Here is a 113,770-nt window from a genome sequence, read left to right on the forward strand (position 1 = left end):
GACCAACTTCCTGACAAACGGAAACCAAAGGAGATAATAAGTTATTCTTGTTTTAAACCACTGAGTTTTGGAGTAGTTTGCTATGCAATTGTAACCTACACATAAATGGTGATCTGGGTCAAAATGGTGTCCAAGGAATAATTGGTAGAGGAGAAAATGCCAGTGGGTGGATGAGTAAATGGGTATTTAAACGGGAGAGGCAATGAGTTTAGGTAACTGTTGAAAATTTTTTTTTTTTTTGTTAGGGAGACAAGATATCTCTACATCTTGTTTCCCAAATGGAGAATAAGTAATAAAAATATGGCTTTTAAAACTATGGCTCTTGGAAGGCATTTCTTTGTAATAAGAGAGACTTGATCATATTGTGTGTTGAAATAAAACAGCTTATAGACAGGAGGAAACAGTGAAGTGTGTGTGTGTGTGTGTGTGTGTGTGTGTGTGTGAGAGAGAGAGAGAGAGAGAGAGACAGCGAGAGAGAGAGGGAGGATTTATGAAAAAGGTCCCTTGAGGAGGTGGGGAGATGAAGAATTTGTAACACACTAGAAGCATTTACCGTGGACAGAAGGGACTCCTCACCAAGAGAGGGCGTATATCTCTGGTTGCAGACCTGTTTATTGTAGGTGAGTTGAGTAATCATCCCTGGTGATTTTAGTGTGTGAAATTCAGGGTCAGCATATTTGCTAAAAAAAAGAAAATATTAAAACTCAAGAAAAGTGGTGAATATGGGGGGGGATGGGATAGGGACCTTGTTAAGGACAGATAAAGAATTAAAAGTAGTGTGAATGCTAGAGATGCCATATATTCCTGAGGTCTCATTTTAAATCCTTTTATTTCTGAGTAGTTTTCTCTTAGGACCCATGTAGTTTTTTTAGTTTTTTAATGTATTTTTTTTTTTTTGAGACAGAAAGCAAGGGCTGGGGAGGGGCAGGGAGAGGGGGAGACAGAAACCGAAGTGAGTTCCGCACTGACAGCAGAGAGCTCGATGTGGGGCTCAAACTCACAAGCCATGAGATCATGACTTGAGTTGAAGCCAGACCCAGGTGCCCCAGGAACCATATTTCCAATGTTGTCTCTTCCAGATAATCATGCACATGCTAATATTTACACACTTGTAGGTTACTTTATGCAATTAAATGATAAATAATAATAACGTTAATATGCATTCACTATATGTGTGTGGTACTTGAAATTCACAAAGTTTTTTTTTTTTTTTTCACATTCAACACCACCTCCTCCAGCCAAGAAGCGAAGTCTAATGGCTTCAGTATTGTCCTGGTGACCAGTGACTTACTTTGCATAGACTCAAATAGGATCAAGTCTCCTCTCAAAAATACGTACTGAACAGAGACTTCCAGAACTCATGCTTTACTGATTCCAGGGGGATTTGGGTAAATGAGGTGCTTTTCCTTTCTACCTCCCGATGCATGTTTATGTAACTTTTTACAAATATATTTATTTATGTTTGGGAGAATGTGAACAAAGGAGGGGCAAAGACAGGGGGACAGAGGAGCTGAAGCAGTCTCTGAGCTCACAGGCTGACAGCAGTGAACCAGATGTGGGGCTTGAACTCACAAACCCTGAGGTCATGACCCAAGCCAAAGTCCGATGCTCAACTGACTGAGCACCCAGGTGCCTCAAGTTTATGTAACTCTTGTGTCAATGGACTATTTAATAGTAATATGATTCTGCCTCCAGAATGCAGACCCTTCCTTACTACAGTCCTCAGGCTCTGCCTTACACATGACCTCTCATAAATCCTTTGGACATGCCATACCTGTGGGCAGCGGCTACAGTCATTAATCAGTGCTAGCAGATTGGCACTTTTCCAAAATTCAGTTGTTTGCCTTCTCAGTCGATAACGTACAGATGATCTTGGCAAAATTACTCAAGAGATTTTTTTTTTTATATAGAGTGAGAGTGTGGAGGGGGCAGAGGAAGAATGAGAGAGAGAGAGAGAGAGAGAGGGAGAGAGAGAGAGAGAGAGAGGGAGAGAGAGAGAGAGAGAGAGAGAGAGAGGAGAGAGAGAGAATCTTAAGCAGGCTCCACGCTCAGCACAGAGCCAATGCGAGGCTTGATCCCGTGATCCTGGGACCGTGATCTGAGCTGAAACCAAGAGTCTGACCCTCAGATGACTGAGTCACACAGGCAATCCAAGATATTTTTTTTTTAATTATATACTGGGGGAGATTATTGAGGGCTGTTGTATTTATCTTATCTGGGTGATACTAGTGAGCACAGGCCAAAGAATGCCATGCGGTTTTCAAGAAGTGGGGAATTTTATCTATCTGACTTCATAACTTAATGTGACTTTTTAACTAGGGCAAAATGGAAAACGATAAACAAAAGTATTCACCCTTGAAACTCTATTACATGTTGGCCAAGGTTAGCCTGCCTGGATTCAGACCACCAGACACAGAACAAGCACAGAGGAGCTTCGTGTGTTTGGGCATCCTTCATGGGCACCCACTCTTCCCCGAGAGGACCCCTTCTGAGGAAAAGAACAGCAACCCTGAAAGTCAGGAGCTGCCACTACGCTAAGACCTTCATGCTATAGGGATCAGGCCTGCCACTCCCAGGTAGGCCATGGTATTCTACCGAACATAAACAAGTTCAGAGAACAACAAAACAAAACAAGGCTATTCTGTAACCTTCCTGGATCAAAGCAAAAACAAGGACCTTTTGTAATCATGTCTTGAGTACATAAAAAGAGAAGCATTTGTCCAAATGATTAAAAAGACCCAAGATACCTGATCTGGCTAATATCACTGCCACTGTCTTTTCACCAATCTCAGCATTAGCTGTGCCGCATTCTTCCCTACCTCCTAGAAAATAAGTAAGAAGCCCGCCGATCAAAGAATTATTCTCACTTCTTGCTAGCAGCAAGCAATCCAGAGCAAAAGCCCTGCTTCCTTGAACTCTACCTTCAAATTACCAAACATTTCCCCCAATCTTCTACATCCTTTTTTACCACCCTTCTACTGAGATGTTCCTATGGCTTTTCATTGTGCACGTTCTCTCGCATTGCAACACATGAATAAAAGCAACCGTGTTCTACTACAAATGTGTTCCAGGAGGCTGGAGAGATTCGACCAATCTGTGGCATGAGTATCTGGGAGCCAAAGGTAGAACACTCACCAGAGAAGACAGACGTGTGCGAAGGACATGGAGGTATATTCACAGCAATAGAAAGTCCTCCAACGATGCAGGAAAAGGGAGATTGATATGGAAAGAGGGAGAGAGAAACATCACTAGAAACACTTTATGAAGAGAAGGCTAGAGAATAGAGGCACAGGTTACAACAGGACATTGGAGGCTGCTAGTGGTGGAGTGGGGACAATTCACCCATGATTCATTCATGTGTTCAGTCAGTCAACAAGAATTTAGACGGTGCCAACTATGTAGTAGGCATTAGGGCCAGGGGATGCGATGATAAACAAAAGAAAGACACTATTCCTGGGGTGCCTGGGTGGCTCAGTTGGTTAAGCATCAGACTCTTGATCACGGCTCAGGTCGTGATGTCACAGTTCGTGAGTTCAAGCCTCGCATCTGGCTCTGTGCTACCAATCCCTGCTTGAGATTCTGTCTCTCCCTTTCTCTCTGCCCCTCCCCTGCTCACGCGTTCACACGTTCTCTTTCTCTCTCTTAAATAAACATTTAAAAAAATAATAAAATAAAAGCATGAAGGAAGTGAATTGGAGTGGCATTGGTGGTGGCAGAGAGGTAAATAAGGTTGTGATATGCAGAATATTCTAGGGCAGGGGTTGGCAAACGATAGCCTATGAGTCAAACTCAGCCCATCACTTGGATTTATATGTAAACTCTTATTGGACTACGGCCACCTATCTGTTTGCATATTGTCCATAGTTGTTTGATCATTACCATAACTGTTGAAAAGTTATAACAAAGAAATTATAGCCCAGAAAACTTAAAACATTATTATCTAGCCCCTTAGAGGGAAAAGTTTGCTCACTCCTACTGCTTTCCATGCCAGGAGTTTTGTCTATGAAAAGAGAAATAAAATGCCATCGATGGCATGGAAAAGATGCTGCTGGCCATAACATGGTGAGCTCATTGAACAGAGACCAGAGAACATATGGGCAGACCAATTATGAGGCAATGGCAGTAATTCAGGTGAAGGATGAGGGTGTTTTAGAATAAGGTGGAGGGGACAGAGATGGAGAGAAGTGTAATGCATTGGATACGTGAAACAAAGAAGAAAGAGGTTAGGGAAGACTTCTGGTTTCTGGCTTGTACAACTAGAAATAAGCTAATGTCATTTGCTATGACAGAGGATACCCAAAAGGGACTTACTATTGTCCTAATTTATTTTCACCCAAGGGAGAAAATTATGAGTTAGCTTTGAGTGTGCCAACTTTTTTAGGTTATTTTGAGATGCCCCAAGAGAAAACACACATTAGACACTTGGATATGTAGTTCTCGAGTTTACCAAGTACACACACATCTCTTCCTATGGGTCATAAACAACTTAGAGATAACCCAAGGAGATAAATGAGGATCAAAGTCCAGAATCAGGATTATTCTGATAATACTGGATTTGGGTACATTGTGGGTCTTCCTTTCGTTAGGATTTGACCCCCCCAATCTAAGGTGGAGAAAGTAGAGAATGGCAGACAAGTGGGCACTGAATGAATGAAAGCATGTTCCACTCGAGAACAGAACGATCCAAGAGAAAAAGAACAATAACGAGGTGCAAGGCCATTCATGGACAAGAACTTCAACACGAAACATCTCAGCCAGTGGAGAAACCTGGCACTGAAGAAGGCCAGATTCTCACTGAACTCACCAATGAGATAAGCCATTCCTTCAGCCAAGGGAGAAATGGCCAGGGAGAGAAAGGGATTAGAAATGTTTATTTTAGGAGCGCCTGGGTGGCTCAGTCGGTTAAGTGTCCAACTCTTGATTTCAGCTCAGGTGACGATCTCATAGTTCTTGGGCTCATACCAGGCTCTCCACTGACAGCACAGAGCTTGCATGGGATTCTCTCTCTCCCCCTCTCTCTGCCCCTCTCCTGTTTTCATGCATTCTCTCTCTCTCTTCCAAAATAAAAAAAAAAAATTAAAAAAGAGTGCATTCTTTAAAAGCAAGAAGTATTATTTTAATACCTTTCTAAGTTGGAGGTTGAGACTGAATACCATTTTCCTTATGGCAACGTGAGGAGTCAGGAGAGGAGTGGGATAAATGTTCCTTTAATGAAACATATGAATATTACATAAAGGACATGAAATATATAAAGGGTTCAAAAGTATTTCTTATGTTCTAATTTTAGGAAAGGAGAAACTATAGAGCTCAATTTAGATAAAAGAAACTCATTAATATAATTACATTTTTATAAGCAAAGCTAACGGGATTAGTGGACATAAGAAGACACTAGTCAGAAGTTTATAGAAAGCTTCCTAGTAGTAACTTCCCAGGGTTTGGCCATTATTTTAGGCCAAGTATTGGAGGGTGAAACACCTCTGAGCCTGAACTTTGAGCAGTAAAAAAGCCTAGATGTCTTTATCTCTTCTGGATATCCACTGTGGTGAATAGTAGAATCCGTGTAGTGGACGTACACAGACGTAGCTCGTGAGAATTTTTTAACCCCTCTGCAAAAAAAGTCCATTCTTTGTTAGTCATAATTCGATTCACTATAAGTCACCACTAGGCCTGTATCTTGAGTTCTTATTATTGTGCTGGTTAGTCACTGACTGTATTTTCAGTGGGAAAATAACAGATGTCTTTGTTTTTTCATCAAGTTCAAGGGCCTTTCATAAAAGTACCATTTTCTTCCCCTAATAATGTTCCTGTGGTGTTTCCTTTTATGATTTTGATTTTTTGCCTCTTAAAGGGTCATAAATTCAGAAGTCATGCATGTTTGTTGCAAAACCTCAAACAGTATGGAAGTAAGCACAGTGTAAGTTGAAAGCCTCCTTGGAAGGCATTTCACCTCCTCCTTTTTCTTTCCTGTCTAGAATATCACGGTGAGCAGTTTTGACTGTACATACTTCCAGAATATTATCCGTGCGTTGACATACACGGTTTTCTTTATATAAACAGAAGTCATCCTTATGGGGTATTACTCTTATTTCCATTGTCTTCATTATTATTGTTTGACTTGCTTCCTTCACTCAGTCTGCATCTCAAATCAGCACAGATAGACCTACTTCAATTAACATAGATAGTACTATGTGTGGGTATAAGACGTGTTGAAGTATTCAGAACTCAAAGCAACATTTTTATAATGATTATCAGCAGAATATTGCAAGACTTGTGAGAAAACTAGTTTAGTTCAGATTTTGCCTCTTGATCCCAAGAGAGGTGGCATGGCCTCATGGGAAGAACAATGCACATAAACGAGTTCCTGAACCACCAACATCATCTGACACTCTGTGATTTAACGCCTTTATTGGCCAACTGGAAATTTTGAGTTCAGATTGTTTCTAATCTTCCTGCCAGCCTGTATATACGTACAGTATTGGAACCCCCAGTTTTAGTAAAGAACTTTTCCTATTTGGCAAGTATCCAACACCTAACTGCATTTGATAATTCAGGTAAACTGAGGGACAAAAATATGTTACTTGCCGTCCATGTAAGCTGCTGACTGAAAGGCCATTTCCGGTTTCCCCTTGAATTGTTATTGGCACCAATAAATATTCTCCACAAGCGCTGGTGCCATTTTAGATATCCAGATCTTTAAAAACAGAGAATTAAGAATCCGGTAGAAATAGTGGCTAGAGGAATAGAGTCAAGCAAACTCTAAGGTGCTATACATAAGGTGAAGAAGGAATTTCCCTTTTGTTGTGGGAAAGACATGCAGGAGATTAAAAGAAAACAAAAACAAAAACAAAAAACCAAGAATAGAAAAATTCATGGGAACCAAGTATGGAGGAGCTAAACTATTTGGGCGGCAAGTGTGGAATGGAATTACGGTCTTAAGTCCCGGAGAAGACTTGCTCCCCCTTGTGGTAGGTGTAGAAAGCTACCTCCTGATGGAGCAAAGCATTTCATCCCAGACACAAAATGCTACAGGATGGGCTTGGATTACTGTGACATACTGCTTTGCAGGCGAACATAAAGGCACATTTCAAGCGGACTCTTCAAGTGATGATTCTGTCTCAGGTATAGACTCAGCGTCACCAAGAGAAAAACGCAGTTTAATCTGGCAGCTATATGCGATAAGTTCCCTTTAATTGCATAGGAATGTAAACATTAAAAGAATTATTTTTTTAAAAAAGTTGTACCTCTGTGTTGCATCACTACCGATTCTCTTACTCTGCTTTTCTTTATATAATTTATTACCCTTTGGCATTGTATGATTATGTATGTGTTCGTGCATTTGCTGGCTACACATTGCATGAGGGTAGAGACTCACTTTTGCTCACTGCTCAACCCTTAACTCCTAAGAGAGTGGTGAACATTTGACAAATATTTGTTGGCATTATGAATAAATCTATATTGGAAGTCAAGAGACTTGAGTCAAGAAGAGCAATTAAGTGTTTATCAAGATAACAAAACGTGACCTCCAAGAGAGGAAGGAAGGAGAAAAGAGACATTCACTATTTTGAGGAATGAACAAGACCTGGCAACTCGTGGAATGTGCCTGTCAGGAGAGGAGGAACCTACACTTGCTGAGATGTCAAGGTTATGCGGATGGGAGGCTAATGGTAAGAGTTACAGAAAACTGGGTGGTCAACTGGAAAGTACTTTCTGACTAGACAATGTGTTAAGCTCTTGACATAGTCCGAGTTGCTAAGGGACAGTTAGAGATTTCCAGTTACGGTCCAGGAGGCAGGCTAAGCTTTTCAACCCAGCTTTAAGGTAGACATGGTAGTTAAGCCATAGGCTTGGATAAGCCATGGGCTTGGATGCAGTGAGGAAGAGAGCAGAGGACTAACCCTTATAACTATTTCAACCCTCCTCGAAATTGACCTTAAAGACTGTCTGTGGCCCATTGATAATTTATGCATTCTTCTGCACATGGCTGCTGAGTCCCAGCTATAAAGAAAACATGCTAGGATGACTCTGGGGGACTCACAACCCGGTAGGGAAGACTAGCAAGAAGAAAAGACACACACACGACCCACTCAAATCAGTCAGCCACTCCAGGGCCAGCCAACTCTGAACCTAGTGTTGCCAGGTCTTATGATCTTCTAAGACAAGCTGAGCTTTTATGTGAGAATTTCTAATACCTAAATATAGGACATTGATTGAAATGTGTGGACCAAACAAAACACTTTTCCTAGCCAGATATAATTGGCACCCAGGTCTACTATAATCTCAACCAAGAAGAGGTTCTTCTGTTTCCTTTATCTCTTACAGTCTCAGTCAAGGATGCTTTTGGTCCCGTGAGGATCAGAGTAAATAATTTGGTAGGGAGGGATGATTTGGGAAGGTCATCGTACAGTGGAAGGTAGGATCACTCTTGCTAGTGGGTCTGCACTCATCCATTTATGTATTTAACAGATGCTTATAGAGCTCATACTATGGGGTAGGAACTCAGCATATAATGGTGAGTAAATTAGATAATCTACATCTTGTTTAGGCAAATTGTATCAGGTAGGAAAGGAATTAGAATCATCACCAATGGAAGGAAGAACTCTAACAGCTAAAGTAAATAACTACAGGATTACTCAAAAACCAGGGTTAGAAACAGATCACCGAAAATATATTTGTAAGCAGAGCACAAATGAAAATAATTAAAATCCTAATAAGATGTCCGCACAATTAAATGTTCACTGGTCATTCCACCATTTGCAGCCTTGTCCTTTCAGCTCAGGATTCCTCCCCAGGGAGGTGAACTGAAGACAATCTCGATTTTTAAAAGAGAGGGGTTTAAACAAAATGTTTTTAAGAAATTGATTTAGGTCGTAGACGTCTTAAGCAAGCCACTGTATAGTTTTAAACAATGAGAGTAAATATTTTTTGGAGATTCTTCTCTGTTCACCAAACAGCTTAATGTGTAGAAAGCATGGCCACTCAAACAGCCACCAAGAAAGGCTCTTGTAAGATATAAGTTTATTCCCCCCTTAGGGATAATTTCTCTCTTTGAGAGACATTTTGTCCCACTTACTTGAAGACATTAATGTACCAGGGGAAATGACAAATTGAATAAACTGTCTTCCTCTTTAAACTGGCACGATTCCCCTGACAGATAGGGGCACATTTCTCTTTCAGACACACACATTATAGAAACAGACTATATTCTTTCCTAAGTAGGAAGAAAAAGAGGGAATACATTTTATAAAGAGCCTATTGTTAAACACAGGCAATTTGAGCCAGGAATAGTATTATTAAGAAGTAGAATAGATTCTTTTGAATCAAAGTCTTAGAAAAGTGAATATAGAATAATAAAGAGCCACCTTCTGCGAATGGGTGAGTCCTTCTTAGAACAAACGGACGAGATATCTTCTTGAGTTTGTTTTCAACCCTTTAAATGGGTTTGTTCCCTGAAGTAAATCCAGTCAAATCAGGTCTCAGGTCACATCCAGACCTATTAATACAGTCATACTAATTACTCTGGTGGGTCAAGTACTCTTTAAAATTATCTTTACAAAGAAAGAGCAGCTTTTATATTTATTTAAGAAAATTTCAAGTATTCAATCACTGCAATTTTAAAATAAAGGGTAAAAAAAAGAATGCCAGCTAACTAGTTCTGAAATGTTTTAGCAAGAATACAAAAATAAAGGCTTAAACTAAAAAAAGAATTTTAATCAGTAAGAGGGGATACTTGGAAGAAAATCTAGACCACATTTTCCTTAACTGAAGTATAGATAACGTATAATCTTATATTAGTTTCAGATATACAACACAGTGATTCAACAATTTTATGTGTTACGAAATGCTCACTAGGATCAATGTAGCTACCATCTGTCACTCTTCATTTGTTACAGTCTTGAGTATATTCCCTATGCTGCACTTTTTATTCCTAATTTATTTTCTAACTGGAAATTTGTACCTCTCATCCCCTTCACCTATTTTCTCCATCCCCCCTCCCCCATTCCCTGCGGCAACCGCCATTTTGTTTTCTGTATTTATGCGCCCGTTTCTGGTTTTCTTGGTTTTTTGGTTTATGTTTTTTACAAGTTTTTTTTAAAAAATCATACCGTGGTATAAGCTGAATGAGAAACACATAATAAATAAGTGGAAACTGTATTATGATACTATGAACTGAAAAAGAAGCTCAGTGTGTCGAGAACTATTTTTTTCACTTGAGAATGTCAATCACGGTGCTTTTTTTTTATTGTGGTAAAATACATATAACATAAAGTTTACCACTTTAACCATTTCCAAGCATACACTTCAGTGGTATTAAGTACATTCCACATTGTTGTTCAATCTTCACAACTATGCTTCTCCAGAACTTTCTGATTTTGCCAAACTGAAACTAATTTTTGTAAACTATGCGTATTCAGCAAATAACAACTCATTTTCCCCATCCCCCAGCCCCCTTGGAAACCATCATTCTACTTTTCATCTCTACAAATCTGACGTCTCCAGTCACCTCGTATAAGTGAAACTATGCACTATTTGTCTTTTTGTGGCTGGCTTATTTCACTTAGTATAATGTCTTCAACATTCATTCATATTGTGGCATAGAAATTAGAATTTTCTTCTTTTTCAAGGTGGAGTAATATTCCATTACATGTATATATCATATCTTGTTTACCCATTTGCCCACCAGTGGAAACTTGAGTTGCTTCCATGTTTTGGTGTATAGTGAGAATAATACTGCTATGAACATGAGTTACAGATATCTGTACAAATACCCACTTTTGGTTATTTGGGTATAAACCCAGAAGTGAATTTTTGGATCATGTTAAAGATAAAATTATTCTGGCACTTGTTAGGCCGGTAAGAAAGACTTTATTCAGGATTATTGCAGGAGGGGTCAAGACTGTCACAATAGGGGAGAGAGATAGGGTTCAACTCGGAACACATCAAGGACAGATAGAGATTTATGGCCATTGAGCAGATTGAGAGGGTCAGTGGATGGAAAAACACATCAAGGGTAGGGGAATTCATGCTAAATTGACTTAGGACTCTTGTTGAAGACTGACCATGGTGACCAGTTACCAACGGAGTGGGATGAAGAACTTTAACAGATATCAAGGGTAAAAGATTCTGTCTTACCTGAGTTAGCAGGATTCTTGCTACAAGTGTACTATGCTAAATGAAGACAGGGCTGAGGACAAGGCCCGGTCAAAAAGAAGGTTCAGAGAAGATGTGAAGAACATTTGTGCACTGTTTATGGAAATGCATACTGGTGCAGCTACTTTCAAAAACAGCGTGGAGGTTCTTCAAAAACTAAAAAGAAACCTATCATACGAACCAGTAATTCCACTATGAGGGATTTATTTACCCAAAGAGTATGAAAACACATCATTCGGAATGATATCTGCACCCCTATGTTTCATTGAAGTACTATTTATCGCAGACAAATTGTGGAATCGACCCAAGTGTCCATGGATGGATGACTAGATAAAGAATGTGGATGGAATATTATTCATCCACAAAAAGAATGAAATCTTACCATTTGCAACAACATGTTGCAAAGCTAGAGGGTGTAACGCTAAGCGAAGTAAGTCAGAGACAAATATCCCATGATTTCACTCAGAGTCGAATTTCATGAGAAGCAAAACAAAGGAACAAAAGAAAAAGGAGACAAACCAGAACACAGAGTCTTAATACAGAGAACAAGCTGACAGTTACCAGAGGGGGGTGTGGGGGGATGGGTGAAACAGGTGCAGGGGATCAAGAGCACAGGTATCACTGTGAGCGCTGTGTAATGTACAGACTTGTTGAATCACTATATTGCTGAAACGAAAATAACATTGTATGTCAACAACACCAGAATTAATGTTTTCAATTTAATAGTAAAAAGAGAGAGAAGGTCCAGAGGAGACTAATTATCATTTGGTCAAGGAGCGTCTTTCAATCATATGCTCAATTTCTTTAGGAACTGCTATTCTGTCCTCCACAGCTGCTGGCGCTGTTTCATATTCCCACCAGTGATGCACAGGAAGTTCCAATTTCCCCACAACCTTGACCACACGTGTCATTTCCTGGGATTTTTTGTTCTGCTCTTGTAACAGCAGCCCTAACGGGTGTGAAGTGATACCATATTGTTGTTTTGATTTTCATGTCTCTGACAATTAATGCTGTTGAGGATGTCTCTCGTGCTTTTTGGCCATTTGTGTGTCTTCTTTGGAGAAAGGTCTATCCAAGTCCTTTGTCCGTCTTTTTCTCTTGGATTGTTGTTTTTGTTGAGTTGTAGACTTTTTTTAATATATTCTGGATATTAATTCCTTGTCAGGCATGTGATTTGCAAGTATTTTCTCCCATTAGTGAGTCCCATATAGTTAATTAGCTTCTCCCATACAGTTAATCAAAGTACTAAATTAACCAGAAAGTCACATTTCTAAACTACCTGAGAGATCATTGTATGTTAATATCTGTATTCTGGAGTTTTGACTATCAGATTCTAAAGTTTATCTGATGTGAACAGCTTCATATTGGATATTGCTGTGATGATGAAAACTTACTAGCTGATAGGATTCTGGGAAGATGGCGGCGTAGGAGGACGCTGGGCTCACCGCGCGTCCTGCTGATCACTTAGATTCCACCTACACCTGCCTAAATAACCCAGAAAACCGCCAGAGGATTAGCAAAACAGAGTCACCGGACCCAAGTGCAGACGAGAGGCCCACGGAAGAGGGTAGGAAGGGCGGCGAGGCGGTGCGCGCTCCACGGACTGGCGGGAGGGAGCCGGGGCGGAGGGGCGGCTCGCCGGCCAAGCAGAGCCCCCGAGTCCGGCTTGCAAAAGCGGAGGGGCCTGACGGACTGTGTTCCGACAGCAAGCGCGACTTAGCGTCTGGGAGGTCATAAGTTAACAGCTCTGCTCAGAAAGCGGGAAGGCTGGAGGACAAAGGGAGGGTGAGCTGCGGAGCCCCCGGACGACAGAGCTCAGTTTGGCGGGGAACAAAGGCGCTAGCCAGCGCCATCTCCCCCGCCCATCCCCCAGCCAAAATCCCAAAGGGAACCGGCTCCGGCCAGGGAAATTGCTCGCTCCGCGCGAACACCCAACTCTGTGCTTCTGCGGAGCCAAACCTCCGGCAGCGATCTGACTCCCTCCGGCTGCCACAGGGCCCCTCCTGAAGTGGATCACCTAAGGAGAAGCGAGCTAAGCCTGCCCCCCCTGCCGCCGTGCACCTTGCCTTCCCACCCCAGCTAATACGCCAGATCCCCAGCATCACAAGCCTGGCAGTGTGCAAGTAGCCCAGACGGGCCACGCCACCCCACAGTGAATCCCGCCCCTAGGAGAGGGGAAGAGAAGGCACACACCAGTCTGACTGTGGCCCCAGCGGTGGGCTGGGGGCAGACATCAGGTCGGACTGCGGCCCCGCCCACCAACTCCAGTTATACACCACAGCACAGGGGAAGTGCCCTGCAGGCCCTCACCACACCAGGGACTATCCAAAATGACCAAGCGGAAGAATTCCCCTCAGAAGAATCTCCAGGGAATAACAACAGCTAATGAGCTGATCAAAAAGGATTTAAATAATATAACAGAAAGTGAATTTAGAATAATAGTCATAAAATTAATCGCTGGGCTGGAAAACAGCATACAGGACAGCAGAGAATCTCTTGCTACAGACATCAGGGGACTAAGGAACAGTCACGAGGAGCTGAAAAACGCTTTACAGGAAATGGAAAACAAAATGCAAACCACCACGGCTCGGATGGAAGAGGCAGAGGAGAGAATAGGTGAACTAGAAGATAAAGTTATGGAAAAAGAGGAAGCTGAGAAAAAGAGAGATAAAAAAATCCAGGAGTATGAGGGGAAAATTAGAGAACTAAGTGATACACTAAAAAGAAATAATATACGCATAATTGGTATCCCAGAGGAGGAAGAGAGAGGGAAAGGTGCTGAAGGGGTACTTGAAGAAATAATAGCTGAGAACTTCCCTGAACTGGGGAAGGAAAAAGGCATTGAAATCCAAGAGGCACAGAGAACTCCCTTCAGACGTAACTTGAATCGATCTTCTGCACGACATATCATAGTGAAACTGGCAAAATACAAGGATAAAGAGAAAATTCTGAAAGCAGCAAGGGGTAAACGTGCCCTCACATATAAAGGGAGACCTATAAGACTCATGACTGATCTCTCTTTTGAAACTTGGCAGGCCAGAAAGAATTGGCACGAGATTTTCAGGGTGCTAGACAGCAAAAATATGCAGCCAAGAATCCTTTATCCAGCAAGTCTGTCATTTAGAATAGAAGGAGAGATAAAGGTCTTCCCAAACAAACAAAAACTGAAGGAATTTGTCACCACTAAACCAGCCCTACAAGAGATCCTAAGGGGGACCCTGTGAGACAAAGTACCAGAGACATCACTACAAGCATAAAACATACAGACATCACAATGACTCTAAACGCGTATCTTTCTATAATAACACTGAATGTAAATGGATTAAATGCGCCAACCAAAAGACATAGGGTATCAGAATGGATAAAAAAACAAGACCCATCTATTTGCTGTCTACAAGAGACTCATTTTAGACCTGAGGACACCTTTAGATTCAGAGTGAGGGGATGGAGAACTATTTATCATGCTACTGGAAGCCAGAAGAAAGCTGGAGTAGCCATACTTATATCAGACAAACTAGACTTTAAATTAAAGGCTGTAACAAGAGATGAAGAAGGACATTATATAATAGTTACAGGGTCTATCCATCAGGAAGAGCTAACAATTATAAATGTCTATGCGCCGAATACCGGAGCCCCCAAATATATAAAACAATTACTCATAAACAGAAGCAACCTTATTGATAAGAATGTGGTAATTGCTGGGGACTTTAACACCCCACTTACAGAAATGGATAGATCATCTAGACACACGGTCAATAAAGAAACAAGGGCCCTGAATGAGACACTGGATCAGATGGACTTGACAGATATATTTAGAACTCTGCATCCCAAAGCAACAGAATATACTTTCTTCTCGAGTGCACATAGAACATTCTCCAAGATAGATCATATACTGGGTCACAAAACAGCCCTTCATAAGTTTACAAGAATTGAAATTATACCATGCATACTTTCAGACCACAATGCTATGAAGCTTGAAATCAACCACAGGAAAAAGTCTGGAAAACCTCCAAAAGCGTGGAGGTTAAAGAACACCCTACTAACGAATGAGTGGGTCAACCAGGCAATTAGAGAAGAAATCAAAAAATATATGGAAACAAACGAAAATGAAAATACAACAATCCAAACGCTTTGGGACGCAGCGAAGGCAGTCCTGAGAGGAAAATACATTGCAATCCAGGCCTATCTCAAGAAACAAGAAAAATCCCAAATACAAAATCTAACAGCACACCTAAAGGAAATAGAAGCAGAACAGCAAAGGCAGCCTAAACCCAGCAGAAGAAGAGAAATAATAAAGATCAGAGCAGAAATAAACAATATAGAATCTAAAAAAACTGTAGAGCAGATCAACGAAACCAAAAGTTGGTTTTTTGAAAAAATAAACAAAATTGACAAACCTCTAGCCAGGCTTCTCAAAAAGAAAAGGGAGATGACCCAAATAGATAAAATCATGAATGAAAATGGAATTATTACAACCAATCCCTCAGAGATACAAACAATTATCAGGGAATACTATGAAGAATTATATGCCAACAAATTGGACAACCTGGAAGAAATGGACAAATTCCTGAACACCCACACTCTTCCAAAACTCAATCAGGAGGAAATAGAAAGCTTGAACAGACCCATAACCAGCGAAGAAATTGAATCGGTTATCAAAAATCTCCCAACAAATAAGAGTCCAGGACCAGATGGCTTCCCAGGGGAGTTCTACCAGACGTTTAAAGCAGAGATAATACCTATCCTTCTCAAGCTATTCCAAGAAATAGAAAGGGAAGGAAAACTTCCAGACTCATTCTATGAAGCCAGTATTACTTTGATTCCTAAACCAGACAGAGACCCAGTAAAAAAAGAGAACTACAGGCCAATATCCCTGATGAATGTGGATGCCAAAATTCTCAATAAGATACTAGCAAATCGAATTCAACAGCATATAAAAAGAATTATTCACCATGATCAAGTGGGATTCATTCCTGGGATGCAGGGCTGGTTCAACATTCGCAAATCAATCAACGTGATACATCACATTAACAAAAAAAAAAGAGAAAAACCATATGATCCTGTCAATCGATGCAGAAAAGGCCATTGACAAAATCCAGCACCCTTTCTTAATAAAAACCCTTGAGAAAGTCGGGATAGAAGGAACATACTTAAAGATCATAAAAGCCATTTATGAAAAGCCCACAGCTAACATCATCCTCAACGGGGAAAAACTGAGAGCTTTTTCCCTGAGATCAGGAACACGACAGGGATGCCCACTCTCACCGTTGTTGTTTAACATAGTGCTGGAAGTTCTAGCATCAGCAATCAGACAACAAAAGGAAATCAAAGGCATCAAAATTGGCAAAGATGAAGTCAAGCTTTCGCTTTTTGCAGATGACATGATATTATACATGGAAAATCCGATAGACTCCACCAAAAGTCCGCTAGAACTGATACATGAATTCAGCAAAGTTGCAGGATACAAAATCAATGTACAGAAATCAGTTGCATTCTTATACACTAACAATGAAGCAACAGAAAGACAAATAAAGAAACTGATCCCATTCACAATTGCACCAAGAAGCATAAAATACCTAGGAATAAATCTAACCAAAGATGTAAAGGATCTGTATGCTGAAAACTATAGAAAGCTTATGAAGGTAATTGAAGAAGATTTAAAGAAATGGAAAGACATTCCCTGCTCATGGATTGGAAAAATAAATATTGTCAAAATGTCAATACTACCCAAAGCTATCTACACATTCAATGCAATCCCAATCAAAATTGCACCAGCATTCTTCTCGAAACTAGAACAAGCAATCCTAAAATTCATATGGAACCACAAAAGGCCCCGAATAGCCAAAGGAATTTTGAAGAAGAAGACCAAAGCAGGAGGCATCACAATCCCAGACTTCAGCCTCTACTACAAAGCTGTCATCATCAAGACAGCATGGTATTGGCACAAAAACAGACACACAGACCAATGGAATAGAATAGAAACCCCAGAACTAGACCCACAAACATATGGCCAACTCATCTTTGACAAAGCAGGAAAGAACATCCAATGGAAAAAAGACAGCCTCTTTAACAAATGGTGCTGGGAGAACTGGACAGCAACATGCAGAAGGTTGAAACTAGACCACTTTCTCACACCATTTACAAAAATAAACTCAAAATGGATAAAGGACCTAAATGTGAGACAGGAAACCATCAGAACCTTAGAGGAGAAAGCAGGAAAAGACCTCTCTGACCTCAGCCGTAGCAATCTCTTACTCGACACATCCCCAAAGGCAAGGGAATTAAAAGCAAAAGTGAATTACTGGGACCTTATGAAGATAAAAAGCTTCTGCACAGCAAAGGAAACAACCAACAAAACTAAAAGGCAACCAACGGAATGGGAAAAGATATTTGCAAATGACATATCGGACAAAGGGCTAGTATCTAAAATCTATAAAGAGCTCACCAAACTCCACACCCGAAAAACAAATAACCCAGTGAAGAAATGGGCAGAAAACATGAATAGACACTTCTCTAAAGAAGACATCCAGATGGCCAACAGGCACATGAAAAGATGTTCAGCGTCGCTCCTTATCAGGGAAATACAAATCAAAACCACACTCAGGTATCACCTCACGCCAGTCAGAGTGGCCAAAATGAACAAATCAGGAGACTATAGATGCTGGAGAGGATGTGGAGAAACGGGAACCCTCTTGCACTGTTGGTGGGAATGCAAATTGGTGCAGCCGCTCTGGAAAGCAGTGTGGAGGTTCCTCAGAAAATTAAAAATAGACCTACCCTATGACCCAGCAATAGCACTGCTAGGAATTTACCCAAGGGATACAGGAGTACTGATGCATAGGGGCACTTGTACCCCAATGTTCATAGCAGCACTCTCAACAATAGCCAAATTATGGAAAGAGCCTAAATGTCCATCAACTGATGAATGGATAAAGAAATTGTGGTTTATATACACAATGGAATACTACGTGGCAATGAGAAAAAATGAAATCTGGCCTTTTGTAGCAACGTGGATGGAACTGGAGAGTGTGATGCTAAGTGAAATAAGCCATACAGAGAAAGACAGATACCATATGGTTTCACTCTTATGTGGATCCTGAGAAACTTAACAGGAACCCATGGGGGAGGGGAAGGAAAAAAAAAAAAAAGAGGTTAGAGTGGGAGAGAGCCAAAGCATAAGAGACTGTTGAAAACTGAGAACAAACTGAGGGTTGATGGGGGGTGGGAGGGAGGGGCGGGTGGGTGATGGGTATTGAGGAGGGCACCTTTTGGGATGAGCACTGGGTGTTGTATGGAAACTAATTTGTCAATAAACTTCATATAAAAAAAAAAAGAAAACTTACTAGCTGATTGATTTTATTTCTTTGCCATGGTACCACATGTTAGATATAGGATATATTAGGCTAATAAACAACATCACAGGCCAATATGTGTGATTGCAATTTATTTGTCAAGTCTGAAATGAGAAATTAAAAAGAAACTCATTAGGGCAGCCTTCATTTTCAACGTGTGCAATTTTTATATGTAATTTCTTACCCTGGTAATATGAAATGTATCAGAATGAAAAACATTCTGCAGTGTTTGAAGGCAACTGCTTGTGCTTTGTGGAAATTGAGACCAAGGAAAAAGTTTATCCCACAGTGTGGGTGCAGAATATCCCACAGACCAAGCATTGTCTATCTGAGGGCAAAATTAATTGTTCAATTCCTGCACAGAAAATTGGATTTTCTAGGAATGAAGTAGGTGCTGTTAAATTAAAATTTATATTTTATTACATTCTAGTGAAATATAGAAGAAGTAGTTCTTCCTTTCAGGGTGAATCGTTATGAGTAAAGAAGTGTAGAAATTTGGTAATACTTGATGTTTTTAAGAAAAGAAAAGTTTCTTGTGTTGTGGGATAAGAACCCTCCTTTCTCCTTTCTATAAATTATCCGTTTTAAATGGATGCATGATAAAATTCAACACATGATTTTCTTTCTTTTTTAAAAAGTTATTTATTTATTTTGAGAGAGTGAGAGAGAGAGAGAAAGAGAGAGAGAGGGAGAGAGATTATGAGTGGGGAAGGGGAAGAGAGATTGGGAGAGAGAGAATCCCAAGCAGGCTTCATGCTGTCAGCACAGAGCCTGATGCGGGGCTCGAACCCAGGAACCGTGAGATCATGAACTGAGCCAATAAGAGTCTGACGCTTAACTGACTGAGCCACTCAGGTGCCCCTCAGCATGTGATTTTCAATACTGCATTTCTTCATGGCAACACTGTGAGAGTAGTCACAGTATTACTCATAATAGCAATCACAGCTATCATCAGTTAGAAGCTTACTATAAACCAGGCACGTGACACACACTCTTCTAATTACCATAGCAAATTGTATATGAGAAAAGAAATGTAGGTTCAGGGGCGCCTGGGTGGCTCAGTCGGCTGAGCGTCCGACTTCAGCTCAGGTCATGATCTCACGGTTTGGGAGTTTGAGCCCCGCGTCAGGCTCTGTGCTGACAGCTCAGAGCCTGGAGCCTGCTTTGGATTCTATGTCTCCCCCTCTCTCTGCCCCTCCCCTGCTCATGCTCTGTCTCTCTCTATCTCTCAATAATGAATAAACGTTTAAAAAAATTAAAAAAAAAAAAAAGAAATGTAGGTTCAGAAAGGACAGGTGAGTTACTCAGCTAGGACCATGATCTATTCCCTCTTCTCTAGCCTTTGACATTAGAAATCTTTTATTTCTTTTTGATGTCAGCATGTCTCCCACCTGTGCATAACTGGACAACTCCTTGATTACGTTTGCGCGTTCCCCGCCAGGCCTTATGCCCTCAAAGACAAGGGATCCACTTTCCTCCCTGCTGCTGGGAGGTCATGTCAGAGTAGCTAGCTGGCCATGTCAGGGTTCATGCTACGTGTATCAGCCCCGTTTTCTGGGAAGGTTTGCAACCCACCAACTTGGTATCTTCGAGTAATGTTGAGGATTGTATCATTAGCAATCAGAATAACGCAAATAGGAGTATAACAGGCAAAAACAAGTAAATAAGTAGAGTAAGTACAGCAATGGACATACAGATTAGAAAGGGTGACGTGTAAAAACATTATTAACAAACCAAAAGTAGATTTTGACATTTTGAAATTAACAGAATGACATACACACGCTGTAAACAAGTTTGATCAATGCAGCGAAGTATGAAGAAGTAAATATTTTCTCCAATTCCTTTAGGAACAGGTAAGAATATGCTTCCAGATACCATGTCTTTGTGAATATGTGTGCGTGCTTGGTTGTGTATGTATAATTTTATAGAGATAATTTCTTCCTAGTGCATGTGTTGTGGTGTCCAGTTTTGTACTAAGCAATATGGCGTAGACCTCTTCCATGGTTATAAATATTGAGTTACTACTATACCTTCTAGGGATGCAAAGTAGTCCTCATATGGAATGTTATACTGAAGGAAATTTAGGTGATTTCAGAATTTTCCCTGTCATCATGTTGTGATTAGCATCTTTGTGCACACATTTTAAGTCCTTGGCTGATTATCTCTTTATGACAAATCCAAAGAAGTTGGCTGTCTGGGTCCAAGGATCGAAGCGCGACGTCGCAGTATGCAACCAGAAGCCACTCTGTTAGAAAAGTAGAAATGCGTTATTAGCTGCTTTGACTGCTTCGCCAAACTTTATACTCAAATACTTGTAATAAGTGATATATAAGCCCACTTTTGTATTTTCCTGTGGTACCTTATTGAATCGGTATTGGGTTTTAGTGAACAAAATGAGGCTCTCCTAAGGCTACACGGTTTTTTGCTGATGACACTCGGTTGTCTAACACAGGCACCAACTACAACCGCCTTTGTGAGCCACAGCCATCAACTGGCCTCAGAGGTCCCCGCTAGGCATCCAGTGATCTACCAACAGGCTGCAAATACGTGCTCAACTAGGGCATCTCAGACTCTAAGAGGGATTGTTGGCTGATAAAATGATCTGCAGAATCCTTAGCTTCTGATCACGGACTCAGATTGAAATACCAGGTTTCGGCACTACTAATATCCCATGTCCGTCTCTCTAAGAAGGTGTCATTCCAAGGAGTCTGGACTGGTATCAAAATAGAAGTGTAGACCTCATATTTTACTGCTTCTTTTTCCTATATCTGGTAGCCCTAAAATGGTTATCATGAAGTTAATTTTTCATCATTTCCTGTGCTGTTTCTTACCAGCAAGGAAACGGTTGGATCATGGCAGGAGCAAAGAAACTCAGGCAGGCACCATCTGCTGTATTTCATCCACAGATGGTTACCTTTAGTGTATCCACCAAATTCCATTGCATTTATAAAAATGGGTAGCAAGTCAATTTTATTCTATATTATATGCGCACCTAGAAAAGAGATTTAAGCTACTTTTCTGAGAAAGTGCCAATGTAGGTGGCCTATATTTGAGACTTCTTGGATACCTCATACTCACTGTCAAGAATACTGCTTGTGTGGGGGCACCTGGGTGGCGCAGTCGGTTAAGCGTCCGACTTCAGCCAGGTCACGATCTCGCGGTCCGTGAGTTCGAGCCCCGCGTCAGGCTCTGGGCTGATGGCTCAGAGCCTGGAGCCTGTTTCCGATTCTGTGTCTCCCTCTCTCTCTGCCCCTCCCCTGTTCATGCTCTGTCTCTCTCTGTCCCAAAAATAAATAAAACGTTGAAAAAAAATTAAAAAAAAAAAAGAACACTGCTTGTGTGTATGTAGGAGGGTATTTACGTGCATGGTGGCAGTGGGGTGGGCTTGGGTGCACAAAGGTGTGATCAGATAGAGGGACAATGTTAAAAAGTAATGTAAGTCTTGTGTATCGATACAGACATTTGTGCCTGTAGGATTGTGGCTTTTATGATTGTAATTTTGGTAAGACAAAAAAAGAAGCCTTAAATAAAGTTTCTAGTTTTTTAGGGAAGTTTTTAAACGTCACTTTCTCTAGAAAATATCTTCCTATTTTAAACTTTGAATGCGAGATGCGTAATCCTCCTGGGATGGTAGGAGTCCAGACCTGCCCAGCAGAGCTGACTTTAGGAAACAGTCAGTTTATAAAAATGCTAAATATCCCTACATGGCCAGGACTGACCAAAAGATGATATGCTATTTGTCACAAATTCCCACGCAGTGGCTTTCGATTGGCTTCCCTGGAAAGATTCTGAATGGAAATTTCTACATAGAAGTCTTGCTGAGGAGAATTGCCAGAAGGTACATTTGCAAGGAAGGGAGGAAAAACAGATTCGGGCAGAAGAGGAACTTGAATCATAATGTATGTGCAGCTGAACCAACGTCTCAGTGGATCCTCCTGGGAGTGATGGAGTAGGAATGAGACTTTGCAGCTGTCCTGAGTGAGTCAAAGCAGTAGGGTGTCTGTTTCTCGACATCAGTCAGTCGCTAGCTGCAGCCTCCTGGAAGAGAGGGAAGCCCAGAGTTAGGGGATTTCCTGAAACCGAGGGCAAAATCGTCTGGAGAGCTATCATCCGCAGAAATTCCCCAGTGACTGCTGAGATGTGTGTGTTGACCCCGAAGAGCAGATCTGGGTGATACGGTAGCCACTGCAACAACCAAGAAAGAGGAAAGAGAGCAAGCCAGAGCAGGTCTCACAGAATCAAGTGAGCCCTGAAGATTAAAGTGGCATTTTTCAGGTCCACAATGTGGAGCTTAAGGACGTACCAGGCCAAGGAAATGGTAAAAACTGGAGAGACAGGGGTAAACCTTTGGACGTGTGAAGAATTCTCTCATTCACACCACACACAGGTGTCAAGCCTCTCCTATCTTCTAGACAAAATCCTAACAGACAAAGAGAAAGCAGACGTAACACGAAACGTAAGGGAGTAAACAGCAAAAGATGACACTGGAAAGACAGACGAAGTCACAGGTGGTATTGAAGGGCACGCACTCTGCAGGCCGACTGGAAGTTAAGGAAATAATACGATCACATTCATCTATCTGGAAGCTGATTGGACCATTGGAGTGGGACCTGGCTGGGGAGAGACTGGAGACAAGACCACTCCTCGTGAGGACTGGCAGACCATGTGAATTACACTCCCAGCCTGCTCTCCTTTTTTACAGCTGAGCCTTCTTTTCTGCGCAGTGAAATTATGGAGAGCCAAATATTTACCGTCTCAGCTTCTCTTATAGTAATGAGACTTAAGCAGATGTCTGCTTGTGGTTTCTGGGAAACTTACTGTTTCTTAAATGTTAGAATTGTACAGGTGTGGCTGACATGGTGGTTCTCCTTGTCGTTTTGGATATGGATGTGATGGCTACAGCTGCAGTAGCCTTATAGCAACCAAAAGAAAAAGACCAGAGTGGTAGAGATATCACCCCAACTCTCAGGGAGTTGTTGAACCAGTGGAAGCAGCCACTTACCTTGAGGCAACTTGTTATATCAGAAATATAAATCCTCTTTATTTAAGCCATTCTAAAGTTCCTGTTGTTGTACTGGCTGCTAACTGCGGTCTTGGCTAATATAGAAAGCTGTCATAATAGTTGACAAGGATTGGGGCACCTGGGTGGCTCGATCGGTTGAGCATCCGACTTTTGCTCAGGTCATGACCTCACAGTCCCTGAGTTCGAGCCCCGCGTCGGGCTCCATGGTGACAACTCGGAGCCTGGAGCCTGCTTCAGATTCTGTGTCTCCCTCTCTCGCTGCTCCTCCCCTGGTTCGTGCTCTCTCTCTCTGTCTCTCTCTCTGTCTCTCAAAAATAAATAAACATTAAAAAATAGTTGACAAAAGATTAAAAGGGACCAGATCTAGTTAATGGCAATTGGGAATAAAGATGCCAGGACAGTGAGAAATATATAGGTGGCCAAATTTGTAAGGCCAGGCCACTAGTTGTGGGGTATGAGAGATTAAAGATTTAGGAATCATTTGGAGGTTCTGGCTTAGGAAGCCAGGTTCTAGGCTTACCTTCCACCATTTTATATCTCACTTCATTTCTTAACCATGCCAAGTTCTGTTAATTATCTCTACTTTTTCAAATGTTTTTCTCTGCTTAGCATCTCTTCCCATTTATGCTTTAAATTTATGTCAAATATCACCATTTCCATGAAGCGCCCCCTCCTCGTAATCCCTAAGGGTATAGCATTCCTTTTCTGTGAATAGAAGCTACTGTTTTCTGAATGATGACTGCGTCCCAAGTATTAAGTGTTTTGCAGCTATTAAATACTTTTTATTCTTTTGACAAACCTCTAAGGGAAGTACTGTTTTAAGTCCTCATTTTACTGATAAGGGCTACTGAGGTAGAGAGAGATTTTTTAAGTGTTCACATTTATGAGCCCATGAGATAACAGAGCTTGTATTTGAACCCCAGAAATACAGATTCAGAGACTCTGCTAAGCTGCTTCTCATAGGGAACATAATAAAAATAAATAGAATCTGAATGGCCTGATTACAATTCTTTGATCGTGGGGCAACGGTAATGATTGTGATATCGCATCTGTGGTGGGTTGACTAGTGGCCTTCACAGAGATATGTCCATACCCTAGAACTTGTGAATGTGACGTCATTTGGAAAAATGATCTTTGTAAATGTCATTAAGGATCTCAGGTTGAGATCACTCTGGTTATTCACCTGAGCCCTAAATCCAATGACAAGTGTCCTTGTAAGAGACACACAGAGGAGAAACTGAGAAAAACAGGGCCATGCAAAGACAGAGGCAGAGATTGGAGTGATGCAGCTATAAACCAAGGAGTACCTGGAGCCACCAGAAGCTGGACGAGGCAAAGTGAAATTCCCTCTTACAGCCTTTAGGAGGAGCCAAGTCCTACTAACACATTGATTTCAGACATGTGGCCTCCAGATTACGAGTTAATAAATATCTGTTGCTGTAAACCATCACATGTGTGGAAATTTGTGACAGCATTCCCAGGAAACTAACACACAACCCATGGCCATTTAGGGCAAGGGTGGATCTGATATCCTACAGCCTAATTTGGAGGAGAAGCCCTAGTATCCTAAGTGGTTTCCTCTTGCATTAGGAAGTCATATCGGTAAAGGTTGGTGTCGTTAGCTGTAGAAGCGTCAGATTTCAGCTGTAGATTTCTCCAGGATAAGGTGGTATAATCAAAGGTAGGGGCACAAACGCTAGAGCTATACTAGTTGGGTTCAAATCTCTTTTTCCACCACTTGCACGCTGTTACCTTGAGCAAAGTTTGTAGCTTCTCTGTGCCTCAGCATTCATCATCTGTCGAACAGAGAAAAAATAGCAGTTCCGTCTGATCTTGGTTATAAGAAATAACTGAAATAATACAAAAAGATCTTTAAAATATCTATTTTTTTTGTAAGCTCACAAGGAACATTAACTGCCACAATTATTGCTTTGGGATGGATTTCCCTCTCAACTAATGGCAATATAAGGTGATTGTCATTATCTTCTCCTAGCAAACCTTTCAATTAACACATTGTCAAGCAACTATTTTCAGTTGTCTATAATATGGGTACTTGCACAAGGAATTTGATACGACTACATAATATCTATACATTAATCCAATGTGGGGTTAATTATATTAGAGAAGATACTTCACAGAGAAACATTAGGAGCAAAAATATTTTGCTTTGTTTTTTCAGTAGCTAAGTATGAGATGATTAAAATCCAATTAATACAGCTTCTGCAAGAAGGTCAGAAAATTCGTATGGTTTGTTTGCCCTTGTCCAGTTATTTAGTATATGACTTTTAGAGTTTAGATATTTAGAAATCTCTAATATTTTGTGAATGTCAATATGTAACTCAGAGCCTGAAAGATACTCTTGAGGGAATATGTCAGGTTTAGCATTCAATTTGGGGGCTTGCTTTCTTCCCTATGTGAGAAAGTACTGGCTACCAATGATCATTCTTGGAGTTTTTTGTTAAAAGCTGACCTTGAGGGTCACCTGAGGTGACTCAGTTGGTTGAGCGTCTGACTTCGCCTCAGGTCGTGATCTCATGATTTGTGATATCGAGCCCCACGTCGAGCTCTGTGCTGACAGCTCAGAGCTCGGAGCCTGCTTCGGATTCTGTGTCTCCTTCTCTCTTTCTGCCTCTCCCCCACTCACTCTTTCTCTCTCTCTCTCTTTCTCAAAAATAAATAAACATTAAAAAACTGACCTCAAAAATAAGTGACCTTGAAACTTCTAATATTTACTTAGCCCAAAATTGCAAAGCTTAAAAAAAAAAAAACAACTCTATTATGTATTAAGTTGCAGACATCTTGGCAGAAAGATGTCCCTAAACCACAGATTGTTTACCTTGTCACAGGTAGAAAAAGCAGCCTTTAGGTAGAAAAACTGGTCTTTATCCAGGTTTGGGAAAAATGCCTTAACACAGGAATATTTTCTCCAACCAAAGTTACGAATATCATACTCATAAATTAACCGTTCTCATTGTGGAAATACAAATGTGTCTGGTTGGTAAAGACTTCCAAGAGCCTTCCCAACCCACCTGAGAAAGAGAACCTACATTTCCTGGATTTTTTATTTCATTCATCTTCCCACCCTCACGATGGCACATTCTCCTGATTTCCAGAACCTCACAGCAAAGCAATGCTTCTGTTCCCTCCTCTTTCTTCCTCCCCGCCCCTTGCCTTTCTGCTACAAGTCTTTCAACCTACCCTGCTCATCACCAGCAACTTAAAAATGATTATTAGTCTTTCCATTCTCCCTGTCCTGCCCTGCTTTTTTCCAAGATTAATTTCTATCCTACCCTCTTACCAGAACCCATTGTTCCAGATGTGGCCCCTCTCCCATCACTCACTGAACTTTCCAGGCTTCCGAGGCCCAAGTCTGCCTGCAGAGGCCTTCCCAACCCTCCCTCCCTCCAGCTCTCAAATGCCCTAATCCAGCTCTGGACCCCTCTCCACACAGGTCCACCCCTCACTCTCTCTTCCTGGAATGTTCTCCCCCAGCCTTTCCCAAGGCCTGGTGTTGCTGCTGTGACCAGAGTGTTCCTGTTTCCTAGGATACACCGGGTTTTCCTCAAAACCTTCTCTGTCTTTTGATTCCTCTGCCAGATTCCTCACACTGATGGGCAAGATTTCCGGGCATAGGTGAGCCTTCGAAACTACTGTAATTTGGCTGAATGGATTTGTTGATCTCCTTAGCGGGTTGTTTTCCCCTAAAAGAGGTCCTCAACCTAGAATGTCCTTTAGTCATCTTGAAGAGCTTTTTGGAATGCATCCGCCCCAAGATGCATGGGACGTGGACATTGCTAGGGTTTAACAGCTCCTGAGGGAGGGCTCTTCTCTAAGGAGGTAGAGTTCACCTTGAACGTTTGATGGTGCAGTAGCCCAGCTTTAGGAGGCTTCACATCCCCTGTCCTTGTCCCTAGTTCACCCCAAAACAATAGGAACAGAATGTGCCTTCAGAGCTTTCCAAGAAAGTTGCAGGGAAAGTTGGCAATGTGTCTGGGCTTGGTAAACTGCTAAAGAGGACTTGATAAAAGAAACTAGAAGGGCCCAAGCTGAAAAAGAATTCAGGGTGATCACGGAACAGTTACTTACATTTTTCAATGAACTGTTAACTGCCCTGGAAACCGGCAACATAACATTGCTGGGCAGTTAACCCCATGCATCACACCTGAACTTCTGCTCCCTCTTCCCTTCTAGCTTTGATTGCTGAAGGTTGGAGCTGGCCTTGGAAGCCTTCCAGTCCGAAGGGACCATTTTACAGATGAGAAAACTGAGGCCAAGAGAGATCATAATTTAACATGAGATTCACAGATCCATAAGGGAAGAAAGAGTGAAGAAACAGTCATCTTTCTGAGGGTCCAACATTCTTCCAGGCACAACCACTTCTCACCATTTAGGAGTCTACTTTGGAAATGCTGCTGAAAATTGTCAAGGTAAGAAATTGCATTCGTAAAAAAAGCAAGTGCTAGAGGTAATCAGTGATTCACTGTTAAACTAAAAAAAATGGGGAATAAATGGGAAAAGTGACTCTACCTCTCCAAGCCTCTCTGTAGCAAGATGATACATTACCTCCCAGAGGTATGAATTGGAAAAGACAGTGCGCATTTAGTACTTAGTTCCGGACCTGTCACAGGGAAAAGGACAATAAATGGTTGTAGAAACAGGAGAGGTTTTGCAAAATCAGCCCATTGCAAAGCAGAAACACAATGAAGATCTCACTGTATTCTTTCTGAATGGAGACAAAAGGGGAGTTTTGCAAATTGTAGCTGTTGCATTGATTAGGGACTCAGTTTTCTCTTCTTAGTTTAAACGCGTATTTGGGTTCTTGTTCCCTCACCTCCACCCCCATTAAAAAAGAAGCTGATCTTGTGACGCCTGGATGGCTCAGTCAGTTAAGCATAGGATTCTTGATTTCAGCTCAGGTCATGATCTCAGTTTGTGAGTTCGAGCCCCACACTGGGCTCCACACTGACAGCATGGAGCCTGCTTGAGAGTCTGTCTCTCCCTTTCTCTGCCCCTGCCCTGCTCATGCTCTCTCTCTCAAAATAAATACATAAAACTTATTAAAAAAATTAAAAAAAATAAGTTGAAGCGCTCCTGGGTTGCTCAATCGGTTGAGCGTCTGTCTTCAGCTCAGGTCATGATCTCACAATCCGTGAGTTTGAGCCCCGCGTTGGACTCTGTGCTGACAGCTCAGAGCCTGGAGCCTGCTTCAGATTCTGTGTCTCCCTCTCTCTCTGCCCCTCCCCCCACTCATGCTCTGTCTCTCTCACTATCAAAAAATGGATAAATGTTAAAAAAAAAATTTTTTTTAAAGAGAAGAAATCAAGTGCTGGCTTATTCAAAAATCGAAGAGAAATGGATATTAACACTGGTCAGTGAGTATACTGCCCATCGGTGTTACTTGTCTCAGTAATTTGAGAAGTGTGAACTGTTTCACTGCTTTCTTTTCAGGGAAAGGGGGTTTGTATTCTCTAATTACCATAAAATGCAATAGCTAATTAGCCAATAAAAATATTCTGCATGTTGGGACGCCTGAGTGGCTCAGTCGGTTAAGCATCCAACTTCGGCTCAGGTCATGATCTCGTGGTTTGTGGGTTCGAGCCCCGCTTCCGGTACTGTGCTGACAGCTCAGAGCCTGGAGCCTGCTTCAGCTTCTGTGTTTCCCTCTCTCTCTGCCCTTCCCCTCCTCACACTCTGCGCCTCTCTCTGTCTCTCTCTCAAAAATAAATAAACATTAAAACAATATTCTGCATGTGTATGAAACTTTTCTTTTGTTAGGACTCTCTTGGTGGCAAATAACAGAAATCAATCTTAGCTGTTTAAGCAGGAAAGAATTGGACCCAAGGACAAGATCTTATGAAGGTACTAGAGGCAGGCAGTGGATGCAAGGTCACGAGGCCATTCGTGTTTTTAATTTTTCAGACCTGCTTTCACCAGTTTCTCAAAGCCTCCCAGTGGGTGAAAGGTCCCCAAATCTTATCTTTGGACTTGAAGTTTATACATCTAGCTGCCCAAAGAGAGGGTGATCATTCACAGTCTCAGTTCCAAATTCCTAAGGAAAGTTCATCTTGGGTCAGTAGCCCATCCTTGGATCAATCACCCTTGTCTATGTGGCAGGTCACGGAGCAGAAAGAAAGCTTCAGAAAAGTACCTTTACAAGCAGGCTGGGAAGTCCAAGGATGGGCTATCTAACAACCAATTAGATATTCACTACATGGCTTATAATTCACCAAGTACATTTTAATAATAATTTAATTTGGTTCTCAAATGATGACAGATCGCTCTTTATGAAATTCTCGATATCACTTTCCACTTCATCGTTTTATTTTTGTTGATCTAATGAAATTTGGTTTTATATTTTTAGTGCCTGACCTGGAGTGGGAGAGGTTCAGTAAATGGTTGTTCAAAGAAAGTATGACTAATTCTGCGGGATACTTAGATGAGAAAACTGAGACACCCTTAGGTTAAGTGACAAGACAAAGGTCCCCCAGTCAATGAGTCAGCTTCTATAGTCTCCATCCCGTTCCCAATGACCGCACTGCCTTGTACATTGAATCGTCCTCTTCTTCTATCATGTCAGTGACTGACATGGAAAGGTTCAGGCTGGTGGTGAGAAGAGGGACAAAGACGTAGCACATTTTACAAGAATTTGATTTTGCTCTCTTAGTGCATCAGTTAAGAATGTCTTTCAATGAACTACAAAGAGTCTGTACTCTTCCTTTAAATGTTTCAAGAAAGAAAGACTACTTAGTCTTTGCTTAGGATAGAAAAACTTAGGTTTATGCTCTTAACTCTTTAGTGCTTTCTTTCTGAAAATGATATCCAAGTGACATGGCAATCACTCCTGGGGAGGTGGCTACTTGTACCATAACTTTGGCAATGGTTTTGTTTTTGTAAGAGCGCCAGGGAGCAAGGGGAGAAAGCAGGTGTCTCCTCCTGGATCGTGGTCCTTTCCCATCATAGGGAATCTTCTGCAGTATGGAAACTATCTTTACTTTACATTCATGGAAATGAGAAAGAAATATGGAGATGTGTTTCTCATCAGACTTGGCCTGGTGCCTGTCCTGGTAGTGAATGGGATGAAAATGGTGAGGCAAGCACCACCTCAAGGCTGGACCGCGTTTTGCAGACCAACCCAACATGCATGCATGTTCTTTGCTGGCAAAAGACAGAGTCTTTCATTTTCAATTATGGAGAGAGTTGGAGGCTTTATTAGAAAGTTGCCCCTAATGCTTTCTGAACTTTTACTAAAACAGAAAAAAAAAAAAAGTCCTCCACTGTCTTTGCTTACCCGAGGATCAGGTCATCAAGAAGTTTCTGAGCTGGTAAAAGTCTTTGCAGAGTTGACTTCCAAGAATGGCAGCTTTGCCCCCAGAAGTGTTATCACACGTGTGGGGGCCAACGTTCTCCGTGCCCTTTGCTTTGGCAGGAGATGTGACAGCAGTGATGTGATGAGGAGTTTCTTAGAATAGATAAAATGATCACTTACTCAAGATCTGCAGTGAAGTTAATCCTGCTGGTTTCGTACGTTTCCATTACCTTCCACTATGAATTATAAATGCACCTCAGGAGGTTTATCAGGGCCTGAATCAGTCTATTGTACCACATGATCATCTTATTACATATGATAATGTAAGGATTTAAATTCATGCCAGGATGAGGGTTTTGGTGAAAAGTAAATGATAATGGTGAGATACACTGAGTACCCAGAAAGTTGTATGTATTCTTCCTTGGTTCTTCCGATATAATTTTTCTAAAGTGAACCTTATCCAAACTAGGAGTAAATGTGAGGTTTGGTCAGTGAGATCACAGGGGAGTATTACTTGGTTCTCATGTAGGGACCCTAAGAAGAGCTCTGAATTCTTTGAGAACTCAGAAAATTTTCCCAGTTGGGTGTTTAGGCGGAGACTTGAATTGTGACTCTATAATTGGCTGATAAATGATGACCAACAATGGAGATGAATTCCTTGGAGAAATGAACTAATGATTTAGTTTCTCCCATTTTACATCTGAAACTATGAGGTCTCAGATATAAAGTTATCAGCATATTATTTCAGAAGGTGATTTAAATAGTCACAAAGATTATTCAACAGGAAGCTTCCAATTTACTCTTAAACCCTACTTGAGTTCCCTGACTATATACAAACAAATTTTGAGATTGTAATACAGGCAGAAGTTGATCTTCCTTATGAGCCAGTGAAATCTTTGTTGGCCCAATCTGATGGTCCACACAAGAGTAAGACATCTCTTAAAATACATATGCATTAGAAAGAATCCTAGTTCTTAGGGTCCGATTTGCGAAGATGAGGGCATCAGGGAAAAAAAAAAAAACATGAAAAGGCAGATAATTGAGTAAATGAAGAAGTGTGAAGAATAAAGTCCCCTCCAGTGAAAAGAAGAGACAGAAAAAAGAAATAACCAGAAAACAATCTGTTTCAAGGTACCAGCCGGAATTCTAGATCAGGTACAGTAAGTAAATGAATTTCTTAAGTTCATACATTTTTCTCTTATTCCCTAATAGGCTTTAGCCCCATGTCTTTCTGTATGGTGATAACAGTTAACTCCTTACAACAAATAGATTTGAAAATCTCTTATTATAATTCATTGTCTAGCAATTTCTCTGAAGTAAGTTAACCTCTAATTTTTATAAGTGTGCTTCCAAACGTAGTACTTTTTAAAAAACTTTTTAAATGTTTTTATTTATTTTTGAGAGAGAGAGAGAGAGAGAGAGAGAGAGAGAGCACAAGTGGGGGAGGGGCAGAGAGAGAGGGAGACACAGAATCTGAAGCAGTCTCCAGGCTCCGAGCTGTCAGCACAGAGCTCGACGCTGGGCTCGAACTCACACACCGCGAGATCATGACCTGAGCTGAAGTCGGATGCCTAACCGACTGAGCCACCCAGGCCCCCCTGTTTTGTTTTTTGTAATGACTGAAATACGCTTCCAGGAGAAAATGGAGTTTGGTAACTTTTCTATTTTATACTCTCAAGATTGAGTGCTACCGTTGACCAGCAAAATTGGTTGCAGGCTTAAAATGATGTACTTATATTCCTTATATTCCTAAGCTAATTAGGTTCATTCAAGTTCTGTGGTGCTATCACCCTTCATGGGTGATGTGGAATGTAGTTGGAGATAAATAATCATGCTAAGGTTTGACCCCTCAGGACGACATCCAAGCCATTGCCGATGCCCTGGTTAACGCATGCCACAATGACTGTGCTACCACCGAAACAGCCGTCTTAACTGATGCTGAAATCATAAGCACTGTGAATGAGCTCTTTGGAGCTGGTAGGTAGGAGCATTTGTCAATATGGAAGGCAAATAAAGATTAATTGCGATTTTTTTGTCAACCACTGTTCACGGTTCAGAGCCCTTTTTCGATACTGGCCATTTCATATAGCTGATCTCACTGTGTAAACCATTTGGTATTATGCCTTTTTCCCAAGTCATTCAGAAAACTACATGTTCTACTCAAGAGTAGAGACTTGAGTTAACATAATCCCCAGTTCTAGTGCATTATATTGTTCAGGCAATGCCTGGCTGTGTTTTCTGGTTGGTTATTTCATTTCCCCACCTCCCACTTCCAGAACTTTCCCCAACCCACTGGCATTTATTCTTAATCTGTGTAAAACGTTGTTTTTGTCTGTTTTACGCATTGTTTTATTTTTTGTAACGTTTATTCATTTTTGAGAGACAGATAGAGAGTGCAAGTGGGGGAGGGGCAGAGAGAGACACACACACAGAGAATCTGAAGCAGGCTCCAGGCTCTGAGCTGTCAGACAAAGCCTGACGCGGGGCTTGAACTCGAAGTAGGGGCCAGCGGACTGAGCCACCCAGGCGCCCTGTTTTATGCATTCTTGTAGAATAGGCTTTCTATTGCCATGTATTACCATCTATTCTTATATTATCGTGACCTTTAATTTATGTAAGTGCCCTTTTATTTACATCTCAATCTATTTCTAACTTTTTCATGAAGCCCTATATTTCTGAGAGCCAATTATGATTGCCAGGTGTATTTCTCATGTGCTGTTTCTAATGGTTACATAATATTCCGTGGCATGCACCCCCCACATTTTATCCATCTGCTGTTTTGGGGATGGATACCTGCATTGTTTGCAAATTTCACCCTGCACAGATAATGCTGATATTGAATATCTTGCTAATGCTAAAATGACCATCTTTATACATCAGTTTTTGCCTCCTTTTGAATTATAGCGTTATGCTAAGAAGCAAACTTTCTGGCTCATCTAATAAAATGAGTCTTGAGTTTTTTATACAGAGTACCAAAATCCTTTTCAGAGGGATTGTACTAGTCTACACTGATACCATACTACTATCATTCCTAAATTTCATAGTTAGTTTTTAAAATCATTCTTACCTATCAAATTTCTTATAAGTTCTATTAGGTATTAGACTGCAGGAAGCAAATTCTCTTAACATTACGACAAAGAATACTAAAGATGTTTTAGCCGTTTAATTAAAAAAAATTTTAATGTTTATTTATTTTTGAGAGGGGGGAGAGGGGCAGAGAGAGAGGGAGACACAGAATCCGAAGCAGGCTCCAGGCTCTGAACTGTCAGCACAGAGCCCGATGAGGGGCTCGAACCCACAAACTGTGAGATCATGACCTGAGCCAAAGGGGGATACTTAACCAACTGAGCCACTCAGGCGCCCCTTAGCAGTTTAATTTTAGATGTAATATTCTTCAAATTCATTTCTTCCTTTCTTCATTCTACCATACTTACTGGCAATTTGGTTTATTTTTTTCTAAAGCCTACACAATTATGTTCCTGAATATTCTTTGCAAACAGAAGCATTTGTTTTGATATGCATTATTTTTCATCATTCAGAGACTAGCTCCTCTTCCCCATATATATATACATATGTATATATGTATATATATACGTATATATATACGTATATATATACATATATATATGTATATATATACACATATATATATACATATATATATACACATATATATGTGTCTAATTGTGTATACATATACATATATACATATATATGTGTATATATATATATAATTTTGATCTTGATTTAAATTTGATGGGTATATATGTATATACATATATATTTGATGGCTATATATATATATATATATACATGTGATCATGCTGTGCTTAGCATTTCTTCTGCTAACTATCTGATGTTAAATATTGATGTTAGCATTTGTGAGGTCATAGCAATGCCTTCAATATATTAAATGCTCAATATGTTGCACAGGTACAAGAAAAAGAATAAGTTACTAACTTGACAACAGGTGGAAGATGTATCAATCGATGAAAGAATGAAGATTTATAAAGAAGTCATATTATTATTACAGTAAGAAAAAGACATTAAACATTGTGAGTTGTGGGAGGCAGCTTAGGGGTGGGCTGTTTGAATTTATGGGATGTGTTGCAATGTTGTATTTTGCTTTCCCGTAGTACTAAGTGGATGCTGCTATGAATGGTTACTTCATCCCCAGGAAAACTTGCACCTTTCTCATGTAAATCGTGACGAATTAAGTCGCCAAAATTATTTCTTGGGATAAGATTTTTTTGGTTGTGCCTTTCCTAGGTATTAGTCTGGGGACAATGTACATTCTTTCTAATGACACTTCATTCCTTCTGTTTCTCTTGAAAGAAACTGGAAAGAAACTCAGTTTTTTCTCCTCCCTCCTAATGGGAAAGATGGAATATTAATATAAATTCATTCAGGGCAATCCGATTTCAAAACTGGGCTCACTAGGTGAGATGTGAACCAAAGATGTCATGGGTTCATCCTCTGCATGGATATGACCAGATGATATTTCAAAATGCAGCCTAAATCCCCTCCCCGCCCCCCCGCCCCCCGCCCCAGAACATAGGTCATTATATGCAGGGATTTTTCTTCTCTCAGTTTTTGCTTGCTTTTTGTCTACCCCAGTACCAGGATCGATTCCTGGCACATAGTAGGCACTCATTACATAGTCGTTAATAAAATGCAGTTGGAGGGGCGCCTGGGTGGCGCAGTCGGTTGGGCGTCCGACTTCAGCCAGGTCACGATCTCGCGGTCCGGGAGTTCGAGCCCCGCGTCAGGCTCTGGGCTGATGGCTCAGAGCCTGGAGCCTGTTTCCGATTTTGTGTCTCCCTCTCTCTCTGCCCCTCCCCCGTTCATGCTCTGTCTCTCTCTGTCCCAAAAATAAATAAAAACGTTGGAAAAAAATTTTAAAAAAATGCAGTTGGAGGCTCACCCACATCAACTATTAATGGGCAGGCTGAGCTGAAGGTGCCTCACACAGTGTGAGAACGATGACGGGGTGCATGGACCCCTACTGTGTGCTGGGCACCGAATTGCGAAGTACCTCCTCTGAGTCTCAACAATAACTTTCAACCAAGCTAAACAAATTGCTTCCGATCATGTGTTCAGCAGATAGCAGAAGCAGGACTCACATCCAACTGCTTAACTCTTGTTTAATGGACGTCGGATGCTCCATTTGGCCTGGGTTTAATGTTTCCAGTAAACTAGTAGAGATGCCTTCTTATGCATTCAGCGGGCTATATACACAGTGCCCTGTACAGCTTCTCCTTCTTCATGCAAGATCTCATCTCACTAAGGTCTCATGCTCAGAGCTGTGAGAGAGGCAGGTGATTTTATCCTGTGTACCTAACTGCATCTTCACAATCTCTGTAACCAGCAAAACAGCAGAATATACATTGCATGGACTGTCCCAATGCAAAACGTATCACCAGTGAGATTGACACATCCATTCTGCAGACCCAGTGATCATACTGAATAAAACTAAGGATTTTACAAGTCAGTATAAGAAGACATACAGTCAGTATAAATTTAATGGCATTTATTCTCAGCACAACCTCAAGTATCCCAAGGGTTCTAGTATCCAAGCATTTATGACTATATTGACTATTAAGTAATGTTCAAACAAACTGAGTTAACACACAGGTGCTAATAAAGAAATACTGTTTGCACGGAGGCACTTGTCTAAGCTAAATAAGTATGTAACTTAAGACTTGATATTAAGGGGAAAGTATTCATGTTTAAAGTAAAACAGAGGTCACAAACTCAAGCACCTACTGAGCAGTGGAAAACGCCCCAAATGAGGGATTTGCACTGGTTGAAGCATGGGGAAGAGGCCATCTGTTCTGTCTAATCCAGCCAGTAAATCATTGTTCCTATATTGCCTGCCCCTTTCATTACAAAACAGAACATGGAAATGCAGATTTTCTTGTGGAATCTTCTGATTTTTTAAATGTTAGCAATAATGAATTGCATTTAAAGGATTATCAGAGCAAAAAGAAATTTATTGGAGGACTGAGTACGATTTGTAGGTCTCCAGATCTGTGGCCTCTGGTGCAAAGAGAAAACAGTTGTTTTTCTCCTAGACAGAGGGGTGACATCTATGCAAAAAGAGGCCCATTACTTTGTAAAGTCAGGTGGGTCCCTCATCTATGGCCTAGGATGTATTGGGAAACATGCTAAAATTAGTTGTCGTAGACAAGCCAAATATGGTGCCTGGCAAGAAAAGGTAGAGGGAGGAGGGAGAACCATATACACAACAGTTTGGGAGCTTTGGGGGACCCCCTCACTCAGGGATGCTTTCGGAGACCTGACTCCCCTCTGTGATGATGTACGAAGGCCACATCCTAAACACGTTTGCACCCCAGTGAGAGAAATGGCTCACGGTCTCATCACTCTGGCTCATTTTTCTGAAAGCAAAGGAGATTGAGTGATAATTACTTTTTATTTATACCACAATTTTGGAATATTCTTGTGAGAATTTTGTGGAAGTCTTGACATAAAATTTTTAAAAATTGAAGTGAATGTTCAAATGTTTTATTCACTAAGGACTCAAAAGTCATTTCAGTGAAAATTAAGCATAATTATACTAAATCTTCATGACAACTAAACTTGTCAATATACTAAAAGAAAAAAAAGACATTTATATCCATAATAATTATATATTATATAATAATTATATATGTATAATTATGTATCTCCATAATTATATACATATTACACATGCATATATTATGTACATATACATAGTGTGTATATAGAGAGAGATTATATAGAGAGATTATATACATTATATAAATTATATATATAGATAGATTACATACATACATATAGGTTTTATATATATACACACACACATACACACACACACACATATATATATATATATATATATATATATATATATATAATCTATAAAGGATATGCCAAAACAAAACATTTCATGCAAAACAAAATTATTGTGGAGAAGTTGGCAGTAAAGGTAAAAGTGATAAAATGACTTCCTTTAAAATTTTTTTAATGTTTGTTTATTTTGAGAGAGACAGAGACAGAGTGCAAGTTGGGGAGGGGCACCGAGAGAGGGAGACACAGAATCCGAAGCAGGCTCCAGGCTCCGAGCTGTCAGCACAGAGCCCGATCCGGGACTCGAACCCACAAACCGTGAGATCATGACCTGAGCCAAAGTCGGATGCTTAACCGACTGAGCCACCCAGGTGCCCCTAAAATGACTGCCTTTTAAAATTTTACTTTTGTCTATTTTATACAGAACTATTTGGGGTGATCCCAACTTATTTAGACCTCAAAGATTTCTAAAAACAAAAACAAAAACAAAGAGTGACAGTCTTAAGGACAAAATGTTGATATCTGGAACAGGACTCTTGAGGCGTCTCAAGTATTGCAGGAAATATTCATTTTTATTCATCATTGCAATTTTATTCATCATTCATGCAATTCATCATTGCAGGGGATATTCATTTTTACCACTAACGTTCTGCAGTGGCTTGAGCTGAAGAAATACCCTGGAGCTGAAGTTGACTGGTCACCCAGGTGCAACTTAGCCATGAAGCCAAAACGTACCAACTCTAAACAGAATCTCATTTGGTTTGTGTTCTTAGGTTCTGAGACCGGGTGAAAGATTTCTTGTTGAACTCAGAAAAATTAATGGGGTTCATATTCATTTGACAAGCAACTGAAAGATCCTCTCCAGCTAAACCAGATGGTTAGTTCCTGTTCTTGTCTATTATCCTAATGTAGGAAGTGGTTTTGTAAAGTGTGTGGCACAGCCTTGGTTCTAATAGAAGAGGTTTGTTTCATAAGAATAGGCTAAGAAAATAAGGAAGTGTATGTGATTCAGGGGTTCTTAAGCCCATGTCTCATGTGGTGTCCCACATGTCACCGAGTCACTGAGCAGGAAAGAAGGAAAAGATGAGTGGTGGGTTGAACGAATCTAACTTCTTTTATACCACAGCTTCCAACAGAGAAGTACACTTATATATGTTTTAAATATAGGGTTCGAGTACAGAGGTTCCTCAAAAAGGTAAAAATAGCACTGCCCTATGATCCAGCAATTGCCCTACTAACTATTTACCCAAAGGATACAAAAATACAGGTTCTCAGACGTACATGCGCCCCAATGTTCATAGCAGCATTATCAACAATAGCCAAGCTATGGAGAGAGCCCCAACGTCCACTGATTGATGACTGGATAAAGATGTGGTATATAAACTCAATGGAATATTACTCAGTCATCAAAAGGAATGAAATTGTGCCATTCACAATGACATGGATGGAGCTAGAGTGTATTATGCTAAGCGACATAAGTCAGTCAGAGAAAGAGAAATATCATCTGATATTCACATGTGGAATTTAAGAAACAAAACAGATGAACAAAAGGGAGAGGGAAAAAAGCCCTGAGAGACCCTTAAAGATAGAGAACAAACTGAGGGTTGCTGGAGGGGAGGTGGGGGGGGATGGGTTAAATGGGTGATGGACATTAAGAAGGGCACTTGTTGTGATGAGCGCTGGGCGCTGTGTGTAAGTGATGATTCACTGAATTCTACTCCTGAAGGAGTATAGGACTATATTTTAGCTAACTAGAATTTAAATGGAAACTTGAAAAATAAATAAATAAATGCAGGGTTCAGAATAAGAACAACGTTCTGGTATTAAATACATTTGTGTTCAGTGGTCTAGGAAATAGATGCTTAAGAGGTCCAGAGAACGGAGCTAGAGTCACCTAGAACAGCAAAGAACATTTCATAGTGGTAACAAATGAGCTGTACTCTATTTAGAAAGGTAGTTGAGGCACCTGGGAGACTCAGTCAGTTAAGTGTCCAACTTTGGCTCAGGTCATGATCTTCCGGTTTCTGAGTTCGAGCCCCACGTCAGGCTCTGTGCTGACAGCTCGGAGCCCGGAGCCTGCTTTGGATTCTGTGTCTCCCTCTGTCTGCCCCTCCCCCTCTGACACTCGGTCTGTCTCTCTCTCTGTCTCAAAGATAAACAAAAATTTTAAAAATTAAAAAAAAAGGTAGAGAAAAGGGTATGAGGGCAGATTTCTTCAAAATCTGTTTTTATACTGGCTCTTATGTTTTCTGTATTAAGAACTTAACCTCTGGGCAAATTGGTGTTTTCATAATGTTACCAATTTCTTTTCACACATGCTAAATACACATGTGTATTAGTTTGCCAGATAACAAAATACCATAGCCTGGGTGGCCTCAACAACAGAAGTTTATTTTCTCACAGTTCTGGAAGCTCGAAGTTCAAGATCTAGGTGTTGGTAGGGTTGGTTTCTTCAAAGGCCTCTCTTTCTCCTTGGTTTATAGATAGCTGCCATCTCATTGTTTTCTCACACGGCTGTTTCTCTGTGTGCACACATTCCTGGTGTCTCTCTTTTTTCTTAATAGGACACCAGTCATATTAGATTATAGCTTCCTCCTAAGAGCGTCATTTTAACGGAACTATATCTTTAAGGACGTTATCTTCAAATACACTTCCATTCTGAGATGTGGGGAGTTGGGACTTCAACCTATGAATCAGGTGGGTGGGGGGAACATAACATGTTATGAGAAGAAAAAAAAAGGATAGCAATTAAAAAAAATATTTTTTTCCGTATAGTATCCAGCTCTAAGTATGTGTCCCTTGAATTGAATTCGTTAGTGAGTTAAGGCATATAAGGAACACAAAACAAATAGTTTGAAAGACCATGTATTTCAGATTGAAGCTTTAAGGAGAGTTGTATTATAAAGGACTTGGAATCAAAGCTGAGAGATAAGAGCATATCTGAGGTCTAATGGAGACGGGGAAGGCCATGGGGAGGGGTGACTCTAGATAATGACCTCTCAGACCAGGACATAGCAATGGAAGCCGAGAAGTTAAAGAATTCAGAGACATTGAGAATTAGTGTCAGGACTGGGGCTTTCTTTCCAAATATACATAAATTCAGCATTATCCTTGGAAATAAACAAATCGGATTGCTTGTCCTATCTTGTAAAAGCTTTTGAAACTATTTATATTATCCCCATGACAGCGTGTCAAACCGAAACTATTCTTACATTTTTTTCAGTTAAAAAACTGTCAAATCTTCCTTATACTCAACAGTAATGGGTCTGACTACAACACTACAGGAATCTGTTTATCTGGCATTTTCATTAAAGAATTGTGTTTTTCTAACCTCATGTCTTTGCTGGTTTTTCTAAGCAGTAAGCAAATACGATTCTATAGGATTCTATACTTTTAACACATTGTATTGTAAAAGGTTAATTCACTTTTACTGTGCTCCTAAGATGTAAGTAAATACTATTAATACTGTTACACTAAGGTATAATTAATACTATTAAGTTTTTGTATAATTCAGAAGTTTACATTTTATGTGTTTTTAGAAACATACATAAAACAAGGAGAAGAAAGTTTAAAAGCAAAATAAGAATAACTTTTCTTGGTCATTTAATGTAGAGTAAATGAGTTACTTTTAATTATATGTATTTATCTGGAAGTAATAATACATTTTATGTAATGCAATCAGAAGTGACACAGTGTACCAAAATATTATATGAAATAACTTATATTAACATAAACATCTTAAATAATAATCTGGAAACTACACATAGAATTCATTATGACCATAGAGCAGTTGATAGTATAGGGATGTATTCATCCAAGATGAGAGAGGCCCCAAAAGTCGTTATACAAAGTAAAAAGGCAGAATTATAAGAATTATATATCCAGCTACACAAAAATACATATAGATACCTTTGTGCCTTTCTTGTAGCCCCTTGGGGCTGTTTGTAACATTACGAAAATGAAGATCAGCTTGGAAACATTAGCCACTGCATAATGCAAGAGAGCATAGAATGTGTCCAGTTCCAAGTGGTTTTCAAAGGGGAAATCTTGCACCAAAATTCATAAAGCCATTTATATGTCCCAGCATTACAATTCTTTAATTTTGTCCCCGTTAAGCCCATAATCAAGGTGTAATAGTAATCCACAAGTTAAGAAATCAGAACCATTTTGAGAGGCAGAAGGGTATTTTACTATCTACATAATTCTTTTTTTATTATTTTTAATGTTTATTTATTTTTGAGAGAGAGACAGAGCGTGAGTGGGGGAGGAGCAGAGACAGAAGGAGACACAGAATCAGAAGCGGGCTCCAGGCTCCGAGCTGTCAGCACAGAGCCGGATGCGGGACTCGAACCCACGAACCGTGAGATCATGACCTGAGCCGAAGTCGGACGCTTAACCGACTGAGCCACCCAGGCGCCCCTACTATCTGCATAATTCTTAATTGGGCTGTGAAATCTACAGGTGCTTCTGGGCCTCCAGCTATGTGGATGCATGACTTGGTAGTTCAAATTCACACAGGACTTCCCCCACAAACCCAAGATTCATACTTACGACAAACATAAAAGCACCATACTATACACACCTTAAATCAGAAATGGCTATCAGGAGTTGTTTAATGACCCAACAGGCTATGAAACAAATTTTCTGTAGGGAGTACACCATTGACTTTCTCTTAAGATAAGAATAAAAATGCAGGATGCAGGCAATTGATTTTCTATCGTATACATTTTTAACACTGAGAGAGCCAAAATAAATAAAAATCATAAAACTTTATAGGTCTTCTTCTTTGCTTCAAGCTGTTTATAGAGAGTAGTTTACCTCAATTCAATATAACTATCTAAAGCCCCACCACACATACATATACAACATCCCATGACCTTTATCCATTACCCCTGTGGATGAAAGCATGTTCAACAAATGAGTTTTCCAGCTAGGTGAGATGACCAAGTTCCAAAAGGTGTATTTTAATGAATCTTAATAAAAGTCTTTCTGGGTTTCTGATGTCTTAAAATGCATTTACTAAACAAACTTTATGTTTTCCAGACTTTATAGTGACATTTATTTCTATAAGGTACTTACTGCCCCCGGCTGAAATCATTTTATGCTCTCTTGGTCATATTTCCACCCTTGCCCCAATACCTGGTTTTACTCATCATCTAAAAAAAATTTTTTCTTAGGTTTATTTTTTTTTTTTGAGAGAGAGAGAGAGAGAGAGAGAGAGAGGAAGGGGGGCGGGAAGAGAGAGGGAGACTCTGAGCTGTCAGCACAGAGCCCGACGCAGGGCCTGAACTCAGGAATGGTGAGATCATGACGTAGGCTGAAGTCGGAGGCTTAACCAATTGACCCACCCAGGTGCCCCTATTCATCATTTTAAGGCCAATCTCCCCAGCAAGACCCACAAAACAAGTCTGCTTGGCTCCCCATTGTATCCACAGTGTCCAGCTCTATTTTAGGCACTTAGTAGACAATCAGTACATGGTTTGCTCGATGAATGGCCCTTGCTAAAGTTCCTTTCAGTGAAAGGAAACGTCTGATATTTTCTACTATGGATATTATTTCTGGCTCCTCTGCTCATAGTTTCACTTCCACCCATAGCCTACGTCTCCTCCGTCTGGAAATCTGTTCAACCTCGTCGCACTTGTTTAAGCTCTAAGATGCAGGTCTCATCAATTAAGTCCTTTTTTTCTTACATTTCTATGGCCATAGACTCCAGCTGGAAATTAGCCCCCTATCTCTTTCCCCAGAACCAGTGTCAAAGTATGTCCTAACCATTTAGGAAACTCTCCAAGAGTAACAACTCAAATCTGTTCCAAAAAGTCACTGTGTTTCTTTCACTCTAACCTCTTTGTCTTGTCAATGCACATGGGTCTCAGCAGCTATGTCACTGACTTACCAGAAACATAGGTTTTCTAATGGCGTCTGTCACATCTCCTGCACACTCTGATGGAGAGAAGCTGTCACTACTTTCTCCCTGTTGTGTTTACACCCAAGGATGAGTGTTGGAATTTACCTAATTTTCAATGGCACAACTGAGAGTTGCTGGTATTTTTAAAGCTTACTTGAAGGTTTGGGGATATTGGAAAGGCCTACCCTCCCCCCACCCAAAATCATGTCCTGTCACCTGTTGCCTAAGCCCAGTCTGTGCCCAGGATCTCATCCTGAACCAATTTCCTGTTTTCTTTGCTTACCATGGACAGGTGCCATTCCATTCTCCCTTACCCCAACCCCCTTTAGAACTGTTCACTCCAGCTTTTGCACACTCTGAGGCTCGTATAAAAGAAGCAAACTAGCCTTCTCTCAGTCCTAGAGAGAGAGGGTTTATCTTCGGAAGCTTGCCCCAGGCATAATTTCTGAATCTACACTTCCTACCCTAGGATTAACCCCTGCCAGGGATGACTAAAGTGACATGTTTATTTCACTCGGGACCAATCTTAGGTGCTGCGGAAGAAAGCTGGTCATATGATCTCAAGAGATAGTCACATTGCTGCTCTCCAAAACCTGAGGTATTTATTCTCATTTTGGCTACCATGTTTTGCCAAAATTAGTGAAACGAGCGTTCATCTTGATTGTTTCTACTTCTCTCAAGCTACTGCTGTTTCACTGCCAAGGCAAACGTTCTAACAGTCTTTGAACATTTGTATTGGGCAATGCAGTAGTCATTTTTAAATTATCAATTTAACACAAACCATGGAATAGGCATTGATAGTATCTTTTTGCAGAAAAGGAGGCTCAGAGAGATGAAGTCATATATTTAAGATCATTCTGCTGGTAAGAATTTAATCCAAGATGAAAATCTATACCAAACTCAATTCAAAGCTTGCATAGTTTCCACGGTGGTAGTAGTTTCAAGAGAACACTCCTTAATTCACGTGAAATCTTGGCAGCTCTTAATATATAAAATCATGTTTCTAGTTGAAAAAGGATCACGAGCTTAGAACTTGGCCTCTTTGTCTCCCATCGTACCCCTCTTAGTGCCAGAAATCTAGGGGCGATATATATCAGCAGGATGGATCTAGGGAAATCGTCTAAGTATATTTGAAATAATTGAAATACATTCCAAAGTTACATCGTTCAGAAAATCCATTTCAGGGAGATCAAAGTCCTAAATGAAAACAAAAAAAGCCACATGTTGAAGTTTTTAGAAGAAAGTATTTTTATAAAAATAAGAAAAACATTCTTAAACCAGGTACAGAAAATGCAATCCATAAGAAAATGATTACTTCATTTACTACATTGAAATTTAGAATTTCTGCTCCACAAAAGGCTCAATAAACAAAAAGCAAAAACAAAACAAACAAAACAAACAAACAAGCCACAGAGTGGGAAATAATATCGGGAACACATATAACAGACAGGCGAGTTGTATCCAGAATCAAAAAGAATGTATTCAAATCAATATGAAAAAGCTCATCAGTACCCCCCGACCCCCCAAAAATGAGCAAAGCAAATGAGTAGGAGGAAAAGAAAAATGGAAAAGGAAAAGCCAAGAAGCATGAGAAATCAAGAATCTCTGCAATAATCGGTAAAGTGCACATTAAAGGACCCTAAACTACCATTTCTCGATTAGTAGACAGGTCACACTTTACAAGCCTGACAGTATAAAACAGTGGAACTTGGAGAAATGAGGACTGGCATTCCTTCTTGTGTGGGGTGTGAGGGTACAACCAATATGAAATTTGGAAGTTGTTAATAGACTTGAAGTTGCACTTACTCGATATTCAGCAATTTCATTAGAGCAATGGTCACACACACCCACGTACTGTCCACCCCAGCTTTCTTTCTTCTGTTACTGAAAAACTGGAAACAACTTAATGCTTATTAATGAGATGCTTGACAAATGTACTTAGGTTGTCGTCATATAATAGAAACAATAGTATAAACCTGCATACTCGTGTTCCATGAATCGTGCGTGGGGATAATAAACACAAAATTCGGTACCTTGTGGATTGTGTGTGTACATTTTTATTGATTGTTGTTATATGGGGAGAGTAAGATGTGATGTAGATCGAATGCTAAGAAAAATCAGATTTTTTTTTTCTATTTCAGCTTAGGCTCATGCTCTGGGTAGAGTATCACATTTATTTGAGATTTTAAATTCTCTCTACTTCTGTGAACTCATGTAAAGAGTGAAGAAAGGTTTAAAGATGGCAGAGATGTATCATAAAATTCATGGATTTGCTCTAGAGAGTGGGGGTTCAGACTCTCCGACTAGACAAATGAACTTTGAGTTACAACACGAGATTATAGAAGTTTGGCATTAATTAAATTTAAAAAAAATCTGGCAACTGAGAATAAGGAAATAAACAAAAAACTGTCCATATAAAACCTTACAAGTCAAGGATCATTCCACTGATTGATTAAGAAGCCCTCCATACCTACAGAACACGTTGGTTTGTTTTTAATGAGTGTTTTCAGGTGCCTATTCTAAGCCAGGCACTTTAGACGCCAGGCATAAAACAGATGACTAAAATACATTCCCGACTTCCCAAAACTCTTTAAGGTAGAGTCAAGTATTGATAATCATGTGGATATGTGTGCATAAACACACAGTTATATATACATATTTCAATTGTTCTAAGACTGGTCATAAAAATTCAAGCTTCCTCTTCTCCCTTCTCATGCAAATAAGTTGAGTGTGTGTTTAAAAATTCCTTTGCAATTTCCTTTTTGTAAAAAGTCCATGACAAGATGAATGTTCTTTTCCAATCAAATGCATTTGTACAGTTCGGTCAATTTACTTCTTTGCCCAGCTGGTCACTCTCCTAAGGAGTCTTTACTCTTTCGTACCTCTGCACTAACTTGACCTATTTTCTACTATATTTTCTAGCATCCCAGACTTTGCTGTCCTCACTGGGTCTCAGGGTGTCTCTAAGTGTTCTGCCTCCATTTTGACCTCCATCTATCTGTTGAGAGTTGCCAAGAAATTTTGCCATCTCAGAGGAGGTGAGACCAGGCGGCTTAGAATCCAGTACCTCGGGAAGAGAGTTTTGACACCTTTGGAAGGCAGAACTTTGGCTATCATCTTAGCAGTGCTTAGCTTACTGTCTGGAATATAAAGTCATTTAGCATGTACTCAGATGAATCATTCCCAAAGTATTTATTGGCTATCCACTTCATTGGGCCTTCATGGGCTATGGGAAAGTATTGTGTGAGAAGGCTTTCCAAAATTAAAATTGCTCTGGGCAGTGAAGTGATTTATAAGGCGATCTCTCCTTAGTTAACAATAATCTTACCCTACATATTTCAGAAAACTGAGACATGGAGCCTAGTATATGAAAACTATTCTTTGGAGCAGGAACAGTAATTGTCTTTAATTTTGAATTAAGAATTGTTTTTCTCAAGCTATTGGGCAAGATAATGTGATTCCAATTACTGTATACCTGGGAAGCTCCTGTTTGTGTTTTTGGTTAAAAATGTTTATAGGGGCCACTGGGTGGCTCAGTCGGTTAAGTGTCTGACTTTGGCTCAGGTCATGATCTCGCGGTCTGTGAGTTCAAGCCCTGCCTCGGGCTCTGTGCTGACAGCTCAGAGCCTGGAACCTGCTTCGGATTCTGTGTCTCCCTCTCTCTCTTTCCCTCCCCTGCTCATGCTCTGTCTCTCTCTGTCTCTCACTAATAAATAAACACTAAAAAAAAATTTTAAAAATGTTATAAACTAGTCCTTCCATTTAAAGAAAGTGCACTCGCTCTGTTCTCTTCCTCCCCGTTTTCTGCTCTATACTACAAACACGAGTTTGCTGGGAAACTTTTTACTAAACTATAACATACATACAGAAAAGCACACTAAGGATAAATTTAAGGTTTGATGAGTGTTTAAAAACTGATCACCACCAGCATCTCAGAGCCCTCCATCATTTCATGCCTCCTCTTACAGGTTCCGATCTCTGTACCCCAATGGTAACCATTATCCCAGCCTCAAACGGGATTGTGTGGTTTTTCTGTTTTTTACTTATAAATAGGGGAATCAAACAGCATGTACTTTTTTGGGCTTGACTTCTTTGTAACACCCTGTGCTTTCAAGACTTACCCAAGTAGTGCATAGTTTTATTCTACTCACTCTTATTGTTATAGTGTTCCATTAGGTGAATACACCATATTGACGAATTTTTTTCTGCTCATAGGAGCCACTTGGGTAGTTTTTAGTTTGACTTTATTATGATCAGTGCTGCTATGAACATTTTAGTGTACATTTTTTGGTGAACATATGTATACCTTTCTGTTGGCCACACAGACGTAGAACTGGAATTGCTGAGTCATAAAACCTTCATGTGTTTGCCTCTGGAACTTCCAACCAGGTTTTCGGCTTGATTGTTGTCAATCTGTACCTCCGCCAACAAGGTGAAAGAGTTCTCTGATTTTTCCACATCCTCTTCAACAATTGCTGTTTTCTGTATTTTTGTTTTAGCCACAGTGATGGCAAACATACCCTAATTAAAGAGGCAGATGGTCAGAACCATCCCTGGTCTGTTACCTTAAATGAACTTGATTTTGGCAATGTGAGCTGGTCCATTCTCTCTTAATGAAATGAATCTAGGGCAGATTGAGTGCATTCATCCACTGAAGTCCTTCAAAAGTGAATGATCTTCCAACCCTCTGCTACCTCCCCTCAAATACAAATGATCTGGGGTCACCGTTACCATGGCCTCCTGAGAAAGTAGTTTTTGCCAACACTACCTTTTTCTAATTTCCTTGGAAAGAGATGTTACAGGATTTACGCCACTAATCAAAAAAAATCTCTGCCTTCAAAATATATCTCAGCTATTGCAATGTCTGTGTTTTGTTCATAATTCCAGGATAGTGTGGAACTAGTTATTTGTACCTGTCGATCTTGCGGAATAAGTCTTTTATATTTTTCGGAATGCTACTTTTCACCTCAAAAGTTGGGACCGAAAAACAAAATGTTCTCTCTATTGATTCACATTTCTAAAATTCCTTCTTGGTCAAAAGTATAAGTCTGTTGTCCTTCCAAACTTTTGTCTTTCAGAAAGGAAAAGAAAATCAAGGAGAGAACGTTTTCAGATCCTACTAATTATTTTTCATGGCCTCTGTGCTTCTTTTGCTCTATTTCACCCCATATATTTTCCAACTAATACCATTCTGTTTAGCATGCACTTATTTTCTAACGTTTATTTATTTTTGAGACAGAGAGACAGAGCATGAACGGGGGAGGAGCAGAGTGAGAGGGAGACACAGAATCGGAAGCAGGCTCCAGGCTCTGAGCCATCAGCCCAGAGCCCGACGCGGGGCTCGAACTCACGGACCGCGAGATCGTGACCTGAGCCGAAGTTGGACGCTTAACCGACTGAGCCACCCAGGCGCCCCGCATGCACTTATTTTCAAGTGAAGACTTGGATTAGTTTTCATATTTTTCCTGAAAGTAGCATTTCATTAGGAAGGTATTCTTTTGGTGATAGAAGCTTAAGTCTTAACTCGGAAATTCTTCCAATAATTTGTTTGAGAAAGTTTGAAATTTCTTTTTCTGTCACATAGATAATGAGGGGACCCTATGAATTCCACAGTGAATTTTAAATGTAATGTTCCTTCAATAACTAGTCTCTGAAGACAATAGAAACTTTTCCACACATGATTTATAAATAGATCTTTGAATCCTCTCTTCATTTTGTTTATGGTATCTCTTACCATACAAATACGTAATTTTTAAATAGCCAAAGATATCTAGCATTTCCTTTATGATTTTTGAGATTCCTGTCATACTTAGGAAAGCCTAAATTTCCCACCTCAAATTTATACAAATAGCCTCCTACAGATCCTCCCAATATTAAAAAAAAAAAAAAAAAAAAGGGCTCTAGTTCTGTTTCTTTCTGGATAGTCAATCACATTAGCACCATTTATGAGATTAGCCACTCCTTTCTAAGTTAGATAAAACCACATATACACTCATCTTTCTGAGGATGCTCAACCATATGTGACTAATCTATTTATGTATTTCTATGCCAGTATCATACACTGTTGACTTCAGCGACTTTATAAGTATCCTAGTATCCAGAAGTCTTCCACTTTGCTTTCTTAAAATTTTTTAAACGCTTTTTTATTTTTGAGATGGAGAGAGACAGAGAATGAACGGGGGAGGGGCAGAGAGAGAGGGAGACACAGAATCGGAAACAGGCTCCAGGCCCTGAGCCATCAGCGCAGAGCCCGATGCGGGGCTCGAACCCACGGACCGCGAGATCATGACCTGGGCCAAAGTCAGACGCTTAACCGACTGAGCCAGCCAGGCGCCCCCACTTTGCTTTCTTAATTGTTCTTATTCGATATTCATAAATTTCTTGACTACTTTTACAGATCTATTCTTCTACATACATCCCAGAAGCATTCCATGTGATTCCATAGAAAATCTCATTGAGATTCTAATTTGAACTACATAGCATTTATCTATTAATTTCGGAAGTACTGACATTTCTATAGCTCATTGTTATTCAGGTTATTTTATGTATCTCATTTGGATTTCACAATTTAGGTTTTATGTCTTATACTATTCTTGCTATATTTAGGTCTAAGAATGCCATTGTTTTGTCTCCATTGTAAATGGGTATATTTTTTTCCACTTTAGTTTCAAACATTATTGTTAAGACAGAGAAAAAGCTATTGATTTTCATAAAGTGTCCAATTAGAGTCAATCTCAGGACTCTTTCAGGAGCTACTGGGAAGTGGTCCTCACTTTCCCTCCTGAGCAAGAGATTTTGACAAAACATCTTGTCTTAAGAAACCTGAAAATCAACTCATCATGTGGGCAAACAGAATGTAGAGACGGAGGCATAGTAGATCCTAGGTCTATTATTTGATTTTCTGGAACAAGCAATATCTGAAGCCATTATCCTTGGTCCTTTTCGATTACTCAACCCAATAAACTTCCCCTATTTCCATTTGGTTTTAGCAAAGTTAAGTGGGTCTTATTTACCTTTGCTTATCAAATACAGTGGATACGGAAATTTGAACTTGACCTCTTCCAGAAAACTCTGATGTTGGAATCTTCAGGAAAATGCCAAGCTACACTCTACTGCTACCATGAGAAAAATAACTCAATGGAATAGAGTCGAACAAAACACAGTTGCTGAAATCTCATTCAAGATGTGTAGGATAAAACCAAAGTTGCTTCATTAGAAAGTTGAGTTTTAAGAGATAGAGATACAGTCAAAGGTATGAAGGGCTGCCAAATACAAAACTGTAAAAATAAAGCAAATCGGTTGTATGGAAGGATGATGAAGGGCACTTATATTCTAGTACCTGTGTGATATAAATTTGTATATTAATATTTTGTAATTAATGGAGAGGTGAGAAATTCACTTGACCATAACTACTTCATTCGAGGCAATTTAATTAATTTAAAAAACCAAACACTAATTATAATATGAATAGCATAATTAAGTTCTTTCATTCAAAGAAAATACAGCTTGAACCCACAATGATGTTATGGAGTTTCTTTTACATCCGTCTTGTTTATCCAGCTGACTGGTTTCTTCATTATTGGCCTTCTGACAAATCATTGCACAACTCTGATTTTGTTTGTTGTTTCAGCTTTAAAGGAACATTCAGACCAACCAACGGCTTTCAAATATTTGATCACATTTGAGATTAAATTTTCCTTTGCTTCCTGTTAGAAACGGGTTGAGACTCCAATAGGATTGAAACTGACCATTTATGACTCAGGGTTTCAAAACATAATTTCTGTATCATTTGCTAATTTACCTCTGTGTTATTTCATTTCACTCCACACATTGATTTGGGTGTGATTATGACCCACCCATGGCAGGAGCATCACAGGGAAAAAAAAATCTAGACAAAGGTCTTGCTTTCATGAAACTTAGATTTCAAAAAAGAAAGAACAAATCAACAAATATGCAAATAAAATAAATACGTAAATAAGCCATATAAAGTATGTCAAGTAGTGGTGAACCCTGCGAAGTAATGCAGGGGAAGGAGGATAGAGAAAGGGTGGAGATGCCCTTTCACGTGACAGTGAGGGAAGTCCCCTCTTATGAGGTGACTTTTATGCAGAGGGTTGTAGGGAATTAGGGACTCAATGGATATCTTGGGGATGCACATTCCAGACAAGTAAAGAAACCCTGAGTCAAGAATATGCTCAGGTGTATAAAGGAGTAGGTGAAGTGTAAAAGGCTATTACATACTTGTGGTGTCTTTCCTGATTGGATCAGAGCCCCCAAATGTGGGGCGACCATCTGGTGAAAGCCAGTAGCACAGTCAATTCACCTGAGGCAGGACAAAAGGAATAAAAGCTTATTGAACACATCCCAAGGGAGCGGGAGGGTGGCTGGGCAGTGTAGCAAAGGAGAGACTGCGACAAGAGGCAGTGAATGGGGGCTGCATTTAAAGGGGGAAGGTGCGGAGGTATGGCAAGGTATGGAATTTCCCCTTTCTTGGTAACTGTGCCTGGTGATAAGTAGCCCATTGGTCAGTTAGGGCCTGTGGATATTTTGAGGTGGGGCACCTGATGGAGCCGTCTGTATTCAACCAGGGGGTCGCCATGGATTCTTCTGCCTTGATCAAGTTTCCATCGCTCAAGCCTGTTGTCTAAAAGCAGACTCTCCAATACTTTCCAGATAGTAAGATGAGAAGTGACATCGAATTTTTGCTGTGTGGAGGTCATTAATTAGATGATTAGATTAGATTAGATTAGCATAGGCAAAATAAATTTTATGTTTTGACAGAAAATTATGCAATTACCATAGCATGTTCTTCTGGGTTTTCAGATTCTAGGGCAAAACCAGTGAAGTGGCTATTATAACACAGCATAGTTCCTGCGTGGATCAGGGAACTCCAAGTAGAAAGAGGTCAAACTCTGAATATATTTTGAAAATAGGTGCAGAGAATTTGCTGGATGTGAAATAGAGGGCTCTTATCTCTCAGTGTTTCATCAGAAAAGATATGGCACATTAAAGTAAGATCATTAGAAGTGTGTTTAATAAAGGAATTATTTAGAAAGGTGTCTGCAGGCTGTAGGCGGACCCAAGGGATAGGTGCGAGCGAATCAAGGAAAGACATGGTTAATCAGTCTTGGAAGTTCAAAGTCCGGTATAAAAACCTATGTTAAGTGGAATTGTAACAAACCAACCAACCGTAAGGACAACACCCGGCCCAGAGCTGCCCCATACCAATATAGAGAAGGGAATCAATGCTTTCACCTAATGCTATTCCCTCCCTTCTATTTTCAGCAAAGGCTCCCCATTGATAGAAACCAATCATGGCAAAACACAGGGCAAGACATTGAGCGTCTTTTCATGTGCCCGTTGGCCATCTGGATGCCTTCTTTAGAAAAGTGTCTATTCATGTTTTCTGCCCATTTCTTCACTGGATTATTTGTTTTTCGGGTGTGGAATTTGGTGAGTTCTTTATAGATTTTGGATACTAGCTCTTTGTCTGATATGTCATTTGCAAATATCTTTTCCCATTCCGTTGGTTGCCTTTTAGTTTTGTTCATTGTTTCCTTTGCAATGCGGAAGCTTTTTATCTTCATAAGGTCCCAATAGTTCATTTTTGCTTTTAATTCCCTTGCCTTTGGGATGTGTCAATAAGAAATTGCTGCAGCTGAGGTCAGAGAGGTTTTTTCCTGCTTTCTCCTCTAGGGTTTTGATGGTTTCCTGTTATGTTTTCACTCTTATGTGGATCCTGAAAAACTTAACAGAAGACCATGGGGGAGGGGAAGGAAAAAAAAAGTTAGAGAGGGAGAGAGCCAAAGCATAAGAGACTCCTAAAACCTGAGAATAAACTAAGGGTTGATGGGGGGTGGAGGGGAGGGTGGGTGATGGGCATTGAGGAGGGCACCTGTTGGGATGAGCACTGGGTGTTGTATGGAAACCAATTTGACACACACACACACACACACACACACACACACATAGGGCAAGAGAGAACCTTGATTTAGTTCCTACAGGTCAGCTTTCATTGTCATGAATCAGGGTGTTGAAGGGTGGAGAATGAGCTTGGCGGGCACATGGGAGACATGTGAGTGACTGCAGACTTGGCTAGAGGGCCTAGAACTGCATGATGATGGGGTGTGTGTGTGTGTGTGTGTGCATGTGTTTTGAAAAGGGGTTAGATTAAAAGAAATCAAAGTTCAGTTTCAGTCAACACAGTTTTATTTGGCAATTTGACAGTAGATGTGAATTTTTAAAAATGTATGTCAGGAGTACCCAGGAGTAGATGGGACTGAAGGTATAATATTAGGAATTTTAAGCATATAGTTGGTTTATAAACCCTTGGAACTGGATGAAGTCACCTAGGCAATGAGTATTGATGGAGAAGAGCTTATAAAAGCAAAGGTGACAGCAAAGAAATTTTTTTTCAAAAAGGAGGGACTCATTAGTTATGTCAAAAGCTGTTCACAGTTGAAGTGGGATGATTACTGAACAGTGATATTAAATTTTTCCATGTAGAAGTCATTAATGACCTTGATAAGATTAGTGTAGAAAAAAAATGTGTTTCAGGAACACTGTGCATTTTATGGCAACATTTCTGGGTGATCAGACCCTAGCTCAGTTCATTCTTTGGGCTATTTTTGTAACTCTCTGCAACCATAGGTAAGTGATAAGGAAATTCTGGCCAGTCTGGTAGGGTTCAGTTGACATTTTCTGTCTGGTTTGCTGGTGACTTAATTGGCTGTGGAAAAACCACAGTTTGGTCTCCATTATGCAATTCATTTCAACATTACTTTACTCCATACAAATTTGTGCTGTTTTGACTTTTCCTTTGAACTGGTTATAACACCTGCCTGGTTCTCTCCTATTATACGAATAAAAGAAATTCTTTCATGCATGTTCCTTTTATATCTGTGTGAGAGTCATAAGTTTACCTTCTTCTGAAAATTATCTTGGAACATTAGTTTTGCTGTAGCAATGTGGACCAAAGAAAATGAAAAACAGCGTCAAGATAGTTGGTTTGATATTTAACAAAATCTTCTTTGGTAAAAAGCACATTGACAATTTTCAACAGAATTCACCAATCAGCTTTTTGAAGTATGGTAGGAATATAGATACTTAAATAATAAGAAAGCAATCTAGAAGAGGGGTGAATGAGTACTCGGTGTGCCTTGGGACAGGAAGCAAAGCAGGGCACCAGAGGTGAATAGGAGGTAGGACCCTGAGGGGGACTGAGGACTCCCTCCAGTAATGCTGGGATTCTTCAAAGGGCCAAATCTCAGGGGGGAATCTTGCCTTCCCTTAAAAACGGAGATAGTGAAAGTACTTGCCTATTTTGGCTCTAGCTCTAGCTGAGGCAGAATAAAAGAAGAAACATTACTGGGTGGCTCAATCAGTTAAGCCTCAGACTTCAGCTCAAGTCATGATCTCACAGTTCATGAGTTCAAACCCCGCGTGGGGCTCTCCGCTGTCAGCATAGAACCCGGGTCAGATCCTCTTGTCCCCCTCTTTCTCTGCCTGTCTGCCCTTATTCTCTCTCTCTCAAGATAAATAAATAAACTTAAAAAAAAAGAGGAAGAAACATTACTCACTGAGAATTCCTAACCACAAGCTAGCATGCACCATGGATATTTGAGGAACTCAAATAAGGCAGATTTGGAGAGAACCTAGTGAGCTAAAGGAGTCAGCCATGTGACCGAAGACAGATTCCTGTCTGGGTTCTTGCCTGTCACCTCCTTGCTACCCTAACACAGAACATTGCAAAGGATGACTCCTCGATTTCACTGGATAACTCAGCGGTAAGGACGTCTCTCGATTCACCCTGGCTCACAAAAGCCCAAATATGATTGATTTGCTACAGTGCACGCAGACAGGTAACAAGGATATTACAACCTACAGATTCCGTCCTTCAGTTCACAAGATTTGGTTTGTTACATAATAATGACATTTACTTGAATTTTTACTTTGCCATTTGATCCTCAACTTAATCTTTACCCAGGCAAGCACAAACTAGTACCTCAGTTATATTATTTCCCAACTTCTACAAGAGTGCCCTTCCCTCGTAACCTGAAACACCTGATAAAGGAGGGCAAGGTCCGTCACTGACACACCATCCGATTGTGGGCGAGTGATGGGAGAGCCCTAAGCCTCCATCAGTGGCCTGGACTTGATCATCTTACTACAATCATTATTTCATTACTTGATTCCCCAAATCTGAAACCAGAAGGAGGAAGGAAACTTAAATTACAAATGTTGCCACTCATTTATTTAGAAATCACATCATTCTACATATTTGGATGCTTCATGTCCTTTTGCAATCTTTCTAAACCCTTTATACTAGCTGCATCCTTTAGGGAGTTAACGAGATGAAATCCTCTCTTGCCTCTCATGGGCAGATGAGAGTAGGGTGAAAAGATCTTGCCAGGTATAGTAAGCAAATGAATGTCGCTTTGATAAGAAACCAATTGAGATATGTTTACTTTTTATAAATGCCTTGTCAAATATTCATATATGTTTAAATTAAAGATATTGTTGTCCTGGGGCGCCTGGGTGGCGCAGTCGGTTAAGCGTCCGACCTCAGCCAGGTCACGATCTCGCGGTCCGGGAGTTCGAGCCCCGCGTCAGGCTCTGGGCTGATGGCTCAGAGCCTGGAGCCTGTTTCCGATTCTGTGTCTCCCTCTCTCTCTGCCCCTCCCCCGTTCATGCTCTGTCTCTCTCTGTCCCAAAAATAAATAAACGTTGAAAAAAAAATTAAAAAAAAAAAAAAAGATATTGTTGTCCTGAAAATGACAAGTAACCATTCCTCAGCAAGCCGGGAGCATCATGGGTCACAGACAGATGACACTTTAATGAGCAGGTGTTTGTTGGAGACAAACCGGGTCAGGGATGAAATGGCTATTAGTTTATCAGAAACCAAACTTTATTAGTTTCTTGGAGATGTATGACTGTGTTAATTGGTTGAGAAATTTTAAAGTTGTTTGTTTGTTTGTTTGCTTTTTACCTGTCAGGGTATTCTTACTTAACATCATGTTACAGGCATTTGGGAGGCTCAGTCGATTAAACCACTGGCTCTTTCTTGATTTTGGCTCACGTCATGGTTTCATGGTTTGTGAGTTCGAGCCCCATGTTGGGCTCTGCTCTGACGGTGGAGAGCCTGCTTGCAATTCTCTTTCTCCCTCTCTCTCTGCTGCTCCCTCTCTCCAAATAAATAAACTTAAAAAAATTAAAAATAATAAAATAAAATCTTCTCAAACTGACATTTTATTGTTTTCATTCTCTATTTCAGTCCAAGAAATAAGTTGAGACATAAGCATTTTTAGCCTCCTTCGCATTGCATTTATTACGTGCAACTGGGAATCTCTAAAGTTGCATTGACTTTGTATTTACAAAGTGGCCACGGGAAAAAACAAAACAAAACAAAACACCCGAGAGGAAGAATACTGAATAGAAAGATTACCAGGCATATTGCATTCTAGCATTTCCTCACAACAGCACTCACCCCATTTCAAACAGTGCCCTTTTTCACGAAATGATTGAAAATATAATCTAGCTTAAAGCTAGCATCACTAACAAGTACTCAATGCTCGACCCCCGGTATTTGATCAGTCCTGGGTTTTTGTTTCGTTTTGTTTTGTTTTGTTTTGGTAAGCAGGAGGAAGGGGACCCAGCCAACTTTGACGGAGGTTGGAATAAGCATACTCTTGCGCCATCTACTGGCTGTTGGTTTACAGTACCCCAAATTATAAGAAACTAAAACCCCAAACCTGAATCTTTCCCCAAACCTTTCATTTACCTTCTTCCCTTTCCTCCCTCCTGTTGCTTTTCCATTCATTTCTCTTTATTTCCCTTTACCTATTAGAAATACTCTGACTTTCTCGGGGCTCCTGGGTGACTCAGCTGGTTGAGCGTCTGACTCTTGATGTCTGCTCAGGTGGTGATCCCGTGGTTGTGGGATCCAGCCCCCCATCCGGCTCTGTGCTGAGCATGCTTGGAATTCTTTGTCTTTTCCTCTCTCTCTGCCCACCCCTTCACTTGCACTCTCCTCTCTCTCTCTCTCTCTCAATAATACACCTGAAAAAAAAAAAAAGAAATATTCTGACTTAATATAATTCTCATACATGAGAGTCTAAAACAAGCACTTTTATGTGGGCAGGCTGAAGATGAGGAAAAAAGAGGTCCATGTCAGGTCATATGTATTCACCTTAAACCTGATGACTCATGGCTAATTGGATTCAGGAGGGAATTATTTTATATATAAAATATTATTAATATTTCATATGAATGTTAAGTATTTCCACACCTGGACCTCACTGAATCCCGACTTGTCCACTAATGAGCTGTGAGTCTGCACAGCTTCCCAAGTCCCTCTATTCTCACTTGGAAAAAGGCAGTGCGAATATCATACCACTCACAGCAATGCTGTGAGAACAGATGATACATACGTACCTGAACTCTTTGGCAGAGCACTTTCTCATGCAGTAAATAGATGTGCAATAAATGTTTTCTGATATTATTACACCTCTGAGTACACAGTCTATGTTTTTATTCATCTCTAAAGCCTTAGTGGCAGAGAAGGGGGTTTACACATGGTAGGAACTTAATAAATGCTTTTTTAATTAAACATTTAGAAAAAATTTAAATTAAAAATTTAGAAAAATGAAGTTATTAGCAAATAAAGGATTACTATTTCCATTCTTCGAATTCAAACATTTTTTCTTAAAAAAGATATTTGAAAATATTTAATCAGTATTTCCTGTCTCGATAGATGGCAAAAAATGCATTATGTATATAGTATAGTAGAAAAAAATCATTATTACCTACGTTTACAGTGTTTTCACCACAGTTCCAAGTTTATGATTTAAGAGTAATGGTGATAGGGACACCTAGTTGGCTCTGTTGATTAAGCGTCTGACTTCGGCTCAGGTCATGGGCTCACAGTTGTTCATGAGTTCAAGCCCCACATTGGGCTCTGCGCTGACAGAGCAAGGCTTCTTTGGATCCTCTGTCTCCCTCTCTTTCTGCCCCTCCCCTGTGCACATGTGTTCTCTCTCTCTCTCAAAAATAAATAAACATTTTTAAAAATAATGGTCATAGCTAAAATGTATTGGGCATGCACTCTCAACCGGGCACACCCCTAAAATCTTTCCACTTATCATCTTACGACAATCCTATGATGTAGGTACTCTTTTACCCTCATTCTAACAGGCAAATATTTTAACACACAGAAGTTAATTAACTCATTCAAAGTCACGGTTAGTTAGGTGGGCTATCTAGCTTTCAAATGCACATTTTAGTTTTTTAAAGTTTATTTATTTTGTAAGAGACAAAGAGAGAGAGTGCATGCATATGGGGGTTGGGGAGGGGCTGAGAGAGGAAAGAGAGAATCTCAAGCAGGCTTTGTGCTGTCAGCACATATCCCAGAGCCCATCATGGGGTTCGATCTCACGAATTGTGAGATCATGATGTGAGCTGAAATCAAGAGTCTGACGCTTAACTGACCGAGCCACCCAGGCACCCCAAAATGCACATTTTAGATTCAGTTTGTGTATGTTTTTATTCCTATGGCATTATAATATCAAGATACTTGACAACTGAGATAATTGAAATCAAATTTCAACCACCCATTCGTGTGCCCTTGACAATCCTTGAAGATCCTTCCAGTTCAGTTGGATAATCCTGCTTTGACTTCAAGTGTTGTTGGTTTCTTAGTTTTGTTTTCTTTTGTTTTACTTTATTTATTATGATATCTCAGTTTGCCCATTAACTATGTTTCATAGTCATCATAAAGGATAAAACATAAATATAAGAAGACTTGGTTTTGTCTTTGCCTCAACTTGGATCAAATTTATAAAGTGCAAAAAGCACCCTTGTGATGATGTTCCAGAGACTGGGAAGGATGGGGTATGCAGGGAGTCATATGGAGCAGGTCTGCTGAATGGGGAAGCCAACTTTATAATCACTTCATTATAGTGGAATCTTTTAGCCTTGGCTAATTTATTTCAGTTGACTTTCCAAAGGGTTAAACAAATTCATAATCTTTTATTGCTGTTTTAATTGGAGTTTTTTAACCAGGGAGATTAGATCCTGGTAATACAATTTAAGAACATTCTAAAATCAAACATAAATGCTGTCTTTGTGAAATATTTTGTTCAATAATTTATATAATTACTTTCTTTTTTTAATATAGATAATGGAATTTTCTACAAATGCATTTGTTTGGGTTTCTGACTTCATACTTTCTCCTTGGGATAAGATGAAATATTTTTCCAATATGATGAAAAAGAAATGGTGACTATGAGAAGTGATGAATGCATTAACTAACTTGGTTATGGTGACCATTTCACAATGAATACATATATTAAATCATCACATATGCATTAAACGTTTCTTTCAAAATAAATGCTAAAAGGAATAAAGACAGTCTTTTCAGCAAGTGGTGCTGGGAAAACTGGACAGTGACATGTAGAAAAATGAACCTGGACCACTTTCTTCCACCATACACAAAAATAAACTCGAAATGGATAAAAGATCTAAATGTAAGACAGGAAGCCATCAAAATCCTCGAGGAGAAAGCAGGCAGAAACCTCTTTGACCTTGGCCGCAGCAACTTCTTACTCAACACGTCTCTGGAGGCAAGGGAAACAAAAGCAAAGATGAACAACTGGGACCCCATCAAAATAAAAAGCTTCTGCACGGCAAAGGAAACAATCAGCAAAACTAAAAGGCAACCGACGGAATGGGAGAAGATATTTGCAAAAGACATATCAGATAAAGGGCTGGTATCCAAAAATCTATAAAGAACTTATCAAACTCAACGCCCAAAAAACAAATAATCCAGTGAAGAAATGGGCAAAAGACATGAATAGACACTTCTCCAAAGAAGACATCCAGATGGCCAAGCAACACATGGAAAAAAAGGCTCAAAATCACTCATCATCAAGGAAATACAAATCAAAACCACCATGAGATACCACCTCTCACCTGTCAGAATGGCTAACATTAACAGCTCAGGCAACAATGGATGTTGGCGAGGATGTGGAGAAAGAGGATCTCTTTTGCATTGTTGGTGGGAATGCAAACTGGTGCAGCCTCTCTGGAAAACAGAATGGAGGTTCTTCAAAAAATTAAAAATAGAACTACCCTACGACCCAGCAATTGCACTACTAGGTATTTATCCAAGGGATACAAGTATGCCGTTTTGAAGGGACACATGCACCCTGATATTTACAGCAGCACTATCAACAATAGCCAAAGTACGGAAAGAGGCCAAATGTCCGTTGATGGATGAATGGATAAAGGTGTGGTACATATATATATATATATATATATACATATATATATGTATATATATACACACACACACACACACACACACACACACAATGGAGTATTACTGGGCAATCAAAAATGAAATTTTACTATTTGCAACTACATGGATGGAATTAGCGGGTATTATGCTAAGCGAAATTAGTCAGAGAAAGACAAATATCACATGACTTCACTCATATGAGAACTTCAAGATACAAAACAGATGAACATAAGGGAAGAGAAGCAAAAATAACATAAAAACAGGGAGGGGGACAAACATAAGAGACTCTTAAATATGGAGAACAAATGAAAGGTTACTAGAGGGGTTGTGGGAGGGGGGATAGACTAAATGGGTAAGGGGTATCACGGAATTACTCCTGAAATCATTGTTGAACTATATGCTAACTAACTTGGATGTATATTTAAAAAATAAATTAATTAAATTAAGTGGTAAAAAATAATAAATAAATAAATAAATAAATAAATAAACAAACAAACAAACATTAAAAATTCTAGAAAGAAAGAAAGAAAGAAAGAAAGATCCTTCCCCCCTCAGCATTCAGCACAGAAATTTACAAAATAGCATTTATTTCAGTGTTGAAGAGTTTGGGTGTTATATTCCAAATATCTAAAATTAACGTCTGGCACAGCACTTAGAATTAGTTGAACAGATTAATGAAGCATTCCCAAATCTCCACCAAGCTGCAGAAGTTACTTGGGATATGTCTCTCGTGTCTGATGGCGACTCACCAGACATGCTTTTGAGTTTTATGTATATGCTTAACCCGATGTTATTAACAATTCTGCTTATTACGGACTACACCATCTCATTCTAGTCCAAATTAAGAAGAGTTTGACCTGGTTTACATTTAATATTGAGAGGGGGAATTCTTTACTGTTTTATCCTTCCAGTTTTCCATTAGCTCCTTTACTATTTCTTCTGCAGCTTTATGGGCCATCTATTTTGAGTGGTGTCTTTAGATATTTGTCCCATTCTAAAGGAGAACAGGATTAATGTAAGATATATCTAAGAATATACTTAAACTCATTTAAATAACTTTCAGATGATGACTCAAAAGAAACAAACAAATCCAAAATCAAAGGCATTTAATGTCATAAAAAAAAACCCTGTTATTATAGTCAGCAAATTACTCAGATTCAAAAAACAAGATTTTTTTCCTCAAAGTGGCTATTTTGAAATGATTAAAGTAGACACTCTATAATGGAACAAAAACACATGTGGCATGATCCTTCTAGGGCAATGGAAGTTAAATCTTTCCCTTGTGTGGCAAAATTACTACTTTATTGTGCTCAGAAAAATAAACACTCAAGTTAAGAGAAGTATAGAAATAGAGTCAATAAACTTGAATAAATCCAACGTATTGCCTTGTATGGTAGACTGGATTCTAAAATAACCCCTAAGATACCTGACCCTAAATATATGCCCTGTATAATTTCCTACGCTTGAGTGTAGGCAAGACTGTGAAAATAAGGTATCACTCCCATGATTATGTTACATTTTACAGCAAAAGGAGTTTTCAGATATAATTAAGGTCCATAATCAGGTGACTTTGAGTTGAGTGAGGGGGAGATTATCTTGTGTAAGCCAGCCCTAATGAGATGAACCATCCAAAAGATGGACTGGGGCTCTCCTAGGAATAAGAGAGATTCTTATATTGACCTTCAGGAAGCAGGCTCCATATTGTGAAAGGTCTGTGAGAGGGTCACATGGGAAGTGACCAGCTTCTAGTAGTTGAGCTCAGCTCCCTGATAACAGCTGGCAAGAAAGTAAGAGCGTCAGTCCTACAACCATAAAGAACCCTGATTTCTGCCAATAGCCACAGGAATTTGGAAGAGGATCCCAAACTCTAGAAAGGACCACATCCTGACCAACATCTTGATTACAACTATATTGGATCCTGGACAGAGATCCAACTAGGTTACACTCATGAATCATAGAAACAGACATTCACCGCATGTTGTTTCAAGCCATTGAATTTGTAGTAATTTGTTTTAAAGCAATAGAAAATCAATATACCTTGTATTTCAGTTCAATTTTTAAAAACCCAGGGTCTATGACTCTTCATGTAAATCCAATTAAGTTTGCATGTAAGTTTGATGAGAGAAGAAACCCTATTCTTTTTTCTCAGAACAGCATTGACCCAGCAATTCTACTCGTATGTATTTATTGAAAAGAAATAAGAACATATGTCTATACAAAGATATATTCATAAAAACCACTTTTAAATAATAGCCTAACAACAGGTGAATACAGAAACAAATTGTGGCCTATCCATACAGCAGAAACACTGTAGGATAGAAAGGAATGACCTGAAATTAAACAAATATGGGTGATTCTTAAAAACATGATGCTGAGTAAAAAAGGGAAAAATCTAAATATAAAATAGGAGCTACTGAATAATTCATTTACATGAAATTCCAGAATAGGCCTATATAACCACAAGATCAATGGTTCTTTAGAGAAGGGAATGGAATGATGAAATGTTTGTATCTTGATCTGGTATTTGTTACACAGCATATACATTTGTTAAAACTCAGTAAACTACACACTTAAAGGGGTCACTTGAATAGAAAAAAAGTTCATCTTACTGAAGAGTTCATTTTAGTGAAATTACACCACAAGAAAGCTGATTAACAAATCAGCATCTGGTACATAGTAAAATATTCAACAAATATTTGTGAATTGACCTAAAGTCAGTTTTATTCTTTAAATAACTCACAACTTTAGGAAAAACCTGTTTTTCATAAGAGTGCCACGTGGGCCAGTTTGTAAACAGAGTCAGAACACATATTACGGAATTGGCTACTGCAGAATGAATACCACAAATCATCTTACCTGTCAGTAATTGTAGGACGCCTGCAACAGGGTGTTTAGGGAATTTGCCATTTTTTTTTTAATTTTTTTAATTAAAAAAAAAAATTTTTATTTATTTTTGAGACAGAGAGAGACAGAGCATGAGCAGGGGAGGGGCAGAGAGAGAGGGAGACACAGAATCTGAAACAGGCTCCAGGCTCTGAGCTGTTAGCACAGAGCCCGACGCGGGGCTCGAACTCACAGACTGTGAGATCATGACCTGAGCTGAAGTCGGACGCTAAACCAACTGAGCCACCCAGGCACCCTGGGAGTTTGCTATTTCTAATGTAATCCAGTGTTCATTTCTCTAGGTCTTGAGGAATCAACCGAGTTTTAGTCGTCATAAGATTTCTGAAAAGATGTGCCACGAATTCATCAACAGCACAGTTTAGAAAGTCATAAAGGCTCTGAAGATCGTAACGGTACGTTTTCATACTGGAATTAATGCAATCCGAGTAACAGGTAACATCCCATTAAGTGAAACCGCTTTAAAAGTTTGGGGCCCAATTATTCCTTAGAAAATAATACTTTTGCGTCTTTAGATTTATTAGGATAGGGTGTTCCTTTACTAGTCATGAGCTTAAATTGTCAGATTTTTTAAAATCCCAACATTGAGTAAGTTAAGATTCAAAAATAAAATAAAATAAAATAAAATAAAATAAAATAAAATAAAATAAAAATAAAGTAAGATAGTTGTAGGAAACTTGGCAATGCATATGAAAAGGCAGAGGAATATCCTTGAGCTCTCACACTATTCGTCCTCTCTTTGCTTTGCTTTCAGATATCTCATGAAATATCTTCTTTATGCAAATGAAAGTCTTCTTTATGCAAATCTCCAGTGAGGTAGGATTTGTTAGAAGCTAGACTCCACATCAAAAGCAATCATTTTATCACCTAGAGAATGATATAAAAAATAAAATTCAGGAATTGTGTCTCATAAATTCATAACTCTTCAAAGTGTTTTCCATGATCCATTGGTCCATCCTTACAAAATCCTGATGAAACCAAGTGTTTTTCTACCTGCGAATATCTGTTTTCTTGTGCTCATATACCTCAGCATCATTTTGTGAGTGGATAACAGATTCTTTGCCGGGCATCTGAGACTTCACACTATATAATGTGGACCTGCTACAACTGATTAGCTTGTTTTTGACAGAAGATTTGAAATGTCTGCTTAACCACTATTCAAATTCTCTTCCACCATCAGACACATGGACGAAGTTTAAATGGTCATTAGGCTGGGAAGTTATGAGAAGAATTCAAGAGTCAGGGAAATCATTGGATCAGATGTCATTTGAAGTTCATTATGACTCTGAGATTCAAGGCTTCTGTGACATTTTTATTCTCCCAGCGCAGGGTGCATGGAACACCGACTATGTTTTATAGTTACATGGCAGTTAAACGTCGGTTTGTAAATTTTAAAATAAATTCAAATAAGTGAGCTGGGACCATGTTTGTTTCATGCTACACTCCAGTGTTCGCATCTCTCAGTGCTGCAGAAACACCAGTTCAGCCCATGTAACTTGAGGGAACTGCTGCGTTTTGTTCTGATTTAGTTATGTACTGTTGTAACACAATTTTTATTCTCTGATTTATTTTTTAGCGAATTATTACTCGCATTTTGGAAATAGTCAAGATCGTTTCTCAAATTTTATGTTTCCGAGGTTTAAGGCTGAAAAAAAGTTTGCAGGCTAAAACTGTCTGCATTTTCTATTACGATATGAGTTTTGAAAATACATGTAGACATATGTTTTAACAAAAAATTCCATTGTTTTATTCCAACATATGCCTGCTGTTGAGATTTTTCATTAAACGTTTCATCATGGATGTTTTCTCTATGCTCCAACCATTTATTATTTTTTTAAGTTATTTATTTTGAGAGAGGGAGAGAGCATGAACGTGTGTGAGTGGGTGAGGGGCAGAAAGACAGAGGGGGACAGAGGATCCAAAGTGGGCTCTGTGCTGACAGCAGAGAGCCCTGATGCAGAGCTCAAACTCACAAACTGTGAGATCATGTCCTGAGCCGAAACCGGATGCTTAATGGATTGAGCCACCCAGGAGGCCCCATGCTCCCACCATTTAAATTATTCAGATTCTAGACCTCACCACTCCTGTATTTAGGTAATCTGAGTAATATACAGCAACGTCTGAGAGCAAACTTCATCACTAACCTGGCACTAACCTGTTCAATTTTAATCTTTAACCACTGGGGCGGGGCGGGGGGGGGGGGAGGCAGGCACAAAATTCAAAACAGAATCATGACATTTAAATGTTTATTAAGACACTGATATTAACAGTAGGATCCTTTATACTTTATAGATACAGTTGATAGGGGCCATTATAACTCCACATCTGTTTTCAGTAAGTTGTCAAGATTTAAAGTAACAATCCATCAAAATTTTCTTGCCCTTAGCATTTGAAAGATAATTAGCTGCTTTAATTAAAGGCCAGTGAGGGATATACAGCATGCACCCCCCACAGAAATCAAACCCGCGATTATCCCAATGTTCTAATCAACTGTGCTACACACATGAATTACAGCCTTGATGATGGTAAGGAGCACAAGAGAAAGTCTATATTAAACTGTCACCATGTTACTTTACCAGGTACTGAGCATCTTTCAAATAAAGACATTAGCAATGCTTTACTCCTATGAAAGATAAGAAATATTCATATTTGATTCATTTTTTTCTTGCCATAAATTGAATTCAGGTTTGGGAAGGCAAACAGAGGGCTGCCTGCCTGCACATCTGTTAATGTTTCCTTGCAATACCTGTCTGTTCTGAAGAGATGGGCAGAAATAAGAGGTACCTGAAAAGCACCAGATGAGAAGTTCAGGGACTCCAGCTCAGCATTCACTAGCTATAAGTCACATAAACTCCTTGCTCCTAGAACAGAATGAGAGCGTTGTATAAACCGTGCCCTGGAGGGCTAGATTCTCCAGGATTTTCCAATATTTGTCCCTCTAGACTTCCAACTGCCCTATCCCAGCATCCACAAGGCATCTCTGTATTTTCCATCATAATTCTGAGACATTCTTCCACCATATTCTTTCCCTAGACTTTGACTATCCACAAATATCATGAAAGTAAAACACAGGCCACCCCGACCAACCACTAAGTTATCCGCTTGTCTTCTAAAGATAAAATTATTCTCCCATAAAGAAACATAACTAATTATGTTTAATTAATGATCTAAATGTTAGAGAAACATCACTATATCACCATAAATTTTAGTGGCATAGATTCTTAAATGTTCTACAACAGGAAGATTGTCAGCCATTATTTTTGCAGCCAGTGGGAAGTCATATTTTTGTTTATCCTTTAAGTCACAATTTACCTTTACAGTTGATATTTTGTTCCAGTAAGATTAAATGATTTTAGCCAACTGTCCTCATGTTTAATTTGCCATGATGCTATTGAAACATCAGCGCTTTAAAGAAGTATGGAGTAAGAATATGGGTTTGGGGGGATAAAATATGTTAAAATAAAATTCATGTTTATAATTGCATACTTTAATGTAATTCTTGTCCTAAAATTAATTCTCTTCCAAGCTTTGCAAAGTCCAAAGTTAAGCGTTTCTCAGAACATTTTCATGAGTTTCTTGAGCTTTGAATTTAGCTTAGTAACTCTTTCATTTGGAAGCCATCTTGAAATATTTCCTATGGAATCCCTGGTAATTCATCAGTCACTAGGAAGTTTAAGAATTAACAAATATTTAATTCATTTCAAGATGCATTTTGGGGATGCTGCATGCATTTTCAGAAATACTATTCGGCTCCAACGTGATTATTTTTCACAATACTTTTTCCTCTCTTAGAGTTATTTTCCTGTTCTCTCTTGTATCAGAGATAAGTACCCACAGTTCTGGGACTGGAAACATTCTTTCTCCATAACATCCATGACAAATCTCTGCCACGCTATTCATTCACTACCACATGAGGTCTTGGGAACCGAACAGTTAAGATCAGGAGGTTGGATACTGTTTACAGACAGGAATCTTGTAAACAATGAAGTAAATCAGAGGTCATGATGGTAAGACTAAAATAAACATTTGTTACATTGAAGTGAATTTAAAAATGTAAATATAGCAAGGGAATTAATGGCAGTCTGTGAAACAACGAATGATTCTATTGCACCACTGAAAATCAATAAGTAATTAGTAATTGAAGATTGGTTTATAATCCTTATAATTGAGGGAAAAAGGTTCTGATGAGGAAAAGATTGCAAGCGAAATGTCCTCCAGTTTTTCTGGACTCTTACAGGATAATCTTGATGAAGGAGGTGACTGTCTCTGGCTTGGCCTTCTCCATCATTCTGACTGTGTCCAGTGCAACCGCAAATAGAAATAATTGTGTGTTTCTTTTTCTTTTCTTTTTTTTTAAGGCAAAACTCAGTGTTCTATTTTTGAACAAGGCATCTTATTAAAATTTAAAAAAGGAGGTTTTTTAAGTTTTTTCTTTTTTAAAAAGATCTGTTTGAGCTATATGTTTCTTGCTTACTTGTTTACCAACTTTTTTCTAAATAAAAAAATGAGAGATGATATCTTTCATGTGAAACATGAACATGTTGTCTTACTTTTAGATGCTGTGTTTGTGTGCGAAGGAGAGCATGATGGCTGAATCTTCATCAAGGATGTCTTATGTACTTGCTGTGTGTTTGCCTGTAAGCTACCAGCTATGGGAAAGAATATAAAATCTAAAAAAAATAGTCCTGGGAAATGAAATCCTTATTTCTGCCTAGGAAAGCATGTGTGTTTCTGTGTGTGTGTGTGTGTGTGTGTGTGTGTGTGTGTGTGTGGGTGGGTGTGGGTGTGCGTCAGTGTGCGTGGGATGGGGAACGTGGGCAGGTATTAGCTCAACCTGTGACAATGCAGCCTGAGGCAGGAGCAGTTTCTTACCCTCAGACGAAGAACATTCTAAGTGTTCTAAGCCAAGTGAGAAGCCAAAACCCAGTAAGAAAGAGGTGACAGGACTGATGGCTAAAAGTGGCCAACCATGTGTGGAATTGCTTCAGGACTGGGTCTCTTCCAATAAAAACAAATGTTAAGGACCCAGACATGGAGCCCGAGAGAGACGAGTAGAGGACTGTAACCTGTGAGTCAGCATCTGAGTGTGGCTTTTGCTGTCCGTAGTCAGTTATGACAGCCATAACTCAGCATGGGAGGGGGTGTCAGCCATGTCAAAAATCCAAAACAGCAGATTATTTATCTAAGAACGTGCATATATAAGAGAGGGTGGTTGAGGAGTGAGTATCTATAAACTAACACAGTTGGTCCTTAACACACAGAATATAACATATATTATCTATCTATCTATCCATACGTATCACAAATACACACACTATTTTATGTGTGTGTGTAAAATTATTTTAGGTTTCAGAGTTGCTGCTTTTAAAATACTACTCGAAACTCTTATGAATATGATGATAGTTTTGTTGTCTTATTTCTTTTAAAGTCTTTCCCTCTGCAGTTTTGCCTTAAGTCAGGCCTAAAGCATTATCACCCAAGATGGGGTTTTGTCTAGTTATAACCAATGATTTGGTAGAACTCTAAATTGGAAGATACATGTCTGACTATTTCCCACAAAAGCCAGGAAGAACCGATCTCAGCTTTCAAACGTATGGAGTCACTTATCTTGGGAATGTGCTTTACCTTACAGGTAGAACCTATATCTCAACATGACATTGTGAAGTGATTTTTTAAAGAGCTTTCAGAGGGGAAAAAAATAGACCTGTAAAAGAAAATGGCATGTATGCATTTGTGTATCCATGAAACAAATGCCTTCAAATATATTCCTCATGGATGTCAAGAAACACGATGGTTTCAGTTTTTTAATCTGCCTTCTTGTATTACAAATGCAAATATCAGAAGGATATTTACCCAAAGGGTGACCAGATTAACATTGCTAAAAATGATTTTAGTTATCCTAAAGCCATGAGAAAGGATTACATTTCCAAGCTTGTTTATACTCTCTCATTCTGCTTCTACAAGCAAAATCCCAGGATATTATCTTCCCTGGGGACACTGTTGCATTTGGATGGCCATGCGCAAGTTTCAAATTTTCCTGGACTTTTTCCAGCTCCACTGTGATTTCTTGCAGTTCATTGGCAGCTGAAATAAGATGAAGAATATAAGCAATTATCACAAAAATATTCATTATCGCAATGAATATTCCATTAATGAAGCATTCTAGAAAAATGCAATGGTGGTAGTGTCTGACCGTTTACATCCTAGTAAGGGGGAAGAGAAGCAAAACACCAAACATATACGTTAACGTGGCTAAAGGTCGTAATAAACACCAGTAAAGAAGTAAATAGGGTGCTATGATAATGAATTACTGGGGACTTATGGTTCAAGAAGGGTGGGTTAGGGAAGACTTCTCAGAGGAGGTGTTTTTATTTTAAATTTGTAAAATTTTTTTTTTAATGTTTATTTTTGAGAGAGGGAGAGAGAGAGAGCACAAGCAGGGGACAGGCAGAGAGAGAGGGGGAAACAGAGGATCTGAGCCCAATGCAGGGCTCGAACTCACGAACCTTGAGATTATGACCTGAGTGGGAGTCTGACGCTTAACTGATGGAGTCACCCACATGCTCCCAGAGGAGAAGGTTTTTGGAGTGAATCTTGAAGAATGAGAAGCTGACCATGTTGAGCATGAGAAGCTTGGAGGTCCCGGTACACAAGGGGCTCCATCACTTTCTGTTCCTTAGTTCACGGTTTTCCTAGTCTGGCTTGGCTGCTCTACTATCCCACAGCATGACTCATACTTCTTATGCTCTAGTACTGAGCTCAGGCATCTATGTGCTAGGAAGTTATTCCTGAACCTGTTTTTGTTTTTCTTTTCCAAGATGTGCTAGGTCCCCTTTCTTGGTGCTTCCTTAAAAATCCACAAATACCTTTCTTTTTTTTTAATTTTTTTTATTGTGTATTTATTCTTGAGACAGAGATGGAGAATGAACAGGGGAGGGGCAGAGAGAGAGGGGGACACAGAATCAGAAGCAGGCTCCAGGCTCTGAGCTGTCAGCACAGAGCCCGACGCGGGGCTCGAACCCACGACCTGTGAGATCATGACCTGAGCCAAAGTCGGACGCCCAACCGACTGAGCCACCCAGGCACCCCGACAAATACCTTTCTTAACACACTTCCATTACTGCACTCACATTATGTGTCCTTATGCCTATACCCTGCCTCATTCCTCTTTATAATCCCAGAAGCTAGCACTTTGCTTCATCAATTGCTGTTGGAAAAATGAGGAGTTATTATTCACTAAAACTGCAAATTAAACTTAAAAATTTTTTTAATGTTTTTTATTTATTTTTGAAGGAGAGAGAGAGAGACAGAGAATGAGCGGGGGAGGAGCAGAAGGAGAGGGAGACACAGAATCTGAAGCAGGCTCCAGGTTCTGAGCTGTCAGCACAGAGCCCGACATGGGGCTCGAACTCACAGACCACGAGATCATGACCTGAGCCAAAGTCAGACGCTCTACCGACTGAGCTACCCAGGCGCCCCTGCAAATTAAACTTTTGAGCAAATTAGACTTTTGAGCCATAGCAAGGAGCCAATATACAAGCTTCTCACTGCAACTCTGCTGGCCTCACACCATGAATAGTAAAGTACGCTTTTTTTAAACCTACCTTTTCTCTCTCCTATTTCTCTTGTTTGTTTGTTTGCTTGGGGAAGGGTATTTTTCTTTTCTTCCGTAAGTTAGTCATTTTTGTTCCTCAGAGCCTGCTTGCCTTGGAAGAAGGCAAAAGCAGAACAAGGATTTTTCATTGCTCAAACTTTTTTGTTGTCTTTGTATATCTATGCAAATGATAGAGAAGGATACTTTAACATCGATTATGGGCTCAGAAATTTAAAATATTTTTAATGTTTATTTCTGAGACAGACAGAGAGAGAGCACAAGTGGGGCTGGGGCCGAGAGAGGGGGACAGAGGATCCAAAGCAGGCTCTGCACTGACATCACAGACCCCAGCCCAGGGCTCGAACCCGTGAACTGCGAGATCGTCACCTGCGCCGAAGTTGGACGCCCAACCAACTGAGCCACCCAGGGGCCCCATTCTCTGGGATTTTAAAGTGGATTTCTAGGGACTAATACTAATATCATGTCTGCATGCTAGAATATACATTGAGTGAATTATTAACACAGGGACGAATGATTCAGATACAGCATTTGGTCCAATTAATAGTGACCAAAATGAGCTGTCAAATCACCTCGTGATCTGGAGGTGAGGTTGAAGGTTTTAATTCAAGTGTGGCTATGTGGATATATAAACTTACCCTACACTATCAACTTTACATAAGTATTACTCACTCACTATCTCTGTGGTAGGCAGAATAAGGCATCCCAAACATGTTCTCCCACTGGATGTCTTAAACCCCAAAAACCTGTGAATAAGTTAAGGTTACATGGCAAAAGGGGACTGAAATTCCAGATAGAATTAAGGTTGCTAATCAGCTGATCATAAATTAAGGGGATTCTTCTGGATTAGGGAGGTGGGTTTCATGTAATCACAAAGGTCCTTAAAAGTGGAAGAGGGAGACAGAAGACAGTCAGGGACAGGGATGTGACAGGGAAGAGGCGTCGGAAACATACTATGTTGCTGGCTTCAAAGCTGGAGGGAGAGGTCCACAAACCAAGGCATAGGAGCAGCTCTAGAAGCTGCCAAAGGTAGGACACAGAGTTTCCCCGAAAGCCTCTAGAAAGGATGCCGGTCTACTGACACCTTCATTTGAGCCAGTGAGACCTGTGTGCCTGACCTCCTAATTCTCCCATCAGGTATCTCTGCGGCGAGTTCTTTGTCACACAACATGGGACTATCTCAGAGTGTGAAGAAGTTTCAGAAGTGAGCTCTGGCTGCAAAGTCTTTGTTTCCTCTTCCAGGAGACCAAACAGCAACACGACACTCGAAGAAATATAGAATTCTATAAATGACCTACAACTGCTGTTTCTGGCTTTTAAAAATACAAGTGCATGATTAAAACAGTAGCTTTCTGCAAACAAGAAAAAAAAAGTTGGAATAAAGTCATGGCAGTCGCATGAAGTGTAACTCTTTAGCACTAGGGTAAGAATCTTGGAGGCTGAGAAAGTACTAGAATGTATCCACTGCATGTTTTAGTTTGCCTCAAGAGCCTTGCCGCAAACAGTTTTGAACCATTTCTCTTCTCAACTGAGAATGAAAATAGCAGAGGAAGAAGAGAAGAACGCGTATCGGGGTCAAGGCCACCCATTTCTTGTGCTGCTGTTGGGAACAGAGGAGCAGCTGAGAGCACTGGTCTCCTGCCTCCCACGTGCTCGGGCGCAGGTGGTGAGTCACCATCTGCCCCAATGGTAATCAACGCCAGCCTCAAACTAAATGGCAACGCAACGGCCAGTTGTGGCCAGTTCTGGACTTAATTAATATGCTCACATATCAGCCTCAGAAAGGTAACCTTTCGGCTTCAAAAGTCTAATCTGAGTAGCTTAAAAACAGAGCTTGAACAGAAGGTAACCTTAAACACAAACCCCCACTCGGGTCTGCACACAGGCATTTTTGTTTTGGCGATCTTTCCTGCTCTTTTGAGGATTACGGGGATTTTGCAGATCATGCTTTATTTAGTATTTCTCCGTAACTCCCTGTAAATGAGGAGAATGATAAATTTAGTGATAGAGAGGGCTCAAATACTGGAAGACGGAAAGGATCAAGGTCTTAAAGAAAGAGCAGTTAAGTGCCCTTGCAGGGGCATATCTCCCACTGAATTCCGTACCACGGGCACCACTGATTTTTACATTTTTCATATTACAATATCTGATTTTCATAATATTTCTATTAGCACTTTGAACTTACTTAAAAACATCAGCAGGAAACTGGAAATAGAGCTATCAATTTCCTAAGGAGCAGGTCAGCTACAGTGCCTAAGCAGTCATAGAATTAAAACTCACATTTCCAAGTTCCCTTAAAGGAACAATTAAAACTCACTTCTACTTGTTTGACATGTTTCATACCTTGAAGACTTCAGAGATCAGTGTGAATTGATGTGAACGTTTATTTCTCCCCACTAGAATATAATCTCCACGAAGGAAGAGATTTTGCCTGCTTGAGTCACTGCTGTATCCTTAGGACTCAGCATCCCACTGAATGTCGAAGAGCTCAGTAAATTAAAAAGAGTCTGGAACAGTTAGAAACCATTAAGAGTATGAAAAAAAAAATAGCTGCACTTAAGCTTAATGCAGATGTTTATCCCTGAGTACTTCTTACCTGGTTGAAATTGAAATCTAGGCTTAGTGCTTGACATGTAGATTTACGTGGTTATTTTTTTAATGTTTATTTAGTTTTTTTAGAGAGAGAGAGAGAGAGAGAGGCATAGTGTGAGCAGGGGAGGGGCAGAGAGAGAGGGAGACACAGAATTTGAAGCAGGCTCCAGGCTCTGAGCTGTCAGTACAGAGCCCGACGCGGGGCTCGAACTCACAAAGCATGAGATCATGACGTGGCACGCAACTGACTGAGCCACTCAGGCACCCCTATGTGGTTGTTATTAAATTAGTCCACCTGGAGTGCACTCCTGCTTTTCACAGAAAGAGGATGCCTTTCAATTATATCAACTTACCTGCCATATGCTTAGCACTTTTTAAGCCTATATATGTAGGGCAGGAGTGAAGATGTGAATAAGTGGTGTTTTTGTACGTGTGCATGCATATGTGTGGTGTGTATATGTATGTATTTGTCTAAATATGCATAGTGTCACCTACATTTTTGGTCAGTAGGGGGAGCTGTCACCTGTCCCTGCAGCGTGACTTTGTAGGTTCATTTCGTGCAAGGACCTGTACCTCAGTGGTAACTTCTACCAAAATAAAAACTAGGTTTTGATTGGGAAATATGCCAATCGGCCAATCAGACAAATTGAGATGCATGAATGAGTAACGTAAGACACTTTATAGCACACATTACAATTTTGTAACAGCGAGTCAGTTATAATACTAAGTAATAAGTTGGAATAGTGGTAAATCATTAGCATCTATGGACCACAGCATTACTATGGTACATATATACTATGGTATATAATATGGTATACCATAAACACATATGGTATAATATGTTTATCATTATATACTCTTCTTTTCTCATAAACTCCATGTGCTTGGTTATTTGTCTGTATTTATGTTGTATGTGGTACATATCCTTATCATCTGCAGAAATTTGGAGAAACATAGAAAAATTAAAAAGTACAAAGAGAAAAGTCCATATGACATAAAACCAACTTTTCAAAACGTAGCACCCCATTTTCAGTATTTCTCTCAAAAATGTTTATCATCTACTATGTATAGGCTCTTATCAGACATTATCTTATTTAATTCCTAAGAATCATGTTCACCCTCAGTTCTATTAACCACATATTCCGGTGAAGGAATCACTACTCAGAGAAGGTAGGAGACTTCTTAAGACTCACATGACTAAGAAGTGGTTAGTCTGACATTTCAGCCTTAATCTCTCAACTGCCGTTCCCATGTAATTATTAATTATCTTCTCCTGAATTACTCCCTTATTCAGCTTTTCTCCCTGTCTCTGGCATGTCAAGTATATGAGATTATTCTCTCTTCACCTAGAAGTTTCCTCTTCCTCGTTCCCATGCTCTGCACTTGAGAACAAAATCTTGCTTAATTTCACCACATGCTAAAGGCACTGATGTCACTCAACCTGTGATCTTTATGTTAAGAAGTCTAAGGAGAGCCTGCTGTTCTGCTCTGCTCTGGCTGGCCTGGCCTACAGCAGAATGTTCTGGGAACCTGGAGTGGTCAGTGGTCTTGTCACCCAACTAGAACACTGGGAAACTGACAGAGGCTGAGACTCATCAAGAAGCTGAGTAGGGAACAATAAGCCGAATCTGTCTACACTGTGGCTTTGTTAATGGCACTGATTCTGCATTTACTGCAACATCTAACACAAAATGCCTTATGATTGCATTTGGAGGTGTAAGGAAAGATTCTCTAGATCCAAATCTCTTATTAATCAAGATTACCATCAGTATATGCTACTACAAAAGCTAAGGTGGGTCCTCTATATCAATACTGTTATCAAAATGGAAGTTGAATGATTAAGTAATTTCATTTAATTTTTGGAAACTGCACATGAAATTCATTTTATAAGAAACATGAACCAGACGCATAAGCTCTGTTTAAATGAAGTTATGATTCATACGTTGTTTTGTTTTGTGTATTTAGATAGTTATTTGACAAAGACTCATTATTTGATAATGAACTTGCCCTAAAGATTCTATTATCTATATTGGCAACTTTTACTCTTTGATTCTGCTTTTTATAGGTGGATTCTTGTCTTCATTTAAACATGTTATGTCCAAATTTTTGCCATGTTGATTTTGTTCAAGAACTCTTGTTTAATCTGACCCCTGTTGTGTCCAACAGGTTGAGTGACTAGCTCCTTAAAAATGGTTAAATATCATTACATTAATTCTATTATTTATTTAAAACTGCACAAACATCTCTAACCACCCTTCCCTCTGGCCCTCCCCATGACTGGATTGTTAGTCTTTCCTTTAAAGGACTGGGACTGTGGGGTGCCTGGGTCATTCATTAGGTTAAGAGAGTGACTCCTAGTTTTGGCTCAGGTCATGATCTCAGGTTCGTGAGTTCGAGCTGCTCGGCGAGTTTTTTGCTAAAGGTGAGGAGCCTGTTTGGGATTACCTCTCTCTCCCTCTCTCTCTGCCCCTCCCCTGCTTGCACGTGAGCTCTCTCTCTCAAGATAAATAAATAAACTTAAAAATAAATAAGTAAATAAAGGGCTGCAGTGTAATACAGAGTGGGCAGGAATGTGACACTGGGAATTGGAAGCATAGTTGGGCGTTATACCAGATTCAAGGGCTATATCCATGAACAAAACAAAGATTCCTGCCTCACGTTTTTACTTATACCAATATGTTATAAATATAGTCTCCTTCAAATTCCAGCTTATGAAAAAAATTATTTGCTAGTTCAAGGCCTTTGATTTTTAATCTTAGTTACTAATTTTGATGTCTAGTTACAGAAATTGGTTACATCTCTTAACCCAAAACTCTTTTTTTTTTTTTAATTTTTTTTTCAACATTTATTTCTTTTTTGGGACAGAGAGAGACAGAGCATGAACGGGGGAGGGGCAGAGAGAGAGGGAGACACAGAATCGGAAACAGGCTCCAGGCTCTGAGCCGTCAGCCCAGAGCCCGACGCGGGGCTCGAACTCACGGACTGCGAGATCGTGACCTGGCTGAAGTCGGAGGCTTAACTGACTGCGCCACCCAGGCGCCCCTACCTCACTTCATACCATTTTGAAGTCCAATGCAGTGTCTGAGACACATCAAAGGCTTAGTTAATGAATGTTTCCTCTGTTGTAAAAAATTGCTTATGTCTCACGATGTCTTCTATTCCTTACATTTTTCTTTTTTGAAATTTATATTCTGCCACAACTTCGACAATTCTGTGATTCACCTTTGAATAGTCCTAAAATTCTACTGAAACATACACCTGGTTTTATTTTTATTTTTTTTATATATTTTTTATCTTGGACCCAACAACATTGCTAAATACATTTACAAATCATAATAGGTGGCATAGTTAAGGGGGGGGTGAATTTTAGTGTGCACTGTCATGTCAACTGCATTTTATAATGTTTTATCTCTTCCTCTGCAATTTATATGCCTTTCATTTATTTACTTGGGACCTCTGACAATGTTGAATAACGGTGGTGATAATGGACACCTTTGTTCCATGTCTTGTTCATTTCAGGGAAAACTTTCCATATTTTGCTATTATGTCTGGTTGCTGTAGTGTTTCCTTACATAAACTTTATTATATTAAATAACCTCTCTTCTACTTCTACTTTGTTGAGAGGTTTTCTGTGTCATGGGTGTCATGGGTTCATAAAATTACATCTGCATCTATTTGTGATAATTTTTCTCTCCCATTTTGTTAATTTAGTGAATTAGAGTGTTATGTTGGATTCCAGGAATAACCCCAAATTTGTTATGATAGATATCATCCTTTTTTTTTATCTCTGCATTCAATTTGCCTGCATTTTGTTTGTGATTTTTGCATACATATTCAGAAAAGAGATGGGCCTATATTCATTTCCTGTAGTCTTTCTTCTTGGGTTTTAATATCAAAATTAGAATAACCTCATAAAATAAGTTGGGACATATATCCTCTTTTTCTAAGCCATGCAAGAGTTTTGATAAATTATTGCTCACTATCTTCTCAAATATTGCAGCACCCCCTCTCTCTTCTCTGGAACTCTTATTTCACATATGTTAGACCTCTTCACCATGTCACTTATGTATGTTTTCACACTTTTTTTCCCATCCATTTTACCCCCTTGGGATATTTTCGTTTGGCCTGTCTCCCAGTTCCTGTCTCTTTTCTTCATTTGTAAAAATCTGTTATTAAAGTACTATTGATTTCTTAATCTTAGCTATTTTTTTTTGTTCTAATATGTTCACTAGATTTTTTTTCTGGTTTCTAGTGTTCTACTGAAAATCTCTGCCATCTAATTTCTTAGACTATTATTCTCACCTATTTTAAATTTCAACATCCAAAACTTCTGTGTCTCTCTATTGTCTAGCTTTTTTCTTTTGGTTTTTAGTTACTTGGTCTTGTACCCTAGCATATCTGGTTATTAAAGGCTGGAAATTTAGTATGATACCTTTAGGTGACAATTTAAGTCTCTTGATGATATTGCCTCCATGGTGGATTTATTTTGCCATTGGCAGGCTATTAGGGTAGAAGATGACTACCTCGTTCCAACCAAAGATTGACATGATATAAAGCTTCACTTTGGCCTCCATGATCTCTTTCCAGTTCACCTCTATTCCTCAGAAATTGCTCTTGGAAAGAAGAATTCAAGCTAACAGGCAAGGAAGTTTACCAGAGTTCTCTTTCCTAAGAGTCCCCAAACTGTATCTCATCACTCCTCTCCTTCAGCCCCATAAGACAAACAGATAAAATATCTCCTTGGTATCTTGGCCTCTCCATTGCTGCTTGTGAATTTGCAAAGAGGAACTGAATATATCTGTTCTCTCTTCTCTCCAAGGTCTTGGCCCTCATTTTTTTGCTATTTATCTGGTTCCTTCAAAGACTCTCCTATTTCTCAGAAGTTGTCCATGCTCCTCTATCCCACCTTAATGTCACTGTCAGTCCCAGGATGTGGATGCCCTTCTTCAGCTCACTTCAGGTTGTTTAGGTAATCCACCCATTGTGGAGTGCCCTTTTCCAAAACACTAGTCTAAACTTGCAATTGATAATTTATATCTGTGAGCCTTTCACCATTAGGAATCTAGAAGATGATTCACAAGAAACATGACACGAGGGAGAGAGTAAAGGGACAGGGGCTTTTTTTTTTATTTTGAAACTTTTGCTTTAATTTGAATGTATGAATGAAAATTCCTATTACTATATTTTTAAAAATAAGATAATTAGCATTTATTTTTGTTCCACTGTCCACATATAAGACAGTGAAAGCACTGTTAAGATAGCTTAAAATGCTTAAATCTTATAAACACTTCACCCTTATAAATATTTTTTCTTTTACTGATGTGTCTCCAAATCTCTGTCCAGAGAAGTAGAATTACTACTTATTGCTACGAATCAACTATGTGTTGTACAATGAGCTTTTTTCACTTACCATCCTACTATAAACATTTTTATTTATTGATACATGCTTCACAAATTTTAATTCAAAATATTTCTATTGTAAATAAGGTATATGTATACAAACATACATATTTACACTTTTTTACTTTTTTTCTTTGAATATATTCTAAAGTTTGAGAAGCAAATAATAATAATAATAGTTAAATAAAGAGTCTTTGAAGTATTAAAAACCTGTGCCCCATTCCTAGCTCTATAACATTCAATCAGTTTGACTTCAGGCAAATGATTATTCCTTACAGGGTACATTTTCCACGTTTGTAAATTGGTGAAAGCAATACCTACTGACTGCTGAGGGTCAGTATGAGGATTAAATGGGCTAATGGAAAATTAAACATATATATATATATATATATATATATAGAACGTTTTGGTGGTTATGGGCATGTTTATGGCATAGATTGTGGTGATACTTTCACAGGTATATACTTATCCCCACACGTTGTGGGCATTAACTATATACCATTTTTTGTATGTCAATCATACCTCAATAAAGTAGTTAAAAATTTTTTTAAATAAAATCTATTTGTCACCAAACATTTATTAAGCCATTCATTAAAAAGTAGCTATTATTATCATTATCAATAATAAATAGATTATGTTCATTTTTTTGAAAACAGATTATGTTTTGTTGACTAATGTCAGTATAACACCTCTTTGTATGTGATTTATTCCTATTCTTATCACCCTTAGATTATATCAATTATTGCCATCTTTAGATTTTATCAATACAGCAACAAAAGCTGTTATTCGAATACTCCCTGTAATGATAAGGAAATTGAAAACATTCTTTATTGTGCCAGAATTAGTAGAAAGAATAGGCTATTTGTATGTTATTTATCTTGCTTTGGGGTGTGTTTTATCAAACTTGTTCTACAAGTTAATACAAATATTTGCATGTTGTGTAATAAAAATACCTTTTCCACAGTTGTAGTCTTTTCTTTCTATCCAATGAGCCACCTGAAAAAACTCAGCTTTCTGTTGATGCCAAATCCATTCACCCAGGGTACTCCCAGTTCTTGCACTTCAAAAGAGACACGTGCACTCAGGTGGAAAACATTCATGGGAAGGTATCTGGAAGTGATCAAGGTCTAACTTCAAACCAACCCTAAATGAGAGATGTGGTAACAAATCCCACACAGTAATGAAGACAAAAATACATACTCCTGCAATGAACACTTCCTTACTATGGCTCAAGACTTCAATGTCTCAGATGAAAGATGCTCATAGCCATTGAGCAGGGACAGATGAAAGCAATTCTACCAGGACAGTGCATAGAAAAAAATGCTGTTGCCTTTAACCTTTTGCGTTATTTCAAACATGCCTGAAAGCACATTTAGTTAGTGAGTGGCATGGGTTATGTTGACTTCACTCTGTTTGTTGGAAACACCTCAGGCTTTCGGATCTCCATCATCCAGGTGGAAATACAAAAAGTGTGAGGCATGACCCAAGCTAAACTCAATCTGTGCCTATAGAACTTTCAGCTTTTTTTCCCCTGTTGTTAAAGATCGCAGAATTATAAAATACACTAGCTACTTCACGCTACCAATAATGTTCTTGAGATACAACTTTCCCCTCTGTTATTCTCCAAGAGGCCTTCATTCTGAGAATCAAAGAGCCTGATTTTTTTAGTAGTGCAAATATAAGCTAAATTGCTTAAATCAGTACTGTTTTGTGAAAAGATTTTTATCTGGGGAGGAGAGTGGATTAAAGGGATAAGTCATGCCTCGGGCCCAGATATACCCTCTGTTCCCTGACTCTGATTTTGACCTGGCATTAACCAGGCTAATTGGCAATATCTGAATAGTGAGAATATTGACAGGTAAATCATAAACAGCTAAAAATAGTGCTCTCTCTGGTATATCCCTAGAAATCAAACTTGAAATAGATGATGTTGAATGACACAGAAGCCTTTCTACTGTCTTCTCGAGGCCACTCTACATTCTCTGCACCCTCTTTCTTTGTCATAAGCTGTAAGGACCAAGATAATGTTACTCCCATCTCAAGGACCTGCCACTGTAAGGTGTCAGAGACACTCTTCAATCGTGAAAGAAAGGGAAGGGAAGTAACAAATGCCAACAGAGGCCCATTTTCAGATCTCTTGTCAAGTGAGAAAATGACCTCTCTATTGCTGAGTTCTTGTTAGGCAAATTTTATCTTCCTTGTACGTGGAAGTGTTCCTCACTGAAACTCATCTCCTGATCCCAGCCTGTTATTTTGACAATTTTCATTAATGATTAACCGTGTGAATCCATCACCATTTGGTGTTGTCTTATCAGCTTGGTATAGTGCAATGATGTCTGGTCAACTATATTTTTATAGAAAATTAAAATCTTGTTAAAAGTCAGAAAAGCTGGTAAAGTTGATCACTCTTTTACCCATTTCAGCCTTTTATTACTTTTAGAAAAGTCATTTCTTATGGACAGAAAGAGAGATTCTTTAATCTTTACTGAATTCTCTCCAAAAGAAGACTTCCATTCACAACACATAACCAAACATTTCAAACCCTGTTTGCCTACTGGGGCACCTGGGTGGCTCAGTTGGTTAAGCATCTGACTCTTCATTTCAGCTCAGGTTCATGATTTCATGGTTTGTGGATTTGTGCCCCGTATCAGGCTCCAGGCTAATAGTGTGGAGCCTGCTTAGGACTCTCTCTCTCTCTCTCTCTCTCTCTCTCTCTCTCTCTCTGTCCCTCTCACTTCTCTGCCCCTCCCTCACTGGCACGTCCACTCTCTCCAAATAAATAAACTTAAAAACAAAATCTTCCTTGCCTCCCATTCAATTGCTACCGAGAACTACACATCACGGTACAGCAAATTAGTCCCAATCTTCTCCCTCAGCTTCTAAAACCTTCAATCTCTTCTTTCAGCCCAGCACAAACTCTTGCCTCTCTTGTGCCCACCCTTTTATCCTTCCTTTTCAACAAATAACTCCTGGCCCTGAGCAGTGAAAAGTAGTTGAGGTAGGTTTCAGCTTACTATTCTTACCGCTTCATTTCTCATTCATAATTCCAGGCTGCACAACCAAGCCCCACATTATGGGGACAAAGAAAAAGTACCCCTGGCATGTGAGAAATGTAAGAGATGCTGAATATTCACCTGTCATTTTTTTTTCCCTGTAGCATCGCAAAGGGTAAGTTTTTCAAAAGACTAATATGTTTAAAAGTAATTATTAAAGAAATATAAACAAGGAGAGAGGTATTTTATTATCACTGTGTAACACAACTATTGTCCACATTCTTCTATAAAAGATGTCTTTAAGTCTTCTCTCTTACGTTGCCTTGGGTGTTGAAAATTCTCAGGTTTGTAATAGTCCTATAAATTTAAAGTAGCACTCTTCTTTGGCTTAAAAGGGAAAGTATTTGGCAATTTAGCAATTCTCTCTGTTAATACTGTTAATCTAGGTTTAGCTGTAGCTAACCGTCCATTGAATGAATAGGAAAAAGTGGCTTTCTTAGTCATAAGCCAGACTTCATACATCTTGACTAAAACCAAAGCATCCAAAACTCAAAGCAAAATTATAAGTGATTTCTCTGACTGCACATTTCCAGATTATGAGGTTTGACTCTCCTGTAGGCAAGGATGTCTGTCTCCCATTAAGCAATTTCAAACTATGTGCAATTTATGTTTAAACTAAAATCTGTAGTTATTAGAAATAGTTTTATAGCCTTACTTGTCCTGGGAATATCTAACATGAATTGTTTCTAATCTTAGAGAGGGTTAGGCCCTTTCTACTTCTAAATATTTGAAAACACATCTAAAGTTAATATATTAAAAAATACTAACAATTTTTTTTATATAAGGAGATCAGGAGTCCACATTCTATAATCTATATCCTGTTCAATTACAAAATACACTTGAACATATTTTTGATGTGTCAGAAAAGGCAATAGGATGACTTATTTTTTTTTAATTTTTTTTCAACGTTTTTTATTTATTTTTGGGACAGAGAGAGACAGAGCATGAACAGGGGAGGGGCAGAGAGAGAGGGAGACACAGAATCGGAAACAGGCTCCAGGCTCTGAGCCGTCAGCCCAGAGCCCGACGCGGGGCTCGAACTCACGGACCGCGAGATCGTGACCTGGCTGAAGTCGGACGCTTAACCGACTGCGCCACCCAGGCGCCCCTAGGATGACTTATTTTAATAAAAAGACCTGAATGTCTCTTCACTCAGTGTTTTTTATTCTTCTCTGTGAGAAAACAGCCGCTCAGATATTCTGTGAAAACATCTACCGGCCATCAGTTAAAAACCATGTTACCCAGATTCTTATGGATCCTGAAGGAACAGTGGGGAAAAAATGATTAGGGGTAAGATAAAAACTGTTCTTGGGAGAACTACCTCTTTCATTGCATTTAAAATGAATGGCTGCTTCTAAACTGGATAGACATATTTCTAGTCCCATAGCATTATCCCTGTTCATGTGATGTTGTGACTTTGAGTTATAGCACTCCTATGTCAACAACAATAGGATTCTAGAAAATAGTTCCACAGAACCCCTCCATTGGAAGACTTGGTTCTGAAGAGCTTATCTTCCCTGGGGCATCAGTAAAGATAAGCTGGGTTATGTTAGCGGAAACAAACTCCCAATCTCAAGATTTTGCACGTACAACTTTACTTCCTCTCTTGCCCACACAAAGCCATCTATGGGTCTGATAGTTGCCTAGGGCAGTTACCTTCCAATTACTTGAGGATAAGGTTCTTTAAACTTTTTTTTTTTTTTTTTTTTGTAGTTCTACCATTTGGAACTGCAGTCATACAGCAGAGGGAGAAAAAGCTTGAAGAACCCCATACTGACTCTCACCCCCAATGCTTCATCCCAGAGGTGACACACCATTTTTGCTCATAACCCACTGGCCCAAAGGAGTCTAAATGGAGACTGGGATATGGAGGAAAGCATATGCAATATTTGACAAAGTCTATGGTCTGTGCCTCAGTACACATGCCACTTTGGAGCCTCCCTCCACAGTGAAAGGTCCAGATATTCCCCAGCTCTCTTTTTGTCCTGACACAGCCACCCTGGAAACCAAGGATTTTCAACGGTGGAGCTATAAAATAGAAAAAGCCTGGATATCTGAGGGATCAGTGGATGAACACTGCTCTAGTGAGCTATCAAATTATATATTACTTGGATGACCAAGAAGTCAACTATTATATATTAAGCTCATAAGTTTTCTGGGGTCATTTCCCCCCTTATTAATACAGTGTTTATTTGTCTTCCTTCTTCAAACCCTGAGCCAACTACTTTCCCCAGGCTGCCTAGGAACATATGGGGCAGATGAGACATTGGAGAAAGACCCAGAGAGGTGGAGATGACTCTGTCAATGACAAAAAGGATGAGAAAGGCCACCATCAGGCAAAAGAGCCCCATTGTCTCCAAGAGGGCAAAACCCAGAATGGCACAGGAGAAGAGCTTTAGCTTCAGAGAGGGGATCCTGGCATAACCAATGATGAGGCTCCCAAAAATAGTCCCAATTCTAGCCCCAGAGCCAGCCACCCCTACCTTGGAAGCCCCAGCCCCAGTGAACTTGGCTGCTGTGTCCATGTCGTTTAAAATGGTGCTGGTTGAGAAGCTATGGCTGGGAATAAGCGAGGTCAGGAGATTTGGGTCTGCCAGGCTGATGAGGCTCTCATCGGTCAGTGTCTCTGGTGATTTTAGCACGGTGCTCCTGACGAAGAAGGGGGTGGAGACAAACTTTGCACAGGTATACATTTTCAGTGCAGAGAAGACAGAGAAGAGTTCAGGGGTTATTTTGTTACCAACTACCATATAGCCTGTCTTATCCCGAATAATTCAATCAGGTTGCAGGTGTCTTCTGTCTTCCTTGGCCAATCCAGATCACCAAATTTGCTACAAATTGTCCCATTTCTATCTTCGAATCACCCCCTCAGTTTTATCAGAAACTATTTCTATAGCCTTGGCCCTGTACGGATTCTCAGCTTTGTCCTGGCACTTCTGGGTTCAATGGTCTCTGATGTTTTGATTTATACGTAGGAATGTGTTTCTTGCCTTGTTTTGTTTTGTATGCTCAAATGAAGCAAGAAAATATTTTAACCTATCATTCTATACGCAACTCTAAATAAAAATATAGCGGTGTGATTAGATCTCATTAGAACTGTTCATGCTAGATAAATATGACAACCTGGGAAGGTTTATGCCTGATTAATTTAGACTGTTTAATTTCTCTAGAATTATTGCTGTTCATGAGTTGAGAGCTCATGAATGGAAATTTTTAGGAAGGTAATATATTTGAATCGGTGGCTTTGAAGGTGTGTTAAAATAGCAGAGATCCCTTTTTTTATAATGAGCAATAAATTTAGGATTCATGTACATTTTGGATTAGTTTCATTGTAGTAAGCAATTAATCATGGCTTACCCTGTCCATATTCTTCATTGCTTTCAATAGCTTTAGTCACACAGGGTGGATGAGATTGCATTTCATCAGGAACATTTCCAGCAAGAGAGTGTCAGGGACAATGACTACCTATGTCATGGCTCTAAAGACTATATTTTTAGGTAATCTTCTGCATCTGGAGAGATTCACTGGATTTCTTGGAGTCGTCAAGATTCTACCAACAGATTAATTTTTTGTTATGTGTAAAGAAAACCAAATGCTTAAGTCTGGAACTTTTCCAGAAATAGCCAGTCTGATTTTAACTTTATTTTGAATATTTGCATTAAATTTAATAAACAGGTATCAAGGGCCTATTTTGTTCAAATCATTACGTCAAGCTCTTTGGGGGATGGCATGGGTAAAGTAATAAGTTAGGCCTTTCCTTTCATGTACTCACATTATTTTTTAAATCTATTTTCTTTTTTCTTTCTTTTTTGTTCTTATTTGTTTTGTTTTGTTTTCCATTTTTATCATGTTATCTGTTAACTACATTTAAACACAGAGTTATGAGAGCACATTCTTTAGAGCAATTAAGTAAGATAGTAGAAAACATGTCATAAGGAAGGGAAATTTTAAGGTACCATAATCCTTATTCAGTTGAATACACAGGTTTTACAACCTGGGTAGTCACTGGGACACCATATAATGAAATAATATTTCCTTTCCCACATTTTCACAATGAGTCAGTCATGTCATACAACCTTGCACTTAATCTCCGGTTGCAGGTCAGGGCGGGGGTGCTTTTTCTTTCTTACTCTGGACACTGCTTCAGCTTTAGAGCAGCACCTTTGTATGATGACTGGGTCAGGACAGCCTGGAGGATAGAGGGTGAGACAGTCTAAAACATATCCTGGTTAATTCCTCATTTGAATCGTCCCACTTGTTGGTTTTCTGAGATAGGGGAGTAGGAAAATATTTTTCCAGAATGTACTCAACCAAATAATGTGAGACTCAAGGTCCTGCTAACATCAGAGTGCATTTTCTAACACTTCCCCATATTAAATCAAAATTACACACCAGATTTTCACTTTCACGTAACTGAACCCAGAGACAATGTTTGTGAGGTATAACTTATTCCAATTCATCACTGTATATTTATTTCACACTCTGATAAAATTACTGGATTTTTCTCACACCAATATATGCATCAACAATATTTTTACATGTATTATAAGATTCCATGTCCTTAATATTCCTTTATTATCCCTAACTTTTTCTTCAAGTACTTATTTATTTCACCCGGAGTTATGCATTTAAAAAAATTAATAAACTCTGACAAGATCTCATGAAATGACAGGTGGGGCAGAAATATAATAATTAAGGTCAAATAAACAGCTATCTTTGGCACAAAGGTTATTCTTTTCAATTGCTGAAACAACTTGAGTTGTTTTGTAAATATACCAAATGGAAATACCTTTCTTTAGTGAGAAGAACATTAAGCTTCATTGGGCTATGCTTTTGTATGAATAGCATATCAGCCAGGAAGCCAGCAGAATAAAGGATAACATACTCAAACTGGAGAGTTGTTTTTTTTTTATTTTTTTTTAACGTTTATTTATTTTTGAGACAGAGAGAGACAGAACATGAACAGGGGAGGGTCAGAGAGAGAGGGAGACACAGAATTCGAAACAGGCTCCGGGCTCTGATCTGTCAGCACAGAGCCCGACACGGGGCTCGAACTCACGGACCGTGAGATCATGAGCTGAGCCGAAGTCGGACACTTGACCGACTGAGCCACCCAGGCGCCCCTCAAACTGGAGAGTTAATGCGATTTTAATAGAGAAGATTTGGGGTTTTTTTTTTAAAGGTATAAAAAAAGGTCATGATCAGCTCAGGTCATGATCTCACGGTACCTGGTTCATGGGTTTAAGCCCCGTGTCGGGCTCTGTGCTGACAGCTCGGAGCCTGGAACCTGCTTCGGATTCTGTGTCTCTCTCTCTGCCCCTCCCTCACTTGTGTGCTCTTTCTCTCTCAAAAATAAGTAAACATTAAAAAAATAAAAGGTCTAAGAGGTGAGGCTTTAGGAAGACAGTGAGGGATAGTGGTGCTTCCTGGGACTGTTAACAAACAAGGAGTTATTTTTCCCCCTGGGTCAGAGGGACAGGAGAGAGAATAGTTATGAGAACCCAGACAGAACAGCTGTATGGAGAAGACATTCAACAATGACTTCCAAATCTCCTGATAGCGTTTTCCTTTGACCTAACTCTACAGGAGGCTACAGGGAAAGGGAGCCCGTGAGGAAGCCTCTGTGTACCAATTTCCCAGAACACAGAGCAGGATGAAAAAAGATGGAACGCCAATCTGGGGAAGGAGGCAAAAGATATATCTAGCACAACTAGTTTTCAAAAATAAGTTTAAATGGCAGCCTTGCTTTTCGGGTAAGCTGGACTCCATCTGTCCCTCTTGTCATCAAGTTTTTTATTTTGTCCTTAGGAAAAAAGAAACACATTTTCATAGTTGGCAGGAGGCCCTTAAGGAGTAAAACAAATCAGAGAAGGGGTGAAATAGTGTTTATCTCCTATAGGGCTTGCTGGATTCGTCTTGAGATACCATGGAGAAGTCAGTGAGATAGATGAGAAACCATGGGAATGCTAAGACTTCGTAGAGCCCAGGTGACAAAATGAAGAGTGGAGATAGGTTATTCTCCCCATCTTTGGATGGAATCCAAGAGGGTTGTGGCAATCCCAAGATTGGAAGATTTTTGAAACATCTGGAAACAATACTCTGGGCACTACTATTGAACTCACAGAAAAATGACAACGTGGGTGGGAGGGTGGGGTGGGTGGGTGATGGGTATTGGGGAGGGCACCTGTTGGGATGAGCACTGGGTGTTGTATGGACACCAATTTGACAATAAATTTCATATTAAAAATTTTTTTTAAATAAATAATAAATAATAATAGTAAAAAAAAAGGAAAGTGAGGGTGATAAACTCTATCTCATATTTATTGGGAGGATTAAATGAGAACCCCCCCCCAAAAGAAAAGAAAAGAAAAGTGACAACGGTGTGGCTTCTCCAGATGGCTTCATGGGCAGTGAACTAAACCACTAATGAGGACTGGTGGGAAAAAAAGACCAGTGCAAACGTGCTGGTGTGCTTGTAATGGTTAACAACCAGCTCTCCAGGGGTGAGAAAAATGCAAGGCTCGCAGTATTTGCCCCCCATAGCCAATGTCAAGCTACCATCATAAATTCACCGAACACGGATTTGAGAAGAGATATGCACAGTTGACTCTTGTGAGCTCGTGGGAACACACCCTGGCACAACACTGGTCACAGACCCCATATCCCGATTGTAGCTGAAAACTGACTTAAGATGCATGTGAGGCACGTTAGATGACCTGAAACTTTCACGGTCATTATATTCCACCAACCAAGTGGATGGACTGTTGTCATCGTCCATGGGACGATCATCTTTAGGATTAGGAAGACAATATTTCCTACCTTTAGGAATAGTGGGATGTTTCTAGTATTCTTTTCCCTATGGTCTGAGGTCAGTGAAATCTGAGATGCCTGGGCCTGTCATAATTAAAACAATTCCTGAAGGCATACTGAAGACCTTTGTGTGTGGAATAAGCAGGAGTACAAGTAGGGTGGAGCGATACCATGTCTAACACGAGGTCATGTGGGTCCTATTCACGCATTTCCTTTGCTGCTGTGCAACTATCAGTGTTTCTTCCAGTTTGACAGGGTTATTTCCCTCTCAAGCCTGCTTTAGTGATTCTCTCTTCCTGACTTAACATCATTGTTTCCTTGGCTGAGGATTTTCCCAAGGTACCATGTGAGTGCTTATGTCTGCTTTGACTCAGCAGTGACTTCTGAATTTGCATGGGTGAAGCAACATGATTTACTCGAGTCTCATCTTCTATTTCCTGGCCCTGCCATTCCCCACTTCGTACTGACTCTCTCCTGCCTTTGAACTCCCTCCAATGATCTCCAGGTACAGCCACACCTTCCTGTTTCTGGCCCCTGGCAGGTTCTTGGAAGTTGCTGGTAGTCAGGCTCACGGTGGGTAAACTACGACACATTCTACTGACAAACTAGATTGCTGCCAAATACTAAAACAGGATTATCTATTTAAAAAGTTCATTGTAGGCAAAACGTGTCTTCTGCACCATTTGGTGTCCACCTTCAGTGCCATTTTACCCTTCCTTGTCTCTTACATGTTCTGAAATCTAGCAAGCAATTTTACTCAGCAAGTAGGTGTCTCTTGAAACCTAAACTGACCTAAAGCCATCAAGAAGACTAAGAAAATCAACTCCTAATGGCTTTCTACTTGTAGGATATTGAGGGTTGAAAGATAGTTTGAAACAGGGTGGTCTCCATTGTTCTCCAGAAATCATATCACAAATTTTAAGTCAGCACCTCTCTGGTTGAGAAGCCAGCCTTGTAGTAAAATATTATTCGCATTTGATGTTTAATCTGTTGGTTAAATGTATAACCTTCTGGCCTGAAGAACTGGAAAGTTAATTCATTCATTTAACCAACAAATATTTACTCAGTGTGGGTACTTTGGGAATGAAAATATGAACCAGATATGGATTCTTCCTTTAAGGACCTACACTCGACTAGGAAAGATAAAGCAGGTACACAAATAACAATGCTAGAAAGCGAGAGGTAGGAACTGATAAGGACTATAAGGAAAGTAAAAGAAGGGAGAAAATGTGCTTTCAGAGGAGTAGATTATGAGGAAGAGACATTTGGAGGATGAGGGCTATGGATATGGGCCGTTTGGGGATGAGGCATTGAGTGGGTAGAAAGGAAATGTTGAGTCACTTAAGAGAACAGCAAACAAGTTGTTTGCACCAGAATATAGTGTTCAGTAAAAGCATAAGGGAAACTAAAATTAGAAAGGCAAAGTGGGGGCAACTGAGTGGCTCATTTAAGCATCAGACTCTTGATTTCGGCGCAGGTCATGATCTCATGGTTCAAGCCCCACATGGGCTCTGCGCTGACAGCACAGAGCCTGCATGGGATTCCTTGTTTCCCTCTCTCTCTCTGACCCTCCTCCCCCTGCACTCTCTCTCTCTCTCTCTCTCTCTCTCTCTCTAAATTAAATAGATAAACTTTTTTTTTTTTTAAAGAAAGGCAAAGTGGGGGCGCCTGGGTGGCTCAGTTGGTTGAGTGACTGATGTTGGCTCAGGTCATGATCTCACAGGTCGTGAGTTCGAGCCCCGTGTCGGGCTCTGTGCTGACAGCTCAGAGCCTGGAGCCCGCTTCGGATTTTGTCTCCCTCTCTCTCTGCCCCTCCTCCACTCATGCTCTGTCTCTCTCTGTCTCAGAAATAAATAAACTTTATTAAATTTTTTTTTCAACGTTTATTTATTTTTCTGGGGACAGAGAGAGACAGAGCATGAACGGGGGAGGGGCAGAGAGAGGGAGACACAGAATCGGAAACAGGCTCCAGGCTCTGAGCCATCAGCCCAGAGCCTGACGCGGGGCTCGAACTCACGGACCGCGAGATCGTGACCTGGCTGAAGTCGGACGCTTAACCGACTGCGCCACCCAGGTGCCCCAGAAATAAACTTTAAAAAAATAAAATAAAATAAAGAAAGGCAAAGTGGATTGAGGTGGTGGCAGGTGCTGAATGCCTGATTAAGGTGCGAAATTATTAAAGACATTTGATCAGGAACCCAAATTCCAGAGTTATTAATCAGGATATTTAATCTGGTGGCAAGTCATAACATGTATGGAAGGTGGGGTAGGTTATATTATATATGGAAAAACCTTTTGGGATGCTGTTGTAACTATAACAAGGCAAAAAAGTGTTAAGATTCGAAACTACGGTAAGCCCAGTAAGATAGAGAAAGGGATCAGATAAAAATAGTAGCTAACATTTATTGATCATTTACTATATACTCAGCAGAGTACAAAGAATTTTGCACAGATTATCTAATTTTAACATCACAACAAGCTTTTGAGATAAAGCGGAAGAAACAAAGCTTTCCACTGTGTAGAGAGTCAGCAAGCAAAGGCTGACTTTCATACCTGCGTGAGACAAGGGGCTCCTTCTCTCCTCTAAGAGCTCTCAGATTGGTTGGAATTTCAAAGGAAAAGAAAGAACTCTGAGGTAATTCACAAGCTCAATGATAAATAAAAGACAAAATCTGTGGACATGATTTCACACAATAGATACAGTTATGATTTTAATACCTTTTTTTTTTTTTAAATTAAGGTTTCTGAGATTTGGAGTTAACACAAAATGATGGTCTCCTTAGTAAAATGATTGAATACATTGGAGAGTCTTGACCACATTCACACTGAATGTCAGGAAAGATAGAGAAAGAATCTTCAACCAACGATGAAGAACAGGACACGTTCTAATTTTTTCTGGGGAAACTGCCTCAGTCCAAGCAGTCAGATAACAAGGTTCTTTGCTCACTGGATTATCCATAATTCATATACTTCTTTATAATTGATCATGTCAACAGAGGCAATTTGTACCCAAAATCTGAGTAAGGAATGTTTAGTTCCATAAGCTTGATTTCTGTCTACATAAGGCTCTTTGCCCAGTCTAATTGTGAGTTATAATTCCCTTTTAATACAGACTAATTATATATAACATATTATATTATATATAATGTATGTAATATTATATAACACACATCTCAAAGAAGGTTATGTACATATGTATGTGTGTCTATATGTGTGTGTATACACACACACACACACAATTTGTAAACAATATTATCAGGCTTAGTAGGTTAAATAACTTACTCAAAGTTACACCGTAAAATTCAAGATTTTAAGATCATTAGTTATTTACTTTTTTTTAATTTTATTTTTTGGAGAAAGAGAGCACAAGAGGAGAAAAGGATCAGAAGGAGAGAGAGAGAGAGAGAGAATCTTAAGCCCTGTGCTGACCATGGAGACTGATGTGGTGCTCAATCCCATGACCCTGGGATCATGACCTGAGCTGAAATCAAGAGTCAATAGATACATGACCTGAGCTGAAATCAACAAACTGAGTCACCCAGGGACCCCTCGTTATTTGCTTTTTAATTTACTTATGTCTATCACACCAATGAAAATATGATGTTGATGAAGACAGGTTAAATGGATTTTTGTTCACACGTATATCTTCAGTACCCTAATTACTGCCTGGCTGATTGCTATTGGTTGCCTAGATGAGAAGGTAGGTGGATGTCTGTCCTCTGAGTAACTATTCCCAGCCACTGGACTCTATGGTTTCGCCCATGGACAACCAGAGATATTGAGGGATGAAGAATAAGGGAGAGGTGCTGCAGGTCAGAGAAAATGAGGATGACGGTAGGTATGAGTGAGAGTAGGTTTAAATGAGATAATATTAGTATCCTAATTTGTGTTTTTACAAAATATTTCCACCATCAGTCCACAGCTTGTCCAATTATGTGAGAGTTATGCAATTTTTGTTCCATCTTCCATCACGAACTAATGCCCTGTATGTTATTCAGTTTTAAGAATTTTGTTTAATCCATTATTTCCTGTATGTGTTCACTGGAGGTTGGCTGAGTTGAGAAGTTAATATCTTTGTCTATACTCTGTTTCTAGGCTCTGAATACTAACTTAACTTGGCTCCCTGGGAGGAAAATTGTCTCTATATTTGTATTAAAATATGGAATTCTGCTATTTTAATTAATAGATTTAGAAGTCAATTAACACTGGGAATGAATAAAACATTTGTTAAACTAACATCAAAATAACTATTCATATAGAACATATTGTAAAATGTATTTAGATGTTTATTTTAGCTTTGAAAATACATTGAAGATTATTCTAGCATAGGTTGAGTTATTATAAAATATTTTCCATTAGATGGCTATAAACAATGGGTCTAAATGGATTCATCCTGGCGGTAAGCTATAATTTTCTTATACCGCTTATAAAGTCCTATGCAAAAAGTTTAATTTCTATGATTAAAAATTATACCAAGTGATTTCACATTCATTTTTCTGTTTGACAGAATCAAAAATATAAATGCCCAATTCTGTACACATTTACTCAAAGTATTCCTAATTTGAAAAAGAACAGCATTATAATATTACATTTACTATTTTGTTCCCTTTTCTGAAAAAGGAACTCAACTTCTATATCTTACTCTCAAAAGTTTGAGAGCTGAATTACCTCTTTAAATGCATAATAAGATACTTAAAATGTAATTTAACTTTGGAGTTACACATCCATAGTAAATCTTTATCGTAGGGAATGAAAATATACAATTATAACCTCAAGTAAAGTTAAAAATTGTGCCAGCAAGAGAGCTATGATTAGAAATGGCTAAAGTAAGATCAACTTTGCATTGTCAATATTGTGTTATATAGTAGAATGCCTTTTCAGTGACACACACTAATTAGAGTTGGAAACAAAAACATCGAATTTGATTTAACCTAGTAGACTGTAATTTGAGTCTTACAATGAGTCCTTTATGGAAGCAAAGAAGTTCTGTCTTGTGTGATTATTTAGTGTACTCTCCGATCTGTAGATAATAATGCCTCAAATATGGCTATACATTTCCCTCATCCTACACCATTGCTGCATCAACCCATCCATCATTATCTCCGGGTGAAGAAATATAAGATCCATTTAACTGAATCTCCCAAGATCCAGATATATGTGTTTATGCCTCCATTATAGAAAAGCAAGCCTTAGTAAATGTCTCAGAGCCCACAGTGACAAAGTATGAGTCACACCTTCAGGTTCCATTAGAACCTCTATTATGTCCTTTCTGGAAACCAGAATGTCTAATGGAGCAAAAGCCAAAGTTTTAGGGGCAGGAAGCACACATTGTAGAAATGGCAGTCAGGGCCCCAGGCCAAAGCAGACACCATGGATGCTCTGTCCACATGCACTCAGATTTATCTTCCACTCCATGCACAGTTGTCCACATTGTGCTCTCACTTCACGACCCTGCACGCACGTGTTTGGCAGCGTGAGTCTGCTAGGGCTGCGCTAACCAAACACCACAGACCAGGTGGCTTAAACAACGGAAATTTATTTTCTCACGGTTCTGGAGGCTGAAGTCCAAGATCAAGGTGCCAGCAGGTTTGGCTTCTTGTGAGTTCCTTTCTCCTTGGCTGGTAGATGGTCACTTTCTTGCTGTGTCTGTTCACATGGCTGTCCCGCTGTCCATGTGCAGTCTGTGTACTAATCTCTTCTTATAAGGACACCAGTCATATTGAACTAGGGATGATCTCATTTTACCTTCATTAACCTCTTCAGAGGCCCTATCTCCAAATACAGTCATATCTTGAGGTCTTGAGGGTTAAGACTTCAACATGTGAATTTTGGAGGACATAATTCAGCCCATAACAGCTTTCTTCAGCTGTCACAGCTACTTTTCCTATACAAACAAGAATTAAATATGCCTGGAATATTTACATTCTACCAGCCATAGCTCTGAACGAGTGAGTGATGGGTGCAGAGATGAAAACAGTCTAGTTTCGCCTCTATACTCAGAGCCCGGAACTCCATGACTGGAATGAGCAAAAGTTATCTGCAGAGCTTGATAATGGCTCTTGATTGGTCTTCTTCCCTTCCTCCCTTACCCATTTCCTTACTCTCCCACTATATTTTCTTGCGAATATATGCTAATAAACCACTTAGGCACAAATCTCATCACAAGAATTAACTTTATTTGTCTTTGGGACATCATTAGGGGTTGCAGTGTATCTCCCCAAAAATATGCTGAAATCCTAATGTGTAATTGTGAACTTACTTGGAAGCAGGGTCTTTGTAGATGTGCTCAAGTTAAGATGAGGCCATAGTGTCCAACCCTGGCCCTAAACCCAATATGATCGGCATCCTTATAAGAAGAGGGAAACATAGAACACAGAGATAGACAGAGACACACGGAAAATCTCATGTAACTGCAGAGACAAACGGAGAGAGAACCATGTGAAGAGAGTGGAGTGATGTGTCCATAAGGCAGGGAATATCAAAGATTGCCAGAAAAATCACCAGAAGCCAGGAAACAGGCACGGGACAAATTCCCTCTGAGCGCCCAGAAGGAACTCATCCTAACGCTTTGATTTTGGAATTCTGGCCTCTGCTAGTGTGAGACCAAAAAACTTCTGTTTTGTTTTGTTTTTCTTTTTCTTTTTTTTTAATGCCACTAATTTTGTGAAATTTTGGTATGGCAGCTCTAGGAAACTAATTCAGAAACCCAGCTGAAAATAGATAATTTCAGAGGAGGGGGAGAAAAAAACCCTTTAATTTCATAGGTATGGAAACCCTAAAGACATCAGGCTGTCAGGCAGTCAAACCACTGAGGCTTATTTGTCTTCCTGAGCCAAGGAGAAGGGACGGGGCTTTGGGATTCAAAGGGAAGGAAGACGGTTCACAGGAAGATGGGAAGAACAAGTATTTGGTAAACAAGTACTTGCCATGCCATCAAGCAGATAAGTCTTTCTGATAAAACGTTATCTCTGGTAATAGTTCTCTTTCTGGTACAGGGCGTCTAAATTCTTTTAGGCAGTTAAGGAAGAGGGAAAAGCAAAGAAACAACCTGAAGTCTTTTAGGCCTTGATTGCCTTCAGCTCAAGATAATCCACACCCTGAAATGGCATGTTTTGGGGTCCCGTATCCTGTCCCCTCTCAGAAGCATACCCTTAGGATGTGATTCTGGAACTGGATTACTTGCCAGCTGGATGGTACCAGGGATCCCACTGTTGTAGATGAACAACTTAAAGAACCTCCCGCTCACCCTGACGTTACAATTGGTAGAACGTTCACCAGTGCCGAGGTGGGATAGGATACAGGTGGCAGGAGCCACCCTGATACTGAGCATTTCAGAGGTATGGGGGGGTGGTGGTCAGCAATGAAAAGGACTGTGCTGGCTGTTGCTAAGTGCCACTGTTGTTTTGAAGAAGAAAACTGGCACGCTCAGATGGGTTGATCGCAAACCAGGGGCACCGGGTGCAAGTTAGAAAGCCTCCAGGAAAGCATTTCAAGAAATCCGCAATTTCTGTCACCAGAGGGCAGATGGAGCTGGTGCTTGGATGATGCACAGGACAGGGAAAACCCACTCTTCCTCCCGGGTGTCTCTCTTTCCTTCTCACATGGCCCCTGTACCCACAATGCTCTGACACCAGATGTGTGAGACGTGTGGGGTTTTTCCACACAAACGAATTCCTTTTGATGCTAACTGGATGAAGTGCAATTTAACTCAATTCTGATGCCATCTACCTGGAGATAGCACCAGATCCCACACACTAAATGCTTAGCCCCCCAACACTTTCTCTGCCTCCTTCAGGTGCCAATTAATTGCACGTAGTAGGTCCCCAGGTTGCCCACAACTTCTGTCCACTTTGGCTACAAATCAGAGGTTCCCAGAGCCTCCTTCCCCTTGGATTTTATTATTTGTTAGATTAGTCCACAGAGTTCAGAGAAATACATGGTCACGTTTAATAGTTTATTAGACAATAAAAGATTTAGTAAAGGACACAGACGAATGTTCAGATGGAAGAGACGTGTGGGCAAGGTATGTGGGGAGGTACCTTCTCTGGTATACCACTCTCCCAGCACCTCTGTGTGTTCATGGACAGGCAAGCTCTCTGAACTCCATCCTGGTGGGATTTTTATGGAGGCTTTATCACATCAGAATGATCTATCATTAACTCCATTTCCAGCCCCTCTGCCCTCTCTGGAGAATGGGGAATGAGGCTGAAAACTCCAAGCTTCTAATCACGGCTGGGTCTTTCTGGTGACCAACCCTATCTAGCAGCTCACCAGGAGTCACCTCATCAGAAGGAAGATACTGCTGTCACCTAGTAAATTCCAAGGGATTTAGGAGCCCCCTGTCAGGAACCGGTTTCAGAGAACAAAGGTTAGAACAAACGATGCTCCTAGTGCTCTTATCACTTAGGAAATCAAAGTTTTAGGAGCTCTGTGTCAGGACCCCAGGGCAGAAACCAATTTATGTATATATAATATTATTAAATTATAATTCATTAAATAACATTAAAATTATTTTATATATAAATACATAAAAATATATATTTATTTTTATTTATATATTTACATTTCTGTGTAAATATATACTTATATATTTACATTATATCTATATGTAATATAGTTATATATTTAATATAGTAATATGTAAATAATAATGAAATATATACATATATTAACATATAAAATTATTTGTATATAAATACATAAAATCCATTTTTTATTTTCTATTTTCTATTATTTCTATTATTTGACATGCACTTTATTGTAAAAATAGGAGTATAATGCACACTGAATTCACAACCTTGGCAAGTCTTTAATGCTAAAATCCAAACCCTGATGGGAAAGGAGCATGGCTTAAGGCATTGAATGGAGACATATGGATGGATGTACTCAAGAACGGGGACCCCCAGAGGGTCCCTCTGGGGCTGTAGGTAGGGACTACTTTGTTTTGCTGAAGCAGCCTCCTCTTGCCTGAAGACCATGCCAAAACATCAACTGAGACAGATGCCTTGGAAGATAATAATTGTTCTCTTCAAAATCTGACCCACTTCCTCTCCTGTCTTCTAGTTCTGCAACTAGGATCACATCTCAGCAGGGGCCAGCTGGGGAAATGCTTTCTTGCTGGAGGAAAAAAGGAATTATTCACCAAAGGAATTTCAGTACATGATTAACCATAGCAAAAGAAATTATGGGTTGGGAGAGCATGCCAGGAAGTAGATCCTGATAGCATTGGACTGGGGCAGAGGGTGGGGGTGGTGAAAAATAAGCTTAATAAAGGAGAATTGGCCAATAAGAGAGCATTCTCCCATGACTGATGAGAGCATCTGCAATGGTCCTAATATACTGCTGGGATGGTTACAAGAAGCTTGTGGGGGGACAAAGACTCATATTAAATTAAGTTTAAAAGACAGAACTGCCATGGCAGAGTTTTGAGGACAAGGTCAAAAGGCTCAGAGGAGTGAATATGCTAGAATGGTTCTATTGTATAACCCTTAGAGCCCACCAACTGGCTGGGTTCTTTGGAACCCAGAGAATGCTCTTGGAAGGGCCAGAGAAATGCTGTCATCACTAAGCTCATAAAGAATATGCTAGTGATGGGGTTACTGGCATGTTTGAGCAGCTCAGCAAGGTTGATGACAGATAATATCGTTAGAGAACTGTTGTCAGTGGGCACGATAGGATTCCAGAATAGCAGACAGCAAGGGCAATACTAAACCTTCAGGGATCTAGGATGATGGCTACTATACCAAGGTGTTTCTAAAGGAACACTAGATGGACAACTAACAAAAGCATGGTTTGATAAACATTATAAAAAGTTATTAAAATTGGATGAGCAGAAGCCTGATATCATTACTGCCTAAGGGATATCACTTCCTCATCCAGTTTACAAGGCTCAGCTAGTCCATATACCCACAGAAGATTCCTACAATGGCATAAGCATATACCGCATGTATTTCTGTAACACAAGTGTACATATTTTGCATATAATTTGAAGTTACAATCGGCAAGTCCTCTATGAACATTCTAGTCTCTCTATATTGGCTAGCAACACTTCCCATGTCTGGAATACCATTTTGCATCGCCTATGCGAGTGTTACTCTGTTTTAGGGCTTCAATAAAGTCCTTCCCGATGGCCCCCGTCTCTTGGTCAACACCTCTCCCTCTAAAGAACAATCCTGTTCATTAAACATTTACTATTCAGGTTTAGTTGATTGTTGAAGTTTTCATATATGAAGGAAAGTCCATTTTTCCAACCTGATTCTTAGACTCTTGCCAACAGGATTAATCTAGAAATTAGGACAATGCTGTATGTGTAACAAAATATTATTTAGAATTTTCCATTTAGCATTTTAATTTCTTCCATTTTTTGAACTAGGAATGGACCTGTTCATCACTGCCTATAAACATTCATTACACCCATATATTTATCTTAGATTCTTCATTGACAGCATTACTTGAAATCCTTGAAATAAACCTAGTAGGCGGACTTAACATGGACTGATTAACTTGCGGATACATACGTGTAGATTAAATTTAAGGCTGTTTATTTTTTAATCTGGAATTATAAGCTTTTAATATCAAATGAGTCAAAGGAAAATTAATAGCCACTATAGAACAGATACACAATATTGCAACTCAGGCCCTTTTGTAACTCTGTCATCTATTTTTTCATAATGACTAAAACTCCCCAATACCTATTATAGACTTGTTCCATAAATTATCATGCCAAACTGGGAGATGTGACTAGCTGTTTCCTATCTGCTAAATATCATCAAAGTGTCTTGGTCTAGAGAGACTTGACGATGTTGGGATCACCCCCTGTGATATCCAAATGCAGGACAGAACTTTAGAATTTAAGAGTCTCTGGTGCTGGTTAAGAAAAAGATCAAAATACAGATGGAGCAGAATAGAGTATCTATCTACATATACACATACATGGACACATAAGTTTGTAGCTTGTAAAATCTTCTTTATATATGATAAATCGCACAGGAAAAGAATTTAAAAAGAATCAGAGTAAATATGGTGTTAGCAAAAAGAAAAAAGCCTAATTGTTTTGAGTACTTTTTTTCAAGGTAGCGCTATCCCGTCATATACCACAAACCTAAAAGGGATAATTTACAGGATGATATAATCTCTTCAAAGATCTACTTATCCTCAGCTTCTTGATTCAAATCAGACATCTCTCCACTTGTCAGGGGCCCTACTTTCTGTTCTCTTTAGCATTTGCTGGTCACTGTGAGGGCTTCTGTGAATGGCCCTCACTTAACTGTTCTGTTGTGTTGAAATGAGATACTTGGTTAAACTACGAAGCCCACAGTCCTAAATTTTCAGTTTAAGTTATGATGCTTTTTATTTTTACCTCCTTCTGAGTCCTAAGGATGTTAGAGCAACCGCACAAAGACGACAGCACGTCTACTTTGCCAATCATCTGCTTTGGATTCTCGAAGTTCTATAGGGTAATTATTCCTGTAGCAACCGGCACAGGAAGTGCCCTCATGGCACACGGACTCAAATGGAAAACATGCTGTGACAGGCTTAGAGCTCAACTACAGACCTCGTATTCCCTCCAGTGTCCAGTGTTAAACACCACACCTGCCGAAGCCCTGACTGTGGTCCTTCCCTCCTCCCTGGCTTCCAGGAGGACCAATATGACTGCAGCATCATTGGCGATTCTCCCTACCAGGCTGCTCCCTCCTCTTCAGTATTTTTCATAGAATCACTTTCGATACTCCCCTCATTCTTGTTCTATGACATATAGTCTTCTGATAGTATTATAAACATTTTGCTTGTTCTGAATGACTACTCATAATCACGACTGGGAGAAGGAATGATAATTCCTTTATTTTCTTTCAGCTTCTTCACATCTCGTCTACTCTGTTTTCCTTAAAGGTCAAACTTCTGGGGAAATTGAATCTGTGTCTTTAAAACAGAAAGAAGTTCAGAGAACATCGAAGAAGTATAAAAAAGCGAATCCACTCCGCCAAATAATTTCATTTTCATTATGAGAAAATGCAAAAATGGTCAAAGAACCATTTTCAAGTGAAAACCTAAACTTGTCCTGTTTTAAAACTACAGAAACTATTTTCCTTAATACGGTCTAACTAGGGACCAGTTTTGTTCTTATTCTTACAAGCTAGTCTTTAGTTCATCTGACGTGAGGAGATGAAAATTGATCTTCATCAAGAGATGCCTACGTACCAGACTCTACGCTAAACTTTCTACACAGGTTTTCTCCTATAATCCACTAAAAACTACATGGAATACTAACTGCTATGGATATTTGACAGATGGGTTATTGAGGCACAGAGAGATTTAAAAACTTGCTATAAGTTACATAGCTAGTAAGTAACAAATCAGATTTGTTGTCCAACAATTGGATTCCAGAATCTCTGCTGTTAGCTCTTACGGTAATTTGCTCATCATTCTTAAAATGTGTATCGTCACTTTCGCACATCTTGGATGGCTACAAAAAAGTAAGTGACACCATCTCTGTTTCAGAGATGAAGTAAATGATGTAGAGTCACTTGCCTAAGGACCTCCAAAAAACATAGCTACACAAAAAGAAAAACAAAAACTGTGGGGGGGGGTGGTGGTGGCAGGAAACATAGATAGTTCTACTCCCCTGGTATAGTTGATTTTCTCATAAATTTTGAAGCCCACTTAACACTAAATTGTATTCAGATTCAAATTCAAATTCTATAAGAAAGGACCTTGCTCCTGGATGGCTAACGGCACAGTTTTTCAAAGCACGGTCTTTAGGGAACAATTGCCCAGAGTTTAAGTTCCAATTCTTCCTCTTAGGGACTGTGAGACTTTCAGCAAGTTATTTAACCATCTCGAGGCCTGAGGCCTCCTGCAAGGTAAGGAGAACAATGGTATCCCCTTTGCAGACTGTTAGGAGAATCACCTCCGATAATACATGTTACTAATGTTTTGCATAATGCTGGACAGTGCTTATGTGAGCAATAAATGTTATCTTTTCCCATTAGTATTTAAGATGGACAGGAAGCAAAATTGAAAGACGGAAAATATGAAAGCTGGTTTTGATGGAAGACAGGATTTCTCTGTGGAAAATGTTCAGGCCCTACATAAGATGCGTGAGATTCAGAAGTGCCCCGGTGGCTCACTCGGTTGAGGGTCTGACTCTTGATCTCGGCTCAGGTCATGATCTTGTGGTTCCTGAGATCAAGCCCCACATCCACGGAGCGGAGCCTGCTTGGGATTGTCTCTCTCCCTCTCTCTCTGCCGCTCCCCTATTAGCTCCATTAAAACAAATAAACTTAAAAAAAAAAAAAGGCATAAGAGACTGTTAAAAACTGAGAACAAACTGAGGGTTGATGGGGGGTGGGAGGGAGGGGCGGGTGGGTGATGGGTATTGAGGAGGGCACCTTTTGGGATGAGCACTGGGTGTTGTATGGAAACCAATTTGTCAATAAACTTCATAAAAAAAAAAAAAAAAAAAAAAAAAAAAAAAAAAAAAAAAAGAAGTCTGGGAAATAAGAGAAGTAGGTACGAGTGGAAGCAGTTTAATTCATTTTAGCTTCAAATTTTATTTATTTATTTATTTATTTATTTATTTATTTATTTATTTTTGACTAAACTCTGCCCCCAGCACGGGGCTGGAACTCACAACCCCAGGATCCAGAGTCCCATGTTGTACCAACTGAGCCAGCCAGGCACTCCCTAATTAATTTTAGCTTTAAATCTTCACTTAACCCCATTGCTTATAGATGTACTTTGTAATGACTGATTCTGTAAAATTGGATCATGCATGATCTCTATTTTTGGTTGATTCTTTGTGTTTTCCTTGCTACTTCTAGTTTTTTATCTAACACTGTAAGTTACAGCCTCAGTAAAAAATAATTTAATAAAAACACTTCATAATTCGATGTTTCATTACATATTGGTAGCGTTCAGGTAAATCAGTTACTAAAATATGAGTTTTTCTTTGGGTCCAGGCCCATCATCAAAATAGTAAGGGAACAGAACAAGCTTTACCTTTACAACTCTGTTGGTAATAAGACTCACATAATGCCCATTGAATTAGCCACCCTCTCAGTCACTTAAGCGGCCTACCTCGGCTCAAGTCACGATCTCGCAGTTTGTGAGTTCAAGCCCCACGTCAGGCTCCGACAGCTCAGAGCCCGGAGCCTGCTTCGGATTCTGTGCCTCCCTCTCTCTCTGCCCCTCCCCCACTTGCACTTTGTCTCTTTCCCTCTCTCTCAAAAATAAATAAACACGAAAAACCTTAAAAAAATAAAAACTTAAAAAAAAGTTAGCCACGCTGATGGGCACTTGTAATTAACACCGTACCCACAGCGAATGAAGATACTTCTTTCTTAATAATCTTATTAATGACTATTCAGGACTCTGGCATGATGGTTGCATTTTGCGTGTGATGGAATTTTTGCCTTGGCTGACTGTTACGGCCCTCCAACAGGCCAGTGGCAGCAAGTCCCAACATTTGTCTTCACTCACTAAAGCAGGTTTCTGTGTCCGTGACACCTGAGGAAACCATCCACAATCCAGATACTTTCGAAAAGGACTTGTAGACTCCTACTCCCTATATTTCTGCAAATGTCCTGCCATATGCTCAGAGAGGAGTTATGCCACCCGAACACCAATCATGTGTCATGTGAAAGGGGACAGGATGTTTCCTGGAACATTTCCCAATTACATTATTTCTCTTTCTGAAACTGTGCTATGTGAGTGACCACACTCTTAGGGAAAAAAAAAAATCTACCAAGAACCCATCAGAAGTTTCTAAATCTCTCATTTGAAAGTGATAAATGTATGGTAGACTGGATTTTGTTTTATCCTCCCTAAGTTCATTTCCTTAAAGAAGAAATGCATGCTTTTCTAAAGTTTGTTTCTTAAAAATCATTTCTATATTTTAATCGCAGAATCTATAGAAATTCTAAGTGTTTTGTTTTTTGTTTTTTTTGGCCTCATCACCTTGGCGATTTTTTTTTAAATCTAAGATCGGTAGCTTGAGAATGATGAAAATTAATTTATTTTTCACTCTTTAACAGTAAGGTCTTTAAGATTGAATTTTTAATATTTCTACCAAATTATGTCATTTGTGTCATCAAGGCAAGCAAAGTATTTTACATCATAACGTTTTCTAAATTTCTAGAAAGATGAATAAAACATGAATTCCAATTAATAGTATCATCAGTAATTTAAATACATCTCAGATACAGAGTGGCAGACTATTTAGAAGTTCACTGAACTGGAGATCAGAGTAAACCATGACATTTATCTATTTGTCTTAGTTCATGTTTTAGTATTCTGCTGGGAGGTTTTTTTGAATGCACTGCATTCCCTTCATTATGATGACAATGAATAAATCAAACTGTCTCAACATTTCATCACCTTGCTTTGTTTCAACTGTCAGTTATGACAAATTACTGAGAAGGACACAATTCCAAAAAGAAAGAAAACTGAATACTATGAACACACCATGAGCGCAAACTCCAGGAGAGCTGGTTTTTCCGGCATCACACCAGAAATTAAACAATGATGTAACAGTTAGAACCTAAGTGTCTGTCCTGTTGAGTTTCCCACACCCTCCCAAAAGAGGGGAAATAAAGTGGATGCCTGTGGTTCTATGTACTTTGAGAATGGGGACTAATAGATACGAGGGTTTACTAATGACTTTTCAGCATTAAATGGTAACTGTATACAGGTCCATCGTCACTCAAGTCCTCATATTCCCATCTCATTTTTGGATTTTATTGTCAATCTGTAATCTTGCTTCTTATAATGGTTTATCAGTCTATAAACTAGAATTTTAGATAATTTTGTGGCTCCAAATGTCTAAGCTAAGGTAGGCGCCAGGGTCTGCACTCAAAGAAAATAAAAGATCTAAATTCAAGTCCTGACTCCCCTATTTACTAACCACTGACTTTAACTAGATAAATCTCAACTTCATTGGGCTTCAGTTTTGAAATATGGACAATGATAATGTCATCTCTCTTACTTTTCCCGCAGCATCATTGTGAGAATGGAATAAACAGATGTAATAAAGTTTTGTAACTGCTGAAGTTATTAAACCAATAGGGACTTTTACCACCGACAGATGTATGTAGTAGGAAGGATTTTGCTTCTATGTCTTTGATTTAGAAAATATTTTTATGTCTGAGAGGAAAATGTTAGGCACTTTCTCCTTTTTTTCCCCAAATTTTTATTTAAATTCTGGTTAGCAAACATACAGTGTAATATTGGTTTCAGGAGTCGAATTTAGTGATTCATCACTTACATATCACACCCAGTGCTCATCACAAATGCCCTCCTTGGTACCTATCACCCATTTAGCCCATTCCTCGCCCCCCATCAACCCTCTGTTCTCTGTAGTTAGGACACTCTGATGGTCTGTTTCCCTCTCTTTTTTTCCCCTTCCCCCATGTTCATCTGTTTTGTTTCTTAAACTGCACATATGCATGAAATCATATGATATTTGTGTTTTTTATGACTGACTTATTTTGCTTAGCATAATATATGCTAGCCCCATCCACATCATTGCAAATGGCAAGGTTTCATTCTTTTTTGCTGGCTGAATAATATTCCTAGGCACTTTTTAATATCCTTACTCTTACGGTAGTTTTGTCTCAGTTCAAGAATCAGGCCGTCAACAAATGATAAAGTTCCATAAAATCAGTGATACACTTAACTGGCATAGTGACATGAAGACAACTTTACATCTACACTCAAAAATAAGTGGACAGATAGATTTATATATAAATACACATACACATATATGTTCCATTCAACAAAGTAGTTTGAAGTACTGTTTGAGATGTCTTATAAATGTGGCAAATTACTCATAAACACCCATTCCTAGTTTTGGTAAGTATAGTTGTAATGTATTTTCTAAATAAAATGGACTTAAATTGAATAGTAACCATGATTAGATCTACCTTTCTGAATTGCCATTTTGCCTTATTATTCTTGGAAAAATCTACATGCTATTGTCCAACCAAATGCCAATGAAGCTTCTATGCAGACGTGAGAATAAAATGAACCCAATGTGATAACTACAGTCCCTTTTGGTCCAGATCCAGTAGCTGAGTCCACTACCTCAATGTGTTTAGGGTTTCTCAAATGCAATGCTTTCAATCATCGTTTGGTCAAACATAATAGGAAAATGTAAGTTACTACTATCTAGGAACTTTGACATTGAGTAAAATGTTACACACACACACACACACCTCTACTGCAGCAGAACAGAACCAATTGAGCTTTACAACTTAAATGATCAAACCTTGTTATAGAAAGTAAAACATCTCTACTACGGCAGTGTGGATCATGCAATGTATGGACCTTGGAGAATGAGAGCTGATTATTTTCTGAAACTTACCAGAGACAGACACAGGGCTGCTAATATCCCTCTCTACCGTTCTTGGTTTTAATTTGCCCTTTCGGGGAAAGTTCAAGCATGCCTCAGAGATCTTAGTACATGCCATCTGTACACTAGAGACTGGAATCTATTGAGTTTCAGTCTTAAACCACAAGATGTCAGCTTGTCAACTGTATAAATAAACACAATCACGTCAGTACCTTGCCATCCGCCCACCTCGGCAAATGCTCAGCAAAGTTTTATGTTTCAGAATTTCAGGGTCATGGGTAGTGAAAAACCGCCGATTGATTTTAGATGTCCTTTATATCACCAGTAGCCCAGAGCATTAAAGAAACAAAGGGGGTTAATTCAGGTTTACCACGGAAGATTAAATTTCCTCCTTATTCAATTTCAAATCGCTCTGCACTAGACCCATGTAAAGTTTATTTACTCATGAACTTATCCAAGTCAGGCAGGTATTAACAATGCTTCTTTTATCTTTTATTTTCTTTGTTAGCTTCACCCTTAGTGTGTTCCTCTCCACCTTCCCCTACCTCCCAGTCCTGTTTTGGTTTTTATTTATACCTAAATATTTATTTTTCCTCACGGTGAGATCATTCTAAGTCCCATTCAGATCACTACAAACTATATTAATTAACAACAGGTCTACAATGGGTTGTTAGACAAGGAAGCCATTCTTCATTATTGTCATCAGATCATTAATTAATAGGGAAGGATTTCATCTGAAGCTGAAGAAAGGGAGAAAAATGTGAGAATACAGAGCTGAAGCTAGAATTGATTTTAAGAGATCAGTTTTCCATATCTGTTGTTCAGTCACAGAACCTGCATTGTATTATGTCATGGTCAGTATTGGCTCACCTTTATCCTCTACAAGCCTTCCCAGTAGATTTCCTCTGGGCCACTGTAAGAGAATACTATTGACTTCCCAATCATGGCGAGTAAGCCAGCTTGTCCGGTCAGATTACTTATTATTAATTCTTTGGGCAAATTAGCTCATTCTAATATAGAGGTAGCTCATTGTTCATTACTCATTTAAGAAACTTATTGAGAGCCTACTATGCGCTAGACACTGTGCTAGGAAATGAAACAAAGAAATAAAGGAGGAAACTTGCAGTCTGTTGGGGGAAATAGATAACAAACATGTAATTACATAGATAATCACCCAAGTAACTATATATTCACACCAAATTCATGAAAAAGTTCAGCACAATCTTCTTAAGTCATAATTAAGGTTTTCTATTTTTTTCTTCTAATTCTAAATGAGAATGTGTTTTTCTTCAAAAATGATAGTGAGGAAAAGAATTTCTTCCTGAAACTGTAAAATAAGCTTTCATTGGAAGAATAGGAACAGAACTAAGACAATTGGCTCTTAATGAAATAGGGAGGTTGCTTAAGTGGTCAGTTAGAAGTAGGAATGATTTCAGGGTGCCTGGGTAGCTCAGTTGCTTCAGCATCCAACTCTTGATTTCAGCTCAGGTTCTGATCTCACGGTCGATGAGATTGAGCCCTGCATCGGGTTCTGTGCTGACAGTATGGAGCCTGCTTGAGATACTCTGTCTCCCTCTCTCTCTGCCCCTCCCCCACTTGCTCTCTCTCTCTCTCTCTCTCTCTTTCAAAATAACTAAATAAACTTAAAAATAGGAATAATTTCATTATATATATAATATAATATATATTATGTATTATATCTTATATACTATACTATAATATATTATATAATAATTATATAATTATTTAATAATTATAATAAATTTTATAATTATATAATTATTATAATATAATATATCCTTATATAATCCTTATATCCTTATATATATCCTTATATAATAATTATATAATTATTTAATAATTGTAATAAATTTCATAATTATATAATAATTATTATAATATATTCTTTGCATTGATAGAATATGTATAATATATATACACATACCCACACCTATTTTCTTCTACAGACTTCTACCTGAAACCATCATTTTCCTTTATAATAGTGAAATTACCATCTATGAATGTATGTGAAAGAGGATCACTATTTTGGGAATCAAAAAAACAACATGAAAAAATCGACCATTGGAAGAAAAAGAAAATTTTAAATTAAGGGATGTTGTTTAGAAATCTCATGGTGCCGATCTTCACAAAAAGATTACTGTCTTTTTTTTTTAAGTTTAATCATTTTGAGAGAGAGAGAGAGAGAGTACAAACAGGGGATGAGCACAGAAAGAGGGAGAGAAAGAATCCCAAGGAGGCTACACACTGTCAGCATAGAGCCCAACGTGGGGCTTGAACCACGAATTGTGAGATCATGACATGAGCTGAAATCAAGAGTCAGATGCTTAACCAACTGAACCACCCAGATGTCCCAACATCGCTTTCTTCCTTTCTTTTTTTAAATGTTTATTTATTTATGAGAGAGAGGGAGAGAGAGAGAAGGACAAAGCATGAGTGGGGGGGGGGGGGTCAGAGAGAGAGGGAGACACAGAATCTGAAGCAGGCTCCAGGCTCTGAGCTGTCAGCACATAGCCCGATGTGGGGCTCGAACTCATTAACTGGGAGATCATGACCTGAGCTGAAGTCGGACGCTCAATGAACTGAGCCATGCAGATGCCCCTATTGCTTTCTTTTTAATGGAACAATATTCTTCTGTTTTCTGAAAACGAAACAATTATTTCATTAGATTTTGTTTTTCTTTTTTTTTTTAATTTTTTTTTTCAACGTTTATTTATTTTTGGGACAGAGAGAGACAGAGCATGAACGGGCGAGGGGCAGAGAGAGAGGGAGACACAGAATCGGAAACAGGCTCCTGGCTCTGAGCCATCAGCCCAGAGCCTGACGCGGGGCTCGAACTCCCGGACCGCGAGATCGTGACCTGGCTGAAGTCGGACGCTTAACCGACTGCGCCACCCAGGCGCCCCTAGATTTTGTTTTTCTATTAAAGGAAATCTAAATGCAATTTTGCCCATGAAGCTTCCAAGGCTTTGGGCAAGTGTTTTCTAGTTTCTAGAACCTGGATCAAACCTTCTTCTGGAAGGTGACATATCTATTACATAGATTTATAACTACAAAATGATTTGAATCTGTACCTTTTGTAAATACACTATTTTTTTAAGATTTTATTTTTACGTTATCTCTACACTAACATGGGGCTCAACCTTACAACCATGAGACCAAGGGTTGCATGCTCTACTGACTGAGCCAGTCAAGCATCCCTGGAAAATGCACTATTGACTTAAGTGTGACATCTAAGAACTCATCTGAGCATAAATCCCAGATTCCATATGAAAAATGGTGCTTTTACTAAGTATAAAATGATGGATATCCCTAAGCATTCTGTGTCTGTATTATCAGGATGGATTTTTCCAGAATTTGGGGTAGATTATAAACCTTAGTTGAAATTTCTCATCCCTTCTGACTACAAATGGGCCACCAAGCTAAGCAGTAAACTGGCAGAGACTGAGGGCATTGCAAACCAGCCGTGAAATTGCCTCAAATTTGGTACCTTTGAGGACATGCAATCTGAATGTCTATCTTTTGGAAGGTCATGAAAATTCTGTTCTAACCTTCTTTTTATCTCTGTCTATTCCTCCACAATAAAGCATATTTTATTTAATCAATCTCTAACCCAAAGGTTATGTTATGTTGGATTGAGCTGAGCTAAAAATGTCCATGGCAGTCAAGCATGGTAAAATGAGAGAATTATGTAATGAGACCCTGCAAACAGTGATGTACTATGAAATGAAAAGGAATGTGATCAGAGTAACAAAAATGAAAGAACAACAAAAAGATCATTTTGGTGGTCGTGGGCCATATTTGTCCCATCTTCACGATATTTCACTAAGCTATATAACAAAGGAAATGAAATTCTATCACAATGGTAAAAAGAAAAAAGGCCTTAGTTATGTAAGTTTTCAAATTTTGTCATGTTATAGCTGTTTGTGACAAGAACCACTTTCGCAAAAACATCGAATGCATAAACATTAAACCAATTAACCTTGATGCTTGAATGCCAATGAGATGGTATTTATACTGTAAGTGGGATTTGATATTTTTCAGGTTAAGTCAGCACCAAAGGAAGAATTTATTCTGAGCCTATTGTTATGTGATGGGAGCAATGTATAAAAAGTTTACATATTTTAAAATTCCCTATTACCCACAAGTCATTGTGTAGATTACAGAAGACTTTTTTCAGCTACATTCCTGCAGCCAATTTTAGACTGAAGCTTAAGGATTTTAAACCTTTCCAGACAATAAAAGGAGGTACTGAGGAAGGCCGTGGACATTTGTTATTTTGTCTAAGAGGTGTTCCACCTGATGCTAAGGCCAATTGTATCTTCATTTGGATCAATCCAACCAACACGCTCTAGTAAGGTCTTCCAGTCACAGTACATCAACTCTCTGTCCACAGTGCACTATTTTACATAAAGGCCTCTTATCCAAACTAGGCCAATCAGAACACTTTTCCAGGATATTTCTTCTTGAACAGAAGAAACAATGTTTCTCTGGCAGAGAAGCATCAGGTAGTGTGAATGACAGGAATGCTGGCTGTCAAGTTTCCTTCTCTTAGAAGAGAAACTACTCTAATCAGTGCAGAGATAAGAGAAAGAGAAAGAAACCTCTAATAGCATTCAAATTCTTAGTTCTTTTTTTTTTTTTAATGTTTATTTATTTTTGAGAGAGAGAGAGAAAGAGAGAGAGCAGGGGAGGGCAGAGAGAGAGGGAGACAGAAACAGGCTCCCAGGCTCTGAGTTGTCAGCACAGAGCCTGATGTGGGGCTCGAACTCGTGAACTGGGAAATCATGACCTGAGCCACCCAGATACCTCTCTAATTCCTAGTTCTAAGAGTCCGAGGGCCAGATCTATGGTTGAGTTGCAAAGATACCCTAGTATCTTTCTTGTACACTTCTCTCTTTCTGACTAAATTTGTGAGAGTTCAGCTTCTGCACTAGCAATCCTAAATAATCCCCAAACAAAAATCAACAATATTATTTATATTAATAAGAGGTTAGTATATATTGAGAGGTTATTTTAATATTGAGGAGGGTTAATTAAATAGTAAAATGATACAAGCTAGTTGAAAAGTTTCCCTTGCTCCTAATGCTATGTATTCCCCCTGGTGAGTTCTGAGAACCCTCCCTAGTAAAGCCTATGTGGCTCACTAGAAGAGCTCAGTTAAGTATTAGGAATTCCTTATTAGTATCTATCTGGCCCTTTACACAGAATTTGAACAGTCTGGCCTTTTGCCCCTTTACCATTGAGAGCTACTTCAGTTGGCTTTAGTTGGTTTGTCTTCCAATCTTCCTCTTGTACTGCTCCTGCTTTTATTGGCCCATGTAGGACAAGCTATTCCTCCTGAATGTGACTTTCACCCTTGGGCATAAAGCTACTAAGGGCTTTTTCAGTGGGGCACCTGGGTGGCTCAGTCGGTTAAGCATCATCTGACTTCCGACTTTGGCCCAGGTCACTATGTCCCAGTTCATGGGTTTGAGCCCTGCATTGGGCTCTGTGCTGACAGTTCAGAGCCTGGAGCCTGCTTCAGATTCTGTGTCTCCCTCTCTCTCTGCCCCACCCCTGTTCATGCTCTGTCTCTCTCTTTCTCTCTCAAAAATAAATAAACATTTACAAAAATGAATGGCTTTTGCAAGGTCTCCTTTTCTCACAACGTTTTTGCTACTGACATTATGGAAGGGTAGATATGATTTCTTCACAGCATGTCCACAAGGGGCAGAGAATTGAATTTTGATGCCTTCAAAGGTTTAACTATTATTGCCTTATATTATCAATCTTCTCTCTCTCTCTTTTTTTTTATGGAAGATACTGTCTATGCTTGCAAGAGTATGACCTAAGCCATCAGGCAATCTTCCATTTATGATCTACTGCCTGCAATCATCTCATGAGGCAAAAGTACAATTTCAAAATCTGGACAATTTAAGAGTAGATTATTTGTAAATTCCATAGGGAGAAGAACAGTAAGCTTCCTTTCCAGAATAGATTGTCCAACATAGTGCAACAACTTGTGTGTTTAGCTTGTAAGTTCTGGGAGGGTGGTATATTTTCACGTTGTTATTAACCAAGTTCCCACGCCCGAAAGAGCATCTAGAATTTGGGACCACTAACATGTTTTTTGGAGAGCTAACACATGACTGGTTGGAGGCCGAATCATTTTGCCAGATGACAGAAAAACTGTTTTAATTTTTGGGTGTGTGCTCCTACAGTGTGCAAAAGCCCTGTGGATGATTTGGGTGTGAATACGAATTCATCTTGAAGAAACTTAGTCTAATAGAGGAAGGAGACAATATTAGAAACAGGTATATTGACAATTCAAATGAACTGGTTCTGCATTCAAGATCTAACCAATATGCACTTTGCTTTCCAGAGAAGCCAGCACTCCTTTCTATAGAGATTTGAACTTATGTTGTAGAGGACTGGCTGTTGAGCTGGGTCTTAACACGTCAATAGGATTTCAACAGAGAGAAGCTCAAAGTCAGAGAATGCCTCACCTTTCACATCAGTCTTAAAGTCTTTTCTAAGTCTCCACAAAACCAGCAGAAATAAAACATAGTATGTTCAGATACTTGAACTACCTTTACTATAATTTATTAAGCACTACAGTCTCTTTAAGACGCAAGCACTTTAAGCAGTTCTGAGTGCCCTTCCAAGGGGAAAAATGTGCTTCTTCTACTATTTCTCCTTAAAGTGAAATGAGTCACTTGAAAAAAAGTTTCTTTTTTTTTGTAGATTTCATGTTTCCATTTTAAGCATCTGCCATGTTAACACTGAGCTGACGATTAAAGAAAAATACAGGTATTTTGAGCAAAGGAATGATATTATTTTCCCATTACTTAGCTGCTGACAGGACTATGCCCTGCCAATCTCCCTCCCCTCCTCCCCACCTTGGGGGCAAATTTTAAAGTTGTGACTCATCAAACCACAGTTACACATCCTGAACTTTAGTAACTCCTTCGGCAAAGCAAGTTTGTTCACAAAATGGATTTTTTTTTTAAGGTTTATTTATTTTTGAGAGAGAAAGAGAGACAGAGCGTGAACAGGGGAGGAGCAGAGGGACAGGGAGGTAAAAAATCTGAAGCAGGCTCAAGGCTCTGAGCTGTCAGCACAGGGCCCAAAGTGGGGCTCGAACTTACTAACTGTGAGATGGTGACCCGAGCCGAAGTCGGACTCCCAACCGAC

General features: G+C 39.4%; 1 protein-coding gene and 1 pseudogene across 1 annotated transcript; one reads left to right on the plus strand and one right to left on the minus strand.

Moving 5' to 3' along the window:
* The first annotated feature begins 26,653 nt into the window (after window positions 1–26,653).
* On the plus strand, window positions 26,654–72,653 carry LOC124524059 (cytochrome P450 1A1-like; annotated as a pseudogene).
* An 11,910-nt stretch (window positions 72,654–84,563) lies between these two features.
* LOC124524065 (ATP synthase F(0) complex subunit C2, mitochondrial-like) lies at window positions 84,564–85,112 on the minus strand. The gene has a single exon (XM_047096089.1). It carries the CDS (start codon window positions 85,110–85,112, stop codon window positions 84,564–84,566), a length of 549 nt encoding a protein of 182 aa, XP_046952045.1.
* Between the last annotated feature and the right edge of the window lie 28,658 nt (window positions 85,113–113,770).

This window comes from Lynx rufus, unplaced genomic scaffold (assembly GCF_022079265.1).
Source record: "Lynx rufus isolate CCGP_SWC_20201006 ecotype Redwood Valley unplaced genomic scaffold, mLynRuf1.p SCAF_10, whole genome shotgun sequence".
Lineage (NCBI taxonomy): Eukaryota > Metazoa > Chordata > Mammalia > Carnivora > Felidae > Lynx > Lynx rufus.

Bases quoted from the DNA above. Each gene is read 5' to 3' on its own strand.
- LOC124524065 (XM_047096089.1), bottom strand. From the start codon at position 85,112: ATGTATACCTGTGCAAAGTTTGTCTCCACCCCCTTCTTCGTCAGGAGC.